Source organism: Ranitomeya variabilis, chromosome 5, assembly GCF_051348905.1.
Source record: "Ranitomeya variabilis isolate aRanVar5 chromosome 5, aRanVar5.hap1, whole genome shotgun sequence".
Classification (NCBI taxonomy): domain Eukaryota; kingdom Metazoa; phylum Chordata; class Amphibia; order Anura; family Dendrobatidae; genus Ranitomeya; species Ranitomeya variabilis.
The window spans coordinates 55,039,894-55,165,640 of record NC_135236.1 but is presented as its reverse complement, the minus strand read 5'-3'; the positions used below and the strand labels follow the sequence as shown (position 1 = coordinate 55,165,640).

General features: G+C 47.4%; 3 protein-coding genes across 6 annotated transcripts; all 3 read right to left on the bottom strand.

Annotated features, from left to right (window-relative positions):
• Window positions 1–5,971: 5,971 nt before the first annotated feature.
• On the bottom strand, window positions 5,972–6,849 carry CDKN2D (cyclin dependent kinase inhibitor 2D). The gene is made up of 2 exons (XM_077262028.1): window positions 6,684–6,849; window positions 5,972–6,456 (listed from the first exon to the last, which is right to left on the bottom strand). Exons 1-2 carry the CDS (start codon window positions 6,822–6,824, stop codon window positions 6,112–6,114), a joined length of 486 nt encoding a protein of 161 aa, XP_077118143.1. The 5' UTR covers window positions 6,825–6,849; the 3' UTR covers window positions 5,972–6,111.
• Window positions 6,850–12,008: 5,159 nt separating this feature from the next.
• On the bottom strand, window positions 12,009–25,301 carry AP1M2 (adaptor related protein complex 1 subunit mu 2). The gene is made up of 12 exons (XM_077262024.1): window positions 24,981–25,301; window positions 22,160–22,316; window positions 20,539–20,606; window positions 20,147–20,277; window positions 18,600–18,747; window positions 18,389–18,515; window positions 17,719–17,861; window positions 17,457–17,528; window positions 17,218–17,376; window positions 16,827–16,952; window positions 16,347–16,422; window positions 12,009–12,869 (listed from the first exon to the last, which is right to left on the bottom strand). Exons 1-12 carry the CDS (start codon window positions 25,020–25,022, stop codon window positions 12,847–12,849), a joined length of 1,272 nt encoding a protein of 423 aa, XP_077118139.1. The 5' UTR covers window positions 25,023–25,301; the 3' UTR covers window positions 12,009–12,846.
• A 1,647-nt stretch (window positions 25,302–26,948) lies between these two features.
• SLC44A2 (solute carrier family 44 member 2 (CTL2 blood group)) lies at window positions 26,949–118,511 on the bottom strand. Of its 4 annotated transcripts, none has more exons than XM_077262022.1 (22): window positions 118,360–118,510; window positions 55,641–55,689; window positions 53,504–53,577; window positions 50,847–50,931; window positions 50,273–50,357; window positions 42,001–42,117; window positions 41,568–41,628; window positions 40,136–40,262; window positions 39,975–40,058; window positions 39,792–39,904; window positions 39,586–39,717; window positions 38,404–38,503; window positions 36,792–36,884; window positions 36,531–36,615; window positions 35,048–35,310; window positions 34,786–34,880; window positions 34,167–34,270; window positions 33,806–33,879; window positions 31,936–32,006; window positions 31,330–31,418; window positions 31,012–31,096; window positions 26,949–29,056 (listed from the first exon to the last, which is right to left on the bottom strand). In XM_077262022.1, exons 1-22 carry the CDS (start codon window positions 118,400–118,402, stop codon window positions 28,950–28,952), a joined length of 2,136 nt encoding a protein of 711 aa, XP_077118137.1. In that variant the 5' UTR covers window positions 118,403–118,510; the 3' UTR covers window positions 26,949–28,949. The 4 variants fall into 4 exon arrangements, with proteins under 4 accessions (XP_077118137.1, XP_077118138.1, XP_077118135.1 ...); XM_077262023.1 differs by lacking the exon at window positions 118,360–118,510 and adding an exon at window positions 71,009–71,190; XM_077262020.1 differs by lacking the exon at window positions 26,949–29,056 and adding an exon at window positions 29,174–29,482 and having other exon boundaries at window positions 118,360–118,511.
• Window positions 118,512–125,747: the final 7,236 nt, after the last annotated feature.

Genomic DNA, 125,747 nt, shown 5'->3' with positions numbered 1-125,747 from the left:
TAACAGCATAGTCGAAAAGTCCTCATATAGTATAATGTCCCCCCATTGTGACCCCATAGTCTAATAAAGCCCCCATATAGTATATAGTATAATGTCCCCCACTGTGAGCTCATACAATGCCCCCATTGTGACCCCAGTCTAATAAAGCCCCCATATAGTATAATGTCCCACATTGTGATCCTACAGAGTAATAAAGCCCCCATATAGTATAATGTCCCCATTGTGATCCTACAGTGTAATAAAGCCCCCATATAGTAAAATGTCCCCCCATTGTGACCCCATAGGCTAATAAAGCCCCCCTATAGTATGTCCCCCCATTGTGACCTCATAGGATAATAAAGCCCCCATATAGTATAATGTCCCCCATTGTGATCCTATAGTGTAATAAAGCCCTCATATAGTATAATGTCCTCCCATTGTGTACCCATAGTCTAATAAAGCCCCCATATAGTGTAATGTCCCCATTGTGATCCTACAGTGTAATAAAGCCCCCTTATAGTATAATGTCCCCCATTGTGACTCCATAGGCTAATAAAGCCCCCATATAGTATAATGTCACCCATTGTGATCCTATAGTGTAATAAAGCCCCCATATAGTATAATGTCCTCCCATTGTGACCACATAGTCTAATAAAGCCCCCCATATAGTATAATGTCCCCCACTGTGAGCTCATGCAATAATGCCCCCATTGTGACCCCAGTCTAATAAAGCCCCCCATATAGTATAATGTCCCCCATTGTGATCCTATAGTGTAATAAAGCCCCCCATATAGTATAAAGTCCTCCATTGTGAGCCCATATAACAATATACTATATGGGGCGAGGCGTTAAAGTCCCCCATTGTGACCCCATAGTCTATTCTGCCCCATTATGACCACATACAATGATAGTATTCCCACTGCCCGAGCCCCCTTTATATAGTGTTCCGGCCATCCTGCTGTACATGTACACCAAGGGGTTAAGGAAAAAAAATGAACCCATAATTTAGGTGAATCCTTCTAAGTGCAGGGCTTTAGTATGAAAGCTTGTTATTGATGTAATGATGCCCGGTCCCGGCCGTTCCGCCCCACACGCGGCCCTATAGTGGCTGCATGCATAACTTATCAGGATAATCCTAAAAAACCCAGAAAAAGGAGATTACTGGATTATCATGGGGGAATCAGACAGAGGAGCATTGGAATTTTCAGGCCTTCTACCAGCGAATCGAAACTTTCTTGTTTTATGTCCAGAGCGAATACTTCTCTCAGCTGAGAGTTTGCTACAATTATATCCAGTGTAAGATGTTAAGACCCTCCGGCGGACCCCAATATTATAAGTCAGCGTGGTGTCTGTCTTAGATCCAGAGGGACACTCCGGTACTTGGGGGAGCCCGGGCCCGGATACCGACCGTTTCTGCATCCCCAGGATGTGGATACAGTAGAGCACAATGGTGGCCTATACGCCGTCATCTGACGTCTCCCCCTTCTGTGCCCTCCGCGGCTCAGCACGCGTGATCACATCACTAGATCGTGTCTGCTGCGCCAAGCCACGCACAGCACAGACCGGGCACAGTGGCACATCTGTTCCCACATTGTGGCAATGGGGAGAGGTTTTTTTTCCCATACACCAGTGCACTAGTCTAAGTGGGGTGTGGGTCGCCTTGGGGCATCATACTTTTGGGAGGCACTGTGGGTTTACAGGGAAGGTAACTTACGGAAACATAGCAGTCATAGTGTGTACAGGGGGCATTGTGGGGATTCATATTGTATGCTGAGGAATAAAATATGGGGACGTCACCTTTTGTGGAGGAGTATTTATACTGTGTGTGGGGGAGTTGCAATATGGGGGCGTCGGCAAGGGGCATCATACTGTGTGTGGGGAGCATGGAAGGGCATCATACTGTGTGTGGGGAGAGCACTGAGGGGCATCATACTGTGTGTAGGGGCATCATACTGTGTGTGGGGAGCATGGAAGGGCATCATACTGTGTGTGGGGAGCATGGAAGGGCATCATACTGTGTGTGGGGAGCATGGAAGGGCATCATACTGTGTGTGGGGAGAGCACTGAGGGGCATCATACTGTGTGTAGGGGCATCATACTGTGTGTGGGGAGCATGGAAGGGCATCATACTGTGTGTGGGGAGAGCACTGAGGGGCATCGTACTGTGTGTAGGGGCATCATACTGTGTGTGGGGAGCATGGAAGGGCATCATACTGTGTGTGGGGAGAGCACTGAGGGGCATCATACTGTGTGGGGTAAATAATATTGTGTGTGGGGAGCATTAGTGTGTGTGTGTAGCACAGGGCACATCACACTGTGTGTAGGGGCAACAAACTGCGTGGGGGGAGCACTGAGGGGCATCATACCGTGTGGGGTAAATAATATTGTGTGTGGGGAGCATTAGTGTGTGTGTGTGTGTAGCACAGAGGGCACATCACACTGTGTGTAGGGGCAACAAACTGCGTGGGGGGAGCACTGAGGGGCATCATACTGTGTGGGGTAAATAATATTGTGTGTGGGGAGCATTAGTGTGTGTGTAGCAGAGAGGGGACATCACACTGTGTGTAGGGGCAACAAACTGTGCGTGGGGGGAGCACTGAGGGGCATCATACTCTGTGTGGGGGTAACAGTCTGTGCGTGGGACCCATCTGGCTCATAATAGAGTGAGGACCATGAAAAAAGGGGGCACCACACTGTGTGCGAACATGAAGAGGCAAAATAAAACATTCTATACATGTCCTGCTTTTATATATAGATTTTTTTTTTTAAAGTTGGAAGGTGCAGAAATCAAATAAACAGACACCATGTTAGAAGTGTGAACTTGAATTTTAAGAAAAATAGAATTGGTCTTACCGGTAATTTGGTTTCTAGGAACCTTCCACGACCGGCACTTCGGAGGTTGTCTTCCCCACCCTAATAGGGGACAGGACAGGGACACACTAGCATGTATAGTTACCACTAGGGTTGAGCGACTTTTGCTATTTTAGGATCGAGTTGGGTTTTGTGAAACCCGACCTTCTCAAAAGTCAGATCGTGTGAAATCGGCCGATTCTACTGTAAAGTCGGGTTCCGGAACACGAAACAACGAAACCCAATGCAAGTCAATGTGCATTTTTATCTCTCTCTCTCTCCATATATTGTATTTGACTCCGGAAATCACTGCAGCCCAAACGGTAATATGGCTCTATGACGCCGCAGAAACCGGGCCGGAACCTATGTCATCACGCTGCCCACAATTAGTTGGCTGAAAAAATGGCGGTGAAGGAGTCATTCAAAACGCGACTTTGGCGCCAAGATCGCGTACCGCATGGCCGACCCCACGCTGGGATCGGGTCGGGTTTCATGAGACGCCGACTTTGCCAAAAGTCGGCGACTTATGAAAATGACCGATCCGTTTCGCTCAACCCTAACCATGATAGTAACCCACTGGGCAATATAACAAGTCAATACCTAGATGGCAAAAAACTGCACCTACGTGGCTCATGGGATAAAAATACGCCAAGCTATCTAGCAAATAAGTGACAAAATGGACTCCAACATAAGTCCCAAGGTCACCATGAATATGGTGAGGAGATGCAGCAATACATAATGAAAGACCCCAGAAAATGCTGAGGCCAAGTTACCCAGTGCGAGGTAGCAACCCAAAAGCAGATCCACAGGCAAGCAGGTGGAGAGGACAAGGCCCAGTGCAGCCCCACGCGTATCGCCCTCACTGATAGATAGGGCTTCTATCTCCTGATCTCCCCTGATGAAGCCCTATCAGTGAGGGCGATACGCGTGGGGCTGCACTGGGCCTTGTCCTCTCCACCTGCTTGCCTGTGGATCTGCTTTTGGGTTGCTACCTCGCACTGGGTAACTTGGCCTCAGCATTTTCTGGGGTCTTTCATTATGTATTGCTGCATCTCCTCACCATATTCATGGTGACCTTGGGACTTATGTTGGAGTCCATTTGGTCACTCTTATTTGCTAGATAGCTTGGTGTATTTTTATCCCATGAGCCACGTAGGTGCAGTTTTTTGACATCTAGGTATTGGCTCGTTATATTGCACAGTGTGTTACTATCATGGTTGCTAGGGGGCTTTATATTGCTAGCCTGAAGGACTGTTTTCTGGCTTGCTTCTATTAACCCCTTTTTGCCTATAGCTGCACAGGCTTGCATTCAGGTAGTCCTCATCACACTATTTTGTTGAGTATTCACTCTTATACTCAGATTTATATGATTGTGTATGGACAAGGCTCTTTGCTGTTTTTAATTATGTTTTATATTGTGTGTTGTGTGTCAATAAAAATCTTGTTTTTTCATATATGATTTATTATCACATCTCTTATTTTTGTGTATGTGGTGTGCATATTTGGAGTGATGCTTTTTCTCTCATTATTCATCTCCTGTGGACCAATCACAACCTGCAGGACATGACATCACTACTACTGCATCCCCATCACATCAGACACTCGCCCCCCCCCACCGAAAAAATGAGACTCCTCAGGCCAGCACATAAGTATTTCCCACTTTATATTTATTGTATTCAGACCTCAAAACAGCAAGCGATGCCGAAAACGACGACCGGAGCTAAAAACCATCCAAATGTAACAAAGATTTCAAAATAAAAAAAAAAAACCTTCAAGTCCACAAATATTAATTTAATAGTTAAAAACATAAAAATCATACAAAAAGTCCTTCACGGGTTTAATAAATACAGAAATTCATATTTCATTCAATGCTACAGAGTAAGGGCGAAAAAATTCATTTCATTTCTTAAATTAATATTTTAAAAAAGCCATTAAATACAGTTTTATAATGTGCACAGACTGGACACAAACTTAAAAAAAATTATATTTTTTTTTTCTACAGCCAGAACCAAAATATATATATATATATATATATATATATATATATATATATATATATATATATATATATATATATATATATATATATATATATATATATATATATATATATATATATATATATATATATATATATATATATAAAAAAAAAAGCCACAAAAATAGGGTCAATAAATTAAAAAAACGGATGCATACCCGGTAGCAAATTATACCACAGACTGACAATCCTTAGTTTAGTACTGCACAGAAAAAGATTAACAAAAATTAAGAATATTGCACCGTGTAACCCCGTTTGTGCGAATATATTACAATAAGCAGTTAAAAAAAAAATAAAAAAAAATTATATATTATATAAATATGTTTTGCTCATTTACATAAAAAAATATATATTTTTTTAATGAGCATGTAAATCGAATTAATGACAGCTATTTTGCACAGAATTTTTTCTGACATTTCGACGTGGAAAAATCACTTCCTTTTGGGTCTTTAATGGGTGTTGTGGCCCTTTAAGACGATCATGCAGTTGAGTTTTTACAGTAAAATTGTGGCCGGGGATGATAATAGGATGAGTTGTTGTGCCGCGCCTGGGGAACACGAGGGGTTAAGCCGGATGGGTACATGGCTGTCCCGAATTCCTGCGCGGTCCTCTCCTACGCCGGCGCCCGACCCTTAGTCATTCATAGGGAGCAGCGTTAAATCTCTGAATGGCATGTAGTAGGAGGATTAGAAAAAATATAAAAATTCCTTCTGTTCGCATCCGCCTACCTCAAATTCTAATCCGGTGACCGTGCCACGATTATCTGGTAGTCTTGGGATACAGAACTGCTGATACAACCTGTGCACGGGGTTTGGGGGGGGGGGGGGGGGGGGGGAAGTCTAGTGGTACTGTACCTTTAATTAATGCTTTTGCATAGGGAAACGTAACATAAAAAAAATTTAAAACATAAATTAAACTAAAAAAGTTAGACAAGATATAAGAAAATAAAATAACAATAATAAAAAATAAAATCACCTGAGTATTAAAATAAAACAAACTGCACATAACCGGCCATGCATGCACATAGTATATACACATTGTAGGGAAAAGCCCCCCGTACCGCACCCCCGCACGTATTTGGGCGCAGGAGCTCCACTAAGTACAGTTTGTATACGGATATAGGACGCGCCTGACGTCGGCCGCCATGTCTGAAGGCGGGGGATATAAGCGGCGACCCAGCGTTTGGTGGGCACCGTGCAGGGGGGCGTCTCCGCTCGTCGTCTCATACCCACCCGTGGCCGCTTCTACCTGTGTAATTCTAATATGGCCGCCAGGTTGGGATCGAGCGCGGACGCCAGCTGCAGGGGGGTTCTGCCCTGACGGTCCCGGTGCTCTAAGTTGGAGCGTGAGGCAAGGTAGGCGATGACGGGGAGGTGGCCCTCTCGGAGGGCCAGGTGGACAGGGAGAGAGCCCGAGGCGTCGGGAGTGTTGACGTCGGCGCCGTATTGAACCAAGACCTGCAGGGTGTCCAGGAAGCCCGTCCGGGCGGCATCGTGAGCCGGGGAGATGCCGTACGAGTCCTGGGTATTTGGGCAGGCGCCCTGCTTCAGAAGCTCGGATGCCACCGGGGTGCTGCCGAACATCATCACCTGGACAGACAAAGGGAGAGGGGTCATAAGAACAAATCGCGGGAGGGGCACAGCACATACAGCTCCTATACGAGTCAATGGCAGCAGTATCAATACTTCACCCACTAGCGCCCTCTAGTGGCTGCGGCTAGCAGCTCTCAGGAGGCTTCTGGATAATCCGGCTGCTGAGCCCCAGGATATGACTGCAGCCATAGATCAGGCGAGGGCGCGATGTGACGGGTACACACCTGCAGGGCGGTCTTTCCGAAGCGGTTCAGGCAGTCCGGATGGATCCGCTCCTGGTAGAGCAGCCTCTTCACCTCTTCCAGGTCCCCCTGAGCTGCGGCTCGTGTCAGGAGGTCTCCGGCGCTGGTCTCGTGCACCAACATGAGGGGTGAGGATGGGGGGGGGGATCTGTGAGGAGACGAGGAGGAAGGTCAGCACTGATAATGCTACAGATCCGCACCACTGCTGGGGGGCACCCAGATTACTGCAGCCGCCCCATACACACGCTGCTCACTGGTTATGGGGGCTCTGCTGCTGCACTGGATGTGGGTCAATGGCTTCTACATGGACACTATTCCCAGCAGTGTCGGGAGCGGCCGCACCGGGGGTCTGTGCGAGGAGCAGCTGTCATGTAGGCAGAAGGGCGCACAGCTGTCACGTGTGGGGGCAGCTGCCATTCCTGTACAGCACTGAGCACACACCGTAATATGCTCTGCTGCTGCAGAACCTCCTTCTAATAAGCAAGTTCTATGTGAGTGGCACTGATGAGACCAGGAGCTGAACAGACATCAGCCCCCGGGGGCCACAAACTCTTCTCTATGGGATGATTTTGAGCTCGTCTGATGTGGGGGCCGCGTGTTCTCCCGATTGTCTCACAGGTTTCCTGGTCTATTCCCCCTGGTCGTGCAGATCACATCACGGCGCTGCGCCAATCATCACAGCGCTGCGCCAATCATCACAGCGCTGCGCCAATCATCACAGCACAGGTCAACACAGCGCAGAGCACAAAATACCACAGTGCACACAGAGCAGCGCACACAGCACAGGTCATCACAGCACAGGTCATCACAGCGCAGAGCATCATAGAGCACAAAATACCACAGTGCAGAGCACATCACGTTGCAGCACACACACACACACACACACACACACACACCGCCTCACAGCCCCGCGCGCTGACCGCCCAGCCATGCACGGACCGCCTAATAGCGCCATTTGTTGCCCACATATTATATGGGTAATAAATGGCCCCGTTGTGCTCACACTATGGCGCTGTACGAGTGTCCATACGCGGCACTATTATATACGGCACTACGTGTCCCCACTGTGACCCTGGCACGGCCCCGGTGTGCTCACACTCTGTAGGTATCCAGCACTATGTGGCGGTATTATATGGTCTAGTCCTATAGGAAACCCCTGTACAGAGCACTAGTGGCAGCAGTGTCGCCCCCCGGACTGGGACCAGTGACAGACTGCAGGGTCCTGGATAATAGTAGCAGGAGCTGAGCCCAGCACAGGCGGTAACCATGGAGACACACTAGTCAGCAGGAGAGCTGCGTACACCGGACGGCGGCTGTTGTTTTCCTCAGCTGCCGGTGACGTCACCATAGTAACACACCCTGTCCGCACATGACCCTCCCCATAGGTGCAGTAATAGTCTGTGCAGTGACAGGTAACAACCCGCAGCCTCCCCGCACACACAACAGCCGCAGCCGCCTCCTCACCTCTTCTCACAGTCTGCGTTCCCGCCTCGACCACCGGGTGAACCCCTCAGAGCGGAGGCGACCAACGGACGCAGCGGCAGCCGAGCGCTCAGCCGCCGGCTCTGTATCGGTCTGTGCTCTCTGACGTCACCGCCCACGTGGTACGAGTGTTTTTTTTAAATATTGCAACTGTGTATCCGCAAGTCAGGGCAGGAAGGCGGGGTCCGCCCAGGCCTTCACTCTAGCCACGCCCATCACCCGCACACTCCACCAATGAGGAGAGGTTAGAAGAGAAGGCTCGCCGTTGCTATGAAGTAACCTAGGGAAGGACTGCGGCAGAGGACATCATTGGTTAGCGAGGCGCCTATCAGAGGATTTAGCTTCACGTGGGCGGGGCTTGTGATGCTTTTTAAACGCGCAGAGGGCGGGTTTTGCGCTAGTGCTGAGGTAAAGGGTCAGGTCGGTGTCAGGGCGCGGGCTCACCTCCCTGTAACCTCGGCTGCCGCCTCAGCTCCTGTGGGAATGACGAGCCCAGGAGGGCAATGGCCTCTCTCCAGCTTTTTTTTTTTCCCAGGAGTATTTTTTTTTTTTTTCCTTTAATTTAGCTGCATTCATTTTATCACATAAAATGTACAGAAAAAAACATTAAAAAAAAATCTAAATAGTGAAAAAAAAGCAATTCTGACATTGTATAGTAAAAATAACCAGGCCCTCTGCGTCTCCAGGTCGCTACGGCAACAACAAACACGGATAATTTATTATTTGAGTTAAAAAAAAAAGTTTTTTTTTCAGATTTTTTTTTAATGTTTTTCTACTATCCAGAATTTTTGTAATTTTTCCCCGCGACGTGAGGCCTCGTTATTTGTGTGGAGACCGTGTAGTCTTTATTGCCACTGTTTTGGGACACAGAAGATTTTTTTTTATCACCTTTTTTTTTTTTAGGGGGGTGGGGGGAATGGAAACTGACGGTTCTGAACATCTTTAATTTTTTAAGAATTTATTTTATGTGTTAATCTTAGATTTACATAGACTGGAATTTATACCAAATATTTAATTTTTATATTTTCAATTTTTTCTGTTGGGTTTGATTCAATTTTTATTAACGTTTTATAGTTTTTTTTTTTTTTTTTTTAATCTTGCGATCTTTCGTGGCGTCTACGGCAGTAAAAGTACTAGACTTTGGGGCATTCAGTAGCCCCCCAGGTACTGTGCCAGCCCATCAGCTCCCTGCGGGTGGGAGTCAATGGCCGCCATAGTCGGTATCTAAACTTTTTGTTAGATTTTTTTTTTTGTACACAATATGGCCATCGGCTGAGTGAGTGGTCACATGACAGCCTTGGGGTATGGGAACCAATTTGGACCCCCAAAGCCAACAAAGTTTTAATGGATGAGTTGTCCCTGTAGCTTATATCCATAATGCCATAAATTTATCCAATTCATGACCGCTCCTCCCAAAACAGCACCACCCCAGGTTGTGTCTGGTATTGCAACTTATCTCCATTCACTTCAATGGAGCTGCAATACCAGTAACAACCACTAGCTATACCAGTAAATACCACTAACCATAGTCAGGTGTGGTGGTGCGGTTTCTCCAATAAGGCAGCCATGTATTTCTACTCCTAGGCAACACCTTTCTGCTTTGTAAATAAACGTACAGGTCTGAATCCTACACTTATGCTCTGGGTATGGGCCTGCTGCCAACCTGCTTCAATCCTGGCTATTGAACCGTTTAGATGCAGTCGTCAAGAGCAACCAGGGCCTCTAAACAGTTAGAGGCAGGAGTGTTCTCAATGCAGACTGGAAGAGGAGGGTCACTTTGTACAGTGAAGCCTAAAAAGTCTTCGCTATGGGTGATCCTCAAAGAAGATGTGACGTATATCAAAGGGAGTCCTGAGGGGGTATCACCACCACTGACGGGAAACCTACCCTTAATACGACATGGTTTCTTCACTGATCCGGTCACGATGGGCATTTGCCCCTTTTTCTGACAATATGGGTGCCATGTTTAAGCATCTTGAGTAAATTGTCTAACTGCAGCCCGGATACCATTGTAGAGGGACAAACAACCGTGAAATGTGACAGTACGCCATACTGGGTGCAGTCTTGGATGAGGTCTCAGGTCATCGAGTTTCGGTGCAGCTTGTTGGATGGTGAACACAGGTTCTTGCCCTTCCTTGGCTATATTTGGGCCACCCAAGGCGCATTGAAGAGTGACTGCATGTCTGGAAAAAAAAAATTGGTTACAGATGACTCTGCTGTTTAGCGGTGGGCAACAACTTACTGGAGCGCTCTCTGAACTAGAGAGTCGAAGAGTCCACGGAGTGGAGGTCCTCAAGCCATTGCACCAAACTGTCTGCTCGGACCCCCCCTGTGCAGAGATTTACTGGACGGCTGCAGGGAATGTCTGCGGTGACCAGTTCTGCCGTGGCCTAGGAGCTGGAGTGATATGTGGCCTGAAGGTTGAACTTTCCATAGCCCAGAGAGCGCAAGAAAACACAGAGGACCTGATTCATTATTGCATTTGCTTTTTTTTGTTTGTTTGTTTTTCACATACATCTTATTTTTCTTTTGCACTTTTTTTTTTGCTTTTAAACTTTTTTTCCTGTGTTCAGCATTGTGGAGGGATTAGGAATTTCGAGATTTTTTTTTTCCCCACCAATTTATTGTGAATTAAAAAGATATATATATATTTTTTTTTGCATTAATGTTCTCTAGAATCATTACAGTATATGATCAGCCGGATTTTTGTTTTCTTTCTTTTTTTAAACAAATGTTGCTACAGTTGTTTAGCAGAACATTTGATTTTTTTTTTTTTGCTCTAAAAAGTAGTCAAAGGTATAAAAAAAAAAAAAAAAAAGGAACTTTGATTTTGTGCAAACTATATGAATCATGCTTGCATATTTGAAGAATTTGGTGCCTAAAACCCATCAACAAATACTAGGCAAAAGAAAAGGACTTTAAGGGAGGAAAAAAAAAAAAAAAAAAAACTGGTTCAGAGAGCAAACTTTCGAAACAAGTTTTGGTTTGCATCAGTGAGACCGTACAAGCCGTGCCGTGATCATCGCCTGTAGGGGGCAGAACTGGTCAGCAGGGCTGTGGAGTCGGTAAGCCAAACCACCGACTCCACCAAAATGGACTCCAACTCCACGAATACTGGTTTTTCCATTCGAGACTCATACTACAACCACCAAGCTTGGTGCCTCCATGATGACGTGTAACCAGGAAGGCTTGTACCTACATTCTGAGATGTGACCATGAAACGTCTGAAAACCAATCTTTGACTTGTATCCTATTCACCACGGACTGGGGGAAAGTTCCCAAGAAACGATCAGTGATGGAAAAATTGTCTCCGACCACTGTTTTAGGGGCCTATGTGTCACCATCGAACACAGAATTGGGCGCCATCATGGCTCATAGAAGAGTCATTACACACCAACCGGCTCCAAATGGGCTTATTTAGTCAAGCCTAGTGGCTGGTGGGCTCCAAAGTTTTGGGAGGGGGCACATTTCTAAGCAGCAGCTGGCTGTTATTAGACTTTGCTGACTGTTGAAAAGGAAGAAACTCCTCCTTACTTCACAGGCGTCACTGTTAATTATCCTTCTAGAATTGGCCATACTCCCAAACCCACCCACGCCAAGGATTATTAAAGTTTTCAAATGCCTAAAGGAACAATTACGGTATATCAATAAAGTCAGTTTGGAACTGGAGGCGCCGTTTCATTGGAGTCTATGGAAAATGTAAGGCATTTCAGTGGTCAGAAGTGGTACTGCATTTTTTTAAGAAAAACTTGAAGCTACACTTCTGCCTCACAGGGCTGATGGAATTTTTCACTTTGTACAAATTAATAATCACCCTGGACACAGTTTACTGAGACAGTTTATTTTTACAGAGAAGGAATATAGTAAATGTAGGAAATTATCAACGTGGAACAGATAAAACTTAAGACTATTTACATAGATTTCTTTCAGAGGAGGAGGTTGTCCCAACACTAGAGTATGGAATCCCATCAAGGAAAATGTTAAATCAGTTTCCCTGATTTTAAGAAAATTCTAAGTCAATTCACTTTTATTTCCTAAATTCCATGTAATAGCCGTCGGCGGATCCCAACATTCTCGTATACAGAGCACTCCGATACGACCACACAGAGAATTTTCCTTATTAGGACGACCTTTAAGCTCACACATCCCCTTCCTAAAGATCCCAAACTGCAGATTCAAAGTCTTTCCCCCATCATTTACCCAAATCTCAATAAAATTATATAATTATTTTAAGAATTATCTTTAAACACAGCAATTTTTTTTTTTAACTTAAAACAAAAATTTAACATACGAATAGAAACTTTGGATTTTTTTTTAGTTCACACACCCCTGTGTCAATACAAGACCTGAAGGTGGCACCGTACATCTTATGGTCCCATCATTAGTGTCCTCAGCAGGTACAGGTTTGCCCCCATTACGACCAGAGATAGGATTTTTCCTACAGAGATACTCCGATCTGAGGACACTTCTCGGGATACAAGCTATTGCCTCGAGATCACAACCGTCCTTGCCACAATCTTATTTTTCGATGCTTGGTTTCCATACTATAAAGACTACAAAAGTTTTTTTTTCTTTTTTGTTCTTTTTCTTCATATGAGAAGTGTAATACAGGCCGTAGACAGGAGCACCTCACACACGCATAAGGAGAGATTCTTTATCACGATCAGTTTGTGCGGAGCTGGTAATCTACAAAAGAAAAATTGCAAAATGGAGCTTAGCTGTAATACTAGATGGCCCAAAAGGTGGCGCCATTTCCTGGTTTTGGACAATTCCCTTTAATAAAGATTTGTCAGTTTTCCAGAATGTATTAATTCCTCATGATTTAAGCAAAACATCGTTTCCTAGAACTGTTGTCTTGTTCCTCTGTTATTCTGTCTGAAAAATGGAGGAATAAACTGACAACTGGATGTTGGCATCACCCTCAGGGGTCAAATACTTTCAGCCCTGTCAGTTCTGGGCAAGTTGTGCTCAAATATCTTAATTCAACTACATCCCTTTTTGAGCCGATTCTCTCTTTGGGGAGGGACTGTCCCCTCTTTAGAGCAAGCTTAACCTCATGCCTTTTTTTTTTTTTGCTCTGAGGGGGCATCACTTGCAAAATGTGGACATCTCAGCCCTTGATCTCACTTTTGGAATAGGCAAAAGCTGTGACCAAGACCTGAGTGACCGCCCGTCTTATGCAAGGGCACTCCGGTCTACTAAATTGGGAGCTTCGGTCCTAGAGAGGGCCTCCATTCCACTTTTGCTCAACAAGATGGGGTAGTCTAAACTGTGCTGTTACGGATCAGCGGGGGCGGGCTTCACCTCATCTTTAGACCACACCCCTGAGGGCTTCCCAATCTTTTTTCTACTAGGGCCTGATCATCCAGATAGCGATGGTAAAAAACAGACTCGAAATTAAAATAATTTTTACTTAATTTACTTTATTTTAATAACTTCTCATACTCCTTCTGGGGCTTATTTTAAATTAAGAAAATACCTTGTCAATAATAAGGGGGTGCCTCGCAGTTTCAGAAGCACTGCCCTAGGGGACTACCCTAGAGAAGGCATTATCTATCTGCCTCGGAAGAAAAATCGCATCCATATTTTCAGTATATATGCACACGTATTTAACCCCTTAAGGACTGGGCAATTTAGTTTTTTTTTCCTGTTCTTCCAAGAGCCATATATTTTTTTTAATACTTCCAGCCACGTAGCCTTATGAGTTATGTTTTTGGTTTTTTTTGCAGGACAAGTCGTACTTTTGCATGACACTATTCATATTACCATGTAATGTACTGGAAAGTGGAAACTGAAAAATTTTACAGCATTTAACAACCTGGTTTAATTACATTTATATTTTGAGTGACCGGACTTTTATGGACGCAGCGATAATCTTTATTATAAATTGGGAAACAATTCAAATTTTTATATATTTGTTTTAAATACTTTTTCCTACTTTTCACTGCATTTGTTCACGAACCTGCGATCAACGGATTGCTTGTACTATATTTATACAGCAAAACCACAGTACTGCTGTGTATAGCGCAAATCATGGTCTCCTATGGATGCCAGCCAGAAGGTGGCGTTCCCAGAAGTATAGTCATGACAAGCAAGGGGGTCTTCAGCAGACCCCCAGCCATCATGGCAAGCCATCACCACGTGATCTAAACGCGCTCCTGTGACAAGAATAGAGCGCCCCTTGGGACATGTGCTGTCAATGACAGCATTTAACAAGTTATAATAGGAGATGACAGTTGGTGCTTGTAAAATTCTATGAAGGGAGGAGCCAGAGGCCGACACAGACGAGAGGGGATGAGCCAGAGGCCGACACAGACGAGAGGGGATGAGCCAGAGGCCGACACAGACGAGAGGGGATGAGCCAGAGGCCGACACAGACGAGAGGGGATGAGCCAGAGGCCGACACAGACGAGAGGGGATGAGCCAGAGGCCGACACAGACGAGAGGGGAGGAGCCAGAGGCCGACACAGACGAGAGGGGAGGAGCCAGAGGCCGACACAGACGAGAGGGGATGAGCCAGAGGCCGACACAGACGAGAGGGGATGAGCCAGAGGCCGACACAGACGAGAGGGGATGAGCCAGAGGCCGACACAGACGAGAGGGGATGAGCCAGAGGCCGACACAGACGAGAGGGGATGAGCCAGAGGCCGACACAGACGAGAGGGGATGAGCCAGAGGCCGACACAGACGAGAGGGGATGAGCCAGAGGCCGACACAGACGAGAGGGGATGAGCCAGAGGCCGACACAGACGAGAGGGGATGAGCCAGAGGCCGACACAGACGAGAGGGGATGAGCCAGAGGCCGACACAGACGAGAGGGGATGAGCCAGAGGCCGACACAGACGAGAGGGGATGAGCCAGAGGCCGACACAGACGAGAGGGGATGAGCCAGAGGCCGACACAGACGAGAGGGGAGGAGCCAGAGGCCGACACAGACGAGAGGGGATGAGCCAGAGGCCGACACAGACGAGAGGGGATGAGCCAGAGGCCGACACAGACGAGAGGGGATGAGCCAGAGGCCGACACAGACGAGAGGGGATGAGCCAGAGGCCGACACAGACGAGAGGGGATGAGCCAGAGGCCGACACAGACGAGAGGGGAGGAGCCAGAGGCCGACACAGACGAGAGGGGAGGAGCCAGAGGCCGACACAGACGAGAGGGGAGGAGCCAGAGGCCGACACAGACATTATTCACAATAGTTACAACTAGCACACTCCAATGTGATGCAAAAAAGGGGGTATTTAATATACATACAGTAACCACAAACGTTTCGGTCTGCAATGGACCTTCATCAGTATGCTACAGAAAAAAAATAATATAAATGTGCATAAACATATACACAAGAACAAAAAATAAAATGACAACAAAAGTATATACATCAGAGAAAAGGGTCATGAATGATGCTAAGAAAACAACCGTATAGTACTACTAACAACACATCTAAGCTCAAGATGTACAAAAGGGTATATACGCAAAAGGAGTATACAAGCACAAGCTGGTTCATACAAATGTGTGCATAAAGAGACATCTCTGAAGACCACGGTGACTGTGGGAGGCAAGATACATGGGGATAGGTGCGTACAGGGGTGGTCTAGACTATAGTCTCACGTAAATCACATACGAGTATTACCTCTTTACGTCACACTTTCTTCCTTTAGATGCGAATCAGTCAATTCCTATCGGGGTTCCACTATATATACCATTCATGCTACATTTAGGTATGTAATCTTTTTATACCAACTTGCTGGACCACCCCTGTACGCACCGATCCCCGTGTATCTTGCCTCCCACAGTCACCGTGGTCTTCAGAGATGTCTCTTTATGCACACATTTGTATGAACCAGCTTGTGCTTGTATACTCCTTTTGCGTATATACCCTTTTGTACATCTTGAGCTTAGATATGTTGTTGGTAGTACTATACGGTTGTTTTCTTAGCATCATTCATGACCCTTTTCTCTGATGTATATACTTTTGTCGTCATTTATTTTTAGTCTATTTTTTGTTCTTATGTATGTTTATGCACATTTATATTATTTTTTTTCTGTAGCACACTGATGAAGGTCCATTGCAGACCAAAACGTTTGTGGTTACTGTATGTATATTAAATACCCCCTTTTTTAGGCTGTGCTGAACATTTTCTATATCAGACATTATTCACATACCTCCGCTTTGGGTTATATATCTGACCCATGGAAGCGCTTGGTATCCACTTTTTTCAATAATTTTCATGTAACGAACCTAAAAAAGGAGAAGTATAAATAAAGTCATAATGACACATATAATAGGCGACTTTCCACAACGCCAATGAATGTGGATTAGCCCAAGTTGGACTGGCTCACAGGAATAAACAGTGGTCCATAAGTTTCACTTTACCACATAATTAAAGCGGGAGATGCACCCAGACGCTGGGCCCCAGTCACATGTCCTCTGCAGGACTTAACACTAGTCCACCTGGACCCTCGGTCCGCTCCTCTAATCTATCCACCCTGACACACAGACAGCCCTGGCAGCTCAGTGGGCTGCGTTACATCCTTGGTGGTCAGTGACTGATGTGACGGTGTCAGCCTTCTCATGATCTGATCCGTGTCCCATCCCTGAACGTTTATCTTCTCCGTAACAGTAAGTTGTCAGATGCCACCTACCTGGATTCCAGATACTGTGAAATAAGGAATTTCAAACTTGACGCCGATAGGGGGTTTTCCTTCTAACTCTTCTGTCTCCACACTAGGTAGGCCGAAGTGTGCCCTCATCAAATACTCCTTCCCACCCTGCCGAATAATGACAAGATATTAGACTTAATTGTGATGGACCAACAAAAAGTGGGCCCGGGGGCCCCAGCAGCTCAGGGGCCCCAGCACATATATATATATATATATATGACATCTACTACTATAATGCTGGACTTTTGATAAGGTGCACCAGGGGTCAGAAGAAGAGACATGGACAGCAGAGGCCTCACCCTTTAGGATCCCTCAGATATAAACCAGCCGGCACATCAGACAAGAATGAGTCACTTTTCTGTGTCTCGCTCACCGGAAACGACTTGATCGTCCACACAACCACATTTTTCTCGGGAACATATTTCGCACTCCCCACACTGGTCTTGAATTTCGGAGAATCCGCATCACTTGGAACAGGAACGGAAATCTCCACGTTGTTCGCCACTGACTGTTTCTTAAACTGGCCCTTTGCCTTACAGAAGAGAAAGGGGCAGATACCATGTCACACAACTCCTCCTCACCGACTGTGGTCCTAAGTTTCTTCAGCTTTACCTTCACCATGATTTCCAGTCGACTGTGACTGAACTTCTCTATGACGGACTCAATCCAAATCAAAGGTTTGACCTGCAGGGTATAAAACAAAATGTCTGACTGGACATCATCGCAGGGCATCATATGGTAACCTACAAGATACCTGCCCAGACGAAAGTGTATGTGCTTGGGGTACAGGTCAGCAGAGATAACTATCTGATGTGTATGGCCAGCTTTTGGGGAAGAAAAAAGAAAAAAAAAAAAAAAAAAAGTGCTCAAGTACCTGTGTATTCAGACGGTAAGACATCAGCTCAAAATCACCATCCGGAGGGATAAACGAGATGGTGCGATCATTCTCGAAACGGGAAAGACGGACACACTGGTGGAATTTCACATCTTCAAGCTCCACGGTCTTATTCTTATTACCTAGGCATCAAGCATGGCTTAATCTAAATATGACAGCTGCATTAAGATTTATCTCCGATTAACAAGACAATTGGGCTTCGTTATCAATTTTGCCCCATTTTCCTTCTTTTTCCCCTCTGTGTTGCATTATCTATAGTTGCCTGTAAAATGAGTTAAAACGAACTCACTGATGGATTCTAAGTTAACAGGTAGTTTTGTAGCTTCCCCACCTCCTCTTAGATTTATGACCACATCAAAGTTTGGCTCAATCTATGTTTTCTGTGGTCATAAATCAACACGGAAGTTCAGCAAAAGACAGATAATAAAAGTTATAAACTCACTATCAGAATAAGCTCACTGATGGATTCTCAGTTAACTCATTCTGCAGCCGGCCGGGAAACAAAGAGCCTGTAGAAACCAAACAGTGCAATTTTTCTTTATGAAACCAGATATCAAAAATAATTTTTAGGCCAAAATACAAACATAAAAGAGAAAAGGTCCCAGAAGCTGTCCATACACTTTCATTACGCCCCTAGATGGGTACTCACGTCCGGTAAGCTCGAAGAGGACTCTGTCATTCAATCCAAGCCTCAACTCTGGCATCCCGGAGAGGAAGACTTTGAGTTTCACACTTCCCACGATCTCGCTTAGTAGAACGCTGCCATTACTGTTCACCTGAAATACAACCGTATGAGTTTTTTCTCATTTCGTCAGGTTCCTCCCTAAGATGAGGTCTAAAAAAAAAACCAAAAAACCCACCAACAAGTTCACAGACTCGATCACATCTATGAAGACCTCGTTCTTCTTGTACTTTAGTCCCTCAGACCTCCAGGACACTGCATTGGTCACAGTGGTGGGGACTCGAGACTTGGCAGTTTCCAGTTTGTTTCCTTGTTGTGTAATGTATCTAGACCAGAAGAAATGAAAATGAGGATGGACAAGAAGAGAACCTTGTGATGACCCTATGTCTATGCCTCAGGGGCGGATATATCATTGGTGCAACCTGTGTGGCTGGACAGAGGCCCAAGGAGGCGATGTTAAGAAGCCCATTTCCATCTCCAAAGCAGGCGAATTGTGCATCATGATGAGCAATAGGGCTGCAAAAAGCCAAATTCTGCTCTTCCAAAGGGGGCGCTCTCCTAACTGTCCGCTAGCGATATGCCTCACCTATATACAATGGTGTAACTAGAGTCCAATGGGCCCAGGTACAAAATTTGAACCTGGGCCCCTACCTGCATGTTGGCCAGATGGATGGGCCCTTGTAGTATTTTAGATATTATAAAAGACTTACATATTCACCCTCCATGTAATAATGTCCATTGTCCCGGGCCCCTTTCTGTAATAATATCCTTTGTCCCAGGCCCCTTTCTGTAATAATGTTTGTTGCCCCGGGCCCTTGACACAATGAACCTCACCTTCCGCTACTTTCACGCACATGGCGAAAAGTAGTGTCCTACATGACCTCATTGGGAACACCTGTTAATGTGTAGTTAGACATTCTCCGCTCTCCTAGGAAGACTTTCTCTAAGATTTTGGAGGTGTCTGTAGGAATTTGTGACCAATGACCCTAAATATCATTTTTGAGGTCAGACCCTGAGGCTGGGGGTTGCTGTTAGATGGGGATTGTGGTAAGGGAACTGTTCAGACACTAGTTTTTCCCATTCCAAACTCATCACCCCATGTTTTTATGGACATTGATGTGTGCAGTCATACAAGGTCTTCCCCAAATATTATCACAAACTGAAAGTGTCAGTCATATAAAATGTCTGTGCATGTTGGAATATTAACATCATCCTTCTGTGGAAAACAGACCCACATCAAACTCTCCAGCCCCAACGCGCGCCCCAGGCAAGCCCTCTGGCCCCGACGCGCGCCCCAGGCAAACCCCTCTAGCCCTGACGCCCTCTGATTGAAGGCCTGCCTGCAGATGCTCGTCCATCGAAACCCATGCCTTAAAGCTTGAGGTGGACAGTTTTTTGTGGCGATGTCACTTCTGAAAGAGCTCTGAACTCAAATCAGCCACCTCAACGTCACTAAACTCCCAGTATTTGACTATGTAGAGGACATGGCTGTGTGCTTGATTTTATCCCCAGGGTGGAATAAGCAAAGCTGAAACACTGGAGTGCATTAATAGGGGAGGAACAGATACATTACATGGCCAAAAGTATCATAGAAATGGACTAGTGATGTTCTATCACAAAGTAGGTAATATATGGTCACGGCCCAAACACCTGAAGAAGGTTGTGTTTCGCCATTCCGTATGGAGTGGAAGACTACGTTAGTTACTGGGAACGGAGCTCACTTACTCTTGCAGGATTTTGCTTTCTGTTGTCTGAGGGAACCCAAAATCCATCACCTCATCCAGCAGCTCATAGACTATGACAAAGTTGTCTCGGATGCTCTCTTCTTCCAACTCCTTGAAGTACTCTGTAAAAACCTACGGGAAGAAACGCCAGACATGTACAAGACGATCGACCTCTACCCTAGCTCTGCGCTGGGAGTATCCCGCATGGTTGGTGCCCATGGTATAATGCAATAGCTGTTGTGGAACTACAACTCCCAGCATGCCTGGATGGATGCAGGTTGTCAGGCAGCTTTATGAGTGTGCTAGGAGTTGTAGTTTTCAAGATGTGACCTCCTGGTGTAAACCTCTTATTCTGTCCTCATCCCTTTCCGATGGTGATACATGATCAGTTACCTCCACTACTTTGTACAGGAAGGAGTAGACCAGAGCAGCGTTGGCATTCTTATTGGTTAAGGCGACCACTGAAGGCAGAGGGTTAAGGACAACAAATCTATCATCTGTAGGCGTAAAATTGTAGAAAGGTTAGAAAAACACGGCTACTTTCTTCCAGAAACAGCGCCTCAGCCAACCACAGGTTGAATGTGGTATTACAACTCAGTCAGTACACGTCAATGAAACTGAACTGTAATATCAGACAAACTAAGGACAGGTGTGGTGATGTTTTTTTTGGGAAAAAAAAAAAAGTAGCTATATTTTCTGAAAGTAATGGTTAAAGGTGTTTACAGCCTCTAAAAAAAATTCTCACCAAGGAGGGGGGACAAAAAACCCACTGCATGGTCAAGAGACTGGTGGGCGGGATGTAATCACTTCCAGTCTTGCATAGACTGTTGGGGTGGGGGAAAACATTTACTTTACTTCTTTTATTCAAACAGCTATATAATGTAATTTTAAACAGCTGGAAAACCCCTTTAAGGAGGACCCATTACCAGGTGAAAAGTGGGCAGTTTTTGCCCTTATATTCCCACTGCTCCACTGAGTATTCAGATTTTTGCATTTTTCTTTAAATCCAGAGATACGAGCCTATTTATTTAGTTATGATTTCTATAGTCTTTACAAAGGAGGGGAGTGTGAGCGCTGCCAAAAGACACGCCCCTGCGAATCCTGTTAGCCACGCCCCTGAGGATCCTTTTAGCCATACCCCCTTGTAAGTACCGTGAAAAAAAAAAAAAATCACAACAAAAAATTCTTTATTTTTGGGTCCCAGGAGTGGGATTCCCAGCAATCATACATTTATCACTACCCTGTGGAAAGGCAATGCGCATTTTTCATGGCACAAGGATTAAATTAAAAATGTATTTCATACCCCAAACCTCCCCAATTACTGGAGTATTCCTTCTTAAAAGGGAAATTCCACTTTAAACCTTTTTTTTTTTTTTAAATTCAGAAATACCCTTTGGTGGAATTCAACAGTTTTGAACCCCAAGATTCAGAAAAGAGTGGACCGTGGCATTTTGTAGAGCCCTAAAATCACTTTGGTGCTGCTGACGGATTTCCCTAGGAAAGAGGATTTTAGGTAGAACTCCCCTTTAAGTAATAGACAACTCTAAGTAATTTTACCCTCCAGCTATTTAGAAACTGGTATTATAGTAGGGGCTCCTTCCTTCTACAAGTTCCAGGGCAGATCATGAAAAAAAACACTACTGAGGATTGTACCCCAAAAATATCCACAGATCCCCCAAATTGGCAGGTACCATCGGCAGGTTAGAATGATGGGAACGTTCTGACTTTTGCTAGGTTACCGGTATAAGTGCTCAGCACCGGTCACATGGGTTTAGTTAACAGTCAACAATAATCTTAAAGGGGAAGTACACATTTTCCCCCCAGTGGGCAGGTCCCACAAAAAATCCCAGTTGTAGAATAATGGTTTCCAATCCATAACCCTCCAGCAGTTGCAAAACTATAACTCCCAGCACGCCGTGACAGTAAAAGGCTGCACTTTGCAATGACATCTATGGGAAAGTGTCGCGGCCCCTGGGGAGATATCACGTAGACACACGTCACACATGGAGGATACGGTAGAGGTTGCTGTGTTTGATCCACAAGAAGTGGACCTTCCCGTGAACGAGGAGCGGCGTCAGGTTCCCTTCTTCTTCCCTCTGGACGACCAGCGGCATAAAGTGATCGATCTCCATCATGTTAATGTCCCCCTTATAATTCCGGCAGATGAGGGGCTACACAAAGAGAGGAACGTATACACGGTTACACGGTGAGGGAGGGGTTCACATACTTACACTCTGGTCTGGATGGGGCGCCACATAGGAGACTGGGAGTGTTATCATACGCTGAAATATTATGGAATATCAAGTGATCGCAGGGAGATGTCACCCAGGGGGGTCCTAAAGAGAACATTCCATACATTACATCATTTTATTGGTGTGTGTGATATATATATATATATATATATATATATATATATATATATATATATATATATATATATCACACACACCAATAAAATGATGTAATTTATAAAACATACTTTCGTTATATATATAAAAAAAAAGATTATATATTACGCACACGAATATGCGTGTAGTATATATATTTTTTTCCAAGACAGAATGTATTTTATAAATGCTATATATTATTTTTTTCTTTTATTATTGTGTGTAATGTTAGGGGCAGACATATCACTGGTGTAACCTGTGCAGACACACGGGGGGCCCCCAAGAAGTATAGGGGGCCCAATTACACCTTCAAAGCAGGCGAAATTTGCATTATGATGAACTAATGGACTGTAAAGGGCCAATATAAATACGTTTTGTGAAACTATGTTTTTATTGTGTGTAACACTTTTTTGTTGTTGTATTTACACCTTAATAAAAAAATAAACTTATATATATTTTTTTCACAGTAATTTTATAAAATGTATTTTTATTATAAATTATATATTTGTATTAAAGTTTAAACTTTTTAAAATACATTGTACACACTAATAAAATATTTAAAAAAAATAGAAAAGAAAATACAATATTTTTTTTAAATAAAAATGTCATTAATGTGTGATGGCATATAAGATACAATAGTGTGTGTGTGTGTATGTATATATATATATATATATATATATATATATATATATATATATATATATATATATATATATATATATATATATATATATATATATATATATATATATATATATATATATACACATACACACATACACACACACATCAGATTACACACAATAGTAAAGTTAACACTTAATTTCTAATCAGCCAATCACATGGCGGCAACTCAGTGCATTTAGGCATGTAGACATGGTCAAGACAATCTCCTGCAGTTCAAACCGAGCATCAGTATGGGGAAGAAAGGTGATTTGAGTGCCTTTGAACGTGGCATGGTTGTTGGTGCCAGAAGGGCTGGTCTGAGTATTTCAGAAACTGCTGATCTACTGGGATTTTCACGCACAACCATCTCTAGGGTTTACAGAGAATGGTCCGAAAAAGAAAAAAAATCCAGTGAGCGGCAGTTCTGTGGGCGGAAATGCCTTGTTGATGCCAGAGGTCAGAGGAGAATGGGCAGACTGGTTCGAGCTGATAGAAAGGCAACAGTGACTCAAATCGCCACCCGTTACAACCAAGGTAGGCCTAAGAGCATCTCTGAACGCACAGTGCGTCGAACTTTGAGGCAGATGGGCTACAGCAGCAGAAGACCACACCGGGTACCACTCCTTTCAGCTAAGAACAGGAAACTGAGGCTACAATTTGTACAAGCTCATCGAAATTGGACAGTAGAAGATTGGAAAAACGTTGCTTGGTCTGATGAGTCTCGATTTCTGCTGCGACATTCGGATGGTAGGGTCAGAATTTGGCGTAAACAACATGAAAGCATGGATCCATCCTGCCTTGTATGGAGCATCTTTGGGATGTGCAGCCGACAAATCTGCGGCAACTGTGTGATGCCATCATGTCAATATGGACCAAAATCTCTGAGGAATGCTTCCAGCACCTTGTTGAATCTATGCCACGAAGAATTGAGGCAGTTCTGAAGGCAAAAGGGGGTCCAACCCGTTACTAGCATGGTGTACCTAATAAAGTGGCCGGTGAGTGTATATTACACACACATTTGGAGCGGCCGTTGGCTGGTGCTTGGTGATGTAAGGCTGCGTGCGGCTGCTCGGCCATGGAAACCTAAGGGACCCTGGAGCTGGTTACACGGTGTGATCATGACGCCACATTGTGTGGGTGATTATTACGGTGGTGGTATTGCGACACGTAACTTTAGTGTATGCGGCATTTTTTTTTTTTTTTTTACTGCAAAGTTGTAATTCAAAAATGGTTGTTGAGACAAATTGACGAGGTGCGGTTTGGTGCGGTTTGGCTTTTCGGGCAGTGGCACAGGGTGGAGCGGTGCTTCCCATGGCGGGTGCATGCTGCGGGCTCAGGAGCAATGGTGACAACTCGTTTTTATTTATTTTTTTATAACCACTTAAAAGGCCGAAAAAAAATTTATGAAGAAAAGTGCAAAAACAGGAACTGACTACGGCAGCAAGGGGATAAAAGTGATGTCACTAGAGGAAGATTAAGTTTGACCTGTATAAGGCTGGGGAACTACAGGTGTCAGCATGCCAACCACAAGCCTATGTGGTGAGGGAGGAGGCTAGTTCTGAGTGCGGCTTGTTACAGCCCAGTGCACATTACGCGTCTATAACACGATACTGCAGGTTTCCTGTCAGGATAGAGAAGTTTCCTGCACATTCACCGAGTTAGCAGCTAGTGAACTACATCTCCCAGCGTCCCCACCCAGTGGTCCGGCTGGAGAGCATCATGGGAAATGTAGTCCGGCCGCCGCCGCGCTCTGCAGGAAGGCTAGAAGCCCGGGGCACTCACCTTTCCCTTCAGGTCCAGGACGAAGACGGCGGAGGCGGACATGGCGACACCTGGGTGTAATGTGAGGGAAGGGACAGAGCTGGTCGGAAGCCGCGGCCACTGTGTCAGCTCCTCAATGGCGGCCGCCTTCCTCTTCCTGTGTGCACCTGTGTGACGTCACCAGCCCAGGTACGAGCCAGGTGTGGACTTCTTAAAGGCGCCTCCCCCTGCCCTCTCTTACCTGCCGCAGGCACGAGCAGGAGGGGTGCGGTCCCTTTAAATTAGAGGAGCATTGCAGGGTGGAGGCACAGGGGCTGACTTTTCAGGTTTTTCAACTGTGACTTATAAATGTCTTAGTTTTTGCAAAAAAAAAAAACAACTGAATATAAACCAACTGGGGACGATGTGCAGCCCGGATGTGATTCGGCAAGTTCCCCGTCATCGCAGCTGGTAGAAATCCACCACAAGTTGGGACAATTGCCAGCTACTTTGGGGGACGTCACGTGACCCCCATCAGTGGCTGATAAAAGTTGTGTTTTTGGTGCATGTCCCCTTTAATTAAAAAAAATAAAATAAAGAAGGATCCCTGATCCATCAAAGGCAGGTCCTATGGCGCCCCCTGCTGGCTGCGCGTTGTATCCCATGTGCGCATTACATGAGTGGAACACTGCCCTCTACTGGAGACCAACAGCACTACAGCGTGGTGTGACGGGCAAGGTCCAGGGGCGCAGCGGTGCTGGCCACACCGGGGCTACAACCGGCACATGACAAGTGGGGCCACAAACGGATTGTACACTAGACCCTCAATCTTTAAAGGGATGGGCCACCTTTTTTTGCTCTTCATTGCATGTATTTGGGTCTGAAAGACCTTTTTTGCAATTGGGTTTTTTCGAGCAGATCCTCTAAAATCCTCCCAAAAATACAAAACTCTTCCTAATAGCTTCACGGTGCGGATCCTCTGCGAGGTCACTGCTGCGTTATTTCTGTACACATGATGGTTGTGATTCTGTGTTTCCAAACTTCTGGTGATTTATTTCTGTACGGGTGAGGGTTGTGATTCTGCGTTTCTCTACTTCTGGTGGTTCTGGTGATTTATTTCTGTACTGATGAGGGTTGTGATTCTATGTTTCTGTACGGGTGAGGGTTGTGATTCTGCGTTTCTCTACTTCTGGTGGTTCTGGTGATTTATTTCTGTACGGATGAGGGTTTTGAGGCTGTGTTTCTGTACTTCTGGTGGTTCTGGTGATTTATTTCTGTACGGATGAGGGTTGTGAGGCTGTGTTTCTGGTGGTTCTGGTGATTTATTTCTGTACTGATGATGGTTGATTCTGTGTTTCTGTACTTCTGGTGATTTATTTCTGTACGGATGAGGGTTGTGATTCTGTGTTTCTGTACTTCTGGTGGTTCTGGTGATTTATTTGTGTGCAGTTATTGGTTCTGATCTGTTCCCATGTAACAATCCATAGTGTGTAAGATTACGTGATACATTCCCATGTTAATAAATTGTTGTGGCGTCTGACAAGTTAAAGGTTTGTATGTTTTTATTTATTTTAAAACCATTAAAGGGGTTGTCTAAGTTTGTGATCAAAGCGTTCTGTTACTTTATGTGACTGCTGACTTTTCACAGCGCGCACTGCACGCCGTCAGGATTCTCTGGTGCCGGCGGTGACTCAGGAAACCGCAAGTATGTGATTTACATACATGACGGGCATGGCCCCAGATCAATGAAAATGACTTGAGTGAGGCCGGACATGCCCTATCCTAACAGCGTGTGATATCCTCACTGTCAGGATTCAGCAGTCATCACACGGCCACTTCACTCACATGAGAAAAATCAAATTAAATGTTTTTGTTTTGTTTAATCTAGATGATAAGTATGTACACCCCTATTTCGAGAGGTATCACGTGACCCTTCCCGCTGGTTATAATGGCACAGCGGAGGTCATAGTCTCACCCTGGCTAGGAAATAAAAGACCCGAGGAGACGACGATCTATACAAAACCTTTATTACTGATCTGCGGAGTTCATTTCTGAACACGCTTTTAAGGCGCAAGTTTATACAAACGGCAGGGAGCAACGACACTTGGTATCTCAGTAAACATGGTGGACATGAATATGTATGTACAAAGACGGAAAACACTCTCCATGCAAATATATATATATAAAAACTATAAAAAAAAAACCCACAACACAACTGACAGGCCAGTTAACAGTAGGTAGAAACATGGTGACTGGGCGCCAAGTTGTGGCCACAAGGCTGATGGGCAAAGTAGTGTAACGGACGACTCTGCCTTTAGGTGGCGCTGCGCCTCCCATAATATAAAGGATCTGCTTCTGGGAACCAATATGGTTATTACAGCACTTCATCCAGCTTTCCTAGACTCCTGATTATGGCATCAAAGGTCAGTGACATGCAGGAATCTAAGAAAGCTGGGGCGACGCTCTAACCCAGCTCTACCAGAAGAGATCACCGAAATGCTGTATCCTTTACATATTTTTTTTCTTAATCTAAACCAATCCATACTTCAGTGCAGATTAAATTCTTAGTATATCCTTAAAGGAGGGGGAGGGGGAGGGGGGGGGGGGTTGGGGGTGCCGAGGCTTAATTTTTCTGATACACTGCACCAAATCTGCATGGACACATATTAAAAGATAGAAATCTATTTTATCAGCAGCCACCACTAGAGGGAGCAGAGGAGTTTACTGCAGAGGAGTAAATGCAGTGAGCTCCCTCTAGTGGTGGCTGCAGGTAAATAAATTGGTCTAGATATAAAATTATTTACCCGCAGCCACCACTAGAGGGAGTAGAGGAGTAAATGCAGTGAGCTCCCCCTAGTGGTGGCTGCAGGTAAATAAATTGGTCTAGATTTAAAATTATTTACCCGCAGCCACCACTAGAGGGAGTAGAGGAGTAAATGCAGTGAGCTCCCTCTAGTGGTGGCTGCAGGTAAATAAATTGGTCTAGATATAAAATTATTTACCTGCAGCCACCACTAGAGGGAGTAGAGGAGTAAATGCAGTGAGCTCCCTCTAGTGGTGGCTGCAGGTAAATAGTTTTATATCTAGACCAGAGATTTGGAGTTGTGAATAAGAAAAGCAGAACTTTGACCCCTCCCCCCTGCATTATAAAATATAAATTAGACAATTAGTTTGAACGGAATTTATCTTTATAGGGGGAAGTTAAAGTTCAGATTTCCTGATACACGGCTCCAAATCTCCACACTAGACATAAAATTAGTGATAAAATAAAATTTACCTACCCACTAGAGGCTTACTGGAGACAGAGAAAAGTAAATGCAGTGAGCTCACTCTAGCGGTGGCTTTAGACATTTTTCAGAATGTTACCATTAATCCTGCACTAGGTATAAAATTTATAACATTAATTACCTGCATCCACCACTAGAGGGAGCAGATGAGTTTACTGGATGCAGAGTGAGCTCCCTCTAGTGGTGACCAAAGGTAAATAGTTTTATGTCTATGCCAGGGATTTGGGGTGTTGCATAGAGAAACACAGAAACGTTAACCTTCCCCCACCTTATAAAAGATATATTTCAAAGTTAGTCTGAACTGAGCAAATCCTTATGGGGAGGGGAGTCAAACCTCAGTTTTTCCTGCTACAAAGCTCCAAATCTGCTGCCTAGATAAAAAAAAAACAAAAAACTGGCGATAAAATGATTTACCTGCAGTCACCACTAGAGGGAGCAGAGGAGCTTACGACAAACTGAGGAAAGTAAATGCAGTGAGCTCCCTCTAGTGGTGGCTGCAGGAATTTTGCCATTAATTCCATGTCTCTGCAGGAGATTTGGAGCTGTGTATCAGCGAGAAGGACAGACGGCAGAGTGTTGACCTAAAATGACAGTAGAGATTTACAGTAAATTTGCCAGGAGCAGTTGATTTGTGACATTTATGTACATTCTATACTATGGGAGTGGATATGGCGCACGTGTCCAACCCGTGAGGTCACTGAATGCAGCGGTGACATCACAATGGTCACTTCTCGCCCTCATCTTTGTTCTTTTTGTTCAGCAGTTTCTGCAGGTTGGTCGACATGTAATAGGGTCTCTCCGAGGAGCCGTCGTTCCTTTCCAGATCTTCCACTGTGCGGGAGGGAATGGAGACGTGAAGATGGCGGCACATGTCGGATATGAGCACAGGTCATGCAGCGGGTAACAAGGCACTGGGTGTTGGCAAGTTACATACATGTTGTATTTTGCGCACACACAAAAGGTACAGATTAACCCTTAGAGGCTGTCCTGGCCTCCGCACCAGCTCCATTAAAGCTACGGCCCGTCTGACCCTGCCCGGTGGCCTGGTCTGTCCCAGGCATGAGGTACAGAAGGAGGAGGAGGAGGGTTAGTGGTGTCAGCGGAGAGGAGATGGACGATGGCACCGCCCGCGCCCTCAGCTTTGGCTCTCGCTGGATTTTAGGAGCTCTGCATCTTTTTTCAGCAAGATCTGGCTGAGTTCCGGAGACATGTAATATGGCCGCTCCAAGGAGCCATCATTCCTCTCCAGATCTTCACCTTGTAAAGCGTCAGCCCCGGCAGCAAGATAGATAGAAGACAGAAGGGAGGTGCGAGGAGGCAGAAGAGAGGCGCAAGGCAGACAAGGGAGGAACAAGGTGGAAACAGGAGGCAGAAGAGAGGCGTGAGGCGGAAAGAGGCAAAAGAGAGGCCGCGAGGCAGAAAGAGGAGGCAAAAGAGAGGCGCGAGGCGGAAAGAGGAGGCAAAAGAGAGGCGCGAGGCGGAAAGGAGGAGGCAAAAGAGGGGCACGAGGCGGAAACAGGAGGCAGAAGAGAGGCGGGAGGCGGAAACAGGAGGCAGAAGAGAGGCGCGAGGCAGAAACAGGAGGCCGCAGAGAGGCGCGAGGCGGAAACAGGAGGCAGCAGAGAGGCGCGAGGCGGAAACAGGAGGCAGCAGAGAGGCGCGAGGCGGAAACAGGAGGCAGAAGAGAGGCGCGAGGCAGAAACAGGAGGCCGCAGAGAGGCGCGAGGCGGAAACAGGAGGCAGCAGAGAGGCGCGAGGCGGAAACAGGAGGCAGCAGAGAGGCGCGAGGCGGAAACAGGAGGCAGAAAAGAGGCGTGAGGCGGAAACAGGAGGCAGAAGAGAGGCGCAAGGCGGAAACAGGAGGCAGAAGAGAGGCGCGAGGCGGAAACAGGAGGCAGAAGAGAGGCGCGAGGCGGAAACAGGAGGCAGAAGAGAGGCGCGAGGCGGAAACAGGAGGCAGAAGAGAGGCGCGAGGCGGAAACGAGGCAGAAGAGAGGCGCGAGGCGGAAACAGGAGGCAGAAGGGAGGCGCAAGGCGGAAACGAGGCAGAAGAGAGGCGCGAGGCGGAAACAGGAGGCAGAAGGGAGGCGCAAGGCGGAAACGAGGCAGAAGAGAGGCGCGAGGCGGAAACAGGAGGCAGAAGGGAGGCGCGAGGCGGAAACAGGAGGCAGAAGAGGCACGAGGCGGAAACAGGAGGCAAAAGAGTGGCGGAAACGGGAGGCAGAAGAGAGGCGCGAGGCGGAAACAGGCAGAAGAGAGGCACGAGGCAGAAACAGGAGGCAGAGAAAATGGGAGGCGCGAGTCAAAAAGAGAAGGCAGAAAAGAAGGGAGGCGCAGGACGGCAAGAGGAGGCGGAAAGAGAACGGCGTGAAGCAGAGGGGGGGTACAATAATTATTTACAGAGACAAGCAGTGCAGGGAGGAGGAATGGAGGCAGTTTGAAGGATTAGATAGAAGGAGAAAAATGGAAAAAAAGAGAAACCCGGATTAGTATAGGACAGATCCTTGTATCATGAGAGGAGTGCAGGCTTCCATGGACAGCCCCCCACCTATAATCAGGGCCCTGGTGTCATAGTGTGGCGGCTGCACAGAAGCGAGCTGTCAGCGCTGGTAATAGACAGGAGACATCTCTCCCTGCGGTCAGCCTCTGTACACACCAGCGGCCCCAAGTACAGACGGGGACTGTCCTGATGGGGAGACCCATAGACCGGCAGAGACAGAAGAGTGCAAGCTCTTAGGTTCCCCACCACACCGTCCCCAGGAGTGTATCCAAGCCACGATACTTACAGAAACACAGGAACAGGGTGTCCACACACATCCCGTACACGCTGAAGAAGCCATGGGCAATGAGGTAGGAGCCGATCACCACCGTCTGCGGAGAGAAAGACAAATCACTGGGGGCCGGTAGATATACGATACATTGGAGGGGAGGTCTCCAGGTGGTGTGGAACTACAAGTTCCAAAATGAGCCGTTTTTCCTGATACACCGCTCCGAATCCCCTGCATGGGCCTGACTTTGTGCAGCCACCACTAGGGGGCGCTCACTGCAGACGTAAAATCAGATGCTCATGTTAGGGGTCTCGCTCTGGTTTGGGGGGCACTCACCAGAATCGGTACCCAGTAGTAATTCAGAGTGGGGGCAGTGTCCTGTATAACCTGGATGCGACGAGTAAAAAAGAAGAAAGCCAGGATTCCTGCAAAATAATACAAATTACATTTTTTTTTTCATAGAGAACACTGGATTTGATCAGAATAATCCCTTTTTGCAGCAGCAATGGGATGTGTCAGTTACGATAAAAATTTTGAGTTAAGAATGTATTATACCTCAGAGCTGTAATCACAATTCTGCTGGTTGATTGAAAACCATTAACGAGCCTGATGAAGGTGACCTGTAATTCCAATGGATTCATTTCCTTTACATCAGATTACTTCAAATTCAAGACACCAAAACGTGCTGGGAACCCTGTGGGAGTTCAGCTCTGAAGCCTGCAGAATTGTGAACGCAGCTCGAGGAGAATACAAATCCAGCATGACAAACGTCTTCATTTTACAGTCAGGGACCATAGCGGGCACCTTGGCTAAAGGGGTACACAGGCCCACCATATGGCCGTCCCCTCAAGGATGGAATGATCCAGCGTAGATTTCTTTCTCCAGCGCCCCCCAGTGGTGAGGTCACTTGCAATCTACCTCTCTCTTTATTAGTATACTTACCCACACAGCCCACCACCAGTAATTTTCCAAGGAACAGCAGGAAGTCGGTGACTTTATCAAGGACGGCAACACTGCAGGGTGAAAAGAGCAGGAGGGGAGTTACAATGTTATGCCAACAGGGGGCAGTATTGCTAAGGCAGATATCAGAAGCTACCAAGTAGGAAAAGTGGTCAGGTGTGTAAGACTGGGGGGGATTTTGTAGGAAAATGGAGGGCGAGTCTTATGGTCTGGATGTACTTGCTGTGGATGGAGAGGGGGAGCGGCGGCGGCAGGCAAGCGGGTCACAGGAGGCGGGAGCCACCGATTGCAGCTAACACCGAGACAGCTGTTAAAGACTATGAATATTCACTGCTCCCCACACCCATAATCTCACCCAACTCTATGTACTGAGAGGTGGGAGGGACTATGGGCGTGGGGAGCAGTGAATATTAATTTTCTTTAACAGTGGGCACAGTGTTAGACCAGCCGCCGACTTCCTGCAGCGGCTGGGCGATCATGTGTGCCCGCTATTACAGAAGATGAATATTCACTGCTCTCCACTCCTATAGGCCCAGCATGGGGAGCAGTGAGTATTCTGGGAACTGACCTCAGGATGTAAGCAGCGCAGGATGTCACGGCCATGTGCGCCTTACAAACTGAAATCAGCTGCTGGCGTCAGAAGAGGACGCTGCGAGGGAGCGCAGGGAAGGTAAGTAGAATGGATTATGTTTTTATGTGTGCAGTGTGATGGTGGCCATGTGTACCAGGATGAGGATGGTGGATGAAGGGGCCATGTGTACCAGGATGAGGATGGTGGATGAAGGGGCCATGTATACCAGGATGAGGATGGTGGATGAAGGGGCCATGTATACCAGGATGGGGATAGTGGATGAAGGGGGCCATGTATACCAGGATGAGGATGGTGGATGAAGGGGCCATGTATACCAGGATGAGGATGGTGGATGAAGGGGCCATGTATACCAGGATGAGGATGGTGGATGAAGGGGCCATGTATACCAGGATGAGGATGGTGGATGAAGGGGCCATGTATACCAGGATGAGGATGGTGGATGAAGGGGCCATGTCTACCAGGATGAGGATGGTGGATGAAGGGGTCATGTCTACCAGGATGAGGATGGTGGATGAAGGGGCCATGTATACCAGGATGAGGATGGTGGATGAAGGGGCCATGTATACCAGGATGAGGATGGTGGATGAAGGGGCCATGTATACCAGGATGAGGATGGTGGATGAAGGGGCCATGTATACCAGGATGAGGATGGTGGATGAAGGGGCCATGTATACCAGGATGAGGATGGTGGATGAAGGGGCCATGTATACCAGGATGAGGATGGTGGATGAAGGGGCCATGTCTACCAGGATGAGGATGGTGGATGAAGGGGCCATGTCTACCAGGATGAGGATGGTGGATGAAGGGGCCATGTGTACCAGGATGAGGATGGTGGATGAAGGGGCCATGTGTACCAGGATGAGGATGGTGGATGAAGGGGCCATGTGTACCAGGATGAGGATGGTGGATGAAGGGGCCATGTATACCAGGATGGGGATCATATATAGCAGGATGGTGGATGAAGGCGCCATGTATACCAGGATGAGGATGGTGGGAGCCATGTATAACAGAATGGTGGGAGCCATGTATACCAGGATGGGGATCATATATATAACAGGATGGGGGATATTCGTACAGAATTGGGGGAAATTACACCTATAAAAGGTGTGAGCAGCAGATCCCCCCCCCCCATAACAATGCATCATGACCACATTTTTTGCTTAATTTTTTTTTTGCTCCTCTAAAGCCTAGGTGCGTCTTATAGTCTGAAAAACACGGTATATAAATGACCGCTGTGCTATTAACAGGAATGTCACTCACCGGACTATGTTTCTCATGAGCAGGAAGAAGGCGTTCCGAGCCGACGTGCAGAAGTTGGTACCGTAGATGGCGATCTGTCGGAAGAGAGGACTGTTTGGATCGGACATGCTGGGGGTTGTAGTTTTGCATAAGCGGAACACTACTGCTCTAAAGTAATCAAATCTAATCATCCCCCATGGTGTAAAAATCCGTACAGTGTAGTACCAGAAACGAACACCAGGGGGCACTAGATTGGGACATAACCAGCGAGGAGTCGTGCTCTTACAGATCTGCTCCTCTGTTCAGCACAGATATTGGACTACTCCGCCTAACAGGGAGTTGGGATGATGGGAGTAGTGCATCATCTATGATCTTTTCTCACCATGATGTAGGCATTTCGATTGAGGAACTTGATGAATTTTTCGAGGCACCAGAAACAGCACTTGAGGCAGCAAAGGAGGAAACGGGCACACTTGTTATCCGCTCCTGACCAGAGGGGGAAGAGAAAATATGAGTCCATACAAAGCGCCATTAATAAACCATTCATACATGGCCAAAGACTTTGGCCAGAAATGTGACTTTTTTTTGCAGTGTTGAGAGTTTGTGGAGTTGCAGCAAACAGTTTAATGCGGTGGAAACAGTCAGCAAGCAGCATGTGACAGGACTATATGCATGGATGAGATATGTCCCCCAGGTGGTCCATTCCATTCATGGGCACCATATAAAGCCTTGCAAAATGGAATAAATAAAGAACAAAAAACAGATCCATCAACAGCAAGTTCCTGACTGTTTCCAAAGAGAATTTTCTTTTAGTATAAAAAAAAGCTCCGTTGTTGCTGAAGCTATATGATAAATATAAAAACACGTAAGTGGGATCAATAATTGACAGATGGGGATTGGTAGATAGAAATCCGTTATGGGGTCTGTGCACAATGGAGACTGGTTTGTTGGTGCCACCTAGTGGCTCAAGTATATAGAAAAAGTCCAACTCCATAACTCACCTTTCAGTTTGTGATCCAGATATTCCAACAGGATCCTGATCAGCTGCACAATCGCAAGGATAAGAGACCCGAAGGCCAGGGAACCCGTGTGGTACCTGAAGGGAGCAGTAAGGGGATATTGGTGAAGAGAGGCACTACCACTCCCAGCAGCATGTGCCTATGGCGGCATCCTGGGTGTGGCGGTTGGGCAACTGATTGAGAGTCACAGATTGGAGGCCATCAGTTAGCCAATGTTCTGTACCAATAGATACCATTTGCTTACCTGAGAGCCCGGCCCAAGGAGGAGAAAATGGGGAAAGCGGGCATGTCATCTGGTTTCTTAAAGGCCCAGTAATAAGAGGCAAATGCCCCAGCCAGAGTCACCTGACCCAGAGCAATGACGAAGTTTGCCAGCCAGAGGAACATGAAGGCATTATAGATCTGGAAGACGATCAGGTACTTGTGGTAGTAAGTCTCTCCGCCATAGAAAGCAAACTGGCAAGTGGCATCCGGGCAAATGCGGGAAATGTTGGTGCTATTAAAAGTCTGAAAAAGAAATGACAAATCATTTTGGAGGCAGCCAGTAAGGATCATTTCTGGGGGCTCAGCCTGTGTACTAGCTGGAAAATGCTCAGTGTGATCTAGGATCACTTCTGGGTGAACAACCGGTGTACTAGCTGGAGAATGCTCTGTGCGATCTACAATCACTTCTGGGTGAACAGCCTGTGTACTAGCTGGAGAATGCTTTGTGCGATCTAGGATCACTTCTGGGTGAACAGCCTGTGTACTAGCTGGAGAATGCTCTGTGCGATCTATGATCACTTCTGAGGGATCAGCCTGTGTACTAGCTGGAGAATGCTCTGTGCGATCTAGGATCACTTCTGGGTGAACAGCCTGTGTACTAGCTGGAGAATGCTTTGTGCGATCTAGGATCACTTCTGGGTGAACAGCCTGTGTACTAGCTGGAGAATGCTCTGTGCGATCTATGATCACTTCTGAGGGATCAGCCTGTGTACTAACTGGAGAATGCTCTGTGCGATCTAGGATCATTCTGCGTGAACAACCGGTGTACTAGCTGGAGAATGCTCTGTGCGATCTAGGATCACTTTTGGGTGAACAGCCTGTGTACTAGCTGGATAATGCTTTGTGCGATCTAGGATCACTTCTTGGTGAACAGCCTGTGTACTAGCTGGAGAATGCTCAGTGCGATCTAGGATCACTTCTGGGGGCTCAGCCTGTGTACTAGCTGGAGAATGCTTTGTGCGATCTAGGATCACTTCTGGGGGCTCAGCCTGTGTACTAGCTGGAGAATGCTCAGTGCGATCTAGGATCACTTCTGGGGGCTCAGCCTGTGTACTAGCTGGAGAATGCACTGTGCGATCTAGGATCACTTCTGGGTGAACAACCTGTATACTAGCTGGAAAATGCATAGTGTGATCTAGGATTATTTCTGAGTGAACAGACAAAATGTAGCAAAGGAAAAGAAGAAAAAAAAAACTAAAAGAGCTAAAAGAAGTTCTATTAAAATATACATTTAATTAATCAATTGCGTAAATTATATAAAGAGAAAAGAATGAAAAAAAAATGTATTACTTTTTTATTATTTTACTATACCTGGAAATTAATGGAGTTATTCAAAATTACAATGTCAATGGGAAAAGAAAGTTATAGCTCCTGGAAGAAAAGGCGCAAAATAACTAACAAAAACTAGCAGCATCAGAAAGGGGTTACAGAGCCTGAAAATATCATTTGGAAGAACAACGTACCTCGGGGTTACAGGTTTTGCCGGCGTAGTCGCACTGCGTCTCATTGAACACCTTATAGATGGCCTCATTAGAGGTGGACAGGAATCTGTGTGGTCGAGTCAAGGACAAATCATACAGGTCTATAGCAAGGTGCCAATCATCTATTCTCCATGTGCAGAGATGTCCTGGTGGGCTTGTGCTAAAAAATGTGAACAAGCAGAGCTGCAGTATAAAGCATGGGGGACAAGAACAATCCTAATGGTGGAAGAATATAAAGGATACACTGCGGTGATGGCCCAATACGCAATACAGAGACACACCAGGAAGAAGGTGAAGAGGGGGAACACCAAGGAGCACATGACATGTCCGACCGCCCTGAGGAAAGAAAGACACAATCCATAATGTCTCACCATACAAAACCCATGTACAGACGTGGCAGAGCTCAATCAGTCAAGCATCTGACTGCACAGTGATGAAAATTTACCTGAAGTCCCATGTAATCCACAAACAGTTTATCAGCAATTCTTCAGGCTTTAGAGCTGAAATCTCAGGGCAAGTCTGATAAATTTGTTAACCGATCCGAAGAGCAACCAAAAGAATTGTGAGTGCAGCTCTGGAGCACAGGATCAGTAATTTAATGTATGTACATAGTGACTGCACCAGCAGAATAGTGAGTGCAGCTCTGGGGTATAATACAGGATGTAACTCAGGATCAGTAATGTAATGTATGTACACAGTGACTGCACCAGCAGAATAGTGAGTGCAGCTCTGGGGTATAATACAGGAGGTAACTCAGGATCAGTAATGTAATGTATGTACACAGTGACTGCACCAGCAGAATAGTGAGTGCAGCTCTGGGGTATAATACAGGATGTAACTCAGGATCAGTAATGTAATGTATGTACACAGTGACTGCACCAGCAGAATAGTGAGTGCAGCTCTGGGGTATAATACAGGATGTAACTCAGGATCAGTACAGGATCAGTAATGTAATGTATGTACACAGCGACTGCACCAGCAGAATAGTGAGTGCAGCTCTGAGGTATAATACAGGATGTAACTCAGGATCAGTAATGTAATGTATGTACACAGTGACTGCACCAGCAGAATAGTGAGTGCAGCTCTGGGGTGTAATACAGGATGTAACTCAGGATCAGTAATGTAATGTAATGTACACAGTGACTGCACCAGCAGAATAGTGAGTGCAGCTCTGAGGTATAATACAGGATGTAACTCAGGATCAGTAATGTAATGTATGTACACAGTGACTGCACCAGCAGAATAGTGAGTGCAGCTCTGGAGTATAATACAGCATGTAACTCAGGATCAGTAATGTAATGTATGTACACAGTGACTGTACCAGTAGAATAGTGAGTGCAGCTCTGGTGTATAATACAGGATGTAACTCGGGATCAGTAATATAATGTATGTACGCAGTGACTGCACCAGCAGAATTGTGAGTGCAGCTCTGGGGTGTAATACAGGATGTAACTCAGGATCAGTAATGTAATGTATGTACACAGTGACTGCACCAGCAGAATAGTGAGTGCAGCTCTGGGGTATAATACAGGATGTAACTCAGGATCAGTAATATAATGTATGTACACAGTGACTGCACCAGCAGAATAGTGAGTGCACCAGCAGAATAGTGAGTGCAGCTCTGAAGTGTAATACAAACTTCTGTCATTATAAATTACATCCTGTATCAAAGCAGATCACAGACGTGGAGCCATGATATACAGTGTTGGACGTTATCACCCCAGCATTATGGGGAATAGTTTATGGCCATTTGTAGTATACGGCCCTTCAGCCTACAGAGTACTGTATAGCGACCCCCCATCGTACCTAACACTTCTGGATATTACCGTAGACCACCCAGCAATCTGCTCCTCACCTGCTGGATTCCTTGATGAGAGCAATGGCAATCATGATTCTTTTTCGGAGGAATATCAGTAGCAGGATGATGATGACTTCCATAATGCACAGAATGATCACTGCAGACACAAGACGGAGTAGGTAAGACATAACGCCACAATCTGGCAGAAATGGCAGAATATAATTGGTGCAACACCAGTCTTAAAGGGATTTGGGGCTATTTGTTTATTTACTTAACTGCACTTATTTTTTAGCTAAAAATCATTTTTACAATTGAGTTTCATCAAAAAATCTCCTCTGCTGAATTAGAACCACCAACCACATCAAAAACATCAACAGTGCAAATAAACAAAAAGATCCTATCCTTCTATATCATTTCAAAACACTCTTTTTCGGTGATCGCTTTGTATCTGCGTTCACTGCACCCACACACACAAATGATACTCCATTTGAAGGTAAACTTGCCCCCTTCAGCAAGAAAATAGCCAAACAAACCACACATCCGCGATGTGATCACAAAATACACTGTAAACATTAATTTTCATAAACCTGCAGTCAAAAAAATGACCTGCAGGTGGCACCACACTACCCCAAAGCACAATAACACAAAGCTGAAACAAATCCTAACATTTGCCTTGGAGGCTTTCCATCTTGCCGAACTCCTTGCCCAGCCGATTTCAGGCAGGTACATATAAAATAATTGCTACATATGTGGAAGTAGAATAAAAGTTAAACTTTACCTGCTTAAGACTTCAACTTAAAAACTGAAGATATAAATGAATGCAGCCTAAAAGGGACCGGACAGGTTCTGAACCATCAGATTTTCTGTATTATTGAAAAGTCTATCTTACTTCTAAGGTTGCAGCTTATTGGTGACCTGGAGTCACCTCTGGTTCCAAGTAAAAAACTGCAGCGTTGACATAACTCAGACTGTACATTGTTTCCCGATGGGAGAGATTAGTGGAAACAACCTTGCAAAAATTGAAAAAAAAAATAAAAAATCCATCCGTAGGGGAAAAAAAAAAAAAAAAAAGTAAAATAATCTGCAGATATTACTTTTTTTTTTTTTTAAAGTGATATTCCCAATTTACTGTCAAAGTGGCACTGCTGTACAGGGAGCTGCTCCGTTCACATACATAGGGCTGTGTTCCTACTCTACCTCTACGGTGCCGATGCCCACCGCATCCATTATAGGACTTACTGAAGGCCAGCCATGTCTGCCGTAGGTGAAGATAAACCCGTAAATCGCTCTGAAATCCAATGTCCGTCAACTTGATGTCTGAGCCCGCCGTTCCCTTTAGTCCGGCATACTCCATGTAACAATGGAAGATTCCTGCGGGTGGTAGAAGAAGTAAGGCTGGGAACCAAGACGGGTGCAGGAAACCACCAGACGTGGCCGTTACTCACCATATCCCATCACCACGATCACCAACACAATCATCACCCAGACCATAATCCCGGCCAGAAACCTCAGCAAGACGACGAAGATCAAGCTGATGAGCATGGCAATGACCAGGCCGCTGTGAATGATGGGCAGGGATTAGAGTCAGGACATGGAGCCGCCAGCGAGAAGGCACTGCAGGGACTTACAGGATTATCCAGTACCAGGACACCGTGTAGTCCTCGAAGATCTTCATGGCCACCTGCCGCGCCTCCAGCACCACGTTGGCTTTCCTGTGGGGGAATACGAGGGTTAACGCTCAGTACACAACACCCATCTGCCAGGTACGGGCCTCACCGTCAGGACTCACTTCGCTCCTTCCACCAGGTCCGTCACATTGCGTTTTCTATCGTCAATTCCATCATCGAACGTCGTTGAGTTTCCGACCATCACCACCCCTTTCTTTATGTTAATAGCTGGAAAGCATCTTCTGGTAACTGAACAATCACAAAAATGGTGAAAGGAGAGGTCTGCCCCTCCTATTACAGCAGGGAGGAGCTATGTGGCATGGAGTCTGCCCCTCCCACCAGTCATGAAGGAGGAGCTATGTGACACATAGTATGCCCCTCCCACCACAGTCATGAAGGAGGAGCTATGTGACATGGAGACTGCCCCTCCCACCACAGTTATGAAGGAGGGGCTATGTGACACGTATGAGTGTGCACTTCCAACCACAGGGTGAGTCAGGGGGGAGGAGGTATGGAACATGGAGACTGTTTCTCTCACAGCAGTCATAAAGAAAGAGCCATGTGACATGGAGACTGTTTCCCACCACAGTCATGAAGGAGGAGCTATGTGACACGTATGCCCCTCCCACTACAATCATGAAAGAGGAGCCATGTGACATTGAGACTGCGCTTCCTACCACAGTCATGAAGGAGGAGTTATGACATGAAGTTTGCCCCTCCCACCACTGGGTGACAGTCATGAAGGGGAGGAGCTATGTGACATGGAGTATGTCCCTCCCACCACAGTCATGAGGGAGGAGCTATGTGACATGGAGTCTGCCCCTCCCACTACAGTCATGAGAGAGGAGCTATGTGACATGGAGTCTGCCCTTCCCACCTCAGTCATGAGGGAGGAGCTATGTGACATGGAGGCTGACCCTCCCACTACAGTCATGAGAGAGGAGCTATGTGACATGGAGTATGTCCCTCCCACCACAGTCATGAGGGAGGAGCTGTGACATGGAGTATGTCCCTCCCACCACAGTCATGAGGGAGGAGCTATGTGACATGGAGTCTGCCCCTCCCACTACAGTCATGAGAGAGGAGCTATGTGACATGGAGTCTGCCCTTCCCACCTCAGTCATGAGGGAGGAGCTATGTGACATGGAGGCTGACCCTCCCACTACAGTCATGAGAGAGGAGCTATGTGACATGGAGTATGTCCCTCCCACCACAGTCATGAGGGAGGAGCTATGTGACATGGAGTCTGCCCTTCCCACCTCAGTCATGAGAGAGGAGCTATGTGACATGGAGGCTGACCCTCCCACCTCCGTCATGAGGGAGGAGCTATGTGACATGGAGGCTGACCCTCCCACCTCAGTCATGAGGGAGGAGCTATGCGACATGGAGGCTGACCCTCCCACCTCAGTCATGAGGGAGGAGCTATGTGACATGGAGGCTGACCCTCCCACCTCAGTCATGAGGGAGGAGCTATGCGACATGGAGGCTGACCCTCCCACCTCAGTCATGAGGGAGGAGCTATGTGACATGGAGGCTGACCCTCCCACCACTCACATGGTTTGCTCGGTGTGATCATAGCCGGACAGTCTCGGTCTCGGAGAACTTCCACTGCGCTCTAGGACATAAAACAGAGCGGGCATTAGTGAGATGTGATAACCTCTTCCTCCACCCTATAAATTCCGGCACATCACTCACTGCCGCCATCTTATCTAGTGTCCTACAGTAAACCACGTAGCAGTAACAATCAGTGCTCGTGGGCCTTAAAGGGGTTGTACAGGATTCTACAACATGGCCGCTTTCCTGAGAACATTGGTGAGAATTAGGGGTAGGAATTCCCCTCTAAAGAGACGGTGTCACAGAAGGGGGAGTAGAGGCACACTGGCACCAGACCCTTCTGTCTATGATGGTAAAGCTCAGCACTATAATGGGCAATGGGGGGTCCAGTGTGATTTCTGGGGTCCGCGCTCCCAGCTACACCACGACTTACCTTGGTGAAGTTGTTGAAGCCGTCTCTGCAGAACTGCTTGTAGTAGTCAAAGTTCTCCTGGGCCGTGGTCACGCTGAGATACGTGAGGAATCTGTCCGGACATTTCTCCACACAGATCTGTCGGAGAACAGAGACCATTAGCACCCAGGCGTCACCTCGTCCTCATACAGGTGGGTGCGGAGCTGCCGACTAGGGTGGAACTGGGGCCGGGAAGGGGCCAAATGGGGCAAAGAGCTTAAAGATATACCGCAGACCCCGACAGAGCAGAATTATCTATATATCAATATTTCCAGTAATATCCCTGTAACCTCTTCATGACCCAGCCTATTTTGACCTTAATGACCTGGCTATTTTTTGCAATTCTGACCAGTGTCCCTTTATGAGGTAACTAGATGGCAGCCCGATTCTAAAGAATCGGGAGTCTAGAATCCATATATACTTTATTTATTCAAATGTAAGAATAATACAATTAATAAATAATAGTAAGAAAGAACAAAAAATGGCTGCACTCACCAGCTCTTGACAATTCTTGTTATTTAAGGTACAGTTACACAGGATCCATGAACATGCTTATGAGGGGAGTGATGAAAGACATCAGACAACAACTTTGCGTGTTGTGGCAAATGCCACAACAACGGTTCTTTGCTTAAGAACAATAATGTAAATAATAAATAATATGTATCAATAACTATGTATATTGGTATGTTCTTTCTTGGCACAAATTGCAGGAAGTAGTATTCTAGGCAATTATATATTAGATGGGCATTTCCTAAAGGAAATACATGGTGCTTGAACAGCGCTACCAGCTTTACAGCAGCACTTTTCACACACGGGACTGGGGGGCGCGCTTACTTTTGCACCCGGGGCCGGGGGCGCGCTTACTTTTGCACCCGGAGGCGCACTTACTTTTGCACCCGGGGGCGCACTTACTTTTGCAACCGGAGGCGCACTTACTTTTGCACCCGGGGGCGCACTTACTTTTGGGGCCGCACTTACTTTTGGTGGGCGGGGCTCCTTGGCCTCCGATTTGGTTGGTGGGGCCCCTCGTCCTCCGATTTGGTGGGCGGGGACCGGCCTCCGATTTGGTGGGCGGGGACCCTCGACCTCCGATTTGGTGGGCGGGGACCCTCGACCTCCGATTTGGTGGGCGGGGACCCTCGGCCTCCGATTTGGTGGGCGGGGTCCCTCGGCCTCCGATTTGGTGGGCGGGGTCCCTCGGCCTCCGATTTGGTGGGCGGGGCCGCTCGGCCTTCGATTTGGTGGGCGGGGCTCCTCGGCCTCCGATTTGGTTGGCGGTGCCCTTCGGCCTCCGATTTGGTGGGCGGGGACTCTCGGCCTCCGATTTGGTGGGCGGGGACCCTCGGCCTCCGATTTGGTGGGCAGGGACCCTCGGCCTCCGATTTGGTGGGCAGGGACCCTCGGCCTCCGATTTGGTGGGCGGGGACCCTCGACCTTCGATTTGGTGGGTGGGGACCCTCGGCCTCCGATTTGGTGGGCGGGGACCCTCGGCCTCTGATTTGGTGGGCAGGGACCCTCAGCCTCCGATTTGGTGTGCGGGGCCCCTCGGCCTCTGATGTGGTGGTCGGGGCCCCTCGGCCTCCGCTTTGGTGGGCGGGGCCGGGCCCCTCGGCCTCCGCTTTGGTGGGCGGGGCCGCTCGGCCTTCGATTTGGTGGGCGGGGCTCCTCGGCCTCCGATTTGGTTGGTGGGGCCCCTCGGCCTCCGATTTGGTTGGCGGGGCCCCTCGGCCTCCGATTTGGTGTGTGCTCTGCCTGGGGCCACTGTGCTCTGCCTGGGGCCCCATATGCTGCCTGGGGCCCCTGTGCTCTGCCTGGGGCCCCATATGCTGCCTGGGGCCCCTGTGCTCTGCCTGGGGCCCCATATGCTGCCTGGGGCCCCTGTGCTCTGCCTGGGGCCCCATGTTCTGCCTGGGGCCACTGTGCTCTGCCTGGGGCCCCATGTTCTGCCTGGGGCCACTGTGCTCTGCCTGGGGCCCCATAAGCTGCCTGGGGCCCCTGTGCTCTGCCTGGGACCACTGTGCTCTGCCTGGGGCCCCATATGCTGCCTGGGGCCCCTGTGCTCTGCCTGGGGCCACTGTGCTCTGCCTGGGTCCCCATATGCTGCCTGGGGCCACTGTGCTCTGCCTGGGGCCCCATATGCTGCCTGGGGCCCCTGTGCTCTGCCTGGGGCCCCATATGCTGCCTGGGGCCCCTGTGCTCTGCCTGGGGCCCCATGTTCTGCCTGGGGCCCCTGTGCTCTGCCTGGGGCCACTGTGCTCTGCCTGGGGCCCCATATGCTGCCTGGGGCCCCTGTGCCCTGCCTGGGGCCCCATATGCTGCCTGGGGCCCCTGTGCTCTGCCTGGGGCCCCTGTGCTCTGCCTGGGGCCCCATGTGCTCTGCCTGGGGCCCCATGTGCTCTGCCTGGGGCCCCATGTGCTCTGCCTGGGGCCCCATGTTCTGCCTGGGGCCACTGTGCTCTGCCTGGGGCCCCATATGCTGCCTGGGGCCCCTGTGCTCTGCCTGGGGCCCCATATGCTGCCTGGGGCCCCTGTGCTCTGCCTGGGGCCACTGTGCTCTGCCTGGGGCCACTGTGCTCTGCCTGGGGCCACTGTGCTCTGCCTGGGGCCACTGTGCTCTGCCTGGGGCCACTGTGCTCTGCCTGGGGCCCCATATGCTGCCTGGGGCCCCTGTGCTCTGCCTGGGGCCACTGTGCTCTGCCTGGGGCCCCATATGCTGCCTGGGGCCCCTGTGCTCTGCCTGGGTGTAGGACACTGGTGACGTCACTTATCTCCGGACATTAGCTCCGGACATTAGCTCCGGACAAAGCCACGGAAGTTGGCACAAATTGCAGGAAGTAGTATTCTAGGCAATTATATATTAGATAACTCAGGAACGCTTCAACCGATCCTAGCGGTTCTGAGATTGTTTTTTCGTGACATATTGGGCTTCATGTTAGTGGTAAATTTAGGTCGATAATTTTTGCGTTTATTTGTGAAAAAAAAAAATCGGAAATTTGGAGAAAATTTTTAAAATTTCGCAATTTTCACATTTTGAATTTTTATTCTGTTAAACCAGAGTTATGTGACACAAAATAGTTAATAAATAACATTTCCCACATGTCTACTTTACATCAGCACAATTTTGGAAACAACATTTTTTTTTTTGCAGGAAGTTATAGGGGTTAAAAGTTGCCCTGCAATTTCTCATTTTTACAACAAAGTTTACAAAACCATTTTTTTAGGGACCACCTCACATTTGAAGTCAGTTTGAGGGGTCTATATGGCTGAAAATACCCAAAAGTGACACCATTCTAAAAACTGCACTCCTCGAGGTACTCAAAACCACATTCAAGAAGTTTATTAACCCTTTAGGTGTTTCACAGCAGCAGAAGCAACATGGAAGGAAATAAAAATGAACATTTAACTTTTTAGTCACAAAAATGATCTTTTAGCAACCATTTTTTTTTATTTTCCCAAGGGCAAAAGGAGAAACTGGACCCCGTAGGTTGTACAATTTGTCCTGAGTACACAAACTCTATATGTGGGGGGAAACCACTGTTTGGGCGCACGGCAGGGCTCGGAAGGGGAGGAGCGCCATTTGACTTTTTGAATGAAAAATTGGCTCCAATCGTTAGCGGACACCATGTCGCGTTTGGAGAGCCCCTGTGTGCCTAAAGATTGGAGCTCCCCCACAAGTGACCCCATTTTGGAAACTAGACCCGCCCCCCCAAGAAACTTATCTAGATGCATAGTGAGCACTTTGAACCCCCAGGCGCTTCACAAACTGATCCGTAAAAATGAAAAAGTACCTTTTTTTTCCTCACAAAAAATTTTTTTAGCCTCAATTTTTTCATTTTCACATGGAACAGGATAAATGGATCCTACAAGTTGTTGGGTTATTTCTCCTGAGTACAACAATACCTCACATGTGGGGGTAAACCACTGTTTGGGCGCACGGCAGGGCTCGGAAGGGAAGGAGCGCCATTTGACTTTTTGAATGAAAAATTAGCTCCAATCGTTAGCCGTCACCATGTCGCCTTTGGAGAGCCCCTGTGTGCCTAAACATTTGAACTCCCCCACAAGTGACCCCATTCTAGAAACTAGACCTCCCAAGGAACTTATCTAGATGTATGGTGAGCACTTTGATCTCCCAAGTTCTTCACAGAAGTTTATAACGCAGAGCCGTGAAAATAAAAAATCACTTTTCTTTCCTCAAAAATTATTTTTTAGCTCACAATTTTTTATTTTCACAAGGGTGTCAGGAGAAATTTGACCCCAAAAGTTGTTGTCCAGTTTCTCCTGAGTACGATGATACCCCATATGTAGGAGAGAACCACTGTTTGGGCACACGTCGGGGCTCGGAAGGGAAGTAGTGACGTTTTGGAATGCAGACTTTGATGGATTGGTCTGCGGGCGTCACGTTGCGTTTGGAGAGCCCCTGATGTGCCTAAACATTAGAACCCCCCCACAAGTGACACCATTTTGGAAACTAGACCCCCCAAAGTAACTTATCTAGATGTGTGGTGAGCACTTTGAACCCCCAAGTGCTTCACAGAAGTTTACTGCTCTGTGTTATAAAAATAAAAAATCATTTTTTTCCCCAAAAAATATTTTAGCCCCCAATTTTTTTATTTTCCCCAGGGTAACAGGAGAAATTAGACCCCCAAAGTTGTGCAATTTTTCCTGAGTACGCTTATGCCCCATATGTTTGGGTAAACCACTGTTTGGGTGCACTTCGGGGCTCGGAAGGGAGGGAGCACCATTTGACTTTTTGAACGCAAGATTGGCTGGAATCAATGGTGGCGCCATGTTGCGTTTGGAGACCCCTGATGTACCTAAACAGTGGAAACCCCTCAATTCTAACTACAACACTAACCCCAACACACCCCAAACCCTAATCCCAACTCTAGATATAACCCTAACCCCAACACACCCCTAACCACAACCCTAACCCCAACACACCCCTAACCCTAATCTTAACTCTAATTCCAACCCCAACTCTAATTCCAACCCTTTTTTTTAATCAGATATTTTTTATTAAAGTTTTCAGAACATAACAGAATTTTCACCAAACTACCACACAATCTTTCCCCCATTCCCAACCGCTCCCCCCCCTACTCAACCCTGGTCCAATGATAAACTATATCACAAGAAAAATACAGACATAGATAAGGCACATATCCCAAAGCACCAGTCATGGAGTACAACTAAATCACTTTCAGGGTGATATAAACATGGTATCACGAGAATAAACTTACAGACGGTAAGCCCGGAACATTCAACCATCCTGCCCAAATTTTCTCAAACACTGCCGGTCTACCCCGTTTAAGATAAATGGCCTTCTCTCTGCATAGTATGAGGTTTAGCTTATTTACATATTCTTTCCTCGTGGGAACTTTATATGAGATCCAGTGATATGCTATTAATTTTCTAGCAGTAAAAAGCATTCTGGCAACAGCTATTTGTGAATAATCATCTCCTCCCGCCTCCTCAACATATCCAAGCACACAGACAATAAGGTCTCTGGGAATATCCTGCTCTGTGGCCATATATATTAAGTTCAGAACCACAATCCAGAATATTTGTATACAGGGACACGTCCAGAACATGTAGGATATCTCTATTATCGAGCGTACACTTGCGACATTTTGAATTTGGCCTTAGACCCAAATCAAACAGCCACTTAGAGTCTTGTAAACCCTATAAAGGATAGATAGTTGAGACAGACGGTTAGGCTCACTGAGGGATCATTTGCATTATTGACTCCCATTGATCTACTGAAATCCCCCCCACTTGTTGTTCCCATTTCGCTAATGCAGTCATCGGGTGACCTAATAGCACCCTCGAGAGGAGCTCCCCGTACACGAATGAAATGAGTCCCCTTGTAGATGCCTGTGAACCGAGCCTATTAATAACAGTATCGTGATGTATAATAATAGGGTGTATAGGAGTCTGCATTATATAAGCGTGTCTTACTTGTAAATACTGATAAAATACAGAATGCTGAAGTGAGAACTCCTTTCGTAAGTCCTCAAATCATTTAAATACACCCCCATCTATCAGCTGAGAGAGCCACCAGATACCCACTCTTCGCCATTGCGCAAACCCCTTCAATGTCCTCAACTGCGGCAGGTATGGATTATCCCATATAGGGGTATACCTCGTGAACCCAGTAATCCCTCTTAAACTTTTAATTTTACCCCACACTTTGACCATAAGCATTACCGTCGGAAATTTAAGACACCCACGGTTTAAATTTATTTCAACCCTACCTCCAATTCCAACCCTAACTCCAATTCCAACCCTAACTCCAAGGCTATGTGCCCACGTTGCGGATTAGTTTGCGGATTAGTTTGCGGATTTTTCTGCAACGTTTTTGAAAAAAATCCGCAGGTAAAACGCACTGCGTTTTACCTGTGGATTTACCGTGGATTTCCTGCTTTTTTTGTGCGGATTTCACCTGCGTTTTACACCTGCGGATTCCCATTGTGGAGCAGGTGTAAACCGCTGTGAAAATCGCACAAAGAATTGACATGCTGCGGAAAATACAACGCAACGTTTCCGCGCGTAATTTTCCGCACCATGTGCACAGCAGATTTGGTTTTCCATCAGGTTTACATGGTAGTGTTAGGCTATGTTCACACTCTGCGTTTCCGCAGCTGCGGGTCCGCAGCAGTTTCCCATGCGTTTACAGTACAATGTGAACCTATGGGAAACGCAATCCGCAGTGCACATGCTGAGGAAATAACCGCGCGGAAACGCAGCCGTTTATTTTCCGCAGCATGTCAATTCTTTGTGTGGAATCCACAGCGGTTTTATACCTGCTCCATAATAGAAAACTGCAGGTGTAAAACCGCAGTGGAATCCACACAAAAACCACAGTAAATCCGCGGTAATTCCGCAGGAAATCCGCAGGTAAAACGCAGTGCCTTTTACCTGCGTTTTTCATAAATCCGCTGCGGAAAAATCCGCAGGCAAATCTGCAGCGTGTGCACATACCCTAAACGTGATGGTAAGCTGCTGCGAATCCGCAGCAGCTGCTGCGAATCCGCAGCAGCCAATCCGCTGTGGATCCGCAGCCAAATCCGCACCGTGTGCACATACCCTAACTCCAACCCTACCCTAATTTTAACCCTAATTCAAACCCTAATTCTAACCCTAACACTAGTAGAAAAATAAAAAATAAATATATTTACTTTCTTTATTTCATTATTTTCCCTACCTATGGGGGTGATAAAGGGGGGGGGGGTTATTTACAATTTTTTTTATTTTGATCACTGTGATAGACCCCATCACAGTGATCAAAATGTACCTCGAATGAATGAACGAATCTACCGGCAAGCCGATTCGGCGGGCGCACTGCGCATGCGCCCACCATTTTGGAAGATGGCGGCACCCATCGGAGAAGACCAACACCAGGACTCGGGAGGTATGGGGAGGAGTTGGGAGCGCAGCACGGGGGGAGCTGAGGACAGGATGGAGGGGAGAGGAGGGCAGCGGAGGACAGGATGGAGGGCAGATCGCCGCCGTTGGCGGGGGGGGGGGCAGATTGCGCAATCTGCCCCCCCCCCCCGCCTGACGGCGGCGATCTGCCCTCCATCCTGTCCTCCGCTGCCCTCCTCTCCCCACCATCCTGTCCTCAGCTCCCCCCGTGCTGCGCTCCCGACTCCTCCCCATACCTCCCGAGTCCTGGTGTTGGTCTTCTCCGATGGCCGGTGATACTGCAGCATCAGCCATGGCTCGATTGTAATATTTCACTTCATTGGTGAAATATTACGATTGCCCTGATTGACTTTTTCACTTTCAACAGCCAATCAGGGTGATTGTAGCCCCTGTTCCTGCGGGTTGGGTGAAATTTCAGTTAACCCTTTCACCCAACCTGCAGGAAAGCGATCATTCTGTGACACAGCATATGTGTCACAGGTCGGATTGGCACCGACTTTCATGACGCATATGCTGTGTCCCAGGTTGAGAAGGGGTTAATTCGGCAGTACATTAAAAGTGCACCAAGAAGAAATCTTACAGCATCCCTGAACGTTCAGAAAACTCCTAAATCCACCCAAAAAGTCTATCTAGTGAAAAAAAATGAGAAGGGGAGAGGAGGGAGATGCAGCTGCAGGACTTCAATGAAACAGTAAAAAAAAAAAAAAAAAGGGGGGAGGAGAAGCAGCTGATTGGTCAAAGAGCAAATATTACACCAGTTAAGCCCGCCCACTCAGATTACACAATTCCAGATGAAGGGCGACACAGGGCAACACCCTGATGATTCACTCACCTGGGTAGTTGGACACTGGAATTCCAGTAGGACGAGGGGACTGGCGCATTTCATGATATTGAAGTAAAATAAGTACGGCTTCTTCCTGAGAAGACAATAAATGGACACTTGAGATACTGATAACAGGGATGCAGAGTCAGATCTTCACACATCTGGTACAAGGAACTCAGTCCTGGACTTCCCCTTTAAGTGATAACATTTGGCTTCCTGCAGTCCCCAGTAGGGGGAGCTCTCGGAAGGATTTGTATAGCTCCCATTGAACTCAATGATAAATCTATGACTGCTGCTACTAGTGGTCAAAACAGGCAGCTACAATTATGTTCATGTCAGTCTCCAGCTATCCAGGGGATTCGGACCCTTGAAGCTGTGGTCATTGACAAGTATTAAAAGGGGTTGTCCCTAAAAAAAAAAGGCCAGGTCTAGTTTCCTGGAGATTTCTCCCCACCCAACTGTTATCAACAAGGAGAGACGGGAGGGGGTCCTGTCCAGGCCCCTCTACAGTGTCCTCTGGACATTATCTTATGAGACAATATATAGAAAGAAGAAGTCAGTATATGATCTCGGCAGCTCTTACTCGTTGGGGGTCCCGGCTTGTCCGCAGAACTGGCCCTTGCTGTCTGTTGGGTAGATGACTTTTCGTGGATCTCCATAAGTCCAGGCTGCGGAAGTGACACAACCATAAAAGTTACATACAGGACATCACACTGTGGCCCCGATGCCCGACGTATCGGCCGGAGCTGGGAACATTTCGATGTGTTTTCTTAGTCCAGATCCTGACTTTCTGTAAATCACTGTTTACACCCAGTGGCAAGATGAGAATCCCTCCGGTCACCGTCCCTTTATGGTGACCTGACAGCCACAAAATGTCTCTCCAGTCCTAAATTTCTAGCCCAGACGTCACCTCACTATATTCTGCAATAACCCTGCCGTCATCTCAGTACATCCTGCAATAACCCCACCGTCACCTCACTACATCCTGCAATAACCCCACCGTCACCTCACTACATCCTGCAATAACCCCACCGTCACCTCACTACATTCTGCAATAACCCCACCGTCACCTCACTACATCCTGCAATAACCCCACCGTCACCTCACTACATCCTGCAATAACCCCACCGTCACCTCACTACATCCTGCAATAACCCCACCGTCACCTCACTACATCCTGCAATAACCCCACCGTCACCTCACTACATTCTGCAATAACCCCACCGTCACCTCACTACATCCTGCAATAACCCCACCGTCACCTCACTACATCCTGCAATAACCCCACCGTCACCTCACTACATTCTGCAATAACCCCACCGTCACCTCACTACATTCTGCAATAACCCCACCGTCACCTCACTACATCCTGCAATAACCCCACCGTCACCTCACTACATTCTGCAATAACCCCACCGTCACCTCACTACATTCTGCAATAACCCCACCGTCACCTCACTACATCCTGCAATAACCCCACCGTCACCTCACTACATCCTGCAATAACCCCACCGTCACCTCACTACATCCTGCAATAACCCCACCGTCACCTCACTACATCCTGCAATAACTCCACCGTCACCTCACTACATCCTGCAATAACCCCACCGTCACCTCACTACATCCTGCAATAACCCCACCGTCACCTCACTACATCCTGCAATAACTCCGTCACCTCACTACATCCTGCAATAACCCCACCGTCACCTCACTACATTCTGCAATAACCCCACCGTCACCTCACTACATCCTGCAATAACCCCACCGTCACCTCACTACATTCTGCAATAACCCCACCGTCACCTCACTATATTCTGCAATAACCCCACCGTCACCTCACTACACCCTGCAATAACCCCGTCACCTCACTACACCCTGCAATAACCCCACCGTCACCTCACTACATCCTGCAATAACCCCACCGTCACCTCACTACATTCTGCAATAACCCCACCGTCACCTCACTACATCCTGCAATGACCCCGTCACCTCACTACATTCTGCAATAACCCCACCGTCACCTCACTACATCCTGCAATGACCCCGTCACCTCACTACATTCTGCAATAACCCCACTGTCACCTCACTACATCCTGCAATAACCCCCACCGTCACCTCACTACATCCTGCAATAACCCCACCGTCACCTCACTACATCCTGCAATAACCCCACTGTCACCTCACTACATTCTGCAATAACCCCACCGTCACCTCACTACATCCTGCAATAACCCCACCGTCACCTCACTACATCCTGCAATAACCCCACCGTCACCTCACTACATCCTGCAATAACCCCGTTACCTCACTACATTCTGCAATAACCCCACCATCACCTCACTACACCCTGCAATAACCCCACCGTCACCTCACTACACCCTGCAATAACCCCACCGTCACCTCACTACATCCTGCAATAACCCCACCGTCACCTCACTACATTCTGCAATAACCCCGCCGTCACCTCACTACACTGTGCAATAGCCCTGCTGTCGCCTCACTACATCCTGCAATGACCCCGCCGTCGCCTCACTACATTCTACAATGACCCCGCCGTCACCTCACTACATTCTGCAATGACCCCGCTGTCCCCCGCCCTACATTCTGCAATGACCCCGCTGTCCCCTCACTACATCCTGCAATGACCCCGCTGTCCCCTCACTACATTCTTCAATGACCCCGCTGTCACCTCACTACATTCTACAATAACCCCACTGTCACCTCACTACATCCTGCAATAACCCCCACCGTCACCTCACTACATCCTGCAATAACCCCACCATCATCTCACTACATTCTGCAATAACCCCGCCGTCACCTCACTACACTGTGCAATAGCCCTGCTGTCGCCTCACTACATCCTGCAATGACCCCGCCGTCGCCTCACTACATTCTACAATGACCCCGCCATCACCTCACTACATTCTACAATAACCCCACCGTCACCTCACTACATTCTGCAATAACCCCGCTGTCCCCTCACTACATTCTGCAATGACCCCGCTGTCCCCTCACTACATCCTGCAATGACCCCGCTGTCCCCTCACTACATTCTTCAATGACCCCGCTGTCACCTCACTACATTCTGCAATAACCCTACCACTTGTTCACGTGCTGGAGTCGCCTACGCCTCTTCCTGAATCGGGAGCGTCGGACAACGCCGACCTTCATGAGCCAATCGTTTATTAGAAAGAGTTGCAGAATTTGTCATCATGAGCCTGAACGCGTGCGGATACTCACCGACAATCCCCACCGCCACATACGCAATAATGGCGAGAACGATGAGTATACAGCACAGGATGTCCGTACAGCCTCTGCAACACACAGAGAAGGGTTAAAGATGAAGTACCACACCGGTGTACAGAATATACCGCACAGAGGGACACCCCGACATCGCCCCGCACCTCCCACATTAACTGTACAGTCCCATCAGATTGCCAAGATTTTTTCATAAGTCTCTATTCACAGTCAAAGCAAAAGCATCTGCGCTCCCAGAATGCACTGCTCTCCTGTATACAGAAGGCTGCCGAATTTCACCAGGTGCTTTGAATGTGAATAGAGAAGATTCCTATATTTCATGTGTGGGCGGCGTGGAAGACGATACGAGGCAGATCACATTTCTATATGACAGGAGCCCATGAGTCACCCCGTTATCAGAGCCATCCACTCATGAGCCACGCCTGGCTCATCACACTCCACGCCTGGCTCATCACACTCCACGCCTGGCTCATCACACTCCACGCCTGGCTCATCACACACTCCACGCCTGGCTCATCACACACTCCACGCCTGGCTCATCACACACTACGCCTGGCTCATCACACACCACGCCTGGCTCATCACACACCACGCCTGGCCTGTACTAGCCCAGTATGGCTAGAATATGGCAGCATACACGGAGTGTAATACTGTAATGATGGAGGAGGGGACGATGGAAGGAAACAAACAACAAACAAGGCTTCCTAGGAAAGCATCAGATTTATGAGGCACTTAAGGCACTTGTTGGCCGGCCGCAGAAATGGGCGGCCGCGGTAGGAAACTCAGTATGGATTATTTTCTCCGTGTTCGTCTGGAAGGAGATGATGATGGATGATCAACTTCGTCATCATCATCTAGAAGCTTTTGTAGTCAGTAAACAGCAGTTTTAATCTTAAGATCTCAGGTGGCAAGACACTGAAGGGTCTTCCAGGATCCCTGGTTGTCTAGGGTCGTAAGAAGGGTAAATGCCAGGATCCCTGGTGGTCTCGGGTAGTGAGAAGGGGTAAATGCAGGAATCCCTGGTGGTCTAGAGTAGTGAGAAGGGGTATATGCCAGGATCCCTCGTGGTCTAGGATAGTGAGAAGGGGTATATGCCAGGATCCCTCGTGGTCTAGGATAGTGACAAGGGGTAAATGCAGGAATCCCTGGTGGTCTAGGGTAAAAAGAAGGGGTAAATGCCATGATCTCTGGTGGTCTAGCATAGGAAGAAGGGGTAAATGCCAGGATCCTTGGTGGTCTAGGGTAGGGAGAAGGGGTAAATGCCAGGATCCCTGATGGTCTTGGGAAGTGAGAAGGGGTAAATGCAGGATCCCTGGTGGTCCAGGGCAGCAAAGCATTTTCATTTTAGGATACCTGGTGGCCTAGGGTAGCAAATGGAGTGAATTCCAAGGTCTCTGTGGTCCAGATTAGTGAGAGGGGTAAATGCCAGGATCTTTGGTGGTCCAGGGCAACAAAGTGGGTACATTTTAGGATCCTTGGTGGTCCAAGGCAGCAAAATGAGTGAATGAAAAGATCCCTGGTGATCTAGGGTAGCGAGAGGGGTGGATGTCAATATCCCTAGTGGTCAGAAAAGCGGTTCATGTGAAGGTCCATTGTGGTCTGAAGTAGTAAAAAGGGTTCATGTCAAGTACCCTAGTGATCTAGGGCAGCGAGAGGGGTAAATGCCAGGATTCCCAATAATCCAGGGCAGAAAAATGCGGTGCATTCTAGGATACCTGGAAGTCTTGGGCAGTAAAATACTAGGATGTTTTAGTGTCTATAGCAGTAAAAGGAGAACATTTTAAGATCCTTGGTGGTCTAGGTCAGAGAATAGAGTAAATATCAGGTGGTCCAGAGCAGAGAACGAGGTTAAAACCAAAATCGCTGGTGGTCTAGGGCAGTGAATGGGGTAAAGTTAGGGTCCCTGGTGGTCCAGGGAAGTGACCAATGAAATGGGCAATATCAGGATCCCCAGTGATCTATGGCAGCAATATGGGTAGAGGTCAGTAGTTATTACTGTAGAGCAGCTCCATCCTCCAGCCCAGCTGGACCAGACTCTCCCTGGGCAGTTAGCGAGTCCTAGTTAAAGGCAAACTTAAGAACTCGTGCACCGACCACACAATCTGTATTAATAAGTTACCTGTTATGTATGGGACCTTTGAAGCTCGGATCATATTTCCTTGGTTCTCCTAAAAATAAAATAAAAATAATGAGACATTTTTTTTTTAACAAAAGCAAAGGAAAAAAAGTGTGCCCCCTGGTGCCTAGAATCTCCACCACAGAATAAACAATTACCATTCAGAAGTATGGGAAAGATGGGTGACAGCAGAATTTACACTGATATCGCACATTTATTCATTTCCATTTTGGAGTGTATGGCCCTTTAAATTTACAGTATTAAATGTCTTGTTTGCCAAGAGAACACATTTTCCGCCCGTCCCTCCTACATATGTGCCGGGCGATCTCTGGCTGCATATTCCAGGCCAAGAATTCGTCTTTGCGCTCTACTCTCTAATTTTGGCTAAATGAGGCAGCGCAGAGTCGAGAAGGGGACGATCAGGAGAAGCCAGAAATTACATATTACCGATATATAGAGATGTGTGAGGACGGAGCCCCCTCCCCAGCTGGACTGCACTTTAAAGACTAAAATGCAATACAAAAGCGTGAGAAATGTGCATAACGTAGCAGCATTTTTTCTTGTCAATACCATGTTGTTTTTCATGGTTTTACTTTTCATGGTACATTTTTAAAATTTTTCCCATCTGCCCATGTATCTATATATAAAGCCGTCCGTGTACAAGACAGCGCTATAATCTTGTTCTACTATTGTCATCATGGTCAGTACAAGACTATAATCATAGAGAGCTGAAGAACACCACCCTGCTGGGGGCCCGAGCCATCCCAGAAATACCGCAACACATTGCTGAGGGAACACCCAGAGTATATATTCTTGTACATAGGGGCTGTATTATAGTAGTTATATTCTTGTACATAGGGAGCAGTATTATAGTAGTTATATTCTTGTACATAGGAGCAGTATTATAGTAGTTATATTCTTGTACATAGGGGCTGTATTATAGTAGTTATATTCTTGTACATAGGGGCTGTATTATAGTAGTTATATTCTTGTACATAGGGGCTGTATTATAGTAGTTATATTCTTGTACATAGGGGCTGTATTATAGTAGTTATATTCTTGTACATAGGGGCTGTATTATAGTAGTTATATTCTTGTACATAGGGGCTGTATTATAGTAGTTATATTCTTGTACATAGGGGCTGTATTATAGTAGTTATATTCTTGTACATAGGGGAAGTATTATAGTAGTTATATTCTTGTATATAGGACAGTATTATAGCAGTTATATTCTTGTACATAGGGGGCAGTATTATAGTAGTTATATTCTTGTACATAGGGAGCAGTATTATAGTAGTTATATTCTTGTACATAGGGGCTGTATTATAGTAGTTATATTCTTGTACATAGGGGCTGTATTATAGTAGTTATATTCTTGTACATAGGGAGCAGTATTATAGTAGTTATATTCTTGTACATAGGAGCAGTATTATAATAGTTATATTCTTGTATATAGGACAGTATTATAGCAGTTATATTCTTGTACATAGGGGGCAGTATTATAGTACTTATATTCTTGTACATAGGAGCAGTACTATAGTAGTTATATTCTTGTACATAGGGGCAGTATTATAGTAGTTATATTCTTGTACATAGGGGCTGTATTATAGTAGTTATATTCTTGTACATAGGGAGCAGTATTATAGTAGTTATATTCTTGTACATAGGAGCAGTATTATAGTAGTTATATTCTTGTATATAGGACAGTATTATAGCAGTTATATTCTTGTACATAGGGGGCAGTATTATAGTACTTATATTCTTGTACATAGGAGCAGTACTATAGTAGTTATATTCTTGTACATAGGGGCAGTATTATAGTAGTTATATTCTTGTATATAGGGGGCAGTATTATAGTAGTTATATTCTTGTACATAGGGAGCAGTATTATAGTAGTTATATTCTTGTACACAGTGGGCAGTATTATAGTAGTTATATTCTTGTACATAGGAGCAGTATTATAGTAGTTATATTCTTGTACATAGGAGCAGTATTATAGTAGTTATATTCTTGTACATAGGGGCAGTATTATAGTAGTTATATTCTTGTACACAGTGGGCAGTATTATAGTAGTTATATTCTTGTACATAGGAGCAGTATTATAGTAGTTATATTCTTGTACATAGCGGCAGTATTATAGTAGTTATATTCTTGTACATAGGAGCAGTATTATAGTAGTTATATTCTTGTACATAGGAGCAGTATTATAGCAGTTATATTCTTGTACATAGGGAGCAGTATTATAGTAGTTATATTCTTGTACACAGTGGGCAGTATTATAGTAGTTATATTCTTGTACATAGGAGCAGTATTATAGTAGTTATATTCTTGTACATAGGAGCAGTATTATAGCAGTTATATTCTTGTACATAGGGAGCAGTATTATAGTAGTTATATTCTTGTACACAGTGGGCAGTATTATAGTAGTTATATTCTTGTACATAGGAGCAGTATTATAGTAGTTATATTCTTGTACATAGGAGCAGTATTATAGTAGTTATATTCTTGTACATAGGAGCAGTATTATAGTAGTTATATTCTTGTACATAGGAGCAGTATTATAGTAGTTATATTCTTGTACATAGGAGCAGTATTATAGTAGTTATATTCTTGTACATAGGAGCAGTATTATAGTAGTTATATTCTTGTACATAGGGGCAGTATTATAGTAGTTATATTCTTGTACACAGTGGGCAGTATTATAGTAGTTATATTCTTGTACATAGGAGCAGTATTATAGTAGTTATATTCTTGTACATAGCGGCAGTATTATAGTAGTTATATTCTTGTACATAGGAGCAGTATTATAGTAGTTATATTCTTGTACATAGGAGCAGTATTATAGCAGTTATATTCTTGTACATAGGGAGCAGTATTATAGTAGTTATATTCTTGTACACAGTGGGCAGTATTATAGTAGTTATATTCTTGTACATAGGAGCAGTATTATAGTAGTTATATTCTTGTACATAGGAGCAGTATTGTAGTAGTTATATTCTTGTACATAGGGGGCAGTATTATAGTAGTTATATTCTTGTACATAGGGGCAGTATTATAGTAGTTATATTCTTGTACATAGGGGCAGTATTATAGTAGTTATATTCTTGTACATAGGGGCAGTATTATAGTAGTTATATTCTTGTACATAGGGGCAGTATTATAGTAGTTATATTCTTGTACATAGGGGCAGTATTATAGTAGTTATATTCTTGTACATAGGGGCAGTATTATAGTAGTTATATTCTTGTACATAGGAGCAGTATTACAGTAGTTATATTCTTGTACATAGGGGCAGTATTATAGTAGTTATATTCTTGTACATAGGAGCAGTATTATAGTAGTTATATTCTTGTACATAGGGGGCAGTATTATAGTAGTTATATTCTTGTACATAGGGGCAGTATTATAGTAGTTATATTCTTGTACATAGGGGCAGTATTATAGTAGTTATATTCTTGTACATAGGGGGCAGTATTATAGTAGTTATATTCTTGTACATAGGGGCAGTATTATAGTAGTTATATTCTTGTACATAGGGGCAGTATTATAGTAGTTATATTCTTGTACATAGGGGCAGTATTATAGTAGTTATATTCTTGTACATAGGGGCAGTATTATAGTAGTTATATTCTTGTACATAGGAGCAGTATTATAGTAGTTATATTCTTGTACATAGGAGCAGTATTATAGTAGTTATATTCTTGTACATAGGAGCAGTATTATAGTAGTTATATTCTTGTACATAGGGGCAGTATTATAGTAGTTATATTCTTGTACATAGGAGCAGTATTATAGCAGTTATATTCTTGTACATAGGAGCAGTATTATAGTAGTTATATTCTTGTACATAGGAGCAGTATTATAGCAGTTATATTCTTGTACATAGGAGCAGTATTATAGTAGTTATATTCTTGTACATAGGAGCAGTATTATAGTAGTTATATTCTTGTACATAGGGGCAGTATCATGGTAGTTATATATTGCTATCCAAATACAAAATCGGTAACAGGGCCCTCACCTATCTTAGACAATATATATAAGGCTTCTTTCACACTTCCGTTTTTTGCCATCCGTCGCAATCCGTCGTTTTGGCAAAAAACGGATCCTGCAAATGTGCCCGCAGGATGCGTTTTTTTGCCATTAACTTTAATTGACGACGGATTGCGATGGATGGCCACACGTTGCATCCGTCTTGCAACGGATGCGTTGTGTTTTTGCGGTCTGTCGTGACAAAAAAAAAAAAACGTTCAAGGGAACTTTTTTTGTCCGTCGGATCCGTTATTTCCGACCGCGAATGAGCGGCCGGAACTCCGCCCCCTCCTCCCAGGACTTCACTATGGGCAGCAGATGCGTCGGAAAACTGCATGCGCTGCCCACGTTGTGCACTATTTGCACAACGTCCGTCAGTACGTCGGCCCGACGGTTTGCGACGGCCCCGTACCGACGGAAATGTGAAAGAGGCCTAATACTCTCCCTCCTATGTGGCAGTGGGACTTTGTGGCCCCTACAGGCACCTGCAGTAAGAGCTTTGATCTGCCCCTGACATGAATAGTTGTTTCTCTCAGTTTCGTCTGTTCTGTGCAACATAAAAGGAGAGACGACAAAGCCCACAGAAAGCTGACGAAAGAGGGGCCGAGTAGTTTTACTAGTTTTCACCCCGTAGTGAATCCAATAATAATCAGACAGACGCAGAGATGGCCGTCAGCCTACAGGACGGTCGGGTAAGAAATGATTTTTGCCCATACACCCATTATCACATTAGCATTCACACTCAACTTAGCCAAATGGGCAGGGTCATTTTTACAAAAGGAGATCAGCGGCAAAAATGTCATCTTTTTGTGCCGCTTATCTCAGTCTATCAAGACTCAGAACTATAAATAAAAAAACTAAAACCTAAAAACACCCAATGTCGGCTCTTATTGATTATTGAGCAGAATCCACACAAGATTTTCTGTAGAAAAAGAACAAACCGGCTGAGAAAACAAACATTTACCAACCGCACACAAGGAAACGTGGAGACTCCGCTCCAGTTTACACTTGCAGTCCTTATATTTAAAGGGATCTTCCCGTGGTCATAGATTCATATTGTCGGATAGCCCTCGTATAAACAAACACTTTTGCAATTTACGGCATGTTAAAATTTGCAGCCGTTCCTGAGAGAATAACACTTTTCTGTTCCTTACAGCTCGTTGCCTTGGAGACCGACCACCGCTGTTATCTAGTTTTATAAGCAGTGGGCTGATGCTGGCTGAGATTAGGTGGCTCCTGGTCAGCTTCAGGGCAGAGGTTACAAGCTCAACATGAAACAGTCTGTAAGCACTGCGCATGTTCTGCTGTCTAGCAGCGGTGGCCGGTTTCTAAGGCAACGAGCAATAAACAAAAAGAAAAATGCCAATATCTCAAGAATGGCTGAAAATTTTATATAACAGTAAACTGGAAAAGTACTTGTACTTGCAAGCACTATCCGGCAATATCCATTGATTAATATGGGAATAACCCCTTTAAGTGTCCCTTTAAGTGGGACCTTTATTGATCTATGGCCTTGTCTGAGCAATAAACTATCACTTTTTTTGAGCGGATAAGAAAACTCATTAGTGCAAACACGGCCGATCAGGTCGTATAATTTGTATCGAGTGTCCACCTCCATTGGAGAAATTAAGGATCGGGCAGATTGGATTTCAACATGTCCAATCCTTTTGTTCTTCTGTTAAAGCGAGGATTGGTCTCAAGACAACACAAGCAACCGGGGAGAGTGGGCGTGTGTAAGAGGAGGTGGTCGAGAGAAATGACTGATCCCTTAAAACAGGTCATGCAATGTCTCCCTCACTGGGGGCAGAGAGGTGATGCCAATATGGCGCCCATACAGCTTAGCATGTAATGTGAAGCGGTCCTATTAGAGTAGCACCCGTCAGCTCCAACTGTCACAAAGAGAGGCGATGGATAACCCCTTTAAGGCTTTAAACCATATAGAATATAAAAGCGACCCCCTCCCCCCACATCAAACCCGTCAGGAATTTGGGATTTCAGACGCCTCAGAGACAGCGCCATTTCATGTGGCTATAGGGAATGTCTCAGAACAATGAAAGTTATTTAGCGAGAGTCACGATAGAAGACGCCGACTCTGGGCCCGGCCGAAAGCCAAGATCCAGACAGAAGGATTCACAAGACGCCATGACTGAAACAAGAACCAATCAGAGGGCAGCTTTTATTTTACCACAACAGTTTCAGAAATGAAAGCAGAGCAGGGATTGGTCGCTATGGGTAACTATGACTGCTGTGAGTCGGGGCCGCCATGTCCTTTGTAAACAAATCACCTATACTTTTGACCATTGTATTTGGGCCCGGCCATCTTGTCTGCAATGGTAAAAGCATTGAGAAAATGGCTTTATAGTAGCCACACGGACAATAGAAATCTGTAGACTCGACATGTTCATTGGCTTCTATGAGAGAGTGTCGTGGGCATGCTCCGTGACCTGTGCCGAGGTCATTATATGAGGTGGTGAGCTGTGACATCACCTATTGTGAGTGGTGGATCCTGTGTTATCTACTGTTTATAGAGGTGTTATCAGTCATTGTACAGGAGGAGGAGGTGAGCTGTGACATCACCTATTGTGAATGGTGGATCCTGTGTTATCTACTGTATATGGAGGTGTTATCAGTCATTGTACAGGACGAGGAGGTGAGCTGTGACATCACCTATTGTGAATGGTGGATCCTGTGTTATCTACTGTATATAGAGGTGTTATCAGTCATTGTACAGGAGGAGGAGGTGAGCTGTGACATCATCTATTGTGAATGGTGGATCCTGTGTTATCTACTGTATATAGAGGTGTTATCAGTCATTGTACAGGAGGAGGAGGTGAGCTGTGACATCACCTATTGTGAATGGTGGATCCTGTGTTATCTACTGTATATGGAGGTGTTATCAGTCATTGTACAGGACGAGGAGGTGAGCTGTGACATCACCTATTGTGAATGGTGGATCCTGTGTTATCTACTGTTTATAGAGGTGTTATCAGTCATTGTACAGGACGAGGAGGTGAGCTGTGACATCACCTATTGTGAATGGTGGATCCTGTGTTATCTACTGTATATAGAGCCGTTATCAGTCATTGTACAAGAGGAGGAGGTGAGCTGTGATATCACCTATTGTGAATGGTGGATCCTGTGTTATCTACTGTATATAGAGGTATTATCAGTCATTGTAAAGGAGGAGGAGGAGGTGAGCTGTGACATCACCTATTGTGAATGGTGGATCCTGTGTTATCTACTGTATATAGAGCTGTTATCAGTCATTGTAAAGGAGGAGGAGGAGGTGAGCTGTGACATCACCTATTGTGAATGGTGGATCCTGTGTTATCTACTGTATATAGAGCTGTTATCAGTCATTGTACAGGAGGAGGAGTTGAGCTGTGGCATCACCTATTGTGATTGGTGGATCCTGTGTTATCTACTGTATATAGAGCTGTTATCAGTCATTGTACAGGAGGAGGAGTTGAGCTGTGGCATCACCTATTGTGAATGGTGGATCCTGTGTTATCTACTGTATATGGAGGTGTTATCAGTCATTGTACAGGAGGGGGAGGAGGTGAGCTGTGACATCACCTATTGTGAATGATGGATCCTGTGTTATGTACTGTATATAGAGGTGTTATCAGTCATTGTACAGGAGGAGGAGGTGAGCTGTGATATCACCTATTGTGAATGGTGGATCCTGTGTTATCTACTGTATATGGAGGTGTTATCAGTCATTGTACAGGAGGGGGAGGAGGTGAGCTGTGACATCACCTATTGTGAATGATGGATCCTGTGTTATGTACTGTATATAGAGGTGTTATCAGTCATTGTACAGGAGGAGGAGTTGAGCTGTGACATCACCTATTGTGAATGGTGGATCCTGTGTTATCTACTGTATATGGAGGTGTTATCAGTCATTGTACAGGAGGGGGAGGAGGTGAGCTGTGACATCACCTATTGTGAATGGTGGATCCTGTGTTATCTACTGTATATAGAGGTGTTATCAGTCATTGTACAGGAGGGGGAGGAGGTGAGCTGTGACATCACCTATTGTGAATGGTGGATCCTGTGTTATCTACTGTATATAGAGGTGTTATCAGTCATTGTACAGGAGAAGGAGGAGGTGAGCTGTGATACCACCTATAGGGAATGGTGGATCCTGTGTTATCTGCTGTAAATTAAATAGAGATGTTATATACAGGCACATGTTTGGAATTTTACAGATGTGCAATACCAATCTCCCAAAATGTAAAATTAATTAACCCAATCGGTAAACGCTGTAATGGGAAAAAAAATCAAATCATTAAGCATTAAGAACAGAAGCAGACTCCTGGGGTTCACACACGGTCACCTAGCTCGTACATACAGTGATGCTCATGTGTGCAAGGAGTTTAAAGGGGTAACCATTTTGAAATGTTTTTCCCCTTAAATCAATAGCACACATGACAATAACTTTTTAATATATCTCATCTTAGAAATCTGCTTCATTTTTCTACCAGGACTGATCATTCACTCTCAAAATATCAATTCGCATGTACAATCTGTATCCAGTATACACAGATTTTCTCATAACAGAGGTGACAGTTGGTGCTTTTAAAATTCTATGGAGAGGGGGGGAGGGGGAGCTAGAGACCAACACATACATTGTGCTGCAAGTTCTCCTGAAAGTTACAGATCTCTGTAGAATATAGAAGTGTTATTTCAGCAGAACGTCTGTGTCTGCCTTTAGCTCCTCCCTCTTTTTCCCCGTCTGTCTGCTTATAACTCCTCCCTCCTCTTTTCCCCTCTGTCTGCTTATAACTCCTCCCTCCTCTTTTCCCCGTCTGTCTGCTTATAACTCCTCCCTCCTCTTTTCCCCTCTATGTCTGCTTATAACTCCTCCCTCCTCTTTTCCCCTCTATGTCTGCTTATAACTCGACCCTCCTCTTTTCCCCTATGTCTGCTTATAACTCCTCCCTCCTCTTTTCCCCCTCTGCGTCTGCTTATAACTCCTCCCTCCTCTTTTCCCCTCTATCTGCTTATAACCCCTCCCTCCTCTTTTCCCGTCTGCTTATAACTCCTCCGTCCTCTTTCCCCCCTCTGTCTGCTTATAACTCCTCCCTCCTCTTTCCCCCTCTGTCTGCTTATAACTCCTCCCTCCTCTTTCCCCCTCTGCTTATAACTCCTCCCTCCTCTTTCCCCCTCTGCTTATAACTCCTCCCTCCTCTTTCCCCCTCTGCTTATAACCCCTCCCTCCTCTTTTCCCGTCTGCTTATAACTCCTCCCTCCTCTTTCCCCCTCTGTCTGCTTATAACTCCTCCCTCCTCTTTCCCCCTCTGTCTGCTTATAACTCCTCCCTCCTCTTTCCCCCTCTGCTTATAACTCCTCCCTCCTCTTTCCCCCTCTGCTTATAACTCCTCCCTCCTCTTTTCCCCTCTGTCTGCTTATAACTCCTCCCTCTTTTCCCCCTCTGCTTATAACTCCTCCCTCCTCTTTTCCCCTCTGTCTCCTTATAACTCCTCCCTCCTCTTTTCCCCTCTATGTCTGCTTATAACTCCTTCCCTTCCATAGAATTTTAAAAGCACTAACTCATATGGCATCTCAGTAATGGGAAAAAAATCTATCTTCACAGGTAATATTTGTAGTCAGTGCATGAGTAATCAGTCCAAGAGGAGAAAGAAGCAAATTTCTCTGATAAGACAGCACCTTTTATACTATTTCATGTACTATTGATTTTATGAACTAAACATTTAACATGATGGTGTTGCAGTTTCTATTTCAGGTCACGCTGTATAACCTTGTTCACAAATCAAGAGCCTTCATACCAAGGTCCAGGATAAATGAGGCCTAATCCCAATATAACCAGCTCCAAGTGACTCATTGCCGTTCTTCAAGTCTGAGTCACTGTTCTGAAGATCGGTGAGCCCCAGAACACCCAACCCTTATTACATGTGTTACCTACTAGACTCACAGAAACACCAGTTCAGATTTTACTGGGATGTTCCCACAAATACTTCTAAGGCATCTCCAGTAGACTCACAAAAAGTACTTTAAGTATTAAGTCTGAGGGTCTTCTGTAGAACAGATAGTCACAGGAATTACCATTGGTTCATGTACAGCAATGGTAGTCACTCAGACCTGGGACAAGCAGTTGCTAGGCAACCTGTATTAAAATGTCTTTATCAAAACATCTGAACCAAGGTGTGAATGGGTCGGCTCATGTTGTCGTCATTAGAACATCACAAGTAAGGAAAGAGTATAAGCTTTTCTTACTTGACACAAACTTTTAAGACGGGGTTAACCGCAAAACAAAAAAAACGGAGTTAGACTATAATCTGGTATACATGCAAGTGTAAGAGCATGTTCACACTGTGGTACATGTAAATAACATGGTGTACTTAGTTAACGCTATTTTGATCAAAAAAGCATAAAAGCCATCCCACCACGACAAGGTGTGACTCATCGGGACGGTCCTAACCTGTCTCTGGTAGTAAAACCTTACCATCTGTCAAACAACGTCAATGTGAATAAGGGCAAAGCAGAACAAGGCCAGACTGAGACACCCATCCATGGGAAGCCATGGTGGGATACTTAGCTCAGAAAGGGGAGCCACGACCATCCCAATGGGGACACCTTGACATGGTGGGATAAGTACCCCATGTTATTTACATGTATGATTACCATTTACTGACTTACTTGCTGTAAGGTGTATGGCTCATTTCTGTTTTTTTTCCTTGGGTTTTATTTAGGATGGGGTTGTCCACGTCGTGGACAGACAAGCCCTCTGGTCCACTGTGGTGGACAGACAAGCCCTCTGGTCCACTGTGGTGGACAGACAAGCCCTCTGGTCCACTGTGGTGGACAGACAAGCCCTCTGGTCCACGTGGTGGACAGACAAGCCCTCTGGTCCACGTGGTGGACAGACAAGCCCTCTGGTCCACGTGGTGGACAGACAAGCCCTCTGGTCCACGTGGTGGACAGACAAGCCCTCTGGTCCAAGTAGTGGACAATGTTTCTAGTCCTGAACACCTTGACCCCTTCCTCCAAACATCAAGATGGAATTTTCACATAATTGCAAACTTTTTAGAAGTACTTTCAAAGGGGAAAAATACAGATACATGCTAAAGGTATCACCATTATTATTTTTTCCTATTCTACTCCCTCTTTTCTCCAACCAGCACTTGGGCATCTCCTGAAACCTGCTTAACGGGAAGTTTTGTGATTATGAGAATCCAATGGTGCCCGGTAGATTTGCCAATTCCTCCACCTGGTGGGTTGGAAAGTATTGAGTTTTAAGCATGTGGCAGTAAAGCTACCGACGGCAAGTCCTCCAGCTGTAGCCTACCTAGAAGGGGAGCACTATGTGCCCTCACTATCCCTAAATATTTAGGTGCCCACACTCGATCTTTGGGTTTTCCGGCATTGATCGTGGGCGCCGTAAATTATTCAGGCTTCATTCCCTGCACAGGAGTTTTCCAATAAAAACATCTGGAAACACTTGTTATTGGCAAATCTCCGAGGTCTCGGCCTCCTCCCTCTTATCAGATGCCAGCAGACAAGCGCTGGGATGTTGTGTTTGCCATCACACAAAGCCTGATATTTTCCATTAGTGTTCGTGTCATCTGTTCAGGGCAAGGATCAGAAATGTTCCATCAAAGACGTCTGGTTTGGTAATCCCAGTTTCCCCAACAGGAGAATCCCACCCCACCCCTTCAGGATCCTCATAGATTAGAAGACAACTACCAATTTCTCTTATTGTGGAGGACTAGGACCATGTAATACTTCACTTTACCTTTAGGGGCACTGTGAAAAGATTGAATACATCAAATTAGATCTGTTTGTTTGTTCGGGATCACAGATAACCTGTTATTTTTGGTGGACTGTAGAAAGTGGACCTTTTTACAGGTGTATTTTTGTCCCCGGAGATTGGCACAGAGATCCATGCCGAGAGTAATCTTCTTATGAGGGCAATGGCCTGACTTGTACAAGATATAATGCCAAGATAATCTTCTGACTTCAGGGTTATGCGAGAACTGGTTTGTGGATTAGCGAAGGATAATCTACCTGTTAGTAGCCATAACTGGGTCATCAGACAAACCGTTAAAGGGAACGTTTCATTGGATTATTTCATTTAACCCGTTTACTTCTTCCAATTACCGCTGCTCCACTGATTCCGGAACTGTTTTTCTTTTTCTTCTGTGTCCTTCCGTCCCAAAGTTATGCCCCCCAGTATTAATGGTGTAGATTTTCCCTTTTCCCTCCCAAGTGGGCATATACCCTAGAACTCCTCGGTGGGCGCGGCCGTGATTTGATTGGCCAGCAGTAGAGGAGAACGCGCAAAGAATTTATATGGTACACGCCCAGTTGGCTGAAGGGAAGATTTTCACCATTATTTTCGAAGGGGCATAACTTTGGAACGGAGGGGCACAGAAGAAAAAGAAAAAGTGTTCCACATTCAGTGGAGCAGGGGCAACTGTAGGAGGGGGATCAGATTAAGTTAAAAAAAGAATTAAAAAGGTCTTCTACCCTACATCTTCAACGTGAGGTGCTACAGCTGTTGAGAGACTACATGTTAAGAGTTGTAGTTTGCCAAAAGTTTGGGAGTCACAGATGTGAGGCCAAAGTCTTATAGTCACTAAGGTTGAACTATAAATGCCTCAATTTTCCAGATCCCTATTGTACATCCTTAGGGTATGTTCACACGTGGCTTTTTTTTGCAGCGTACGGATGTAAAAACGCGACTAGTGCGAGTGAGGTTTTCCAGCCATCACTCACACTAGAACTTTCCTTTTTCGTGATGGAAGGGCCCCTTGTGAGCGGACCATTGGGGTGACACTTTACGGCAAAACGCAACTTTAGTAGCGGAGGGGGGAGAAATAAAGTTCTTGTGCGCCACCTGGAGAAGTACTGGAGATGTTCTCTAGGGGGCGCCGTTTGGTTTACATAGGTCTGTACCACGCTCTATACTTATAGTGACCATTATATACGGTCCATATAGTGCCCCTATGGACGTGGCTCATAACGACCCTCCTCGCCCGGCCTCAGCCGCTCAGTCACAATTTCGGTACCAAATTCCTGCACAGTTTATGTTGGGAAGCCGCGGATGGCCGCTGTTGGTTTAGCCTTATTTACTACGGATGAAGAGCTCCTTTCATTACTCAGGCCGCTGCCCGAAACATTACAGTAACACAGTCAGGGTGCTACCTGCCGACAGTTATCCCCTGATAGGGGGCACAGACCGGGACCACTGGGCTGTGGGGGGGTCGTGGTGATCCATCACCCAAGGATTGGGACAGGAGCAGTTCTCTCCCCCTGCGCCAGTTACATCAGACAGGTCCTCTCCCCCTGCGCCACTTACATCAGACAGGTCCTCTCCCCATGCTCCAGATACGCCATACAGGTCCTCTCCCTCTACGCCAAACAGGTCCTCTCCCCCTGAGCCAGTTACATCAGACAGGTCCTGTCCCCCTGCGCCAGTTACATCAGACAGGTCCTCTCCCCCTGCACCAGTTACGCCAGACAGGTCCTCTCCCCCTGCGCCAGTTACATCAGACAGGTCCTCTCCCCCTGCACCAGTTACGCCATACAGGTCCTCTCCCTCTGAGCCAGACAGGTCCTGTCCCCCTGAGCCAGTTACAGCAGACAGGTCCTCTCCCCCTGCACTAGTTACAGCAGACAGGTCCTCTCCCCCTGCACCAGTTACAGCAGACAGGTTCTCTCCCCCTGCACTAGTTACAGCAGTAAGGTCCTCTCCCCCTTCACTAGTTACATCAGACAGGTTCTCTCCCCCTGCACTAGTTACAGCAGTCAGGTCCTCTCCCCCTGCACTAGTTACATCAGACAGGTTCTCTCCCCCTGCACTAGTTACAGCAGACAGGTCCTCTCCCCCTGCACTAGTTACATCAGACAGGTTCTCTCCCGCTGCACTAGTTACATCAGACAGGTCCTCTCCCCCTGCGCCAGTTACGCCATATAGGTCCTCTCCCTCTGAGCCAGACAGGTCCTGTCCCCCTGAGCCAGTTACAGCAGACAGGTCCTCTCCCCCTGCACCAGTTACAGCAGACAGGTCCTCTCCCCCTGTACTAGTTACAGCAGACAGGTTCTCTCCCCCTGCACTAGTTACAGCAGTCAGGTCCTCACCCCCTGCACTAGTTACAGCAGACAGGTCCTCTCCCCCTGCACCAGTTACAGCAGACAGGTCCTCTCCCCCTGCACTAGTTACAGCAGACAGGTCCTCACCCCCTGCACTAGTTACAGCAGACAGGGTCTCTCCCCCTGCACTAGTTACAGCAGACAGGTCCTCTCCCCCTGCACTAGTTACAGCAGACAGGTTCTCTCCCCCTGCACTAGTTACAGCAGACAGGTCCTCACCCCCTACACTAGTTACAGCAGACAGGGTCTCTCCCCCTGCACTAGTTACATCAGACAGGTTCTCTCCCCCTGCACTAGTTACAGCAGACAGGTCCTCACCCCCTACACTAGTTACAGCAGACAGGTCCTCACCCCCTACACTAGTTACAGCAGACAGGTTCTCTCCCCCTGCACTAGTTACAGCAGACAGGTTCTCTCCCCCTGCACTAGTTACAGCAGTCAGGTTCTCTCCCCCTGCACTAGTTACAGCAGACAGGTCCTCACCCCCTACACTAGTTACAGCAGTCAGGTTCTCTCCCCCTGCACTAGTTACAGCAGACAGGTTCTCTCCCCCTGCACTAGTTACAGCAGTCAGGTCCTCTCCCCCTGCACTAGTTACAGCAGACAGGTTCTCTCCCCCTGCACTAGTTACAGCAGTCAGGTCCTCTCCCCCTGCACTAGTTACAGCAGACAGGTCCTCTCCCCCTGCACTAGTTACAGCAGTCAGGTCCTCTCCCCCTGCACTAGTTACAGCAGACAGGTCCTCTCCCCCTGCACTAGTTACAGCAGACAGGTTCTCTCCCCCTGCACTAGTTACAGCAGTCAGGTCCTCTCCCCCTGCACTAGTTACAGCAGACAGGTCCTCTCCCCCTGCACTAGTTACAGCAGTCAGGTCCTCTCCCCCTGCACTAGTTACAGCAGACAGGTTAGTCAGTGCAGGGTCACTAGTCACACACGGCCACTGGCTCGGTTCGTCGCTACACGTAGCAGGGTGTAATTACGGCTTATATTTGTGGGGCTGCGTTATTTGCGCTCCGCCATATCTGGTGAGGAAGGATAAGGCAGTCCCATGCAAATCTGCATCAAGGAGCTGTGCAAAAAAAGTCAGCTCTGCTACATCTGTATACAGGAGCACACCCTGCATCCCAGGAGTGAGGGGGCTGGTATTCAGGCACCACCAGTGTGTGCACCATCACCCCCTCAGCCCTCCTGTGCCCCCCACCAGCAGAGCCGCCATCACTTACCATGCTTCCCATAGTAGTTCTCCTGGTCCCCCATGCTGCTGCAGCGCCTCCTGTGTCACCCCTGCCTGCCCAGTGCCCACTCCCCTCTTACCTCCCCGCCTGCCTCTATTTTCTCAGCCTGTCTTCTCCCCCACCCATGTCAGCTGGTCCCAGTCACCCAATTACACCTCTCAATCTCCTCCAAACTGGTCCAACTGGTGTCAGGTTCATAGCAGAGGGGGAGGGCAGAGCAGGGCCGGACCCAAATCTGAGGCAGGGTGGTCGTACAGAGGGGGCAACAATAAGGAGCGCAGCTGCTGTGTGGTGTCAGGGGGCAGTGACAGTGCGGGGAGACCGCCATCTACACTGTGCACATGGGACAGTGAGGGGAGACCGCCATCTACACTGTGGGCATGGGACAGTGACTGTGAGGGGAGACCGCCATCTACACTGTGCACATGGGACAGTGAGGGGAGACCGCCATCTACACTGTGCACATGGGGCAGTGACTGTGAGGGGAGACCGCCATCTACACTGTGGACATGGGGCAGTGACAGTGAGGGGAGACCGCCATCTACACTGTGCACATGGGGCAGTGACTGTGAGGGGAGACCGCCATCTACACTGTGGACATGGGGCAGTGAGGGGAGACCGCCATCTACACTGTGGACATGGGACAGTGAGGGGAGACCACCATCTACACTGTGCACATGGGGCAGTGAGGGGAGACCGCCATCTACACTGTGCACATGGGACAGTGAGGGGAGACCGCCATCTACACTGTGCACATGGGACAGTGAGGGGAGACCGCCATCTACACTATGGACATGGGGCAGTGAGGGGAGACCGCCATCTACACTGTGGACATGGGACAGTGAGGGGAGACCGCCATCTACACTGTGCACATGGGACAGTGACAGTGAGGGGAGACCGCCATCTACACTGTGGACATGGGGCAGTGAGGGGAGACCGCCATCTACACTGTGCACATGGGACAGTGAGGGGAGACCGCCATCTACACTGTGCACATGGGACAGTGAGGGGAGACCGCCATCTATACTGTGGACATGGGACAGTGACTGTGAGGGGAGACCGCCATCTACACTGTGGACATGGGGCAGTGAGGGGAGACCGCCATCTACACTGTGCACATGGGACAGTGAGGGGAGACCGCCATCTATACTGTGGACATGGGACAGTGACTGTGAGGGGAGACCGCCATCTACACTGTGCACATGGGACAGTGAGGGGAGACCGCCATCTACACTGTGGACATGGGGCAGTGACTGTGAGGGGAGACCGCCATCTACACTGTGGACATGGGGCAGTGAGGGGAGACCGCCATCTACACTGTGGACATGGGACAGTGAGGGGAGACCACCATCTACACTGTGCACATGGGGCAGTGAGGGGAGACCGCCATCTACACTGTGCACATGGGACAGTGAGGGGAGACCGCCATCTACACTGTGCACATGGGACAGTGAGGGGAGACCGCCATCTACACTATGGACATGGGGCAGTGAGGGGAGACCGCCATCTACACTGTGGACATGGGACAGTGAGGGGAGACCGCCATCTACACTGTGCACATGGGACAGTGACAGTGAGGGGAGACCGCCATCTACACTGTGGACATGGGGCAGTGAGGGGAGACCGCCATCTACACTGTGGACATGGGACAGTGGGGGGAGACCGCCATCTACACTGTGGACATGGGACAGTGACAGTGAGGGGAGACCGCCATCTACACTGTGGACATGGGACAGTGAGGGGAGACCGCCATCTACACTGTGGACATGGGGCAGTGAGGGGAGACCGCCATCTACACTGTGCACATGGGACAGTGAGGGGAGACCGCCATCTATACTGTGGACATGGGACAGTGACAGTGAGGGGAGACCGCCATCTACACTGTGGACATGGGGCAGTGAGGGGAGACCGCCATCTACACTGTGCACATGGGACAGTGAGGGGAGACCGCCATCTACACTGTGCACATGGGACAGTGAGGGGAGACCGCCATCTACACTGTGGACATGGGACAGTGACTGTGAGGGGAGACCGCCATCTACACTGTGCACATGGGGCAGTGAGGGGAGACCGCCATCTACACTGTGCACATGGGGCAGTGAGGGGAGACCGCCATCTACACTGTGGACATGGGACAGTGAGGGGAGACCGCCATCTACACTGTGCACATGGGACAGTGACAGTGAGGGGAGACCGCCATCTACACTGTGCACATGGGACAGTGAGGGGAGACCGCCATCTACACTGTGCACATGGGACAGTGAGGGGAGACCGCCATCTACACTGTGGGCATGGGACAGTGGGGGGAGACCGCCATCTACACTGTGGACATGGGACAGTGGGGGGAGACCGCCATCTACACTGTGGGCATGGGGCAGTGACAGTGAGGGGAGACCGCCATCTACACTGTGGACATGGGACAGTGACAGTGAGGGGAGACCGCCATCTACACTGTGCACATGGGGCAGTGAGGGGAGACCGCCATCTACACTGTGCACATGGGACAGTGAGGGGAGACCGCCATCTACACTGTGGGCATGGGGCAGTGAGGGGAGACCGCCATCTACACTGTGCACATGGGACAGTGACAGTGAGGGGAGACCGCCATCTACACTGTGCACATGGGACAGTGAGGGGAGACCGCCATCTACACTGTGCACATGGGACAGTGAGGGGAGACCGCCATCTACACTGTGCACATGGGACAGTGAGGGGAGACCGCCATCTACACTGTGGACATGGGACAGTGAGGGGAGACCGCCATCTACACTGTGCACATGGGACAGTGAGGGGAGACCGCCATCTACACTGTGGGCATGGGACAGTGAGGGGAGACCGCCATCTACACTGTGGGCATGGGACAGTGACTGTGAGGGGAGACCGCCATCTACACTGTGCACATGGGACAGTGAGGGGAGACCGCCATCTACACTGTGGACATGGGGCAGTGACTGTGAGGGGAGACCGCCATCTACACTGTGGACATGGGGCAGTGAGGGGAGACCGCCATCTACACTGTGGACATGGGACAGTGAGGGGAGACCACCATCTACACTGTGCACATGGGACAGTGAGGGGAGACCGCCATCTACACTGTGCACATGGGACAGTGAGGGGAGACCGCCATCTACACTGTGGACATGGGACAGTGAGGGGAGACCGCCATCTACACTGTGCACATGGGACAGTGAGGGGAGACCGCCATCTACACTGTGCACATGGGACAGTGAGGGGAGACCGCCATCTACACTATGGACATGGGGCAGTGAGGGGAGACCGCCATCTACACTGTGGACATGGGACAGTGAGGGGAGACCGCCATCTACACTGTGCACATGGGACAGTGACAGTGAGGGGAGACCGCCATCTACACTGTGGACATGGGGCAGTGAGGGGAGACCGCCATCTACACTGTGCACATGGGACAGTGAGGGGAGACCGCCATCTACACTGTGCACATGGGACAGTGAGGGGAGACCGCCATCTATACTGTGGACATGGGACAGTGACTGTGAGGGGAGACCGCCATCTACACTGTGGACATGGGGCAGTGAGGGGAGACCGCCATCTACACTGTGCACATGGGACAGTGAGGGGAGACCGCCATCTATACTGTGGACATGGGACAGTGACAGTGAGGGGAGACCGCCATCTACACTGTGGACATGGGGCAGTGAGGGGAGACCGCCATCTACACTGTGCACATGGGACAGTGAGGGGAGACCGCCATCTACACTGTGCACATGGGACAGTGAGGGGAGACCGCCATCTACACTGTGGACATGGGACAGTGACTGTGAGGGGAGACCGCCATCTACACTGTGCACATGGGGCAGTGAGGGGAGACCGCCATCTACACTGTGCACATGGGGCAGTGAGGGGAGACCGCCATCTACACTGTGGACATGGGACAGTGAGGGGAGACCGCCATCTACACTGTGCACATGGGACAGTGACAGTGAGGGGAGACCGCCATCTACACTGTGCACATGGGACAGTGAGGGGAGACCGCCATCTACACTGTGCACATGGGACAGTGAGGGGAGACCGCCATCTACACTGTGGGCATGGGACAGTGGGGGGAGACCGCCATCTACACTGTGGACATGGGACAGTGGGGGGAGACCGCCATCTACACTGTGGGCATGGGGCAGTGACAGTGAGGGGAGACCGCCATCTACACTGTGGACATGGGACAGTGACAGTGAGGGGAGACCGCCATCTACACTGTGCACATGGGGCAGTGAGGGGAGACCGCCATCTACACTGTGCACATGGGACAGTGAGGGGAGACCGCCATCTACACTGTGGGCATGGGGCAGTGAGGGGAGACCGCCATCTACACTGTGCACATGGGACAGTGACAGTGAGGGGAGACCGCCATCTACACTGTGCACATGGGACAGTGAGGGGAGACCGCCATCTACACTGTGCACATGGGACAGTGAGGGGAGACCGCCATCTACACTGTGGGCATGGGACAGTGGGGGGAGACCGCCATCTACACTGTGGACATGGGACAGTGGGGGGAGACCGCCATCTACACTGTGGGCATGGGGCAGTGACAGTGAGGGGAGACCGCCATCTACACTGTGGACATGGGACAGTGACAGTGAGGGGAGACCGCCATCTACACTGTGCACATGGGACAGTAAGGGGAGACCGCCATCTACACTGTGGACATGGGACAGTGAGGGGAGACCGCCATCTACACTGTGCACATGGGACAGTGAGGGGAGACCGCCATCTACACTGTGGACATGGGACAGTGACAGTGAGGGGAGACCGCCATCTACACTGTGGGCATGGGACAGTGAGGGGAGACCGCCATCTACACTGTGGGCATGGGACAGTGAGGGGAGACCGCCATCTACACTGTGGACATGGGACAGTGAGGGGAGACCGCCATCTACACTGTGGACATGGGACAGTGAGGGGAGACCGCCATCTACACTGTGGACATGGGACAGTGAGGGGAGACCGCCATCTACACTGTGCACATGGGACAGTGAGGGGAGACCGCCATCTACACTGTGCACATGGGACAGTGAGGGGAGACCGCCATCTACACTGTGGACATGGGACAGTGACAGTGAGGGGAGACCGCCATCTACACTGTGCACATGGGACAGTGAGGGGAGACCGCCATCTACACTGTGGGCATGGGACAGTGAGGGGAGACCGCCATCTACACTGTGGACATGGGACAGTGAGGGGAGACCGCCATCTACACTGTGCACATGGGACAGTGGGGGGAGACCGCCATCTACACTGTGGGCATGGGGCAGTGAGGGGAGACCGCCATCTACACTGTGCACATGGGACAGTGAGGGGAGACCGCCATCTATACTGTGCACATGGGACAGTGGGGGGAGACCGCCATCTACACTGTGGGCATGGGACAGTGGGGGGAGACCGCCATCTACACTGTGGACATGGGACAGTGAGGGGAGACCGCCATCTACACTGTGCACATGGGACAGTGAGGGGAGACCGCCATCTACACTGTGCACATGGGACAGTGAGGGGAGACCGCCATCTACACTGTGGACATGGGACAGTGAGGGGAGACCGCCATCTACACTGTGCACATGGGACAATGGGGGGAGACCGCCATCTACACTGTGGGCATGGGGCAGTGAGGGGAGACCGCCATCTACACTGTGCACATGGGACAGTGAGGGGAGACCGCCATCTACACTGTGCACATGGGACAGTGGGGGGAGACCGCCATCTACACTGTGGGCATGGGACAGTGAGGGGAGACCGCCATCTACACTGTGGACATGGGGCAGTGAGGGGAGACCGCCATCTACACTGTGGACATGGGACAGTGACAGTGAGGGGAGACCGCCATCTACACTGTGGACATGGGACAGTGAGGGGAGACCGCCATCTACACTGTGGACATGGGGCAGTGAGAGGAGACCGCCATCTACACTGTGGACATGGGGCAGTGAGGGGAGACCGCCATCTACACTGTGCACATGGGACAGTGAGGGGAGACCGCCATCTACACTGTGGACATGGGACAGTGAGGGGAGACCGCCATCTACACTGTGGACATGGGGCAGTGAGGGGAGACCGCCATCTACACTGTGGACATGGGACAGTGAGGGGAGACCGCCATCTACACTGTGGACATGGGACAGTGAGGGGAGACCGCCATCTACACTGTGCACATGGGACAGTGACAGTGAGGGGAGACCGCCATCTACACTGTGGACATGGGACAGTGGGGGGAGACCGCCATCTACACTGTGGACATGGGACAGTGGGGGGAGACCGCCATCTACACTGTGGACATGGGACAGTGACTGTGAGGGGAGACCGCCATCTACACTGTGTTCCAAATTATTATGCACATAGAGCTTAGGAGTGATAAGGTTAGAATTTTTTTGTTTGTCATTTAAACTCATTGATGGTGATGTGTGTCAGGGCTCTTTATATCACTGAAAGCAATTGCAGATACCTGTGCACATTAGTTTGGCAGGTGTGTCCAAATAAAGGCAAGACTACTTAAGAAGGCTGTTCCACATTATTAAGCAGCCTACATTTTTTGCCAAAATGGGAAAGAAAAAGGATGTGTCGGCTGCTGAGAAGCAACAAATTGTGGAGTATTTAGGTTAAGGAATGACTACAATCAACATGGCCAAGACACTTCATCGGGATCATCGCACAATCAAGAAGTATGTAGCTGATTCCCAGCACACACTTGTGCGTGCTGATAAGGAAAAATTGAGGACTCTTTCCAACAGGCAATTGTGTAAGGTTAAAAGAGCAGCTGCAAAAATGCCTTGTCATGGCAGCAGACAAGTTTTTGAAGCTGCTGGTGCCTCCAACGTCCCCAGAACAACAAGATGCAGGGTCCGTCAGAGGTTTGCAGCTGTGCGTAAGCCATCCTGTCGACCACCTCTATCCACTGCAACAAGCAGAAACGGCTCCAGTGGGCCAAACGATTCATGAAGACTGACTTCCAAACTGTTTTGTTCACCGATGAGTGCCGTGCAACGCTCGATGGTCCAGATGGATGGAGTGGAGGATGGACACCCCATGAAAACACGGCTAAGGCACCAACAAGGAGGAGGTGGAGTAATGTTTTGGGCTGGAATCATGGGGAGAGAGATTGTCGGCCCCTTTATGATCCCTGAAGGGGTAAAGATGAACTCCATAATCTATGTGGAGTTTCCAAAACAACACTTCCTGCCATGGTTCAAGAGGAAGAACTGTGCTTTCCGCAGCAAGATCATTTTCATGCATGATAATACACCGTCTCATGCTGCAAAAAACACATCTGCATCTCTGGCTGCTATGGCCATAAAAGAGGACAAACTTATGGTGTGGCCACCATCTTCCCTTGACCTCAACCCCATTGAGAACCTCTGGAGCATCATCAAAAGGAGCGTCTATGATGGCGGGAGGCAGTTCTCATCTAAGCAACAGCTCTGGGAGGGTATTCTGTCCACATGCAAAACAACTGAAGCAGAAACCATCCAAAAACTGACAAATTCAATGGACGAGAGAGTTCAGAAGCTTCTTTCGAACAAGGGGTCCTATGTGCAAATGTAACATCGCCTAGAATAAAGTTTTCACTTGAAAACTGTTTGATTTCATTTTGTAATAAGCTGATAATGCTTATAACTTCACAATTGACCATTTTTTTGTTCAAAATAAAAAAAAAAGGTTGAAAACTCTGCTGTGCATAATAATGTGGAACATGCATTTTGAGTGTTTATTTTTTTTAAAAAAGATACTGTTTTCATAGGCAGTTTTTTCCAAAACATTGCAATTATACTAGAATAGTAGATGACTGGAAAATAACAATGACTGCAATTCAGATAGGTAATTTAGAGAAAATATAAGGAAATATTATTTGCATAATAATTTGGAACACAGTGTACACTGTGGACATGGGACAGTGGGGGGAGACCGCCATCTACACTGTGGACATGGGACAGTGAGGGGAGACCGCCATCTACACTGTGGACATGGGACAGTGACTGTGAGGGGAGACCGCCATCTACACTGTGCACATGGGACAGTGACAGTGAGGGGAGACCGCCATCTACACTGTGGACATGGGACAGTGACTGTGAGGGGAGACCGCCATCTACACTGTGGACATGGGACAGGGACAGTGACAGTGAGGGGAGACCGCCATCTACACTGTGGACATGGGACAGTGAGGGGAGACCGCCATCTACACTGTGGACATGGGACAGTGAGGGGAGACCGCCATCTACACTGTGGACATGGGACAGTGACTGTGAGGGGAGACCGCCATCTACACTGTGCACATGGGACAGTGACAGTGAGGGGAGACCGCCATCTACACTGTGCACATGGGACAGTGACAGTGAGGGGAGACCGCCATCTACACTGTGCACATGGGACAGTGACAGTGAGGGGAGACCGCCATCTACACTGTGGACATGGGGCAGTGAGGGGAGACCGCCATCTACACTGTGGACATGGGACAGTGACAGTGAGGGGAGACCGCCATCTACACTGTGGACATGGGACAGTGACAGTGAGGGGAGACCGCCATCTACACTGTGCACATGGGACAGTGACAGTGAGGGGAGACCGCCATCTACACTGTGGACATGGGGCAGTGAGGGGAGACCGCCATCTACACTGTGGACATGGGATAGTGAGGGGAGACCGCCATCTACACTGTGGACATGGGGCAGTGAGGGGAGACCGCCATCTACACTGTGGACATGGGGCAGTGACAGTGAGGGGAGACCGCCATCTACACTGTGCACATGGGACAGTGAGGGGAGACCGCCATCTACACTGTGGACATGGGGCAGTGACAGTGAGGGGAGACCGCCATCTACACTGTGGACATGGGACAGTGAGGGGAGACCGCCATCTACACTGTGGACATGGGACAGTGGGGGGGAGACCTCCATCTACACTGTGCACATGGGACAGTGAGGGGAGACCGCCATCTACACTGTGGACATGGGGCAGTGACAGTGAGGGGAGACCGCCATCTACACTGTGGACATGGGACAGTGAGGGGAGACCGCCATCTACACTGTGGACATGGGACAGTGACTGTGAGGGAAGACCGCCATCTACACTGTGGACATGGGACAGTGACTGTGAGGGGAGACCGCCATCTACACTGTGGACATGGGACAGTGGGGGGAGACCGCCATCTACACTGTGGGCATGGGACAGTGGGGGGAGACCGCCATCTACACTGTGGACATGGGACAGTGACTGTGAGGGGAGACCGCCATCTACACTGTGGACATGGGACAGTGGGGGGAGACCGCCATCTACACTGTGGACATGGGACAGTGGGGGGAGACCGCCATCTACACTGTGGACATGGGACAGTGGGGGGAGACCGCCATCTACACTGTGGACATGGGACAGTGACTGTGAGGGGAGACCGCCATCTACACTGTGGACATGGGACAGTGGGGGGAGACCGCCATCTACACTGTGGACATGGGACAGTGACTGTGAGGGGAGACCGCCATCTACACTGTGGACATGGGACAGTGGGGGGAGACCGCCATCTACACTGTGGACATGGGACAGTGGGGGGAGACCGCCATCTACACTGTGGACATGGGACAGTGAGGGGAGACCGCCATCTACACTGTGGACATGGGTCAGTGACAGTGAGCGGAGACAACCATCTACACTGTGGGCATGGGACAGTGAGGGGAGACCGCCATCTACACTGTGGGCATGGGACAGTGAGGGGAGACCGCCATCTACACTGTGGACATGGGGCAGTGACAGTGAGGGGAGACCGCCATCTACACTGTGGGCATGGGACAGTGACAGTGAGGGGAGACCGCCATCTACACTGTGGACATGGGGCAGTGACAGTGAGGGGAGACCGCCATCTACACTGTGGGCATGGGACAGTGAGGGGAGACCGCCATCTACACTGTGGACATGGGGCAGTGACAGTGAGGGGAGACCGCCATCCACACTGTGGGCATGGGACAGTGGGGGGGAGACCTCCATCTACACTGTGCACATGGGACAGTGAGGGGAGACCGCCATCTACACTGTGGACATGGGGCAGTGACAGTGAGGGGAGACCGCCATCTACACTGTGGACATGGGACAGTGAGGGGAGACCGCCATCTACACTGTGGACATGGGACAGTGAGGGGAGACCTCCATCTACACTGTGGACATGGGACAGTGACTGTGAGGGAAGACCGCCATCTACACTGTGGACATGGGACAGTGACTGTGAGGGGAGACCGCCATCTACACTGTGGACATGGGACAGTGGGGGGAGACCGCCATCTACACTGTGGGCATGGGACAGTGGGGGGAGACCGCCATCTACACTGTGGACATGGGACAGTGACTGTGAGGGGAGACCGCCATCTACACTGTGGACATGGGACAGTGGGGGGAGACCGCCATCTACACTGTGGACATGGGACAGTGACTGTGAGGGGAGACCGCCATCTACACTGTGGACATGGGACAGTGAGGGGAGACCGCCATCTACACTGTGGACATGGGGCAGTGACAGTGAGGGGAGACCGCCATCTACACTGTGCACATGGGGCAGTGAGGGGAGACCGCCATCTACACTGTGGACATGGGACAGAGAGGGGAGACCGCCATCTACACTGTGGACATGGGACAGTGAGAGGAGACCGCCATCTACACTGTGGACATGGGGCAGTGACAGTGAGGGGAGACCGCCATCTACACTGTGGACATGGGGCAGTGAGGGGAGACCGCCATCTACACTGTGGACATGGGACAGTGAGGGGAGACCGTCATCTACACTGTGGACATGGGGCAGTGAGGGGAGACCGCCATCTACACTGTGGACATGGGACAGTGAGGGGAGACCGCCATCTACACTGTGGACATGGGGCAGTGAGGGGAGACCGCCATCTACACTGTGGACATGGGACAGTCACTGTGAGGGGAGACCGCCATCTACACTGTGGACATGGGACAGTGACTGTGAGGGGAGACCGCCATCTACACTGTGGACATGGGACAGTGACAGTGAGGGGAGACCGCCATCTACACTGTGGACATGGGACAGTGACTGTGAGGGGAGACCGCCATCTACACTGTGGACATGGGACACTGGGGGGAGACCGCCATCTACACTGTGGACATGGGACAGTGACTGAGGGGAGACCGCCATCTACACTGTGGACATGGGACAGTGGGGGGAGACCGCCATCTACACTGTGCACATGGGACAGTGAGGGGAGACCGCCATCTACACTGTGGACATGGGACAGTGAGGGGAGACCGCCATCTACACTGTGCACATGGGACAGTGAGGGGAGACCGCCATCTACACTGTGCACATGGGACAGTGAGGGGAGACCGCCATCTACACTATGGACATGGGACAGTGGGGGGAGACCGCCATCTACACTGTGGACATGGGACAGTGAGGGGAGACCGCCATCTACACTGTGGACATGGGGCAGTGACAGTGAGGGGAGACCGCCATCTACACTGTGCACATGGGGCAGTGAGGGGAGACCGCCATCTACACTGTGGACATGGGACAGAGAGGGGAGACCGCCATCTACACTGTGGACATGGGACAGTGAGAGGAGACCGCCATCTACACTGTGGACATGGGACAGTGACAGTGAGGGGAGACCGCCATCTACACTGTGCACATGGGACAGTGAGGGGAGACCGCCATCTACACTGTGGACATGGGGCAGTGACAGTGAGGGGAGACCGCCATCTACACTGTGGACATGGGGCAGTGACAGTGAGGGGAGACCGCCATCTACACTGTGCACATGGGGCAGTGACAGTGAGGGGAGACCGCCATCTACACTGTGGACATGGGGCTGTGAGGGGAGACCGCCATCTACACTGTGGACATGGGACAGTGACAGCGAGGGGAGACCGCCATCTACACTGTGCACATGGGACAGTGAGGGGAGACCGCCATCTACACTGTGGACTTGGGACAGTGAGGGGAGACCGCCATCTACACTGTGGACATGGGACAATGAGGGGAGACCGCCATCTACACTGTGGACATGGGACAGTGAGGGGAGACCGCCATCTACACTGTGGACATGGGACAGTGAGGGGAGACCACCATCTACACTGTGGACATGGGACAGTGAGGGGAGACCGCCATCTACACTGTGGACATGGGACAGTGAGGGGAGACCGCCATCTACACTGAGGACATGGGACAGTGAGGGGAGACCGCCATCTACACTGTGGACATGGGACAGTGACGGTGAGGGGAGACCGCCATCTACACCGTGGACATGGGGCAGTGACAGTGAGGGGAGACCGCCATCTACACTGTGGGCATGGGACAGTGAGGGGAGACCGCCATCTACACTGTGGACATGGGGCAGTGACAGCGAGGGGAGACCGCCATCTACACTGTGGACATGGGGCAGTGAGGGGAGACTGCCATCTACACTGTGGACATGGGACAGCGAGGGGAGACCGCCATCTACACTGTGGACATGGGACAGTGACGGTGAGGGGAGACCGCCATCTACACCGTGGACATGGGGCAGTGACAGTGAGGGGAGACCGCCATCTACACTGTGGGCATGGGACAGTGAGGGGAGACCGCCATCTACACTGTGGACATGGGGCAGTGACAGCGAGGGGAGACCGCCATCTACACTGTGCACATGGGGCAGTGAGGGGAGACCGCCATCTACACTGTGGACATGGGACAGTGAGGGGAGACCGCCATCTACACTGTGGACATGGGACAGTGAGAGGAGACCGCCATCTACACTGTGGACATGGGACAGTGACAGTGAGGGGAGACCGCCATCTACACTGTGCACATGGGACAGTGAGGGGAGACCGCCATCTACACTGTGGACATGGGGCAGTGACAGTGAGGGGAGACCGCCATCTACACTGTGGACATGGGGCAGTGACAGTGAGGGGAGACCGCCATCTACACTGTGCACATGGGGCAGTGACAGTGAGGGGAGACCGCCATCTACACTGTGGACATGGGGCAGTGAGGGGAGACCGCCATCTACACTGTGGACATGGGACAGTGACAGCGAGGGGAGACCGCCATCTACACTGTGCACATGGGACAGTGAGGGGAGACCGCCATCTACACTGTGGACTTGGGACAGTGAGGGGAGACCGCCATCTACACTGTGGACATGGGACAATGAGGGGAGACCGCCATCTACACTGTGGACATGGGACAGTGAGGGGAGACCGCCATCTACACTGTGGACATGGGACAGTGAGGGGAGACCACCATCTACACTGTGGACATGGGACAGTGAGGGGAGACCGCCATCTACACTGTGGACATGGGACAGTGAGGGGAGACCGCCATCTACACTGAGGACATGCGACAGTGAGGGTGAGGGGAGACCGTCATCTACACTGTGGACATGGGACAGTGAGGGGAGACCGCCATCTACACTGTGGACATGGGACAGTGAGGGGAGACCGCAATCTACACTGTGGACATGGGACAGTGAGGGGAGACCGCCATCTACACTGAGGACATGGGACAGTGAGGGGAGACCGCCATCTACACTGTGGACATGGGACAGTGACGGTGAGGGGAGACCGCCATCTTCACCGTGGACATGGGGCAGTGACAGTGAGGGGAGACCGCCATCTACACTGTGGGCATGGGACAGTGAGGGGAGACCGCCATCTACACTGTGGACATGGGGCAGTGACAGCGAGGGGAGACCGCCATCTACACTGTGGACATGGGGCAGTGAGGGGAGACTGCCATCTACACTGTGGACATGGGACAGCGAGGGGAGACCGCTGTTGTGATTTTGCTTTTTGCTCCCTCTAGTGGTCATTAGTGATTTGACTCTGGAGCTTCTGTCTTTTCCTATATCCTCACCTGGGCCGTTAGTTCAGGGGCGTTGCTATATAAGCTCCCTGGACCTTCAGTTCAATGCCTGGCATCGTTGAAATCAGAGCTAATCTTTTGTGCTCTTGTCCTATGATCCTGGTTCCTGTATTTCAAGCTAAGTCTGCTTCCTTGCTTTTTGCTTTTGTTTTGTTTGGTATTTTTGTCCAGCTTGTTCCAATCTGTATCCTGACCTTTGCTGGAAGCTCTAGGGGGCTGGTGTTCTCCCCCCGGACCGTTAGACGGTTCGGGGGTTCTTGAATCTCCAGCGTGGATTTTTATAGGGTTTTTGTTGACCAGATAAGTTATCTTGCTATATTCTGCTATTAGTAAGCTGGCCTCTCTTTGCTGAACCTGGTTCATTTCTGTGTTTGTCATTTCCTCTTACCTCACCGTTATTATTTGTGGGGGGCTTATATCTTGCTTTGGGGTCCCTTTCTCTGGAGGCAAGAGAGGTCTTTGTTTTCTTCTCCTAGGGGTAGTTAGATTCTCCGGCTGGCGCGAGTCATCTAGCGATCACCGTAGGCATGATCCCCGGCTACTTCTAGTGTTGGCGTTAGGAGTAGCTATTTGGTCAACCCAGTTACCACAGCCCTATGAGCTGGATTTTTGAATCTCGCAGACTTACACGTTCCTCTGAGACCCTGTTCACTGGGGTCATAACAGTATGCCAGGCCAGTATTAAATGTTTAATGCATTGCAGAAGTGGGATTATAAGAAAGAAAATTTTGAGTTTTTTTTTTCCCTCTCTCATTTTTTTTTTTTTTTTTTTTTCTTTTCCCCTTTACCTCAGAGTGGCTTAAAGGGAACCTGTCACCTGAATTTGGCGGGACCAGTTTTGGGTCATATGGGCGGGGTTTTCGGGTGTTTGATTCACCCTTTCCTTACCCGCTGGCTGCATGCTGGCCGCAATATTGGATTGAAGTTCATTCTCTGTCCTCCATAGTACAGGTCTGTGTAAGGCAAGATTGCCTTGTGCAGGCATGTACTCCGGAGGACAGAGAATGAACTCCAATCCAATATTGCGGCCAGCATGCAGCCAGCGGGTAAGGAAAGGGTGAATTAAACACCCGAAAACCCCGCCCATATGACCCAAAACTGGTCCCGCCAAATTCAGGTGACAGAGTCCCTTTAAGCTTGCTGCAGACATGAATGTCCAGACCTTGATTACAAGTGTGGACCAGCTTGCCGCTCGTGTGTAGGGTATACAAGATTATGTTACCAGAAATCCTAGGTCTGAACCCAAGATTCCGATTCCTGAACTGTTTTCAGGAGACCGATTTAAGTTTAGGAATTTCAGGAATAATTGTAAATTGTTTTTGTCCCTGAAACCTTGTTCGTCTGGAGACTCTGCTCAACAAGTAAAAATTGTTATTTCATTCTTACGGGGTGACCCTCAAGATTGGGCTTTTTCGTTGGCGCCAGGAGATCCGGCATTGGCTGATATTGATGCGTTTTTTCTGGCGCTCGGTTTACTTTATGAGGAACCCAATCTTGAGATTCAGGCAGAGAAAGCCTTGCTGGCTATGTCTCAGGGCCAGGACGAGGCTGAGGTGTATTGCCAAAAATTTCGGAAATGGTCTGTGCTGACACATTGGAACGAGTGTGCACTGGCCGCTAATTTTAGAAATGGCCTTTCTGAGGCCATTAAGAATGTTATGGTGGGTTTTCCCATTCCCACAGGTCTGAATGATACCATGTCCCTGGCTATTCAAATTGACCGGCGGTTGCGGGAGCGCAAAACCGCAAATTCCCTCATGTTGTTGTCTGAACAGACACCTGATGTGATGCAATGTGATAGAAAAACTGCAAATTCCCTCATGGTGTTGTCTGAACGGACACCTGATTTGATGCAATGTGATAGAATCCTGACTAGAAATGAGAGGAAAATTCATAGACGCCGGAATGGCTTGTGCTACTACTGTGGTGATTCTAGACATGTTATCTCAGCATGCTCTAAACGTATATCTAAGGTTGTTAGTCCTGTCACCGTTGGTAATTTGCATCCTAAGTTTATTCTGTCTGTAACTTTGATTTGCTCACTGTCATCTTATCCTGTCCTGTCATGGCGTTTGTAGATTCAGGTGCTGCCCTGAGTCTTATGGATCTGTCATTTGCTAAGCGCTGTGGTTTTATTCTTGAACCATTAGAAAATCCTATCCCTCTTAGGGGTATTGATGCTACGCCATTGGCAGAAAATAAGCCGCAGTATTGGACACAGGTTACCATGTGCATGACTCCTGAACACCGCGAGGAGATACGTTTTCTCGTTCTACATAAAATGCATGATTTGGTTGTTTTGGGGCTGTGTTGTGAAATTGGATTCTGGGCTCCCCCGGTGGCCACTTGTGGAATTGAACTTGTGTGCATCATCCCCTCTGTTCACCTGCTCCTATCAGGATGTGGGAGTCGCTATATAACCTTGCTCCTCTGTCAGTTTCTTGCCGGTCAACAATGTAATCAGAAGCCTTCTGTGCTTGTTCCTGCTACTAGACAACTCCCAGCTAAGTTGGACTTTTGTCCTTGTGTGTTTTTGCATTTTGTTCCTGTTCACAGCTGCTGTTTCGTTACTGTGTCTGGAAAGCTCTTGTGATCGGAAATTGCCACTCTGGTGTTATGAGTTAATGCTAGAGTCTTAAAGGAATTTCTGGATGGTGTTTTGATAGGGTTTTCTGCTGACCATGAAAGTGTCCTTTCTGTCTTCCTGCTATCTAGAAAGCGGACCTCGATTTTGCTAAACCTATTTTCATACTACGTTTGTCATTTCATCTAAAATCACCGCCAATATATGTGGGGGCCTCTGTCTGCCTTTTGGGAAAATTTCTCTAGAGGTGAGCCAGGACTGTCTTTTCCTCTGCTAGGATTAGGTAGTTCTCCGGCTGGCGCTGGGCATCTAGGGTTAAAAAACGTAGGCATGCTACCCGGCCACTTCTAGTTGTGCGGCAGGTTTAGTTCATGGTCAGTATAGTTTCCATCTTCCAAGAGCTAGTTCTCATATATGCTGGGCTATGTTCTCTCGCCATTGAGAATCATGACAGTTTGACCGGACCAAAAAAGGGTTAAATTACTGGCTGAGAAAGGAGAGAAAAAAGAAGTCTGCTACAATTTTTTTTTTTTTTTTTTTCTAGTTCTGAGTGTGCTCTTAATTGAATCACTTGCTAGTCTGCCTATACTGCAGCCTTCCTCTCTTTCTCTCCTTCTAATCCTTGAATGGCTCTGTGTTCACCTGTTTCAAATGGATCTTCAGAGTGTAGCTACAGGTTTGAATAATCTCGCCACAAAGGTACAAAATTTGCAAGATTTTGTTGTTCATGCACCTATGTCTGAGCCTAGAATTCCTTTGCCTGAATTCTTCTCGGGGAATAGATCTCACTTTCAAAATTTTAAAAATAATTGCAAATTATTTTTGTCCCTGAAGTCTCGCTCTGCCGGAGACCCTGCACAGCAGGTCAGGATTGTAATTTCCTTGCTCCGGGGCGACCCTCAAGACTGGGCTTTTGCATTGGCACCAGGGGATCCTGCGTTGCTCAATGTGGATGCGTTTTTTCTGGCCTTGGGGTTGCTTTATGAGGAACCTCATTTAGAGCTTCAGGCGGAAAAGGCCTTGATGTCCTTGTCTCAGGGGCAAGATGAAGCTGAAATATACTGCCAAAAATTCCGCAAATGGTCTGTGCTTACTCAGTGGAATGAGTGCGCCCTGGCGGCGATTTTCAGAGAAGGTCTCTCTGATGCCATTAAGGATGTTATGGTGGGGTTCCCTGTGCCTGCGAGTCTGAATGAGTCCATGACGATGGCTATTCAGATCGATAGGCGTCTGCGGGAGCGCAAACCTGTGCACCATTTGGCGGTGTCTACTGAGAAAACGCCAGAAAATATGCAATGTGATAGAATTCTGTCCAGAAGCGAGCGGCAGAATTTTAGACGAAAAAATGGGTTGTGCTTCTATTGTGGTGATTCAACTCATGTTATATCAGCATGCTCTAAGCGTACTAAGAAGCTTGACAAGTCTGTTTCAATTAGCACTTTACAGTCTAAGTTTATTCTATCTGTGACACTGATTTGTTCTTTGTCATCTATTACCGCGGACGCCTATGTCGACTCTGGCGCTGCTTTGAGTCTTATGGATTGGTCCTTTGCCAAACGCTGTGGGTATGATTTGGAGCCACTGGAGGCTCCGATACCTCTGAAAGGGATTGACTCCACCCCATTGGCTAGTAATAAACCACAATACTGGACACAAGTGACTATGCGTGTTAATCCGGATCACCAGGAGGTTATTCGCTTTCTGGTGCTGTATAATCTACATGATGTTTTGGTGCTGGGATTGCCATGGCTGCAATCTCATAACCCAGTCCTCGACTGGAGAGCTATGTCTGTGTTAAGCTGGGGATGTAAAGGAACTCATGGGGACGTACCTTTGGTTTCCATTTCATCATCTATTCCCTCTGAGATTCCTGAATTCTTGTCTGACTTTCGTGACGTTTTTGAAGAACCCAAGGTTGGTTCACTACCTCCGCACCGGGAGTGCGATTGTGCCATAGACTTGATTCCGGGTAGTAAATACCCTAAGGGTCGTTTATTTAATCTGTCTGTGCCTGAACACGCTGCTATGCGAGAATATATAAAGGAGTCCTTGGAAAAGGGACATATTCGTCCTTCGTCATCTCCCTTAGGAGCCGGTTTTTTCTTTGTGTCTAAGAAAGACGGCTCTTTGAGGCCGTGTATTGATTATCGACTTTTGAATAAAATCACGGTTAAATATCAATATCCGTTACCACTGCTTACTGATTTGTTTGCTCGTATAAAGGGGGCCAAGTGGTTCTCTAAGATTGATCTCCGTGGGGCGTATAATTTGGTGCGAATCAAGCAGGGGGATGAGTGGAAAACCGCATTTAATACGCCCGAGGGCCATTTTGAGTATTTGGTGATGCCTTTTGGTCTTTCAAATGCCCCTTCAGTCTTCCAGTCCTTTATGCATGACATTTTCCGCGATTATTTGGATAAATTTATGATTGTGTATCTGGATGATATTCTGATTTTTTCGGATGACTGGGACTCTCATCTCCAGCAGGTCAGGAGGGTTTTTCAGGTTTTGCGGTCTAATTCCTTGTGTGTGAAGGGTTCTAAGTGTGTTTTTGGGGTTCAAAAGATTTCTTTCTTGGGATACATTTTTTCCCCCTCTTCCATCGAGATGGATCCTGTCAAGGTTCAGGCTATTGGTGATTGGACGCAACCCTCTTCTCTTAAGAGCCTTCAGAAATTTTTGGGCTTTGCTAACTTTTATCGTCGATTTATTGCTGGTTTTTCTGATGTTGTAAAACCATTGACTGATTTGACTAAGAAGGGTGCTGATGTTGCTGATTGGTCCCCTGATGCTGTGGAGGCCTTTCGGGAGCTCAAGCGCCGCTTTTCTTCCGCCCCAGTGTTGCGTCAGCCTGATGTTGCTCTTCCTTTTCAGGTTGAGGTCGACGCTTCTGAAATCGGAGCTGGGGCGGTGTTGTCGCAGAGAAGTTCCGACTGCTCCGTGATGAGACCTTGTGCTTTTTTTTCCCGTAAATTTTCGCCCGCCGAGCGGAATTATGATATTGGGAATCGGGAGCTTTTGGCCATGAAGTGGGCTTTTGAGGAGTGGCGTCACTGGCTTGAGGGGGCCAGACATCAGGTGGTGGTATTGACTGACCACAAAAATTTAATTTACCTTGAGTCTGCCAGGCGCCTGAATCCTAGACAGGCGCGCTGGTCGTTGTTTTTCTCTCGGTTTAATTTTGTGGTGTCGTACCTACCGGGTTCTAAGAATGTTAAGGCGGATGCCCTTTCTAGGAGTTTTGAGCCTGACTCCCCTGGTAATTCTGAGCCCACAGGTATCCTTAAAGATGGAGTGATATTGTCTGCCGTTTCTCCAGACCTGCGGCGGGCCTTGCAGGAGTTTCAGGCGGATAGACCTGATCGTTGCCCACCTGGTAGACTGTTTGTTCCTGATGATTGGACCAGTAGAGTCATCTCTGAGGTTCATTCTTCTGCGTTGGCAGGTCATCCTGGAATCTTTGGTACCAGGGATTTGGTGGCAAGGTCCTTCTGGTGGCCTTCCCTGTCACGAGATGTGCGAGGCTTTGTGCAGTCTTGTGACGTTTGTGCTCGGGCCAAGCCTTGTTGTTCTCGGGCTAGTGGATTGTTGTTGCCCTTGCCTATCCCGAAGAGGCCTTGGACGCACATCTCGATGGATTTTATTTCGGATCTGCCTGTTTCTCAGAAGATGTCTGTCATCTGGGTGGTGTGTGACCGTTTCTCTAAGATGGTCCATCTGGTTCCCTTGCCTAAGTTGCCTTCTTCTTCCGAGTTGGTTCCTCTGTTTTTTCAAAATGTTGTTCGTTTGCATGGTATTCCTGAGAATATCGTTTCTGACAGAGGGACCCAATTCGTGTCTAGATTTTGGCGGGCATTCTGTGCTAGGATGGGCATAGATTTGTCTTTTTCGTCTGCTTTCCATCCTCAGACTAATGGCCAGACCGAGCGGACTAATCAGACCTTGGAGACATATTTGAGGTGTTTTGTGTCTGCGGATCAGGATGATTGGGTTGCTTTTTTGCCTTTGGCGGAGTTCGCCCTCAATAATCGGGCCAGCTCTGCCACCTTGGTGTCCCCGTTTTTCTGTAATTTGGGGTTTCATCCTCGATTTTCCTCCGGTCAAGTGGAATCTTCGGATTGTCCTGGAGTGGATGCTGTGGTGGAGAGGTTGCATCAGATTTGGGGGCAGGTGGTGGACAATTTGAAGTTGTCCCAGGAGAAGACTCAGCTTTTTGCCAACCGCCGTCGTCGTGTTGGTCCTCGGCTTTGTGTTGGGGACTTGGTGTGGTTGTCTTCTCGTTTTGTCCCTATGAGGGTTTCTTCTCCTAAGTTTAAGCCTCGGTTCATCGGCCCGTACAAGATATTGGAGATTCTTAACCCTGTGTCCTTCCGTTTGGACCTCCCTGCATCCTTTTCGATTCATAATGTTTTTCATCGGTCATTGTTGCGCAGGTATGAGGTACCGGTTGTGCCTTCCGTTGAGCCTCCTGCTCCGGTGTTGGTTGAGGGTGAGTTGGAGTACGTTGTGGAAAAGATCTTAGACTCTCGTGTTTCCAGACGGAGACTCCAGTATCTGGTCAAATGGAAGGGATACGGTCAGGAGGATAATTCTTGGGTCACTGCCTCTGATGTTCATGCCTCCGATCTTGTCCGTGCCTTTCATAGGGCTCATCCTGATCGCCCTGGTGGTTCTGGTGAGGGTTCGGTGCCCCCTCCTTGAGGGGGGGGTACTGTTGTGAAATTGGATTCTGGGCTCCCCCGGTGGCCACTTGTGGAATTGAACTTGTGTGCATCATCCCCTCTGTTCACCTGCTCCTATCAGGATGTGGGAGTCGCTATATAACCTTGCTCCTCTGTCAGTTTCTTGCCGGTCAACAATGTAATCAGAAGCCTTCTGTGCTTGTTCCTGCTACTAGACAACTCCCAGCTAAGTTGGACTTTTGTCCTTGTGTGTTTTTGCATTTTGTTCCTGTTCACAGCTGCTGTTTCGTTACTGTGTCTGGAAAGCTCTTGTGATCGGAAATTGCCACTCTGGTGTTATGAGTTAATGCTAGAGTCTTAAAGGAATTTCTGGATGGTGTTTTGATAGGGTTTTCTGCTGACCATGAAAGTGTCCTTTCTGTCTTCCTGCTATCTAGAAAGCGGACCTCGATTTTGCTAAACCTATTTTCATACTACGTTTGTCATTTCATCTAAAATCACCGCCAATATATGTGGGGGCCTCTGTCTGCCTTTTGGGAAAATTTCTCTAGAGGTGAGCCAGGACTGTCTTTTCCTCTGCTAGGATTAGGTAGTTCTCCGGCTGGCGCTGGGCATCTAGGGTTAAAAAACGTAGGCATGCTACCCGGCCACTTCTAGTTGTGCGGCAGGTTTAGTTCATGGTCAGTATAGTTTCCATCTTCCAAGAGCTAGTTCTCATATATGCTGGGCTATGTTCTCTCGCCATTGAGAATCATGACAGGGCTGCCATGGTTACAGACCCATAATCCAGTCCTTGACTGGAAGGCTATGTCAGTGTCTAGTTGGGGCTGTCGTGGTATTCATGAGGATTCCCTGCCTGTGTCTATTGCTTCTTCTACGCCTTCGGAAGTTCCGGCGTATTTGTCTGATTATCAGGATGTCTTTAGCGAGTCCAGGTCCAGTGCATTGCCTCCTCATAGGGAATGTGACTGTGCAATAGATTTGATTCCAGGCAGTAAATTTCCTAAGGGAAGACTGTTTAATCTGTCGATACCTGAACATACCGCTATGCGTTCATATATCAAGGAGTCTCTGGAGAAAGGACACATCCGTCCGTCTTCTTCCCCTCTTGGTGCGGGATTCTTTTTTGTGGCTAAAAAGGACGGATCTTTGAGGCCTTGTATTGACTATCGGCTTTTAAATAAGATCACTGTCAAATTTCAGTATCCTTTGCCGCTGTTGTCTGACTTGTTTGCCCGGATTAAAGGTGCCAAGTGGTTTACCAAGATAGACCTTCGTGGTGCGTACAACCTTGTGCGCATTAAGCAAGGGGATGAATGGAAAACCGCATTCAATACGCCCGAAGGTCATTTTGAGTACTTGGTGATGCCTTTTGGGCTCTCTAATGCCCCTTCAGTTTTTCAGTCCTTTATGCATGACATTTTCCGGAACTATCTGGATAAATTTTTGATCGTTTATCTGGATGATATTCTGGTTTTTTCTGATAATTGGGACTCGCATGTGGAGCAGGTCAGGATGGTCTTTAAAATTTTGCGTGAAAATTCTTTGTTTGTCAAGGGCTCAAAGTGTCTTTTTGGTGTACAGAAGGTTCCCTTTTTGGGGTTCATTTTTTCCCCTTCTGCTGTGGAGATGGACCCAGTCAAGGTCCGAGCTATTCTTGATTGGACTCAGCCCTCGTCAGTTAAGAGTCTTCAGAAGTTCTTGGGTTTCGCTAACTTCTACCGTCGTTTTATCGCTAACTTTTCTAGCATTGTGAAACCTTTGACGGATATGACCAAGAAGGGCTCCGATGTGGTTAATTGGGCTCCTGCTGCCGTGGAGGCTTTCCAGGAGTTGAAACGTCAGTTTACTTCGGCGCCTGTTTTGTGCCAGCCTGATGTCTCGCTTCCCTTTCAGGTTGAGGTGGATGCTTCAGAGATTGGAGCAGGGGCCGTTTTGTCGCAGAGAGGCCCTGGTTGCTCTGTTATGAGACCTTGCGCCTTTTTCTCTAGGAAGTTCTCGCCTGCGGAGCGAAATTATGATGTGGGCAATCGGGAGTTGTTGGCCATGAAATGGGCATTTGAGGAGTGGCGTCATTGGCTCGAGGGTGCTAAGCATCGTGTGGTGGTCTTGACTGATCACAAAAATCTGATGTATCTCGAGTCTGCTAAACGCCTGAATCCTAGACAGGCCCGCTGGTCATTGTTTTTCTCCCGTTTTGACTTTGTTGTCTCGTATTTACCAGGTTCAAAAAATGTGAAGGCCGATGCTCTTTCCAGGAGCTTTGTGCCTGATGCTCCTGGAGTCGCTGAACCTGTTGGTATTCTTAAGGATGGTATTATCTTGTCAGCTATTTCTCCAGATCTGCGACGTGTGTTGCAGAGATTTCAGGCTGATAGGCCTGATTCTTGTCCACCTGACAGACTGTTTGTGCCTGATAAGTGGACCAGCAGAGTCATTTCCGAGGTTCATTCCTCGGTGTTGGCAGGTCACCCAGGAATTTTTGGCACCAGAGATCTGGTGGCCAGATCCTTTTGGTGGCCTTCCTTGTCTAGGGATGTGCGGTCATTTGTACAGTCCTGTGGGACTTGTGCTCGAGCTAAGCCTTGCTGTTCTCGTGCCAGCGGGTTGCTCTTGCCCTTGCCTGTCCCTAAGAGACCTTGGACACATATCTCCATGGATTTCATTTCTGATCTTCCGGTGTGTCAAGGCATGTCTGTTATCTGGGTGATATGTGATCGCTTCTCCAAGATGGTCCATTTGGTTCCTTTGCCTAAGCTGCCTTCCTCTTCCGATCTGGTTCCTGTGTTTTTCCAGAACGTGGTTCGTTTGCACGGCATCCCTGAGAATATTGTGTCAGACAGAGGATCCCAGTTCGTTTCCAGATTCTGGCGATCCTTTTGTAGTAGGATGGGCATTGACTTGTCGTTTTCGTCTGCTTTCCATCCTCAGACTAATGGACAGACGGAGCGAACTAATCAGACTTTGGAGGCTTATTTGAGGTGTTTTGTCTCTGCTGATCAGGACGATTGGGTGACCTTCTTGCCGTTGGCTGAGTTTGCCCTTAATAATCGGGCTAGTTCCGCCACCTTGGTTTCGCCGTTTTTCTGCAACTCTGGTTTCCACCCTCGTTTTTCTTCGGGTCATGTGGAACCTTCTGACTGCCCTGGGGTGGATTCTGTGGTGGATAGGTTGCAGCGGATCTGGAATCTTGTGGTGGACAACTTGAAGTTGTCACAGGAGAGGGCTCAGCGCTTTGCCAACCGCCGCCGCGGTGTGGGTCCCCGACTACGTGTTGGGGATTTGGTGTGGCTTTCTTCCCGCTTTGTTCCTATGAAGGTTTCCTCTCCCAAATTTAAACCTCGTTTTATTGGTCCTTACAAGATATTGGAAATCCTTAATCCTGTATCCTTTCGCCTGGATCTTCCTGTGTCGTTTGCTATCCACAACGTGTTTCATAGGTCCTTGTTGCGGCGGTACGTTGTGCCTGTGGTTCCTTCTGCTGAGCCTCCTGCTCCGGTGTTGGTTGAGGGCGAGTTGGAGTACGTGGTGGAGAAGATCTTGGATTCTCGTCTCTCCAGGCGGAGGCTTCAGTACCTGGTCAAGTGGAAGGGCTATGGTCAGGAAGATAATTCCTGGGTGGTCGCCTCTGATGTTCATGCGGCCGATTTAGTTCGTGCCTTTCACGCCGCTCGTCCTGATCGCCCTGGTGGTCGTGGTGAGGGTTCGGTGACCCCTCACTAAGGGGGGGGTACTGTTGTGATTTTGCTTTTTGCTCCCTCTAGTGGTCATTAGTGATTTGACTCTGGAGCTTCTGTCTTTTCCTATATCCTCACCTGGGCCGTTAGTTCAGGGGCTTTGCTATATAAGCTCCCTGGACCTTCAGTTCAATGCCTGGCATCGTTGAAATCAGAGCTAATCTTTTGTGCTCTTGTCCTATGATCCTGGTTCCTGTATTTCAAGCTAAGTCTGCTTCCTTGCTTTTTGCTTTTGTTTTGTTTGGTATTTTTGTCCAGCTTGTTCCAATCTGTATCCTGACCTTTGCTGGAAGCTCTAGGGGGCTGGTGTTCTCCCCCCGGACCATTAGACGGTTCGGGGGTTCTTGAATCTCCAGCGTGGATTTTTATAGGGTTTTTGTTGACCAGATAAGTTATCTTGCTATATTCTGCTATTAGTAAGCTGGCCTCTCTTTGCTGAACCTGGTTCATTTCTGTGTTTGTCATTTCCTCTTACCTCACCGTTATCATTTGTGGGGGGCTTGTATCTTGCTTTGGGGTCCCTTTCTCTGGAGGCAAGAGAGGTCTTTGTTTTCTTCTCCTAGGGGTAGTTAGATTCTCCGGCTGGCGCGAGTCATCTAGCGATCACCGTAGGCATGATCCCCGGCTACTTCTAGTGTTGGCGTTAGGAGTAGCTATTTGGTCAACCCAGTTACCACAGCCCTATGAGCTGGATTTTTGAATCTCGCAGACTTACACGTTCCTCTGAGACCCTGTCCACTGGGGTCATAACAGACCGCCATCTACACTGTGGACATGGGACAGTGACGGTGAGGGGAGACCGCCATCTACACCGTGGACATGGGGCAGTGACAGTGAGGGGAGACCGCCATCTACACTGTGGGCATGGGACAGTGAGGGGAGACCGCCATCTACACTGTGGACATGGGGCAGTGACAGCGAGGGGAGACCACCATCTACACTGTGGACATGGGGCAGTAAGGGGAGACCGCCATCTACACTGTGGACATGGGGCAGTGAGGGGAGACCGCCATCTACACTGTGGACATGGGGCAGTGACAGTGAGGGGAGACCGCCATCTACACCGTGGACATGGGACAGTGAGGGGAGACCGCCATCTACACCGTGGACATGGGACAGTGACAGTGAGGGGAGACCGCCATCTACACTGTGGACATGGGGCAGTGAGGGGAGACCGCCATCTACACTGAGGACATGGGACAGTGAGGGGAGACCGCCATCTACACTGTGGACATGGGACAGTGAGGGGAGACCGCCATCTATACTGTGGACATGGGACAGTGACCGTGAGGGATGACCACCATCTACACTGTGGACATGGGGCAGTGACAGTGAGGGGAGACAACCATCTACACTGTGGACATGGGGCAGTGACAGTGAAGGGAGACCGCCATCTACACTGTGGACATGGGACAGTGAGGGGAGACCGCCATCTACACTGAGGACATGGGGCAGTGAGGGGAGACCGCCATCTACATTGTGGACATGGGGCAGTGACGGGAGACCGCCATCTACACTGAGGACATGGGGCAGTGACAGCGAGGGGAGACCACCATCTACACTGTGGACATGGGGCAGTGAGGGGAGACCGCCATCTACACTGTGGACATGGGGCAGTGAGGGGAGACCGCCATCTATACTGTGAACATGGGACTGTGACTGTGAGGGGAGACCGCCATCTACACTGTGGACATGGGACAGTGAGGGGAGACCGCCATCTACACTGTGGACATGGGACAGTGAGGGGAGACCGCCATCTACACTGTGGACATGGGGCAGTGACAGTGAGGGGAGACCGCCATCTACACTGTGGACATGGGACAGTGAGGGGAGACCGCCATCTACACTGTGGACATGGGACAGTGAGGGGAGACCGCCATCTACACTGTGGACATGGGGCAGTGACAGTGAGGGGAGACCGCCATCTACACTGTGGACATGGAGCAGTGACACTGAGGGGAGACCGCCATCTACACTGTGGACATGGGACAGTGAGGGGAGACCGCCATCTACACTGTGGACATGGGGCAGTGACAGTGAGGGGAGACCGCCATCTACACTGTGGACATGGGACAGTGAGGGGAGACCGCCATCTACACTGTGGACATGGGACAGTGAGGGGAGACCGCCATCTACACTGTGGACATGGGACAGTGAGGGGAGACCGCCATCTACACTGTGGACATGGGGCAGTGACAGTGAGGGGAGACCGCCATCTACACTGTGGACATGGAGCAGTGACACTGAGGGGAGACCGCCATCTACACTGTGGACATGGGCGGATCAGACACAGCGGATCAGCAGACTGTACCACACATGATAGGCTTAGATACAGCGGATCAGCAGACTGTATCACACATTATAGGCTTAGATACAGGAGATCAGAAAACTGTACCACACATGATAAGCTTAGATACATCAGATTAGCAGTCTGTACCACACATGATAGGCTTAGATACAGCGGATCAGCAGTCTGTACCACACACGATAGGCTTAGATACAGCGGATCAGCACTCTGTACGACACACGATAGACTTAGATACAGCAGATCAGCAGACTGTACCACACATGATAGGCTTAGATACACTGCTCAGCAGACGGAACCACACATTATATAGGCTTAGATGCACTGCTCAGCAGATGGTACCACATAATATATGGGCTTAGATACACTGTTCAGCAGACGGTACCATACATTATATGAGCTTAGATACACTGCTCAGCAAATGGAACCACACAGTACATGGGCTTAGATACACTGATCAGCAGACTGTACCACACATTATATAGGCTTAGATACACTGCTCAGCAGACTATATCACACATGATAGGCTTAGATACACTGCTCAGCAGATGGAACCACACAATATATGGGCTTAGATACACTGCTCAGCAGACTGTACCACACAATATATGGGCTTAGATACACTGCTCAGCAGACGGTACCACACATTATATGGGCTTAGATACACTGCTCAGCAGACTGTATCACACATGATAGGCTTAGATACAATGCTCAGCAGATGGAACCACACAATATATGGGCTTAGATACACTGCTCAGCAGACTGTACCACACATAAGGTTAGATAGTTACACTGCTCAGCAGACGGTATCACACATATTAGCTTAGATACACTGCTCAGCAGATGGAACCACACATTATATGGGCTTAGATGCACTGCTTAGCAGACGGAACCACACAATATATGGGCTTAGATACACTGCTCAGCAGACTGTATCACACATTAGATATTGCATCAAAGCAAATAGTACTACAGATGACATGTTTAAATACAGCAGCTCAACAGACAGAATCACCCATGAAAGGCTTAGGTACGGGCGCGCCACAGACAGTATCATGAAAGCTTGGATACAGGTGCTCAGCAGACTGTATCACACATGAATACATTGCATAGGCAGGCATGTCACAAGAAATGCTTAGATACAATTGTCCTGGAGTCAGAAATATATGTAAGATAATTAGATACACAGCAGTGACTGTATCACATGGAAAGGCTTGGATACATTAGTTAAGGCCAAATTCAGACACCCATGTATCACTTTCTGAGTACTGGCCGCAGGTTTAGTGCCGCGTCTGTAGATTTGGGGCCCGGAGACCCCGCGGCGGTTCCCGGCAGCAGTCAGAAAAGTGAGATATACCCACGTCTGAATTCAGGCTGAAGCAGATTACATCACACATAACAGGCTTAGATACACAGCTCAGCAAACAGGATACATAGCTGAGAAAACAGTAACACAGGAAAGGCTTAGATACACAGCTCAGCAGAGAGTATCACACATAACAGGCTTAGATACACAGCTCAGCAAACAGGATACATAGCTGAGAAAACAGTAACACAGGAAAGGCTTAGATACACAGCTCAGCAGAGAGTATCACACATAACAGGCTTAGATACACAGCTCAGCAGAGAGTATCACACAACAGGCTTAGATACACATGTCAGCAGAGAGTATCACACATAACAGGCTTAGATACACAGCTCAGCAGAGAGTATCACACATAACAGGCTTAGATACACAGCTCAGCAGGCAGTATCACACATAACACGCTTAGATACACAGCTCAGCAGAGAGTATCACACATAACAGGCTTAGATACACAGCTCAGCAGGCAGTATCACACATAACAGGCTTAGATACACAGCTCAGCAGAGTATCACACATAACAGGCTTAGATACACAGCTCAGCAGAGTATCACACATAACAGGATTAGATACACAGCTCAGCAGAGTATCACACATAACAGGCTTAGATACACAGCTCAGCAGGCAGTATCACACATAACAGGCTTAGATACACAGCTCAGCAGGCAGTATCACACATAACACGCTTAGATACACAGCTCAGCAGAGAGTATCACACAACAGGCTTAGATACACAGCTCAGCAGGCAGTATCACACATAACAGGCTTAGATACACAGCTCAGCAGAGAGTATCACACATAACAGGCTTAGATACACAGCTCAGCAGAGAGTATCACACATAACAGGCTTAGATACACAGCTCAGCAGAGAGTATCACACATAACAGGCTTAGATACACAGCTCAGCAGAGAGTATCACACATAACACGCTTAGATACACAGCTCAGCAGGCAGTATCACACATAACAGGATTAGATACACAGCTCAGCAGAGTGTATCACACATAACAGGCTTAGATACACAGCTCAGCAGGCAGTATCACACATAACAGGCTTAGATACACAGCTCAGCAGGCAGTATCACACATAACAGGATTAGATACACAGCTCAGCAGAGTGTATCACACATAACAGGCTTAGATACACAGCTCAGCAGGCAGTATCACACATAACAGGCTTAGATACACAGCTCAGCAGAGAGTATCACACATAACAGGCTTAGATACGCAGCTCAGCAGGCAGTATCACACATAACACGCTTAGATACACAGCTCAGCAGAGAGTATCACACATAACAGGCTTAGATACACAGCTCAGCAGGCAGTATCACACATAACACGCTTAGATACACAGCTCAGCAGAGAGTATCACACATAACACGCTTAGATACACAGCTCAGCAGGCAGTATCACACATAACAGGCTTAGATACACATCTCAGCAGGCAGTATCACACATAACAGGCTTAGATACACAGCTCAGCAGGCAGTTTCACACATAACAGGCTTAGATACACAGCTCAGCAGGCAGTATCACACAACACGCTTAGATACACAGCTCAGCAGAGAGTATCACACATAACAGGCTTAGATACACAGCTCAGCAGAGAGTATCACACATAACACGCTTAGATACACAGCTCAGCAGAGAGTATCACACATAACAGGCTTAGATACACAGCTCAGCAGGCAGTATCACACATAACAGGATTAGATACACAGCTCAGCAGAGAGTATCACACATAACAGGCTTAGATACACAGCTCAGCAAACAGGATACATAGCTGAGAAAACAGTAACACAGGAAAGGCTTAGATACACAGCTCAGCAGAGAGTATCACACATAACAGGCTTAGATACACAGCTCAGCAAACAGGATACATAGCTGAGAAAACAGTAACACAGGAAAGGCTTAGATACACAGCTCAGCAGAGAGTATCACACATAACAGGCTTAGATACACAGCTCAGCAGAGAGTATCACACATAACAGGCTTAGATACACATGTCAGCAGAGAGTATCACACATAACAGGCTTAGATACACAGCTCAGCAGAGAGTATCACACATAACAGGCTTAGATACACAGCTCAGCAAACAGGATACATAGCTGAGAAAACAGTAACACAGGAAAGGCTTAGATACACAGCTCAGCAGAGAGTATCACACATAACAGGCTTAGATACACAGCTCAGCAAACAGGATACATAGCTGAGAAAACAGTAACACAGGAAAGGCTTAGATACACAGCTCAGCAGAGAGTATCACACATAACAGGCTTAGATACACAGCTCAGCAGAGAGTATCACACATAACAGGCTTAGATACACATGTCAGCAGAGAGTATCACACATAACAGGCTTAGATATACAGCTCAGCAGAGAGTATCACACATAACAGGCTTAGATACACAGCTCAGCAGGCAGTATCACACATAACACGCTTAGATACACAGCTCAGCAGAGAGTATCACACATAACAGGCTTAGATACACAGCTCAGCAGGCAGTATCACACATAACAGGCTTAGATACACAGCTCAGCAGAGTATCACACATAACAGGCTTAGATACACAGCTCAGCAGAGTATCACACATAACAGGATTAGATACACAGCTCAGCAGAGTATCACACATAACAGGCTTAGATACACAGCTCAGCAGGCAGTATCACACATAACAGGCTTAGATACACAGCTCAGCAGGCAGTATCACACATAACACGCTTAGATACACAGCTCAGCAGAGAGTATCACACAACAGGCTTAGATACACAGCTCAGCAGGCAGTATCACACATAACAGGCTTAGATACACAGCTCAGCAGAGAGTATCACACATAACAGGCTTAGATACACAGCTCAGCAGAGAGTATCACACATAACAGGCTTAGATACACAGCTCAGCAGAGAGTATCACACATAACAGGCTTAGATACACAGCTCAGCAGAGAGTATCACACATAACACGCTTAGATACACAGCTCAGCAGGCAGTATCACACATAACAGGATTAGATACACAGCTCAGCAGAGTATCACACATAACAAGCTTAGATACACAGCTCAGCAGGCAGTATCACACATAACAGGCTTAGATACACAGCTCAGCAGGCAGTATCACACATAACAGGATTAGATACACAGCTCAGCAGAGTGTATCACACATAACAGGCTTAGATACACAGCTCAGCAGGCAGTATCACACATAACAGGCTTAGATACACAGCTCAGCAGAGAGTATCACACATAACAGGCTTAGATACGCAGCTCAGCAGGCAGTATCACACATAACACGCTTAGATACACAGCTCAGCAGAGAGTATCACACATAACAGGCTTAGATACACAGCTCAGCAGGCAGTATCACACATAACACGCTTAGATACACAGCTCAGCAGAGAGTATCACACATAACACGCTTAGATACACAGCTCAGCAGGCAGTATCACACATAACAGGCTTAGATACACATCTCAGCAGGCAGTATCACACATAACAGGCTTAGATACACAGCTCAGCAGGCAGTATCACACATAACAGGCTTAGATACACAGCTCAGCAGGCAGTATCACACAACACGCTTAGATACACAGCTCAGCAGAGAGTATCACACATAACAGGCTTAGATACACAGCTCAGCAGAGAGTATCACACATAACACGCTTAGATACACAGCTCAGCAGAGAGTATCACACATAACAGGCTTAGATACACAGCTCAGCAGGCAGTATCATACATAACAGGCTTAGATACACAGCTCAGCAGGCAGTATCACACATAACAGGCTTAGATACACAGCTCAGCAGGCAGTATCACACATAACAGGCTTAGATACACAGCTCAGCAGAGAGTATCACACATAACAGGCTTAGATACACAGCTCAGCAGAGAGTATCACACAACAGGCTTAGATACACAGCTCAGCAGAGAGTATCACACATAACAGGCTTAGATACACAGCTCAGCAGAGAGTATCACACATAACACGCTTAGATACACAGCTCAGCAGAGAGTATCACACATAACAGGCTTAGATACACAGCTCAGCAGGCAGTATCATACATAACAGGCTTAGATACACAGCTCAGCAGGCAGTATCACACATAACAGGCTTAGATACACAGCTCAGCAGGCAGTATCACACATAACAGGCTTAGATACACAGCTCAGCAGAGAGTATCACACATAACAGGCTTAGATACACAGCTCAGCAGAGAGTATCACACAACAGGCTTAGATACACAGCTCAGCAGAGAGTATCACACATAACAGGATTAGATACACAGCTCAGCAGAGTGTATCACACATAACAGGCTTAGATACACAGCTCAGCAGGCAGTATCACACATAACAGGCTTAGATACACAGCTCAGCAGGCAGTATCACACATAACATGCTTAGATACACAGCTCAGCAGGCAGTATCACACATAACAGGCTTAGATACACAGCTCAGCAGGCAGTATCACACATAACAGGCTTAGATACACAGCTCAGCAGAGAGTATCACACAACACGCTTAGATACACAGCTCAGCAGAGAGTATCACACATAACAGGCTTAGATACACAGCTCAGCAGGCAGTATCACACATAACAGGCTTAGATACACAGCTCAGCAGGCAGTATCACACATAACAGGCTTAGATACACAGCTCAGCAGGCAGTATCACACATAACAGGCTTAGATACACATGTCAGCAGAGAGTATCACACATAACAGGCTTAGATACGCAGCTCAGCAGAGAGTATCACACAGTAGAATGTAGAAAAGACAGCACAATACAGTAAATGGAGGTAATACTATATATATATATATATACAGGTCCTTCTCAAAAAATTAGCATATAGTGTTAAATTTCATTATTTACCATAATGTAATGATTACAATTAAACTTTCATATATTATAGATTCATTATCCACCAACTGAAATTTGTCAGGTCTTTTATTGTTTTAATACTGATGATTTTGGCCTACAACTCCTGATAACCCAAAAAACCTGTCTCAATAAATTAGCATATTTCACCCGTCCAATCAAATAAAAGTGTTTTTTAATAACAAACAAAAAAACCATCAAATAATAATGTTCAGTTATGCACTCAATACTTGGTCGGGAATCCTTTGGCAGAAATGACTGCTTCAATGCGGCGTGGCATGGAGGCAATCAGCCTGTGACACTGCTGAGATGTTATGGAGGCCCAGGATGCTTCAATAGCGGCCTTAAGCTCATCCAGAGTGTTGGGTCTTGCGTCTCTCAACTTTCTCTTCACAATATCCCACAGATTCTCTATGGGGTTCAGGTCAGGAGAGTTGGCAGGCCAATTGAGCACAGTAATACCATGGTCAGTAAACCATTTACCAGTGGTTTTGGCACTGTGAGCAGGTGCCAGGTCGTGCTGAAAAATGAAATCTTCATCTCCATAAAGCATTTCAGCCGATGGAAGCATGAAGTGCTCCAAAATCTCCTGATAGCTAGCTGCATTGACCCTGCCCTTGATGAAACACAGTGGACCAACACCAGCAGCTGACATGGCACCCCACACCATCACTGACTGGGTACTTGACACTGGACTTCAGGCATTTTGGCATTTCCTTCTCCCCAGTCTTCCTCCAGACTCTGGCACCTTGATTTCCGAATGACATGCAAAATTTGCTTTCATCAGAAAAAAGTACTTGGGACCACTTAGCAACAGTCCAGTGCTGCTTCTCTGTAGCCCAGGTCAGGCGCTTCTGCCGCTGTTTATGGTTCAAAAGTGGCTTTACCTGGGGAATGCGGCACCTGTAGCCCATTTCCTGCACACGCCTGTGCACGGTGGCTCTGGATGTTTCCACACCAGACTCAGTCCACTGCTTCCTCAGGTTCCCCAAGGTCTGGAATCGGTCCTTCTCCACAATCTTCCTCAGGGTCCGGTCACCTCTTTTCGTTGTACAGCGTTTTCTGCCACATTGTTTCCTTCCAACAGACTTACCATTGAGGTGCCTTGATACAGCACTCTGGGAACAGCCTATTTGTTGAGAAATTTCTTTCTGGGTCTTACCCTCTTGCTTGAGGGTGTCAATGATGGCCTTCTTGACATCTGTCAGGTCGCTAGTCTTACCCATGATGGGGGTTTTGAGTAATGAACCAGGCAGGGAGTTTTTAAAAGCCTCAGGTATCTTTTGCATGTGTTTAGAGTTAATTAGTTGATTCAGAAGATTAGGGTAATAGGTCGTTTAGACAACCTTTTCTTGATATGCTAATTTATTGAGACAGGTTTTTTGGGTTATCAGGAGTTGTAGGCCAAAATCATCAGTATTAAAACAATAAAAGACCTGACAAATTTCAGTTGGTGGATAATGAATCTATAATATATGAAAGTTTAATTGTAATCATTACATTATGGTAAATAATGAAATTTAACACTATATGCTAATTTTTTGAGAAGGACCTGTATTATATATATACTAGATGGCAGCCCGATTCTAAAGAATCGGGAGTCTAGAATCCATATATACTTTATTCAAATGTAAGAATAATTTGGTGGGCGGGGACCCTCGGCCTCCGATTTGGTTGGCGGGGCCCCACGGCCTCCGATTTGGTGGGCGGGGTCCCTCTGCCTCCGCTTTGGTGGGCGGGGCCGCTCGGCCTTCGATTTGGTGGGCGGGGCTCCTCGGCCTCCGATTTGGTTGGTGGGGCCCTTCGGCCTCCGATTTGGTAGGCGGGGCCCCTTATCCTCCGATTTGGAGGGTGGGGACCCTCGGCCTCCGATTTGGTGGGCGGGGCCCCTCGGCCTCCGATTTGGTGGGCGGGGCCCCTCGGCCTCCGATTTGGTGGGCGGGGCCCCTCGGCCTCCGATTTGGTGGGCGGGGACCCTCGGCCTCCGATTTGGTGGGCGGGGACCCTCGGGCTCCGATGTGGTGGGCGGGGCCCCTCGGCCTCCGATTTGGAGGGCGGGGACCCCCGGCCTCCGATTTGGTAGGCGGGGCCCCTCGGCCTCCGATTTGGTGGGCGGGGACCCTCGGCCTCCGATTTGGTGGGCGGGGACCCTCGGCCTCCGATTTGGTGGGCGGGGCCCCTCGGCCTCCGATGTGGTGGGCGGGGACCCTCGGCCTCCGCTTTGGTGGGCGGGGCCGGGCCCCTCGGCCTCCGCTTTGGTGGGCGGGGCCGCTCGGCCTTCGATTTGGTGGGCAGGGCTCCTCGGCCTCCGATTTGGTTGGCGGGGCCCCTCGGCCTCCGATTTGGTTGGCGGGGCCCCTCGGCCTCCGATTTGGTGTGTGCTCTGCCTGGGGCCACTGTGCTCTGCCTGGGGCCCCATATGCTGCCTGGGGCCCCTGTGCTCTGCCTGGGGCCCCATATGCTGCCTGGGGCCCCTGTGCTCTGCCTGGGGCCCCATATGCTGCCTGGGGCCCCTGTGCTCTGCCTGGGGCCCCTGTGCTCTGCCTGGGGCCCCATGTTCTGCCTGGGGCCCCTGTGCTCTGCCTGGGGCCCCATGTTCTGCCTGGGGCCCCATGTTCTGCCTGGGGCCACTGTGCTCTGCCTGGGGCCCCATAAGCTGCCTGGGGCCCCTGTGCTCTGCCTGGGACCACTGTGCTCTGCCTGGGGCCCCATATGCTGCCTGGGGCCCCTGTGCTCTGCCTGGGGCCACTGTGCTCTGCCTGGGGCCCCATATGCTGCCTGGGGCCACTGTGCTCTGCCTGGGGCCCCATATGCTGCCTGGGGCCCCTGTGCTCTGCCTGGGGCCCCATATGCTGCCTGGGGCCCCTGTGCTCTGCCTGGGGCCCCTGTGCTCTGCCTGGGGCCCCATGTTCTGCCTGGGGCCCCTGTGCTGTGCCTGGGGCCACTGTGCTCTGCCTGGGGCCCCATATGCTGCCTGGGGCCCCTGTGCTCTGCCTGGGGCCCCATATGCTGCCTGGGGCCCCTGTGCTCTGCCTGGGGCCACTGTGCTCTGCCTGGGGCCCCATAGGCTGCCTGGGGCCCCTGTGCTCTGCCTGGGACCATTGTGCTCTGCCTGGGGCCCCATATGCTGCCTGGGGCCCCTGTGCTCTGCCTGGGTGTAGGACACTGGTGACGTCACTTAGCTCCGGACATTAGCTCCGGACAAAGCCACGGAAGTTGGCACAAATTGCAGGAAGTAGTATTCTAGGCAATTATATATTAGAGATATATATATATATATATATATATATATATATATATATATATATATATATATATATATATATATATATATATATATATATATATATATATACACACTGTATATATATATTACTCCGTGGCCCCACCCTGCCTTTATTCTCACCCACACCCGTCCCCCTCCCGTGGTATCGTCACATTTCCTCACCCCCAGGCTCCGTCTTATTCCACCATGACTAGCTATAGCTGTATGTATGTGTCACATACACAGAATATTGCCCACTGCACGTTCTGTACGGCCGCTCTCCATTGGGGGGAGCTGACCTAGCCTGAACAAGCAGAGCTGCAGTATAAAGCATGGTGGGGGGAGCCTGACCCTCCTGATATTACAGGATGTGGATTTCAGATTACCACAGACTCCAACACACTATGTGGTTCAGCTGGAGTCACTAATTATTATTATTATAGCATCATCAATTCCATGGACGCGAGGGCTCACAATCTACTGATCATAAGAAATGCAGCCATCGAGGAGCCTCTGGAGGACCCAGCATTTTCCTGCCTGTCGTTCTCATGGCGCCATGCAATACTTCATTTTCCCTATGGAGGCGCTGCAGGAAAACTGAACACTTTCTACCAGGTTCCTCCCATTTGAAGCATTGCAATTTAAGATCCCTTTTAGTGGAACACCCCTTTAAATAGCATGATGGAGCCTATGGCAAAGGAAGCAGAAGTCCAGTCAGAATGATAGGCAGATATATGGCAGATACAAAAAAATAAAAGACACACAGTAGGTGACACAGATTTTGCATTAGGGCCCAGGAGTTGACGTCTCTGGCAGTTTAGATCTGTGGGCAGGTAGGTGATCTGAAACCGTCTCAGACGACACAAGATTCCGCTCAGACAGGAAATGTTTTTTTTTTTTTCATTCTAGAACTTAATCTGCTGACATCTGTTTCCTACAGAATGAACGAGATCAGTCTCTGCCGTCCTCCTAAGGTTTAGTTTTCTCCTGAAAGGAAACAGGAAAATTGTCCCACCCGCTGTTTTCTCCTTTTAAGCTCTACATAAATCATAAAGACCCACGTTTAACTCTTTTAAGTGCTGGCCAACGAGTGGGCGACAATTGTGACGAGCAAAAGTAAAAAGTATAAAGTTTAACTTTGTTGTAATACCGGACAAAACCTCTAAACAGGGGAGGCGCTGTTTCTAGAGGAAAGCATGTTTTTCCAATCCTCTGTAAACCCTTTTTGAGTATTAAAGGCTTCATACACCTTCACAACCAGATAAGGTTTTAATGTTATGCAAAAAGAAGCAAATAAACAATTGGTATGGTTTAAAAATTACTTTTTTTCTCTACAGCTCCTATACACAATGACCTGTCTCTATAGCAACAGACTACAAATCAACAATGTGTAGTCTGACGGTATGGGGCTAAGTAGGCGAGCATCGATGGAAAACTCTGTAGTCTCCTGGCTCTCATGGGAACTGATCTAAAACCTCGTGTAGAGGGTCGATTCCCACCTTCACAGCAGAGCGTCAGTTCCCGTACCCGAAAAAGTTCTCTAGCTACAGACCCCTGACCAGTCGTTCAGAATCTAGCCTGGCCTCGTTCCTGGCCTCTTCTTCACTCCAGGATGCCACCTGAGACAACGTTGTGACACCAGGGCCATTGCGGACGCCATGATGGTGGGTGATATCTATGGCGGCTCCCCGCTGTGCAGGAACGGGGAGATGTGACCATGTTTGGCACTCAGGAGACCCCCCGATTTTAACAAGTATCTCTCCAAGAGAGCGATTATAAGTAAAGGTAGTCAGGGTCAGGAACAGCGGTCAGAAAGAGCGGCCCGTGCGGCACCGCAGAGCAATCTAACACCCACCGCTATCGTATTGTGCAATGATCGGAGATCGGAATACCCCTTTAAGGCTGATAACGTCGAGGAGAACGAAGGATGAGACATCTGTAAATTTCGACTTCCGATCCTTTTGTTCATGTTGAAATAGGCAACTGTGAGTCAGTGACTTAATTCGCTTCTCTTGCGTGGCCGAACTTATTGCGGGGGGTTGGGAAGAATAGCTGAGAAGAACATCATGTTTGGGTTAGTTGACCCCATGTATCGATCAAAAATCCACTGATGACTTTGCTCCTACTACAGCCGAAGTACTACAGCCGAAGTGGCACTCTACCCGCTGTGTCCACTATGTGGCAGCACAATCTCGCCGACCCGAGGCTCCTGTAAGAAGAATGACATCATCGATGTACATACTGTGCCAAGCAGAGGTGCTAACCCATATCCTGCCACTACTGCACTCGTAACCAGCAGAACGACGAACAAACAAGCTGTAAGGGTGGGAGTAGTATTGAGGAACGTCTAGCCCTAATGTCGCCTTATCTGTGGTTTTCGAAAATGGGATGACTATACTTTATCAATACATCACCGACATATGGGCACGGAAGCCAGGACCATATGGGCATCGAGCCCTTGCATTGCAGAGGAACATAGACTACGGTGTAACAGATATGGGTGGAGAAGTATTTGGGAATGCGACATATCTAATATATTCCCAGATGTTCCTTTAGGTTATGTACATCATGGAAAGTGATGTATAGATCCCAATATTGGTAAATAACAGAGAATTCTATATATCCCCGGGATATCATAGTAGCACAGAGACCTTCAGGTTCAAGGCTGTGAGAACTACAGATGACAGCCTGTATGGGCCAATAACCCACAAATCTGGACATATATAGTGTGAGACCTTCAGACATATAGATGACATGCCAATACGGGCCCACAACATAGGACATCTATAGTGTGAGACTGCATGAGACTTACAGATGACGGACTGTAAGGGCCCTCAACCTAAACACTGAACATCTATGTTGTGAGACCAATAGATGACAGGCCCTATGGGCCTACAACCTCGAATTCTGGACATTTGTAGTGTGAGACCTACAGATATACAGATAACATGCCCCTTCAGGCCCACAACTCTGAACACTATTGTTTGAGTCCTACAGATGGTGGGTCATATTAGCCCACTACTCACAAATCTGCACATCTGTATTGAGAGACCTACAGATGACAGCCTGGATAGACCCACAACCCACAATTCTGGACATGTATAGTGTGAGACCTACAGATGACATGCCAGTACAGGCCCACAATTCTGGACATCTATAATATGACACCAACAGATGATGGACCGTAAGAGCCCAAAAACCACAACTCTGGACATCTATAGTGCGAGACCTATTATTTATTTATTATGCATTGCTTATGTTTATTACACATGTTGGACCGTATGGGCCCTCAACTCACAACCCTGGACATCTATAGTGTGAGACTTACAGAAGTTGAACCGTAAAGGGCCCCCAACTCTGGACATCTATAGTGTGAGACCTTCAGATGTTGGACCGTATGGATCCTCAACTCACAACTCTGGACATCTCGAGTGTGAGACCTTCAGATGTTGGACTGTATGGATCCTCAACTCACAACTCTGGACATCTTGAGTGTGAGACCTACAGATGTTGGACCATATGGGCCTTCAACTCACAACTCTGGACACCTATCGTGTGAGACCTACAGATGTTGGACCGTATAGATCCTCAACTCACAACTCTGGACATCTAGAGTGTGAGACCTTTAGATGTTGGACCGTATGGGCCTTCAACTCACAACTCTGGACATCTATCGTGTGAGACCTACAGATGTTGGACCTTATGGGCCTTCAACTCACAACTCTGGACATCTATCGTGTGAGAACTTCAGATGTTGGCCCATATGGGCCCCCAACTCACGACTATGGTGCGAGACCTACAGACATGCAGATGACATTTCCCTACAGGCCCACAACTCTGGACATCTATTGTGTAAGACCTACAGATAACAGTTGAATGGGCCCACAACTCTGGACAAATATAGTGTGAGACTGACAGATGATGTCCCTGTAGACTGTGGGATCAACAGATTTTGATCTCTACTTTATCTTTCATAGTGGGTGAGACTAATAGTGCGTGGGCCCTATATATCACAATGTTTTGTGTGTTATTTGTCATATTATGAGAGAAGACTGAGGAAATAGTACATGATTTTCGAGTAATGATAACCAGTCACCATGAGTCATACCCTCAAGTTCCCTTTTCTCATGTTATCTCTGCACATATATTGCAGGACCCTGTAGATGTAGACAACCAACTTGGGAAACATTCCCTTCGAAGACTTCATTGACCTCATCGAGAGTAGATATTGGGTGGGTGAACCCACAACTATGGACATCAATGGCTAATGATAGAGACATCAGAACTACTATAGGACGAACCATTAAGGATTGTAGGGACATGTGGGTCATGAGCCATCACCATAAGGCAGCACTTCATTTCAATTTTCAAGGCCATAGCCTGAAGAACAAGGATCAAAGATTTAGAAAAGGTTGCCCTGAAGAAGTCAGTGTTGTAAAGTGAGGAGTAAGTGAGGACTTGAATAATGGTGTCAAAACTAACAATAGGAACCTTGGTCAAATGAAGATAGTTGTGGAGTTTCCCAGACATCCACAATAGCTTCCGAACACTCGCTTGGTCGATAACTGTTCTCAATGGGAAAAGGCTGTTGCCCGATAACTCTAACGTCAGCCTATATTCCCTAGGTATGAAAGGGGCAGAGTTGAAATTCAACATGTACAATCCGTCTTCACCTGAAATCAGTAGGTATGGCTGACATTTCTCCAATATGTATAGGGGCCTAGGTTTGAAGCACAAATGACCACACTGATGTGAGAAGTGGAAGTGGAGAGAAGAGGAGGAAAAGGTGAAAGAAGCAAAACATCAACAGGTGATAAGGAAATCTGAAAAACAACTCAAGACTGGGTAATAGGCAGTGGATACAGTATGTAGTAATAAAGGACATATAGAGGGGATATTTGGAGAAATAGGGGGAGATATAGGGAGGATATATGGAGTAATAGGAGGAGATATAGGGAGGATATATGGAGTAATAGGAGGAGATATAGGAGGATATATGGAGTAATAGGAGGAGATATAGGAGGATATATGGAGTAATAGGAGGAGATATAGGGGGATATATGGAGTAATAGGAGGAGATATAGGGAGGATATATGGAGTAATAGGAGGAGATATAGGGGGATATATGGAGTAATAGGAGGAGATATAGGAGGATATATGGAGTAATAGGGGGAGATATAGGAGGATATATGGAGTAATAGGAGGAGATATAGGGGGATATATGGAGTAATAGGAGGAGATATAGGGGGATATTTGGAGAAATAGGGGGAGATATAGGGAGGATATATGGAATAATAGGAGGAGATATAGGGAGGATATATGGAGAAATAGGGGGAGATATAGGGAGGATATATGGAGTAATAGGAGGAGATATAGGAGGATATATGGAGTAATAGGAGGAGATATAGGGGGATATATGGAGTAATAGGAGGAGATATAGGGAGGATATATGGAGTAATAGGAGGAGATATAGGGAGGATATATGGAATAATAGGAGGAGATATAGGGGGATATTTGGAGAAATAGGGGGAGATATAGGGAGGATATATGGAGTAATAGGAGGAGATATAGGGAGGATATATGGAGAAATAGGGGGAGATATAGGGAGGATATATGGAGTAATAGGAGAAGATATAGGAGGATATATGGAGTAATAGGAGGAGATATAGGAGGATATATGGAGTAATAGGAGGAGATATAGGAGGATATATGGAGTAATAGGAGGAGATATAGGGGGATATATGGAGTAATAGGAGGAGATATAGGGAGGATATATGGAGTAATAGGAGGAGATATAGGGAGGATATATGGAGTAATAGGAGGAGATATAGGGAGATATATGGAGTAATAGGAGGAGATATAGGGCGGATATATGGGGTAATAGGAGGAGATATAGGGAGATATATGGAGTAATAGGAGGAGATATAGGGCGGATATATGGGGTAATAGGAGGAGATATAGGAGGATATATGGAGTAATAGGAGGAGATATAGGGGGATATATGGAGTAATAGGAGGAGATATAGGGAGATATATGGAGTAATAGGAGGAGATATAGGGCGGATATATGGGGTAATAGGAGGAGATATAGGAGGATATATGGAGTAATAGGAGGAGATATAGGGCGGATATATGGGGTAATAGGAGGAGATATAGGAGGATATATGGAGTAATAGGAGGAGATATAGGAGGATATATGGAGTAATAGGGGGAGATATAGGAGGATATATGGAGTAATAGGAGGAGATATAGGAGGATATATGGAGTAATAGGAGGAGATATAGGGAGGATATATGGGGTAATAGGGGGAGATATAGGGGGATATATGGAGTAATAGGGGGAGATATAGGAGGATATATGGAGTAATAGGGGGAGATATAGGAGGATATATGGAGTAATAGGAGGAGATATAGGAGGATATATGGAGTAATAGGAGGAGATATAGGGAGGATATATGGGGTAATAGGAGGAGATATAGGGGGATATATGGAGAAATAGGGGGAGATATAGGAGGATATATGGGGTAATAGGAGGAGATATAGGAGGATATATGGAGTAATAGGAGGAGATATAGGAGGATATATGGAGTAATAGGAGGAGATATAGGGAGGATATATGGAGTAATAGGAGGAGATATAGGGGGGATATATGGAGTAATAGGAGGAGATATAGGGGGGATATATGGAGAAATAGGAGGAGATATAGGGGGATATATGGAGAAATAGGGGGAGATATAGGAGGATAGATGGAGTAATAGGAGGAGATATAGGGGGATATATGGAGAAATAGGGGGAGATATAGGATATATAGCGAGGATACATGGAGTAATAGGAGGAGATATAGGGGGATATATGGAGTAATAGGAGGAGATATAGGAGGATAGATGGAGTAATAGGAGGAGATATAGGGGGATATATGGAGTAATAGGGGGAGATATAGGAGGATATATGGAGTAATAGGAGGAGATATAGGAGGATATATGGAGTAATAGGAGGAGATATAGGGAGGATATATGGAGTAATAGGAGGAGATATAGGGAGGATATATGGAGTAATAGGAGGAGATATAGGGGGATATATGGAGTAATAGGAGGAGATATAGGGAGGATATATGGAGTAATAGGAGGAGATATAGGGAGGATATATGGAGTAATAGGAGGAGATATAGGGCGGATATATGGGGTAATAGGAGGAGATATAGGGAGGATATACGGAGTAATAGGAGGAGATATAGGAGGATATATGGAGTAATAGGAGGAGATATAGGGGGGATATATGGAGTAATAGGAGGAGATACAGGGAGGATATATGGAGAAATAGGGGGAGATATAGGGGGATATATGGGGTAATAGGGGGAGATATAGGGAGGATATATGGAGTAATAGGAGGAGATATAGGGGGATATATGGAGTAATAGGGGGAGATATAGGAGGATATATGGAGTAATAGGAGGAGATATAGGGGGGATATATGGAGTAATAGGAGGAGATATAGGGGGATATATGGAGTAATAGGAGGAGATACAGGGAGGATATATGGAGAAATAGGGGGAGATATAGGGGGATATATGGGGTAATAGGGGGAGATATAGGGAGGATATATGGAGTAATAGGAGGAGATATAGGGGGATAGATGGAGTAATAGGGGGAGATATAGGAGGATAGATGGAGTAATAGGAGGAGATATAGGGGGGATATATGGAGTAATAGGAGGAGATATAGGGGGATATATGGAGTAATAGGAGGAGATACAGGGAGGATATATGGAGAAATAGGGGGAGATATAGGGGGATATATGGGGTAATAGGGGGAGATATAGGAGGATATATGGAGTAATAGGAGGAGATATAGGGGGGATATATGGAGTAATAGGAGGAGATATAGGGGGATATATGGAGTAATAGGAGGAGATATAGGGGGATATATGGAGTAATAGGAGGAGATATAGGAGGAGATATGGAGTAATAGGAGGAGATATAGGAGGATATATGGAGTAATAGGAGGAGATATAGGGAGGATATATGGAGTAATAGGAGGAGATATAGGGGGATATATGGAGTAATAGGAGGAGATATAGGGAGGATATATGGAGTAATAGGAGGAGATATAGGAGGATATATGGAGTAATAGGAGGAGATATAGGGAGGATATATGGAGTAATAGGAGGAGATATAGGGGGATATATGGAGTAATAGGAGGAGATATAGGGAGGATATATGGAGTAATAGGAGGAGATATAGGGGGATATATGGAGTAATAGGAGGAGATATAGGGAGGATATATGGAGTAATAGGAGGAGATATAGGGGGATATATGGAGTAATAGGAGGAGATATAGGGGGATATATGGAGTAATAGGAGGAGATATAGGAGGATATATGGGGTAATAGGAGGAGATATAGGGGGATATATGGAGTAATAGGAGGAGATATAGGGAGGATATATTGAGTAATAGGAGGAGATATAGGGGGATATATGGAGTAATAGGAGGAGATATAGGGGGATATATGGAGTAATAGGAGGAGATATAGGGGGATATATGGAGTAATAGGAGGAGATATAGGAGGATATATGGAGTAATAGGAGGAGATATAGGGGGATATATGGAGTAATAGGAGGAGATATAGGAGGATATATGGAGTAATAGGAGGAGATATAGGGAGGATATATGGAGTAATAGGAGGAGATATAGGGGGATATATGGAGTAATAGGAGGAGATATAGGGGGATATATGGAGTAATAGGAGAAGATATAGGGGGATATATGGAGTAATAGGGGGAGATATAGGAGGATATATGGGGTAATAGGAGGAGATATAGGGAGGATATATGGAGTAATAGGAGGAGATATAGGGGGATATATGGAGTAATAGGAGGAGATATAGGAGGATATATGGAGTAATAGGAGGAGATATAGGAGGATATATGGAGTAATAGGAGGAGATATAGGGAGGATATATGGAGTAATAGGAGGAGATATAGGGAGGATATATGGAGTAATAGGAGGAGATATAGGAGGATATATGGAGTAATAGGAGGAGATATAGGAGGATATATGGAGTAATAGGGGGAGATATAGGAGGATATATGGAGTAATAGGGGGAGATATAGGAGGATATATGGAGTAATAGGAGGAGATATAGGGGGGATATATGGAGTAATAGGAGGAGATATAGGAGGATATATGGGGTAATAGGAGGAGATATAGGGAGGATATATGGAGTAATAGGAGGAGATATAGGGGGGATATATGGAGTAATAGGAGGAGATATAGGGGGATATATGGAGTAATAGGAGGAGATATAGGAGGATATATGGAGTAATAGGAGGAGATATAGGGGATATATGGAGTAATAGGAGGAGATATAGGGAGGATATATGGAGTAATAGGAGGAGATATAGGGGGGATATATGGAGTAATAGGAGGAGATATAGGGAGGATATATGGAGTAATAGGAGGAGATATAGGGGGGATATATGGAGTAATAGGAGGAGATATAGGGGGGATATATGGAGTAATAGGAGGAGATATAGGGAGGATATATGGAGTAATAGGAGGAGATATAGGGAGGATATATGGAGTAATAGGAGGAGATATAGGGGGGATATATGGAGTAATAGGAGGAGATATAGGGAGGATATATGGAGTAATAGGAGGAGATATAGGGGGGATATATGGAGTAATAGGAGGAGATATAGGGAGGATATATGGAGTAATAGGAGGAGATATAGGGGGGATATATGGAGTAATAGGAGGAGATATAGGGGGATATATGGAGTAATAGGAGGAGATATAGGAGGATATATGGAGTAATAGGAGGAGATATAGGGGATATATGGAGTAATAGGAGGAGATATAGGGAGGATATATGGAGTAATAGGAGGAGATATAGGGGATATATGGAGTAATAGGAGGAGATATAGGAGGATATATGGAGTAATAGGAGGAGATATAGGAGGATAAATGGAGTAATAGGAGGAGATATAGGAGGATATATGGAGTAATAGGAGGAGATATAGGGAGGATATATGGAGTAATAGGAGGAGATATAGGGGGATATATGGAGTAATAGGAGGAGATATAGGGGGATATATGGAGTAATAGGAGGAGATATAGGGAGGATATATGGAGTAATAGGAGGAGATATAGGGGGATATATGGAGTAATAGGAGGAGATATAGGGGGATATATGGAGTAATAGGAGGAGATATAGGGAGGATATATGGAGTAATAGGAGGAGATATAGGGGGATATATGGAGTAATAGGAGGAGATATAGGGGGATATATGGAGTAATAGGAGGAGATATAGGGGGATATATGGAGTAATAGGAGGAGATATAGGGGGATATATGGAGTAATAGGAGGAGATATAGGGGGATATATGGAGTAATAGGAGGAGATATAGGGAGGATATATGGAGTAATAGGAGGAGATATAGGGGGATATATGGAGTAATAGGAGGAGATATAGGGGATATATGGAGTAATAGGAGGAGATATAGGAGGATATATGGAGTAATAGGAGGAGATATAGGGGATATATGGAGTAATAGGAGGAGATATAGGAGGATATATGGAGTAATTGGAGACATGCGGAGTATAACCCTCATCATTATCACTGCTCCTTACATCCCTGCTGTGTAGTTGGGGGAACATTCGCCTCTCACCATAAGCTCCGTCAGGAGGGGTCTTCTCTGTGTCATCCTCCATATCTGCACACTGATGTGCTGGCTGTAGCTCCTGTATCCCCCCGTGTGTCGGCGCCTGCGCTCTGTGTCCGGTCTCCCTGCCCTCTCCTCCCGGCCCCTCAGCCCCTCTGTTCTGCTCCTCCAGATGTCAGCCCTGCAGCAGCCGGCCACGCCCACGCCCTGTACAATGACACCACACCCTGCAGACCTCCACCAATAGGAATGCAGGGGCGGAGACTTGGTGGCATCCTGATACTTTCTTACAGTTAGCTGAGGTCTCTCTTAAAGGGAGCAGCAGTCACTGGGTAAAGGGCTGATGAGCTGTGTGATACACAGTGCCCCCTGGTGTCCGGTGGAGGGGGTGCCGGGCAGTGGTAGGCGCTGTTATTTGGTCCATGTTGTATGGTGCTTCTGGTTATGTATGGTAAGCCCACGTATTGCAGCGTTATACCAGGGTGACGTCTGTACAGGGAGGGCTGGCAGATGGATGTATAGAATTACAGGTACAGATCAGGTGCTATGTCCTCATGTATAGTTAATGCTGGATGTGTAGGAGATAACACGATCCTCCGGAGGGCGCCGCGCCCATTATTGCTGGGATTGTAGCTACAGGGGCATTGTGGGAAATTATAAACCCCTTTATATGGGTTATGGGGTTACACAGGGGTCCTATAGTCATAGGGAAAGGGAAGCTCCCATCTACGTAGAACTGTCACATGGCTCCTCCCTCCTGACTGTCAGCCTATGGTGGGAGGAGCTGACTCCATGTCACATGGCTCCTCCCTCCTGACTGTCAGCCTATGGTGGGAGGAGCTGACTCCATGTCACATTGCTCCTCTCAGCAGTGTACAGTTGTGCTCAAAAGTTTACACACCCCATTAGAATTTTTGCTTTCTTGGCCTTTTTTCAGAGAATATGAATGATAACACCAAAACTTTTTCTCCACTCATGGTTAGAGTTTGGGTGAAGCCATTTATCGTCAAACTACTGTGTTTTTTCTCTTTAAATCATAATGACAACCCAAAACATCCAAATGATCCTGATCAAAAGTTCACATCCCCTGGTGATTTTGGCCTGATAACATGCACAGACATTGACACAGATGGGTGTGAATGGCTACTAAAGGTAACATCCTCACCGTGGACCTGTTTGCTTGTAATCACTGTGTGTGCGTAAAAGCTGAGTGAGTCTGGGATCCAGACAGACTCTTGCATCTTTCATCCAGCCACTGACGTTTCTGGATTGTGAGTCATCGGAATAGCCAAAGAGTTGATAATGCCAGTCAGCAGCGTTCACACTGTCATTAAAAAATGGAAAATCAGGGGCTCTGTAAAAACAAAACCATGGTCAGGTAGACCAACAAAAATGTCGTCCACAACTGCCAGGAAAATTGTTCTGGATACAAAGAAAAACCCACAAATAACATCAGCTGAAATACAGGACTCTCTGAAAACTAGCGGTGTGGCTGTGTCAAGATGTACAATAAGGAGGCACTTGAAGAAATATGGGCTGCATGGTCGAGTCGCCAGAAGAAATCCATTACTGCGCCAATGCCACAAAGTATCTCACCTACAATACGCAAAACAGCACAGAGACAAGCCTCAAAAACTTCTAGAACAAGGTAATTGAACTTTTTGGCCACAATCATAAAGTTACATTTGGAGAGAGGTCAACAAGGCCTATGATGAAAGGAACACCATTCCTACTGTAAAGCATGGAGGTGGATCGCTGATGTTTTGGGGATGTGTGAGCTATAAAGGCACAGGAAACTTGGTCAAAGTTGAAGGAAAGATGAATGCAGCACGTTATCAGCAAATACTGGAGGCAAATTTGCCCTCATCAGCCCGGAAGCTGCGCATGGGACATACTTGGACGTTTCAACATGACAACGATCCAATACACAAGGCCAAGTTGACCTGTCATTGGCTACAGAAGATCAAAGTGAAGGTTCTGGAGTGGCCATCTCAGTCTCCTGACCTCAATATCATTGAGCCACTCTGGGGAGATCTCATGCGCACAGTTCATGCTAGACAGCCCAGGAATATACAGGAACTGGAGGCTTTTTGCCAAGAAGAGTGGGCAGCTTTACCATCTGAGAAAATAAAGAACCTCATCCATAACTACCACAAAAGACTTCAAGCTGTCATTGGTGTTAGCGGTGGCAATACAGGGGATTAAGAAATGGGGTATGTGAACTTTTGATCAGGGTCATTTGGATGTTTTGGGTTGTCATTATGATTTAAAAAGAGAAAACACAGTAGTTTGACAATAAATGGCTTCACCCAACCACTAACCATGAGTGGAGAAAAAGTTTTGGTGTTATCATTCATATTCTCTGAAAAAAGGCCAAGAAAGCAAAAATTCTGTCGGGGAATGTAAACTTTTGAGCACATCTGTATATGGCAGCTCTGTCCTCTGTGACGTGCAGCGTGGTCTTCCATGCTCTCTGTGACCGCTCGGACCCCCGTGACTCCGCTCTCTCGCTCTCGCTCATCTTCTTGCCTCCGTCACATATTTCCCATTTCTGTCATGTCTGTGCCTGTCAGATGATGGGACTCGCACGTTTGCAGTTTCACATCTCTCCAGATAAAATCGCTGATACTTGCAATGTAAATTTCCCGTTCAGCCGCCATCTCTGCCCCGATAGTGATCCTGTACGTTCCACGCTGTCAGATGTGACCCATCCAGGAGGAGAGCAGGGAGCCGAGCGCCTTCATCTGAGCGGGGGGCCTCGGAGGATCCATCTGGGAGCTGAGGATCCGTCAGTGACAGTATACAGGGAACCTTTATATCTCTGTTGTCTGTCTTTTTCTGATCTTTTCTCAGCTGACTTATGACCACGGACCACATCAAAGTCCAATCTGCCGAGGAAATAAATCACATGAAAAAGTCAAAAAATGCATATTTTTTAAGGGTGCTGATGTTGAGTGCCGCACCGTGCCTGCAGTTGGGCGCATGGGCATCAATAGGGTACAGGGGGGGACATTTGGTGAGGGCAATGGCAGCCACATCATCACCACAAAACCAAAGGGGGAGGTCATTGCAATAAGGACAGAAGCTGTAAGCGAGGGGCCTGTGTCCTGGATGGTGGGAGTCACCTCCATATCAGTCATAACGGTATGGTGGGAATATTCACGGTGGAGGGGACATGGTCACTATCAGGCTATGTGCACACGTTACGAATTGGTGTCCGGATTTTTCTGCACTGTTTTTGCAAAATGTGCCGGTAAACCGCACTGCGAATTACCCGCGGATTTGCCGCGGTTTTTGTGCAGATTCCACCTGCGGTTTTACACATTCGGATTTCTATTGTGGAGCAGGTGTAAACGGCTGCGGAATCCGCACAAAGAATTTACATGCTACGGAAAATAAACCGCAGCGTTTCCGCGCAGTATTTTCTGCAGCATGTGCACTGTAGATTTTGTTTTCCGTAGGTTTACATGGTACTGTACAATGCATTGAAAAGTGCTGCAGATCCGCAGGCAAATCCGAAACGTGTGCACATAGCCTCACAGTGGAGGAGACATGCTCACTTGTCAGTCATTGTACAGGAGGAGGAGGTGAGCTGTGACATCACCTATTGTGAATGGTGGATCCTGTGTTATCTACTGTATATAGAGGTGTTATTAGTCATTGTACAGGAGGAGGAGGTGAGCTGTGACATCACCTATTGTGAATGGTGGATCCTGTGTTATCTACTGTATATAGAGGTGTTATCAGTCATTGTACAGGAGGAGGAGGTGAGCTGTGACATCACCTATTGTGAATGGTGGATCCTGTGTTATCTACTGTATATAGAGGTGTTATCAGTCATTGTACAGGAGGAGGAGGTGAGCTGTGACATCATCTATTGTGAATGGTGGATCCTGTGTTATCTACTGTATATAGAGGTGTTATCAGTCATTGTACAGGAGGAGGAGGTGAGCTGTGACATCACCTATTGTGAATGGTGGATCCTGTGTTATCTACTGTATATAGAGGTGTTATCAGTCATTGTACAGGAGGAGGAGGTGAGCTGTGACATCACCTATTGTGAATGGTGGATCCTGTGTTATCTACTGTATATAGAGGTGTTATCAGCCATTGTAGAGGAGGAGGAGGTGAGCTGTGACATCATCTATTGTGAATGGTGGATCCTGTGTTATCTACTGTATATAGAGGTGTTATCAGTCATTGTACAGGAGGAGGAGGTGAGCTGTGACATCACCTATTGAGAATGGTGGATCCTGTGTTATCTACTGTATATAGAGGTGTTATCAATCATTGTACAGGAGGAGGAGGTGAGCTGTGACATCACCTATTGTGAGTGGTGGATCCTGTGTTATCTACTGTATATAGAGGTGTTATCAGTCATTGTACAGGAGGAGAAGGTGAGCTGTGACATCACCTATTGTGAATGGTGGATCCTGTGTTATCTACTGTATATAGAGGTGTTATCAGTCATTGTACAGGAGGAGGAGGTGAGCTGTGATATCACCTATTGTGAATGGTGGATCCTGTGTTATCTACTGTATATAGAGGTGTTATCAGTCATTGTACAGGAGGAGGAGGTGAGCTGTGATATCACCTATTGTGAATGGTGGATCCTGTGTTATCTGCTGTATATAGAGGTGTTATCAGTGATTGTACAGAAGGAGGGGGTGAGCTGTGACATCACCTATTGTGAATGGTGGATCCTGTGTTATCTACTGTATATAGAGGTGTTATCAGTCATTATACAGGAGAAGGAGGTGAGCTGTGACATCACCTATTGTGAATGGTGGATCCTGTGTATCTACTGTATATAGAGGTGTTATCAGTCATTGTACAGGAGGAGGAGGTGAGCTGTGACATCACCTATTGTGAATGGTGGATCCTGTGTATCTACTGTATATAGAGGTGTTATCAGTCATTGTACAGGAGGAGGAGGTGAGCTGTGATATCACCTATCGTGAATGGTGTATCCTCTACTGTATATAGAGGTGTTATCAGTCATTGTACAGGAGGAGGAGGTGAGCTGTGATATCACCTATCGTGAATGGTGTATCCTCTACTGTATATAGAGGTGTTATCAGTCATTGTACAGGAGGAGGAGGTGAGCTGTGACATCACCTATTGTGAATGGTGGATCCTGTGTATCTACTGTATATAGAGGTGTTATCAGTCATTGTACAGGAGGAGGAGGTGAGCTGTGATATCACCTATTGTGAATGGTGGATCCTCTACTGTATATAGAGGTGCCAGGTTTCCTTCTAATCTTGTGATGATATTGAGACTACTGAAATGCCTTGTGTACAGAACAGGACGTATGATCCTATTATAAGTTCTAATGTTCACTTTGAAAATGGCAAGATATCTGATTTTTTCATATGGAAAATAATCTGTAAATTAAAAAAAAAAAGTTATTTGTAACTTAAAATCCTTAAAAAATTGGACATTTTCTGTAGATACAGTGGGGGAAATAAGTATTTGATCTCTTGCTGATTTTGTAAGTTTTCCCACTGGCAAAGACATGAACAGTCTATAATTTTAAGGGTAGGTTAATTTTAGCATTGAGAGATAGAATATCAAAATACAGGGGGTCTTAGCAGGAAACCGTCTCCAGAGGAATCACCTGATGGAGAATATCTAGAGGAAGGTGCGGACGATCCGACGAGCCACTCCTGTGACATAAGGAAGAGGGCAGGAAAATCCAGAGCGAAGTCATGTGGCCGCCGGAGACAAGCACGCAATCACAAGGCAGAGAGCGGGGGAAGGAGTCAGTAAGTCATGGTTTTTACAATATACAGCAACATCTTGCTTATTGGAAACCATCAGCAAGTTGCTGGTGACAATACGAACTAAGAAGGAGTATTATATTATTGGATAATTGTATTCGTTGCCTTAATGGGAGGATGTCACTGGAGGGTGCATTATTTGGCTCACATTTCAGGGCATCCTGTAAAAAAATAGAACCAAGAAGTGAAAGTCGCAGCTGTGTCAACCAAGTCCTCACATCTGTTAAATAAGTATACACATATACCATAATAAGTTTAACAAAAAGTGTAAAAAAGGCTCTCACAAAAGTAAGATAATCATCTCATATTCCATATTAAGGTGAATATATCAAGCTGTGAGGGAGTATTAAAGTATAGAATGTCAGTGGGCATAGAAAAAAGGGTGAGGGGTCTGTGCCACTCGGTATATATGCATGGTATGGTTCAATGTGAACTTAAAGGGGACCTGTTACCAGGTCAAAAGTGTCCAGTTTTTGTCATTTATTTCATTCTTTCTGTTCCAATGAGTATTTATCTTTTTTCTTTTTTTAAATCCGTGAAACGGTTCCAGAGATACGGGCCTTTTTATTTAGTGCTCATTTTTTATGATCTTTACAAAGAGGGCGTGGCTCACAGGATTCTCTGAGGGGGTGTGTCTTTAGGCTGCTCTGCATAGCTATGTTGAGAGCCACGCCCCCCTTGGAAAGACCATAAAAATTAGCACTAAATAAAAAGGCCCGTAACTCTGGGACCGTGTGGCGGATTTAAGAAAAGAAAAAAAGCTGAATTCTCAGGAGAACAGCGGGTGTAAAATAAGAGCAAAAACTGGACACTTTTCACTTGGTGATAGGTCTCCTTTAAATAGAGGAATAGAGCAACAAAATAGGTGCAGTATGCCCATGCGGGCCAAAATTAAGGAGTACATGTACTGAATATCGGGAATATGGTACACACCATATCTGAGAGAAGTATATGGATGGGAGCATGCGTGGTTCACCGGAAAAGAGGCGTTCCAATTACAAACCATTGGGGCTTAATAGAGAATTTGAGTTGTTTTATCTTTAATCCTCTTACTTTTGATTTTTATTTTTGTCTTTAAGCATTTTATTTGCAACTTTTTTGCCCTAAACAAGTGACATATTCCGCTAAAATGTCATAAAATTTGAACAAACGCTAACGCTACAGAAGTCCACAAAGTCATTGCGGGAGTAGGACTGGAGTATATGGGCACAAAAGGTTAACAACTTTTTTAAAAAGTTGAAGTTGATGAATCAGTAGCAAATGTCTGGAAGCCCCAAAGCCCATCCGCAATGGCGAACGTAAATAAAAAGCTAAAAAATCAAAGACAAAACAGGTGAACACATAAGATAGACTTTAAAAAAAAAGGCACAAATTAAAAGAAAAATAAGACAGAAAAACAGGCAAAAAATGCACAATAAAAGAATCAGTCTTTTCCACAAATGAAATAATACATCCCTGAAAATGATACCAACCGCAATGTACAGGCGGCGCGTGGGGGTTACTCATGCCCCTCTCCTTTATGGATCTCTTTCTTTCCCTTTTTTCCTCCTTTTTTTTACAATTTTTAATCCTATTCTATTTTCTGTTGTTTGCCGCTCTCATTCTTCTTTT

Excerpts from the sequence above, each read along its gene's own strand:
- AP1M2 (XM_077262024.1), bottom strand. The coding sequence starts at position 25,022 with ATGTCCGCCTCCGCCGTCTTCGTCCTGGACCTGAAGGGAAAG. Across the intron at positions 17,862-18,388 it reads CCTCTTCGAGCTTACCGGAC|GTAATAAGAATAAGACCGTG; the intron begins GTGAGTACCCAT and ends CTTGATGCCTAG. Across the intron at positions 16,953-17,217 it reads GGACGATCAAGTCGTTTCCG|GGTGGGAAGGAGTATTTGAT; the intron begins GTGAGCGAGACA and ends ATTATTCGGCAG.
- SLC44A2 (XM_077262020.1), bottom strand. The coding sequence starts at position 118,402 with ATGGAGGATGACACAGAGAAGACCCCTCCTGACGGAGCTTATG. Across the intron at positions 39,718-39,791 it reads GATCGTGGTGATGGGATATG|GAATCTTCCATTGTTACATG; the intron begins GTGAGTAACGGC and ends TACCACCCGCAG. Across the intron at positions 31,419-31,935 it reads ACTGGTGGTGGGCTGTGTGG|GAATCCTGGCTTTCTTCTTT; the intron begins GTAAGTATACTA and ends ATTATTTTGCAG.
- CDKN2D (XM_077262028.1), bottom strand. The coding sequence starts at position 6,824 with ATGTTGGTGCACGAGACCAGCGCCGGAGACCTCCTGACACGAGCCGCA. Across the intron at positions 6,457-6,683 it reads TCGGAAAGACCGCCCTGCAG|GTGATGATGTTCGGCAGCAC; the intron begins GTGTGTACCCGT and ends TTGTCTGTCCAG.